Raw genomic sequence first — 144,179 nt, 5'->3', positions numbered from 1 at the left:
TTAACATCTGTGGATCAGGGTATGAACTGTCACTCACCAACGCCCGTGGTCACCTCATGTCAGCGCAACAACAACGCCAACGGAAGCACTGGACTGAGCTTAGACTGCAAGGAAAGCTTGCCTGTCTCCTGGCCGCTGACCACTCTGTGTCTCATACAGTGTTTAAAGGTGTAGCTCTTGATGAGGCGATCATCACCTTCACCTTAAAAGCTAGGCTCCAGGTTTTACCATCTAAGCTTAACCTTTCCATCTGGCTCCCTGACAGCCATAGCCCACACTGTATACATCATGACCACGCACAGATTACTGAAACCATGGCCCACATCCTTAATGGTTGTCATGCGTACAGAGGGCTTTACATTTGTAGACATGATAGAATTGTGGATCTGATTGCAGACAGTATCATTTCCACATTCAGGTCACCTGCACCAGTGCTGTATAAGCACTCCACTGTGAAGTCGAGTATGTTCAATCTGTGTAGTGATGTTTCAATGTTCTCTGATATAGCAGCAAATACCCCCGATATTGTTGTTGTTGATGAGAACAGTAGAGAGGTTCTCATTCTAGAGGTTGGCTGTACGTTTGACCACAGCCTAGAAGAAGCCTTTATAACTAAGGTGCTCAAATATCAACTGCTAGAGCAGACCATGTCGCAATTGGGCTACAATTGTAAACTTTTAGTTTTCATATTTGGCAGCCTGGGCCATGTTCATAAGCTAGTTGTTAGAGGCTTTCAGATGGCTGGTCTCTCAAAGAGAAGAGCCAAACAGCTAGCAAAATATTGCTCAGTGTCAGCTATCATTGGCAGTCGCGCTATTTGGAGACGGCGCTGCTATCTGTACCCTTAAGCTGTATACTGCCTGTTGGGCCCTATGTGTGTGTGTATAACTGTATAACTGTAACTGTGATTGCCTTTTTTCGGCACTTATGCCATAGTAACCCACAGTGTCAAATTGCACTACCAGTATTTGTGTCCTTTAGACCTTGTATTTATGTGGACATAAATAAAGAATTCAAATGTGTGTGTGTGTGTGTGCGCGCGCGCGCGCGCGCGTGCGTGTGTGTGTGTGTGCAATTTTTGTATGCGTGCACAGGTTAGTGATTCATTGATCTTATTGGTCTTATTGGTCTTGAATTCAAGGACCCCAACGGAAACAAGTCCGCAAGGACTTTTTTTGGTCAGACCTTTTAGACAAAAGTATTACAAATGCAACTGTGTTGTTTTACATTCTTTTGCCTAATAAAAATGTCAATCAATCAATCAATCAATTGATTCTAGTACTGTAAGTATATCGTATTACATTTAAACAATGTTTGTTTCCACAACCATAATACTATTAAATACCCCTGGATAAAGATAGCATTCTGTAATTCACAACATGATATTTGAGTCCAATGCTAAATGTAATACTTGAAATATAGAACATAATATTAAATCCAATATTATAACCAGCCTCCCAGCTAAACACAGCCCGATTAATAAAGGTATAGCTCCATTATGAACTTCTTTGTTCCGGCAAACATACTTTCTTTGCAGGTTCCATTTAGTTATAGTGGAGGGCCTTTCTCTGCAAGGCCTTCTCACTAGTCCTGCCAGTAGCTAAGATATTCTTAAGATATTGTAAATACCCTCTTTGACCACAATGATGTATCCCACAGGACAGAACATGGCAGGGTTATTTTCAGCTGGTATGTTTGGGAAAGCCACATGGGCACTGACTGCCGGCTCAGATCCCAAAATGATGAGAGTTTTCAAAGTGCATATCCCCTGCTTCTATATCAAAGATCTGTTTGAAGGGGTTTCGAAGATGTATTTCTCTCAGAAGCCGTATTTCTGTCAGAAAACCAAAAACAGAATGTGGCTCCCCAAGAAATTGAGGTATGGTGCACACTAACGTTATTTCAGGGGTGGCTTGGAGACAGATAAAGAGAAGGTTGGAAGACAAGATAGAAAGGAAGGCTAACAAGGACTTGGGTATAGCTATGGGGGAGAGAATGCCGGCATGTCCAAAAGTTTGTTAATTTCGGATCCAGTTAATGGCAGGCTATGCAGGCTATTGTACTTGTGTGCAACAGGCATTAAGTTTGATCTCTACATACATGGGTGACAGCAAAGGTTGTGCAAACAACATAGTAGTAGGTGCATAATGCAGAGCGGTCTGTTACTTCTGCTCTGTAGTGTGAGGAGCCGAGTGTGACTTTTCATATAATGCTGTGTTTCCCTCACCACTTTCTCATTATCTCTCAGCAGACAGATTGATTTGTAAGTCCAATGCTGACATATATTGCATGCTGCTTGTTTATTTATTTGTTTCCCTGGCTTAAGTTTTGAAATGGTCATTTTCAGTCTTGGAAATAGGTCGCACCATGGCTTGAATGAAGTGCTCAAATCTAGCATTTCACAAATCGGTCGGCGGGTGTGTTACTGTACATCTTGAACAGAAAAGCTGTTGAAAAAAAAGTGAGAGATCTTTTATTTCTTTAAATTTAACTAGTGAATCGTGACAGAGGTAATCTTTAAAAAATCCCTATCAATGTCAAATGGACATAGTATTTATCGTTTACCACAGCAGAGAGGCACAAGTGGTTTAAATCCCTCGCTCTTTCCCCCCTGCAAAAGGTTTAAATACTCAGTCATACTTCTCTCTAATCTAATTGAGTTGGAAATTAAAGCCCCAGAATAAGGTTAGTGACAGAGCTTTTATAAATGAGGTATAATAATAGCCAAGGAGAATTGGATATAATGATATCATCCAGTCATTTTCAGCATTAGCCACCAAGTCTGAGGTAAAACACCATGAGTGAGTGAGTGAGTGAGTGAGTGAGTGAGTGAGTGAGTGAGTGAGTGAGTGAGTGCGTGCGTGCGTGCGTGCGTGCGTGCGTGCGTGCGTGCGTGCGTGCGTGCGTGCGTGCGTGCGTGAGTAAGTGAGTGATTACTTCGCATTTTTATTTGGAAACAAATAATCCCTCTGTTCGTTTTTGATTCTGTGCTAAAAAAAGTTACTTTAAGACTTGTTTCACCATGTAAAACATGGTGAAACATCACGTGTTGTGAGCTTGTAGATCGGCTATTTTTGGCAAAGAGATTTGGTGTGCAGTAGATGGAAAAAGAACGCAGTGAGGCGAAGTGGTTAAACTGAAGTGATACATTGATGATTTCCAAATATTATCAAAGTATTCTGCGCCCACCCTGGGCCCTGGACTTGTGGCACGGCACCCTAGGGTGCAACGGGGGCCGGGGCACCTACTTTGAGAAACCCTGCCCTTGGACTTTTCAGGCCGTGACCCTCCAAAATAATCATATTTGAACTGGGGCCCCCCCAAAATAATCATATTTGAACTGGGGACCCCCCAAAATAATCATATTTGAACTGGGGACCCCCCACCCTGACAAGAACTTGGAAAGTTGGAGTTAGAGGCGTTACATTTAGTTTGACTCCACAGATAAATATTGTGAAAATAGCAGATGTGCAAGCTCACAACGCCTGCAGATTGGCTATTTCTTTTGGCTATTTTATATTATTGGACAATTTGGCCAATGTTTGACCAGTTTTTATAGTATTTTGTTAAAAGAGTTAAAAGGACCCACTGTGTTTGCAAGGAAAAATACTCTTATAGTGAAATAAACAACTCCTAAAGTAACGTTACTCCACATGGACGTCGAGTAGAGTTATCGGTGTTTAGCAGGCTGGTGAAAAAAGCTGTTAAAACACACTGTGACCAGACTGTGAAAACATCTCCATCCAGACCACCAAACAGGTAAGTGTTCTGCAGCTGTGTGTTAGCTACTTAGCTTTTGGCTGCCGCAACATATTTACTGTCAAGAGGGATTATTTTGAGGCTGAGTTTACTTGGTTGAGGCAAGGTTCTGGCAACACCTACCTGTTTACGGCGTCAGCCGTCTTATATGGCAACCGCCTGCCATGGCCATGAATTTCATCTCACTCTAGTCATGTCCTCCAGAGCGGAGGCATGAAATGTTTGTGTGCAGCATGGTGAGCTAAACAAGGTGTGTTTAAAACTGCAACTTTGTCTTATATTGATACACTGTTAAGTTCCCTTTTTGCAAATGTTATGAGTTTCATTGATGGGTTGTTTATTTGTTTGGTTTCAGTTTGTTCACGTTTTGTGCTATGTTGGATCCCTGGACTTCATTTCACTTCCCTTTGTTTCTCAGTGCAGCCAGAAAGGTGATTTAATTTGCTGTAATTTTCCTTTTTACCTTTTTTTGTCACGTTGTATTCTGTTATTCTTTATGCTGATTATTACGTTTTCTTTCTCACAGTTTTGAAGGGTTTTAATAAACTCTGTAAACCGAAACAACTGACTCGTTCTTGACGAAGGGAGTGACATAGCTTAATTAGCTAATTAACTGCTTAACATTAAGGAATTGATGAAATGGCGTGTAATTTCACTGTTATTTGACTTGGTAAAAAAGCAACAACTAGTGAGGATGAAGCATTGCTGTGTGAAGTGAATATGAACCGTCTTTGTTTTAGTCCTGAAACATGACTAACTGTCATATCATGACAGTCATGGACTAACTTCAACCTGGTGTTTGCAATTTCTCCATTTACGGTCCGTACATCTACATAAACGATCATATTTCAAATATAAAGTGCTTACTTCATGGCCACGGATGTTATTATTGTGTACGGGCCCTCAGAAGTACCTGTATCTTCCGTATTTTTCAATAAAAAGCATTTTAATCTGATTGGTGGCCATTTTCTCCGTCTTTTCGCCATATGCTTTAAACTACGCCACCCTATCGACTGGGAGGTGTATTGCACTATGCTACATTATAACTCTGAGGAAAATGGCCACCGATCGGATTAAAATGCTCTTTAATGAACATTACGGAAGATACAGGTACTTCTGAGGACCCGTGCATAATTATAACATCCGTGGCCATGAAGTAAGAACTTTATATTTGAAATCTGAATGTTTATGTAGATGTACAGGCCGTAAATAGGGAAAGTGCAAAGACCAGGTTGAAGTTAATCCATGACGGTCGTGATGCTGACACAGGCTTTGGTGTAAAGTAACTAAGTACTCAAGTACTGTACTTGAGTACAATTTTGAGAAACTTTTACTTAACTGGTGTTCCAATTTTCAATACATTTACTTCTACTCCACTACATCTCAAGAGATACATATTGTACTTTTACTCCACTACAATGATATGAACTTGAGTTACTAGTTATTTTGTAGATTTTTATTACAAAACATACACTAACCACTTCAGCCCTAAACTGTATGTATGTATGTATGTATGTATGTTGCAGATCTACAATCTCACGTGTTGCTTTGCAACACGGTGTGAGCTTGCATTCTTGCTATTTTCAAAATATTTTAATACATTTTGAAAACTTTAAGAGACATTTCTGCATAATGAGTACTTTTACTTTGGTACTTTGAGTATATTTTTGATGCTTATACTTTTGTACTTTGACTCGAGTACGTTTTTAATACAGTACTTTTACTTGTATTTCTACATTGTGGTATTGTGACTTGTTCTGTTACAAGTAGAAGTCTGGAATTCAAAATGTACTTAAGCAAAAAGTACAAACGTATTGGCATTTAAAATGTACTAAAAGTAAAGTACTCATTGTGCAGAATGTCCCATTTCAAGTTCTCAAATGTATAACATGAATATAGCAGATCTACAAGCTCACAATGCGTAGTGATGCGACACATTGTGAGCTTGTAGATGGGCTATTTTCAAATGGCCGAAATTTATTTAGGGCTGAAGTGGATTTATGTTTTGTAATAATAATCAAAATGAAAGCTAAAGTAAAGTTAGTAACTAATGCTACAAATTATTGTAGTTGAGTAAAAGTACAATATTTGCCTATGAGATGTAGTGGAGTATTGGAAATACTCAAGTAAAGTACAAGTCCAGTGGTACTGGATTTGACACTCAACAAAAGCTAATTCGTCCTTATATTGCATAAACTTGTGTTGCTTTTCATTGGTTTCATGTTAATGTGTATTTTCAGACATTTAACCACTTAAACCATCAACACTAAGTAAACTTTCACTCTGTACTTAGTCTGCTCTTTTTTCCCCCCTCTCTTTGCCTAAAATAGCCGATCGACAAGCTGTTAGCCCTTGTGAGCTTGTAGATCGGCTATTTTCCGCTAATGTTCCCCTCAGAAGAGGGATGCTAGAGTTCAAGTGGTTAATGTAAAAAAAAAAAAATCCTATCGCACAAAGATTTGGCGCACCCCCTGTAGTAACTCTGAGGCCCGGACCCCCTGTTGAAGACCTCTGCTCTAATGTCTTTTAGCTATGCACATATGTGTCATAATGTGCACCGATGGATGCCTGTTGATGCCGTTTGCCTAAACCTTGTACTAGTGCAGGAACAAACCCTCAAAAAGAGCCTTAGTTTTTGAGATACCCCTCCCCGGAGTAGAACAAAACGGGACATAGTTTTTTCATATCTTTAGGATGTCCCCTTCGTGAAATGCATTGTCCCAAGTTTTACTTTTACTGCAAATGTCATGAAATTGATCCATGAAGTGACTCACCACATAGGCAAAAAAACGCCTACCCTGAAAGTGGGAGCTCCAAGTAAATCCTCTGTCATTTTCTACCTGCTGGTTGTTTTTAGATCATACTTGCACAGATGGTCTACAGGTAGTGTCCCTACATCCCAAAACAACCAGAATGCAAATTTGTGGTTCTATTGTGAATCAGCAGCCTTTTATATAAGGCCTTAAATAGGCGGAAATAGCAAAAAGTTGACTTTTCTGAGCAATATTTACTTGTAACTTTGGTCCAGCTCTTTATCAGGGGTAGACCTGGATGTGACATTGTTTTTTCATGTCCTCTTCCTGAAATGGATGGTCAGAAGTTTTACTTTTACTGTTTTTTGTTTTACATCATTGCACAGATGGTCTACAGGTAGTGTCCCTACTCCCTACATCCTAAAGCAATCAGAATGCCAATATTTGGTTCTATTGTGATCAGCAGCCTTTTATACAAGGCCTTATTATAGGCGGAAATAGCAAAAAGTGGACTTTTCTTAGAAATATTCACATGGAATACTGGTCCTACTCTTCTATCAGGGGTAGAAAAAAACGTCACCTTTTTTTTCCATAACTTTGACTTGCCCTCTTCATGAAATGGATGGTCCGATTTTTTTCTTAGATGTCGAAATTCATGAAATGTATCCATGAACATTTGCAAAAAGAAAAAAACAATGCCGAAAAGTCCCTACCTACCTAAATTAATGCTGCTTCATTGACCACCTACTGGTTGGATTTACATCATATTTGCACAGATTGTCTACAGGTAGGACCCCAACACCCAAAACAACCAGAAAGATATGTCCAAATATTCTGTATTGTGAATCAGCAGGATTTTAGGCTCCTAGGCCTTGTTAAATATTATATTATGAGTTTTTTTTTTCAGAGTTACTTCTAATCCTAATATATTACTGTAATATAAACTGTATTCATGTGGAATCTAAGGATGTTTCTCAGGTAGGACAAATATCCTGATGCCTCAAAACAGATGGAATGACAAAATATAGTTCTATAAGCCTTCTATGGTAGCCAGACTTAAAATGCAGTATGGGCTAAGTAGAATACACTACTGTGTGCCATTCTTAATGAATAATCATCAATCAGCAGCTTATTCTCAATTTCATATATGTATTTACTTTTTTGAGCAGTGTGAAGGGGGGGACTGACTGACGGGGGCCAAACTGTTTTCCATAAGCTGCTGATTGATGATTATTCATTAAGAATGGCACACAAAAAGTGTATTCTACAGCATGTACTTAAGCCATACTGCATTTAGGTTGTATGGGCTTATAGAAATATATTTTGTCATTCCTGAGGCTTTGAGGTGTAGAGATATTAGGCCTACCTGAGGATCATAGATTCCATATGAATATGAAGTGGCAGGGTAAAACATGGTATCAAATTGTATTCCCTGAAGCAGTCATTTTGTTGTATTTGTAGGCATTTTACAGTATTAATAGATCAGGATTAGAAGTAACTCAGATTTGTTTACAGTATGCCTTTAACCAGGCCCAAGAGCCTATAAAACCCTGCGGATTCACAATACAAGACAATTTTAACATTTGTCTGGTTGCTTTGGGGTGTAGGGGTCTTACCTGTAGACAATCTGGGCAAATATGATCCCTTTTTCATGCAAGGTGGGGGCAGTTCTGCACTTTCTTGGTGCAGAAACTTTATTGAAGAATGTCATGACCTTTGCAGTCAATGTAAATAGTTTGATGGTTGATAGTTAGATGACAAGTCAAAGTTATGAAAAAACAAGGTCAGGTTTTGTTCTACCTCTGACCAAAATCACAAGTGAATATTCCTATTTCTGCCTTGAATAAGGCCTTACATTATATAAAGGGCTGCTGGACACTACCTGTACGACCATCTGTGTATAAGTACAATGTGAAAACAACCAGCGTGTAGAAAATGAACTCCCTATTTCAGGGTAGGTGTGTTTTTGCAGTGGCGAGCCACTTCATGGATGAATGACTTTTGCAGTAAAAGTAAAATTTGGGACAATCCATTTCATGAAGAGGACATCTTAAACATATGGGACATTTTGTTTTACCGCTCAAGGGTCCTTCTGGCCGATCTTCACGGTCACAACTTTTTTCTGTTCTGGCCCCACAGTGGTGGAATGAACTCCCCACTGATGTCAGGACAGCAGAGTCACTGCTGAAAACCCACCTCTTCAGGAAACACTACCCTTCCTCTTCGCCTTGCCTACTTGTTGTTAACTAGTTGAACAAACTCTTGTTTTATTGTTTTATTGGATCTTGTTTATTCGATACACTTATTTGTTTTAGCACTTGCTCATTTGCATTTGATTTTCCTATTTTGCCTCATCTGTTTATGAAAGTAGGTAGCTGATATATTGCACTTTTACTTTAGCGCTAGGTATACTCTTGGTTGCTTGTTTTAGAAGAGAATGCACTTAATACTTCTGGTGATTAGTAGTTTCGTTCCCTACCTATGTTGAATGCACTTATTGTAAGCTTTGGATAAAAGCGTCTGCTAAATGACTGTAATGTAATGTACCCCTGATAGAAGAGTAGGACCAGTATTACATGTGAATATTCCTCAGAAAAGTCCACTTTTTGCTATTTCCACCCATAATAAAGCCTTATATAAAAGGCTGTAGACCATCTGTGCAAGTTTGATGTGAAAACAACCAGCAAGTAAAATGAGAAAGGATTGGCTTGGAACTCCCTATTTCAGGGTAGGTGTTTTTTTGCAGTGGTCACTTAATGGATGAATTTCATGAAGATGAAAAAACAATGTCACATCTAGTTCTACCCCTGATAAAGAGTTGGACCAAAGTTAGAAGTAAATTGCCCAGAAAAGTCAACTTTTTGCTATTTCCGCCTATTTAAGGCCTTATATAAAAGGCTGCTGATTCACAATAGAACCACATATTGGCATTCTGATTGTTTTGGGATGTAGGGACACTACCTGTAGACCATCTGTGCAAGTATGATCTAAAAACAACCAGCAGGTAGAAAATGACAGAGGATTTACTTGGAACTCCCACTTTCAGGGTAGGCGTTTTTTTTTGCCTATGTGGTGAGTCACTTCATGGATCAATTTCATGACTTTTGCAGTAAAAGTAAAACTTGGGACAATCCATTTCACGAAGGGTACATCCTAAAGATATGAAAAAACAATGTCCCGTTTTGTTCTACTCCGGGGAGGGGTATAGTCAACTTTTGGGCTTTTGGTTCCTGCACTAGAACACCTCCCGGCCACCGATATCCTCCCAACAAGGAAAGGAAAAACACCATGTATAGTAATTCAAGATGTGTGAAAACACCAGTTACCAGTGGCACAAGGACACTAGCCAGGACAAAATGCTGGTATGGGAATCCCCCAAGCACAGTGGCGGACAGCGTGGGTCCAATATAAGCTAAATATGGATCCCAGATCTTATAAAAAGTCCCAATTTGAAATGCAACATACATGTAATGTATTCACAAGGGATACAGTCCATCACAATATTATGCCACACTCTTTTGCAAGGAGCACCGTACCTGATCCAGAATAAAAGAATGTTCCTTCTGGCAGCGAACGTTAACAAGTTAAATAACCTTCTATGTTTAACATTTACAACGTGACCATCTGGGAGACCAATTAGAAGACACAAGGGATTTAAATCGATAGGAACACCAAAGATAGAAGATGGTTCTGCTACAATATCAGAACAATGGTTCCGAAGCTTCACACAGGACAATTTTATTTTTGAGAGCAGGGGTTATATGAACACGGTGTAGTATTCTCTTTGATCTGAATTTTATTCATTTCACTGTTTTATTATTATTACGGGGCCAGAGCTCAGCTCTGGACCTGTTTTATTATTCGCTTTATTCTGTCACTTCTGCCACTTTTCGCAGTTCTGGCTGAACCGTGCTGTCGCTTTTTACGAAACTCGGCCATATGGTAGAAGATGGTCATGAAAAACTATCAAGAAATAATTCTCACAATCTTTTGTCCAAAGGTGGCGCTATAGCACTCAATTGAAAATGCCAACTTTGAACAGGTACAACTCATGCCCTGTTTGACCTACAGCCATGAAACTTCGATACACACATGCGTCTCATCATGCCCGACAACTTTCATGGTCTGTCTTTTGACCTCTGACCTTTAGATCGCCCACCATTTCGAATTATATGAAAAACAGTCATTGGCTCCTAACTTCTGCATTTTTTCACTTATGGAAAAGCCGCCGCTTTTGTTTTGTCGGCAAAGGTCCTAAGTTCATGTGTAAAATGTTTCGTGCAGATTACTCAAAAATCCCAGGAGGAGATAGGTTTTAACTATTGCAGTTTTATGAAAATTATTCATCTGCCCCTAACACATACATGCAAGACTCACATTTCTTTGAAAATGTGCAGTAATGTAGAGGGTCATTCCAAATATCACTGAAAACAATCTCAATCCAATTGGCCAAAGGGGGGCGCTATAGCAATTTTTTTTTTAATGCAAACTTTAAACAGGCAAAAGTCATGCCTCGTTTGGCCGAAAGTCGGGAAACTTGCTTACACTTGTGCCTTGACTCATGAGGAACACATCTATCGCTTTGACCAGTAAGCTCCGCCCTTATATTGTCCGCAATTTTGAGCAGTTTGAAAAACACTTAAACCCAGGACTTTTCAGCTATTTGCGTGAAATGGTATTATCTGTCTGACCTCCGTTTTCACTAGATTAGGTCTGTTGGTCCAATGGCTTCCCGCTTAAATGAATGCCTCACAACCTCAAGGTTGCCGGTTTAAGCCTCACTTGGTGCAGATTTCATTTAAAGTGCATTGCAACCAACAATACTGTATCAATGAATACATGTGCAATTGTTAAAGATAATATGAAATGCTTATTTGAGAGGGTATGTTTTTGCAATGTATGACATACTTCATTCTGAAAATAGCCGATCTACAATCTCAAAACTTTTCAGATAGCAACGTGTTTCTGAGCTTGTAGATCGGCTGCTTTCACTGGTTCATTTTCAACAGACAAGCTCAGCCTGGACAACGCTATAGCACTATAGGTAGTGTTGCAGCCTGTCATTCCGAAGGTTGAGGGTTCGATTCCTGTTAATGGCAATAGGTTGAGATGTCCAATCAATCCAATCTGCTTCCATCTCTCTTCAATCTATTCCCCCTCTCTCTCTCTCTCTCTCTCTCTCTCTCTCTCTCTCTCTCTCTCTCGGTGAGAGGTGGAATTGCAGAAAACATGACCTTAAGCTCAGTCTTCTATGGCTTATTGTGCATATTACTTATAGTTTTGTCTCTCTTTTAATGTATGATATAGTTCATTTTGAAAATAGCTGATCTACAACCTCACAACTTTTCAGATAGCAACGTTTTGTGAACTTGTAGATCGGCTACTTTCACTAGTTTTCGTTCTGAGGAGACACAAAAATCCCTTTATTGGTAAATGGTTTGTGAACCAGTGATCTAGAGTAGTTCGGGACACAGAGGCCTGGTTCAAAATGAACGGAAATACTTATAAATATCAACAGACACTATCAGGAAGGCCATATATCTAGCTCAATGAGAAGAAAGGCAGTCTTGGAGTCCGTAGGTTGCTGGTTCAATCCCTGTCCACGACAATGTATTGATGTGATCATGATTTGGCATTATTTGGATAACACATAGTGTGTCTTGAGGATAGGCTTAGGCGTTGTTTTACTGAGGTTAGGGTTAGTGAGGTTTTAAAATCCTCATGTTAATTGCATGGTCTTCTTTCTCTCAAGTTCAGTATTCTATGTTTCAATGGCTTATTGTGCATATTACTTATCATTGCTTCTTTCTTTTTTCTCTCTTCATTACCTGGCCCCGTATTATCGCTGCTTGCAGCTATATTTATTGGTTGCGTTTCCATCCCCTTCAACGGTTGCCAACCATCCCTTGAAATGCAGAATCGTCCCTTATTTGGAAACTAAGAAGCTGATTATTGAACTGATAAGAGACACACTTTGTTCCTTATTTTTGGGAATCATTCAAAGACACGCATCTTACAAGTTCAAACAGCTCATATACATTATACTATAATACAGGTTGTCATTTAAACCCTCCAGATCGAGTATACATGGTAAACTGAGCCTAAATTGTCCCTGTACTTGGACTTATTTATTTTCCCTCTACAGTCTACACCATCTCTTTGCCAAAAATAGCCGATCTACAAGCTCACAACGTGTCCGCGACACGTTGTGAGCTTGTAGATCGGCTAGTTTTGGCTAATGTTCCCCCCAGAATATGGATGCTGGGGTTCAAGTCGTTAATATAATATACAAGAACTGTACATAATACAGTGAGGTTTTTTTATTTTATTTTCTTTTTGTGGGCGTCCATTATTTTTCTTGGAAATAAGAGATGACCGGCCCAGTGTGTCATTTTAGTTTTTTTCTGTCTATGCCTAAAGAGAATGATGAAGTAATGATTTGGCTGGGGGTTCAATTTCAGCCAGATTCAATTGTGAAAATGGCCTTTGGATTGATAGGTGTCTCTCTTTTTTTAAATCCAGTTTATTACTAATTAAAGCAGGATCAGAGCACTCCTGACTTATATTGGTAATTTAGGCTTAGCCAATCAGAATATTCCTGTTGCTGTGTGCAGTTCACATTCAGATCAATAGGACTGATGGTCATTCGGGGTCGTCCCAAAAGTCTGAAAAACGTTAGGTTAGTGTGAAATTAGGGATAAGGTTAGATATAATGTGGTCCAATTGGACCAACGGGACGTCGGAATAATGGTCAGCCACTGCACGTTAAACTAATTTGTTTAGCATTAGGCTATGTCTGTTGATTATCATTTTTAGTGATGATTGTTGTCGGGAGTGTTTGTTGAAGCACTGGTGTAGAAAGGATGTTATATATGTCATGATTGTGTCTCTTATTTTCTCTGCTAGCAGCAATCCATTCACTGATGCAGCTTGTAAATAAACATGTGTACTCTATGTAAGGCAAAAAAGTGCTTTACACACAACATTAAGCATTAAGACACAGCATTAAGAAAGACAGGCAGTGCCATATCCAGATTGCACCAACTGCATGTTTAATAACTTAAAACAAGTTTAAAGTGCTATAGTTGAAGTCTCGGTGCCTTTCATCTTGTTCACACTATTATCGAATACATGTAATGTGCTGTTCATTTTGTAATTGCATTATCTTGGTTGTTGTCAGTGTGTGCCGGGTTCAAATTCAGTGCACAGCTTTTAATAATTGGACTCATGCGATGTCTATTCCAATGCAGCTTAGGAGCAATTGCTCATTGCTCAAAATTCCTCATTTACTGTATATTTTGGCTTTATTGCAGAACCACTATAACTCTGTGACAACTACTGTATAAAACACAATTTACTGCACCTCAGTTCTTACCCAAAATGTGTAGCTAATGGATCCCCTGATGTCTCAATCGGCATACCCTGTCTGTCTGTATCCACATTCAGTTTATTTCCCCTTCTTTTTTCTTCCAGTGATGTAGGTCTGATCAAGGCTGGGGACAAGGTCAGTGCCAGCAAGACCTATAGCTCCCTTATGACCTACCACAGGACCCATGACCCCGAATGTCAACAGAGAGGAGTTTGACATCCTGGTGGGGCTGTTGAAAGGGGACACCCTCACCCCCTTCCTCTCTGGAGCCTGGTGCTCCTAGTAGAGTGTCCCATGGCAAACTGAGGGGCCAATCTAAGAGTGTTTCAAAAATACTTTCTGGACAACCAAGGAATGAGCATGGCCAGAGGAAGGATGGCCTCTGAAAATGGGCCAGAAGGAGGGCCGGCCAGAAAGTTAAGCGCCTGGTGGCCGAGTTAGACACGGAACCCGGCTGGGCACAGCCTGAAAAAACTCTGTGGACGCTCTCGAGGGTTCACCACCCACAGGAAGAACCATTGAGGTCAGCCCTTCTATCCCTGTTTCTGCATCCCCAGAGTGACAGGGACACTTCTCAAACACAACACTCACTGAACCTACTGTCCCTGTCTGTATGCAGCTACACATTTCATGACACCTCTTCTTTCATGTATTATCAGATGGCCAGCTCAATGTGGTGTAGCCATGCCCTCGTCTCGAGTCCTACGTCGAAGAGACTAGAGTCGGGCTTCTGAAGGTGGTTTGTATAGGGGGTAGGTGGAAATTATACTGTATGTTCAGCAGTCTGCTCAGACTCGTCGCACTTACACGCTGTGCTGTCTGCCAAGCCCCACTTCTTCATAGTTTATTTGAAGCGGCCAACCCCAGTAAGTGAGGGCCTGGCCCACTCCTACGTCCAAGATGCCGCCAGCCATGTGCTTATATAGGCAAGTCCTCAGGGATAGAACGATGCATCTCTTTTGCTGCCTTAATGTAGGGGTGGCGGGACTCGAGTCTGTTTGGGGGTTCTGCTATCACTGTGGAAGAAGACGACAAACTCTATGGAGCCTTCCCCACAAGTAGCAAGACCTGGTGAAAACTAGCCACATAATCGCCACATAATCATTGAGCGAAGATGAAAACCAATTAGAAGCACGTTTAGGTCATTTGGAGTTGATTGATAGTCATTTGTTGTGACGTTCTTTTGTGTTTTGCCCAAATATCGTATTGTGACACTTTTTTGGGTCCCTAACATTGACACCTAGCTGGGGAAAAAATAAATCCAGCCAAGCAAGAAGGCATAGAATGTCCTCTATAGGATGGGCGGCCATCCCGACCGAAACCAAGGCCTGACAGTGCTCCAACTCAATGTCGAGGGCCTCACCACCGCCAAACTCAAAGTCATACGACACCTCACCAATTGATTTCAGGACGCATGCTTTCTTGATGGAGCTAGTGCATACTTTTTCATAGAAAGTAGCATCATGGCCATGGCCATTGTTTTTTCTGTTTTTTTTCTGTTTTTAGCGGCGCTAGCCGCTCTATATCTTAAGGTATAGAGCGGATCCTGCTCTATACCTGACTTTGTCCGTGTTCACCGTCAACGTTCTGATTGGTCAGACCCGTCAACGCTCTGATTGGTCACACCCGTCAACGCTCTGATTGGTCACACCCGTCAACGCTCTGATTGGTCACACCCGTCAACGCTCTGATTGGTCAGACCCGTCAACGCTCTGATTGGTCAGACCCGTCAACGCTCTGATTGGTCAGACCCGTCAACAAAGTGATTGGTCAAGCTTCACATGACACTTGTGTTTATAAACACATTATAAACACATATCGATGACAAAATGTATCAAAGGCGCCGCTACCTTCACACAGGGTGTGATTTTTATTTATTTTTATTTCCTTGCTGGTCGACAGTGTGGCCTGGCCTCCACTATCCTGTGATGAAAGTGGCCACGCTGCTAGCCTTGTGTCTGGGATTAGATCTGCTACTCTACATCATCATCCTAAAGGCCACCACCTTGATACAAGGGATGGATCTACGTGGCATTGTCATTGGGCATCATAATTCTGGTCTTTCTCAACATGAAGGTGTTGATATACACATTACTAAAAGGTACCAGTGCCATGAACCTCCAGGATAAGTTACAATTCAGTGAGTGCGGTGTTGCATTGTTGTTTCCCCTGCAAATAATAATGTTTCCGTCTATCCCTGTGTGTCAGCATCCCGACTGACACTTTGGTTTCAGACATTACATCTACGAGGCGAGTTGTGTGCGACTGTGTGAGCTATGCGGGAGCTGTGACATCCTGCTTCGATGAGTCTGCTTAGGGCGCCCGGATGGACACCTCTCATGGCACTCAGCTGCTGCCGAGTGCCATGGACCTTTACCTTTGGGACCTGGCTGAAGTACGCTGAACATCAGTCCTGAGGCTTATATGTAATAATGTCATGGCTAACTGTGACCTCATTATCATTTTTTTATATATTTTTTCTTCTCCTCTAGGTATGTGCACTCCATATTAGCATGGGTGGGAGGGTGGGTAGATTACTCATTTAATGATAAGTACAGTACTTTATGCCTGTAAAAGTTTCAAAATAAAACGAGTATACAAAAAAAAACATTTCATCTGCATTGCCCTAATCAGAGGCTTACACATTCCTGCACTATCAATTGATTGATTATCATTTAATATTTATGCTTTTATTTTCTGAAATATGTCCATTCATTCATTCATTCATTCAGGATATAAGAGTGTCTGCCCAACACCCAAATAGTAAACACTTGTTGGACACATTTTAAGACCACAAGAAAAAAAAAAAAAGACCCACTATAATAGTTTCATTAAAGCTTCAATTCAGACCTTACTTTAATGCTGCAACCCATAACTTTTATATCCCGCTATTTGAACCCAGGTCTCCCACAATGTCTACTGCTCTCATCTGCTTGGCCAGGGGAGATATTACTAAACCAGTAGGTGTCCCACCTGTCGTCAGTGTGTGCGTGTGTGCGTGGGTGCGTGCGTGTGTGCTTGAGGAGAGCATGCCAAGTTCTTTGTAGAGAGGGCTTCCAATCTGCTGTGGGTCAATGGACATGCAAAATCAAAGAAACACACAGGTGTGACATTGCGCTGACATTTAGATGGTATTTTCACGGACAAACTAAACTTTAGCTTGACAAGTATGCTGCATGGAGTCTTTGAACTTGAAGCGTTGCAAAAGTCACACACACGGCAGCAAATTAAATCTCAAATAGCCTACCCTTTACCCACCAAAATACATGTACGTGCACTACAATGATTGTCAATGTGGGCCGTTGTATAACAGCTGCTACAAACAGGTAACAACGATAAAGGGAGAGTCATGGTTTGTGTTAACAAAAACTGCTATCTTTACAGGAAAAATCAGAGTTCATGTGTTAAATCACAGGCAATCAATCACTATCTGCCAGTGTGGACAGTTAAATGAAAAATGCCGTTAGATATTAGCAGTCTTTGGAAAATTGGCAAAACATGTCCTCTTCTGCCATGCAGAGACTGTGTCGACGGGCCGGATGTCACAAACGTAACATGCGGACCTGCGAGGCACACTGTTGCTCCGATCCGCACCAAACTTGCCACAAACACCGTTCAGGGGCCTGCCATCACAAAAGCCACACCAGAGGCCCCAGAGGTCCCTGGGGGCCACATGCGCACCGTCGCTCCGATCCGCACCAGACTTGCCACAAACACCGTTCAGGGGCCTGCCATCACAAAAGCCACACCAGAGGCCCCATGTGGCCTCCAGGAACCCCTGGGTGCCACAGGCGCACTTCTTATCCGCACCAAACTTCGCACTAACACTGTTCAGGGGCCTGCTATCAGAATAGTCATACAGGGGCCCATGTATAGGCCTTCTGGCATCACTAGATTCATTAAAGGACAACTTTGTTTTTTTACAACCAAGGTTTATATTTTAGCTTGTAATTAAAGTAAATAAATGATGAGTGTAATTTTTTTTTCATTTACTGCTTTCTATAGTTTTAGCATTTTTTGCGATATTTTTTACAGTGGGCGGGGGCATTCTGTCCGGTGGCTAAATATGCCTTTTTTACACAATAAAAAAGGTCCGGCTGTCTGAGATGGCCAGATGTGAGTTATTGGGGGCTAGAAGAGCTACTGTAAATAATAATAAAGAAAACGCCGGGTTAATGTGTTAAAAAAATACATATTTAGCCACCGGACAGAATGCCCCCGCCCACTGTGAAAACACTGTAAAAAAGATTGTGAAAATTGCTAAAACTATCGAAAGCAGTAAATTTAAATTTTTTAACACTCATCTTTTATTTACTTTAATTACAATCTAAAACATAAACATTGGTTGTAAAAAACCAAAGTTGTCCTTTAAACCCAATGAGCACTATTATAAATAAATATGTTATATTTGCTTTTTTAATTTATTGTGAATTATTTTTCATTTTTTTTAAAGTATTTAACCATTTAGAAAAATCTTGCCTATAACAAGGTGCCCACAACAGGGACACCAGGTTGAAAGTGGTTGGACAGGAGTTGTTTGGTGTGTATTTGCTCTGCTCCTCACCTCAGAGGTGCCAAGAGTCAGAGCAATTTTCATTTGAGTGACAGCCAGCTGATAGTAGCTGATACAGTATTCAACCGAAACGGCAACGCAAAGGACAGCAAGGAGTGACCAAAGAGTGATATGCAATCAAAGCCGACACACAGCAGTGTAATTACATTTACGCTGAGTTACAAATGGATAATAAGTGAGGAGTTTACTTGTCCTTAATGAGTTGAACTATAGTCTCAGTCTCTCAGAGCGATTATAAAACTACTGAGACTGTCTGTCGTACGCAAAGACACAATACACTGCATCATCACATCACAACACAAAGCCAAGAAACGTCATATATTACATCCCTAATTCAAAACTGACATATGGTACAAATGAAGCATAGCGTTAGCGTTAGGACACGGAAGTCTTGCACGCCAAAGCTGTAATCAGCTGTCAGTCAGCTGATGTTGAACATCAGCTTTCTATTCCCCATTCACAGCGCTGCTGGTCATTACATCACACATTCGTACTCCAATCACAACTCGCGCATTAGCAAGGGGTTCCTTTAAATACGGGGGGATTTGCTTAGCATTCCCTGAATATATGCTTAGCAGGCTGCTTCGACAAAATTCAGGGAGCTTTAACGCCGGAGCTTTAACGCCAAGCTTAACTGTATTCCATTTGTTGCAATAAATGGTTAAATCTACTTACGTGAGTGTTTCTGATTGAATTATGGTCAAAGGTCAAGGACACTGACATCATCTGTCGATGAGCCTGCGGTTCAACTATGCACCCCTCTAGGTTGCCCTTGTTTTGTCAGTTTATCGGGCTATCGCTGTCTCTGTCTGTCTGTTAGCCTCGCGAGCCAGCCTATGGTTTGTCTGTCTGTCTGTCAGCCCTCTGCCCCCTTTGTCTCCTTCCTTTCTGGCATCTCAAAGATTCAGTCTGAAGGTCCACTGTCTATTCTTATTTTCCTTGAATAGCATAGCTGCTCCTCCACTCACTCACGTTCTGTCATTCTTCTGAGTGAGGACACCTGTGGACTACTGTATGTCCATGTCATTACTGTATGTCCTGTTCCTCTCAGTGCTTCTTTGACCAGTGTTTATCACCCACCACTGTCAATGCTCGGAATCTCACAACCAAAGGCTGGGAAACGTTTTGTTCCTAAGGAAATTGCCTCACCTCTTGAAAGTCTTTTCCGTAAAAATATGAAAAATATGTTGTAGGGATGGTCTCTGTCTGTCTGCCTATCTGTTTGTCTGTCTCTCTGTCTGTGCAGATTTGATAATGGGAAAAGCTGTATTTTTCACAACCATGAATATTATCTCCTACTAGTTAGAAAATGCCATTCCCTTCATGCCCTGTTCAAGTGTTAATCTATACAGTATGTTGGCATTATAACCACATGTTTTACAAATACATGAGGGATGATTGACGGGTGTAGGTTGATTATTACCATACGGAGATGGGCATTAGAACCACACTACTCCTGTCTCTGTCCATGCACATGGCTGATGGACAAATGGAACTTGGCAGCAAAACAACTAGGGCACTTCATATTTTGCAATCATCACTAACACAATAGTATTATGAAAATTAATGTGAAAATTAATAATAATTATTATTATTTTAATTTAGAGCCAATTCTTTTTTACCCCTTTTTCTCCCCATTTTAGTCGTTATGCCAATTGATTCCTCCCCACACACATTTCTGTGTTGTCACTGCTGGCATATCCTACTGACTCACCTGCCAGTGAGGAGCCCCCACCAGGAGGACGTAGAGCCTTCGTCCTACTCCTCCTCCCGCCCAACACTCCCCGTTGACAGGTGCTGCCCCAGCCTGTAGAAGTACGCGCAATGACCAATATCACCCTCACCGTCCGGCTTCCCTCCCCTGAACACGGGCCAATTGTGTTCGTATAGACGCTCGACAAAGCCGGATGCACCATGGTGGAGATTCGAACCCACAACCTCTGTGGTGGTGGGCAGTGACTTTACCACTGCGCCACCCGAGCGTGTGGCTTATAATTTTTTAACTACTCATAGTGGCCTCACAACTGTGTTTGTGAATGACGTTCTCTAGATTTCAACTGATTACGTTTTGTGAGCTTTTGGAATTAAAAACATTCTAATCCTTGGCCTGGATAGAAGATGAGTCTCTACATTTTGAGTGAGGACTGAGAATAACAAGGCAGTGGTTGCTAATGAGATACTGTATTTGAAGCATTCCTCTCTAAATCCTCTTCTTATTGAATTGGTATTCAAATGTACCGGGGGTACATTTGAATACCAAATATGCTGTTCTGCTTGCAGTATTCAATGAAACGGTTTGATGCTAGTAAATGTGAGTTAGTTTATAATAATATCATTTGCACATCTGACTAATTCTTCATTGGGATTGCAGTTACAATTACTGGAATTTCTGTTGTCATTCGTCAAGGACAAATATTGTATTAGACTGCATAGAGACAGGAGTGAAAGCTGTGCTACAATGTGCATATTTCAGGAAGGGTTTGCAAAAAATTTGACAGTGTTTGACAGCATTTCAGGCTGTTGACCGAGTGATTTTTTCTCTTGGTTTTGGTGTATCAGAAGAACCATGATGTGAATGATGAAAAGAGTTCAGAAAAGATTACCTTGAATAATGTTTTAAATAATGACTAACAGGAATGAATTGTGTAATAGAAAAAGTTGCATTGAAAATGATATTTCAATCACTCATAAATAATTTGAAGTAGCCTATAAATGAAGGCAGTGTGGGTACTTCTCTCTTTATATGTTTACTCAATGTCCTTGGGCCACGAGTCAATAATTAATTATACCGAGGCAGCAGGAGTGTTGTCTTTCTTCTGTCCAACAGTAGCCACAGGTCCGGGCCAGCTAGAGGCTTTGAATGTGATGAATACTGCTCAACATCCCTGCCTGTTGCTTAGCACAGATCTGTACAAATGCACAATTGAATGTGTGGCAAATGATTGAATCATGAACTTTGAAAGAAATTAATTATTACTACTTCTGCAGAAGGCGAGGCATCTATACAATGGATCTGTGTGTGTCTGTGTGTGTTGTGGTCCAGGGCTAATCTCATAAACCGTTGGACTGATCAGCGCCACATTCTCTGTGCACACTTCCAGTAGGCCAAGGAGGCCACATTTCCCATATTGTGTAGATCTTTTTGAAATAATATGTTTTAATTGTATAGTGGAAGTGAATGATGGTTGGTGATAACCTTGCTCAAATTTGTAGTCATACTGTACGTCACAGATACGCCATAGACGGCTTACATATGGGCCACAAAATTAAAACAGCATTTGTAGTCAGCCCATAAAACAATCCTTAGGAAAAACACTGGTCACTGGACACTGGCTCTGCTAGCCTAAGATCCATGGGTAGGGGATTCCAGAGCAACGGTGCCTGGGCCGCAAAAGCCCGGGCACCGTGAGTTTTGGGAGGATCCAGGAGGGCCATATCCGAGGATCTAAGCTGGCGCACTGGCTCATGGGGTTTCAGCAAGTCCACAATGTAACTGGGAGCCAGTCCATGTAGGGTTTTAAATCTTAAAATCTGTTCTGTAGCTCACAGGCAGCCAGTGTAGAGTGTAATATGATCGCCTTTCTTTGTGTTGGTAAGTAATCTTGCCGCAGAGTTTTGCACCATCTGGAGACGGGATATGGCTTTTTTGTTAATGCCAGAGTAGAGGGAGTTACAGTAGTCTAAACGAGATGAAATGAAAGCATGTATGACAGTTTCAAGGTCTGCAGTGGATGGAAATGATTTTATTTTGGCGATGTTCCTACTCTGGTAATAAAGCAATACTGGACTACTATTGTAACTTGGATGTTGAATGAGATGTCTGGGTAAATAATTACGCCCAGATTGCGGGTAGTGTGCTTTTGTGCGTGACATTTGGAGCTAAGGTGCCAAGTTCTGAATGGAAGGAGTGGGTGGAATTTGGGGGGCCGAATATAATGATATCTGACTTTGATTGCACATACTTTCAAATTCGTCACAAAAACGGTGTGCACTTACACAGTCGATACCCGGCTTTAGTTTGAGACGACAACATGGCTTCTTGAAGTGTTTACAGAGTCTGGATTGTGACAGCAGACTTCTTTATTTGCTCCTTTATCAGAGGAGAGTGACATGATAAGTATCAGACAGCTGTGAAATTCGAATGTAAGTGCAGTTACCCACACAGAGATAGATGGACACTTTATTTGTCTCTGTGGGGAAATTGCTTTGCAGCACAATCACAAGGCATTTCATCACAACATCACAAAGGTCACCACTAGACATATTTGTACACATACATACTGTACTAGGGCGGGCCATACTTTTTTTTTTTTGAAAATCAAAAAAGAGGGGTGTTCAAATGACAGATTTTGGCATGTAGAACACAAATCTGAAGAAATTTTTCAATTCTGATAAACCTAACCTACATTTTTTTGCAGTTGATTATTGTACATTTTTTGATTAATTTGCGATTTTCTTCTAGAAGAAAAAAATATTTTGGGAGGCTTTTATAAAGAATTCCTGTTCAAAATAACAGATGTTGGCATGTAAAACACAAATCTGAAGAAATTTTCCAATTCTGATAAACCTAACCTACATCAATTTGCAATTGATTATTGTCCATTTCTTTGATTAATTAGCGATTTTCTTCTCGAAGACAGAACTTAAGATGGGAGGCTTTTATAAAGAATTCCTGTTCAAATAACAGATGTTTGTGTGTAAAACACAAATCTGAAGAAATGTTTCAATTCTGATAAACCTAACCTACATACATTTGCAGTTGATTATTGTTTTATTAATTTGTAATTAATTCGCTCAGGCCAACTGCAGCAATAGCAACTGCGGCTCTGATTGAATCATCACAGAAGACACCCTATGAAAAGTGATTGATAAAAACAAGGTCAAGATAGCACAGGAGAAGTTGATACGAGAGCTGGGGGATGAATTTGAGGAGAAGTGCAGGAAGGAGGGGGGGGGGGGGGGGGGCGTGTGAGTCCTGCATCCTCTTTGATGGACGGATTGACCTGACCAATGTAATGATGGAAGCTGAGGGCAGTGACCAATCTTTTCCTGCAAAGATGAGGGAAGAACATAGTGTTGTCAGTGAGCCTGGCAGCAACTATATGTTCCATTTTACCCCAGAAACAGCAACTAAAGAGGAGTCACATGCAGTGCAGATTGCTAAGGTCCTTTTTGCTTGGCTGAGAGAGAAAGGTTTTCATAAGACCTTGTGGGCCATTGGAGGAGACTCAACAAATGTCAACAGTGGTGTAAAAGCTGGAGTATTGTGAGGAAGCTGGAGCTGCACATGGGAAGACACCTGGTCTGGTTGGTGTGCAACTTACACACTGGTGAACTGCCCCTCCGCTGGCTCATTGTTGAACTTGAAGGTCCTACTCTGTCAACAAATTATCTGGACCAATAAAGCTCCTTGATTCAGCTACAGAGTTGGATATCAATCCAAAATTTACCAGGATCTCTGATGGCCCTTCACTGATCAAGCTGCCTTCAAGGTCATTCAAGATTTCTCGACTGATCAACTCTATGGCTATCAAATTGTTTGTGCATTCGGAGACAGAGTGGTTCCTACAAGGCTGGATCTGTTGGATATTGGGCCACAATGGGCCAGTAAACCACAGCCACCGGCTCACCACAGCAAACAGACTTCTCAGGCTCTGGGTGTCAAAGCATGGACTGAGAGGAAAGAATCAGAAAAATCTGCAGTTCATTGTGGAATACATCATTGGAGTGTATTATCCATGTTGGTTCAATGTGAAGATCAAGGAGTCCTGGATTGAAGGGCCTAGGCACATCCTGTTTCAGCTGGACTGCCTGAAGTCCCAGAGGAAGTAGGTACTGGACATTGTGATGCCAACTGTTAGAAGATCTGCTTGGTATGCCCATAATGAATCCACCCTCCAAACACTGCTGAGCGCTAAGGATCAGAAGGAGAGGATTGAGGGGGTGGAGGGAATCCTGGCCATCAGGGGAGAAGGAGACCCAGACACTCAGCTGGGGGACTCCTCTGTAAGAACCATAGGGACAACTGAGATCAATTATGATGCTTCCAGCATTGGTGGATTGATTAGCTGGTCAGAAGGTGTGTCAGAGCCACCTCTCACTTGCATACTAAACACATCGGAGATGAAAAACTTCATTGTCATCCCATGGAGGTGCCCAACTGGCCCTGCCACACTCAGAGCATTGTCAAAATGGTGACTGAGGCTTCTTCTACATACTTCTCTAAGGAAAAGAGGGATGGAGGGATCAGGACTCAGGAGACCAGCAGGAGACTGATGTCTAAGGCAAAGCGTCAAAGCAGGACTTGTACAACCTAGCAAAGTTCAGGAAGTGATAATTGATCTTCATAATTGTATCCAGTGATATACATGCACTTCCATTGTGAATAAATATGTAAGTTTGATTTGGCTTTGTCAATATAAAGTATTTTCCTTATGTCTTTTAATATCCTAAAATGAGGCTAAAAAGGGCAAAATTAGTCATTTTGAAGTACAAAATAATGTAGGTTAGAGTTATTCCACCTAAAAAATAATGTCACATTTGAATTCCCCATATAAAAACACATCATTTAGACACCCCACATGTTAGGATTTCCTTTGGATTTTAATATCTTATAAATTAATTAGAACGGGTACGATTAGCGATATAAAAATGCAAAAAAATGTAGGTAAGAGTTGTCCTATCCAAAAAATAATGTCATATTTGAACTCTCCATCAAAAAACACATAAAATAGACACCCCTCTTTTTTGGATTTCCTTAATATTCATTTTAGAACCTGAGTATGGCCCGCCCTATTACTGTACGCATACTCCTTCCTTTGTGCCCAGGAAGGAGTGGTCAACATGCATAGGGGACATTTTCTTAACTAAGGTATATATTTTGTCATAAAACAAATAGTGAAAATAGATGATCTAAGGCGCAACAAGTATGCTAGTGCATACTTAGTCGTATGACAAATATCCGATCTTCAAGATCTGCTATTCTCGCTAAAAGTGCTTAATGTCTTGCAGAACAAATGAAAACGTGGGTGTATTTTTAGTGAATAGAGGGGGTGATGTCAGGGGCGTCACAAGGGGGTGGTAGGGATTGAGTTACTAGGGCCCCAGGTAAGGGGGGCCTTTTTTGTCTTTTTTTAAAGAAAGAAAATCATAAGGGGGCCCACAGTGGATCTTTGTCCCCAGGGCCCAGAATTTGGTGCTATGCCCCTGGGTGATGTATCGTCGCCGGCAACAAATCAAACAAGCCAGCTCTCTCTCTATTCACTCACCCACAATGTTGTTCGCCTTCATCGTTCTGTCTCTGTAGATGCATTCCATATACTTGATAATGTAAACCCTGGCATTTTACCCTAGTTTTATAGTTTTTCTCAGAGTCTTTTCTGTGCCTCAGTAGCATTGCCAAACCAGCAGATGAAGCACTTTCAATACAAAAAAAGCATGTTAAAACATTTGGAACATTTTGAATGTTTGGTGTTCTTTTAATGCCAAAGCAAATACCGGTGGAGATAAAGTTGCCACCAAATGCCACGGTCCTGTCAAAATCCCTGATGGATTACCATTGAGGATTTAGGGAAATGGACTGTTTGCAATAAACATAATCACATTACATTGAAAGGTACTGCATTTGAATGATGGTTGCTATAGTTACTTGCTTCCAAAACACCACAGCTTCTCTCCTTCGAGGGCATTTTATCCTGGCTTTTTTTCTCTCCCCTCATTCAATTCCTTATTCCTGTAAGCTATCCTCCTGCCATGAATATCTGAAAGCTGTCTCCTGTCACTGCCTTATGCAAAGAATATAGAAATTAGACAGAAGTGCGTTCTTCAGAGTTCAACCACCAGCCCACAGGATTGATCCTGTCACCAGGAAACGTGGTAGAAGAGTTGAAATGCAGTGGTGGTGAAAGTACTCAACCCCATGCAGTACTTAGTCAAAGTATAGATACTCCTGGTCTAATACAGTATTACTCCAATACAAGTGAAAGCTGCTCTGTCAAATTTGTTAAAGACATGTACTTGCTTTTAAAAATACATAAGTATACATTTTTTCTTTCTGCATCAGCATTTTTTAATATTAATGCATTGCTGTATTTTCGGGGAAGCGGTTGTGTAGAGGTGTTGCGTGAGGCCATTACCTCTCCTCTCTCACCAGGCTGGCACACCTGCAGCACATCTCACAGATTTCTCCCGCCCCGGCCCCACCTAACAACTGCTTTAAAAGCCTGCCTGTTTTATTATAGAGGTAGATACAGACCCAGCCAGGGCTGTACAGCCCGCAGTCTGTTTAGGCTTATAGCCTTTTTCTTTCTCAGTTTTATTTTAATTGGTCTTTTAGTTTGGCCTGGAGATGACCGGTAGTCCTTTTTTTTCTGTTTTAATTTAGAGGTTTTAGTTAGGGAGGGTTGCTAGTTTCAACAGTCCCCCCACCCCTCCTTTATTTTCAGTTTGGCTTTCATCTCCAGGCTCTTTTGGTTGAGTTTCATCGATTCCCGAGTTGGTATGTGATTGAGAAAATGGGTTGTCCATCCCTATGTTATAGTCTTCCATTTTGAGCCAATTGTTTGTGTTTGATTGCACCTATTGGAAGCTGTAACAAGAGGGGAAAAGGAGGAGACAAAAGAAAAAAGTATATAGGGTTTAAAAACTTAAATCTGCATAGGACAATGAAGGTGTGTGTGTGTGTGTGTGTGTGTGTGTGTGTGTGTGTGTGTGTGTGTGTGTGTGTGTGTGTGTGTGTGTGTGTGTGTGTGTGTGTGTGTGTGTGTGTGTGTGTGTGTGTGTGGCTTTCATTATAAGGTACATTATGATACCTTAAAGCTGTACTGTGTAACTTTCCTCTTCTACCCCGGATTTGAACCTGGTTTCCTGCGCAAATGCTGAACTTTTTACCATTGAGCTAATATCGCTTGCCTGCTTGCTCTGGGGATAAATTGAATCTTGAGCATCAGGTCAAAATGTGTGATCTAAATGTCTCATAAGAGATGGGACCAAATACAACCACCCCAATTGCATAAGTTGAATAAGTTATTGTATTATTATATTCTACCATACAGATTGGACAATATTACATATTATTCAGTAGAAAAAGTTACATAGTGCAGCTTTAAACTATACGATATACTGTACACTTGTTGTTCTCTCCAAGTAGAGTAAAATAGTATTTTACAACAGTCCCACAACAACCAAACAAACGTCTCAGAATAAAATGTCCAAAATGTCATCTGAGCTCAATAACATACAAGGGTCAACAAAATATGTACACAGTACTGTATATAACCCCTCCATCCACAGTTATATGGCCTATTGATCTATCCACGCATTGAGAAGTACAGCATCTTTTATTCAATATATGAGATGGGAGAGTGTAGAGAGAGAAGGATCTGAGGGCAGAGAGAGGGAAGACATGATGTGCACAAATTGGTTGAACCAATACACCAGGCACCCCAAGATACAGCATGTAAGAGCACACACACACACACACACACACACACACACACACACACACACACACACACACACACACACACACACACACACACACACACACACACACACACACACACACACACACACACACACACACACACACACACACACACACACACACACACACACACACACACACACACACACACACACACAATTTGATTATAGGTACACTTAGGAGACCATCTGAGTGGTTTATCAGGAGGTAAACTATCAACGACTTTAACCCTGGCATCCCTATCTTGGGCATGAAGTCAAAAATAGAGAAAATAGCATATGTACAACCAACTGCATCGTGATTCGAGAATACTTGCTGCAGCATTTTCAATGAGTCCTTGAGCAAGACGCTGAACCCCTAATTGCAACCGATGAGCAGGTTTGTGCCTTGCATGGTTTCCTCTGCCATCGGTGTGTGAATGGGTGAATATCTATGTAAAGTGCTTTGGATCAAAGCGCTATATAAATGCACCATTTAGATTTACAAACTAGTGGTGAAAAAGCTACAAAATGGCTAAGCATGGCCAGCTACGATGCTGCCGAGTCACTGTTTAAGTGTTCATGGCAAGCCACACGGCATAAATGACAAGAGTAGAGTTAAATTAGTCTCCTGCAGCCAGACGATCAGAGATCTCTGTCTACTGATATGTCTAGTGATCTAAATTCAATGGATGGGCTAAACCTTGGTGGAAACAATTTGGAGATAAAAAAAAAATTCCATCACAGAAACAATGCAAATACTTTAGGGTGGTCCTTCCTATTGGGATGCTATCAGGATTGATTTTCAAAGCAGTAGGCGGAGGTTTACTTAGCGCTAGTTTTCTGCACCGTTCAATGAATTTAGATTTCCCCAGACAGTACAGTATAGGCGGAGATCTCTGATCGTCTGGCTACGAGACTAGGGTAAATTAGCACAGGGAACTGGTTAATGGCAAGAACACGTTTTTCTTCCATTTACAGAACAGAGCAGGAATTGTGGGAAAAGGTAATCCTTGTGGAAATGGTGAAACATTGTGTAATTGGAGAGCTGAAAAGAGTTGAGGCCAGCTCAACTTTGATTTGTAACATGGCAGCCCGTCACACGTACAGCGACAAGTGTGGCAACCATGATATTCCACAGATTTTTGTATCTGCTTTTCCGTATTGTCCTTTCTATCTCTCATTGTCTGCCTCTCTCTATCGCTCTTTCGGTCTCCCTTTTCACATGTCCTGACTCTCTGCCTGCCTGTATCCCTCCCCTGTCTCTCTTCTTTTTTTAACTCTCTCTCTCTCTGTGTCCTCTGAAGGTCCACACTCGGAGCCATCCATCCAGAGGCCATCATTGTGCGTGCAGCAGCAGGCAGCAGGTCCCCTAAGGTGCCCACACACACAGACTGTGCTGAGTGGGGCTGGAGTGGGAGATATGAAGCAGAGATGGTGATGCTTTCTCCTTCTGATGACAACGCTCATAAGGCCTCGCGTTGACATACTCCCTGCTTCCCAAGGGGGTTGGATGGTTGTGTTACAGCAAAACAATGGATGAGTATGGGAGTTTAAAGGTGTGTTGCAAGTCAGCAGTCTGGTATTCTCACTCACAATTTTTCATTTAATGAGGCATACTTGCCATATAACTCACTGCATTAGTCTAAGGTCAACAAAGGTCTACAGAAAGCCTGTTTTATAAGTGGAATTAGTTGTTTATCCATTGAGAATCACTGATAATAAACTATTAAACCTAACTGAAAATAGGATACTTGCTGAAATATGTTTATCCTACTGTATGATGTTTACTAACATATATTTTCCACAATCCTTTCATTTTATGAATTAGTTTGTATCTGAGAAATGTAGTGTGCTCACTAGTGTGTGAGTTTATAATTAGGCCTATTCAGGGATGGCAAAAAATACATGAAAAAGTATCTCGTTATAAAATGTGAATACCACCGAAACAATTGCATCATGATAAAATACACAATTTACATAATTTAATTGTATTTTCTAAATATAGAAAATAAACATTTCAGACATCTCTATCTTCAATGAATGGCAAGACATATAGTGCTACACACTCAAAAACATTCGGGAAATGTTAATGTTCTCACATTTTAATGATCAAAATGTACCTGAGATGGGGGCTTAGATTTAAGACTTAATTTTGGCCTTTCCAATCATACAGAGATGAAAGTGAAGTTTAATAACCACATTTTCTGGTGGCTCAGCCAGTTGGTGTATGAGTCGGACCATTATGCTCTATGTGTGAGGACCTGGTTTTGAATCTGGCCCTTGTCTTCTCTTGCATATCAATCCTCTCTCTGCCCTTGGTTTACTGTCTCTACTGCACTGACCTATCTGAAATAAAGCATGAAAATGTCTAACAACAACAACTACCACAATTGTGTGCAAAATAGAACACCATGCAGGCTAAGAGGGCGCCTCCTGCTGTGGCCCTCGTGCAGGTGCAGTCGCATCTTTTGCACCAGTGGTTCTCAAAGTAGCATCTGGGGACTCTTGGCGGTTCCAGGGGGTCACCGGCTAAACAATGTTACTAATGTTACTGTTTTCCCTTTCATACCCAGTTCAATCATCATCATCACATATGTCCATGACATATGTCATGGACAACAACCAGGGTTTTCAGGTTTTATAAAATGGTTTTATTGACTCATAAAACCATTTTATAAAACCTGAAAACCCTGGTTGTTATGCTTTGGCAGGCATAGGTGTAGGTGTTTGTATCTGTATAGCCAGTGAACCTTCCACCCAATGCAAGACATTTTCCACTAGGGGTCCTTCAAATAAAACAAAAGGTTGAGAATCACTCCTCTGCTCCCCCTAGATTTATGCCACTGATGTGTGTACTCCTGTACTCAGCTCTTGTCAGGTGATGTGAGCAGTCTGGTACATCTCATAAGTAGCCCAGACCTTCCTCAGGGACCATGCACCACATGCAAAGATACACATTGCCTATTTCATTCTATGATCTTGCTAGAGCTCTACCATTAACCTAAATAACCTACTTATTGCTACTAAGCTCTGGGGGAAATGTTAACTGAGATTTACTTGTTGTTTCTTTGTTTCTTTTATTTTATTTTTTTACTCCCCTTTTTTTTGGGGGTAAAATCATTTTCTGTATTCAAAATAGCTGCATCAGTAGTAGGCCTACTTAGACATTTTCTCTAGGCTTGTAAATTAAATAGCAGCTCCTACTCAAAAGTAATAGAACTATTTCAAAGGTGGTTAAACAGAGATTTAACAGAATGCCTATTAATGCTGATACAAATAGCCATACAGCCTGATTAGCCACAGATAGTTACAGGACATTGAGGGTTGTTCAGAAACCAGTGGTGGAAAGTAACTACTGTAAGTACATTTAGAAGTAAAATGTTGAGTTATTCTAACTTTACTGGAGTATTTCTAATTTTCTGTACTTTTACTTCTACTCCGAATACTATACTTTTACTCTACTTACAAGTATTGGACAACTTTAGTTACTTTGTAGATTTAGAATAATTTGTATATTATCACAAAACATACATTAACAGTTCAGCCCTATATACATTTCGGACATTTGAAAATAGCCGATCTACAAGCTCACAATGCGTCGCATTGCTTGTAGATCTGCTATTTTAAAAAGATTGTATACATTTTATACATTTGAAAACTTGTGAAACAGGACATTCTGCACAATGAGTACTTTCTACTTTTGGTACTTCAAGCACATTTTGATACCAATACTCTTGTACTTTTACTCAAGCAAATGTTTAATTACGCACTTTTACTTGTAACAGGGTATTATCGATACTTTTACTCAAGTAAAAACATGTGAGTACTTTTCCCACCACTGGTAGTGGTAGGACAACAGAAAGTGTTTTGATGAAGTAATAGGATAGATGGAGGGGGGGAGGAAGGGGAGGGTAACAGAGTGAGATGGATGGAGCTGTTGAGGCTGAGCTGAGGAGGACTTTGGGGTGGAGAGCTCTCTCTCTCTCTCTCTCTCTCTCTCTCTCTCTCTCTCTCTCTCTCTCTCTCTCTCTCTCTCTCTATCATAGTGACTTTGGAACAAGCGCATGAAGCCAGAATGTAGAAATCCGGAGAGGATGTTGTCACCGAATCTCGGAAAAGATCGACGCTTGTCAGGTTTGTAGACAAATACTCCTGCACTTTGACTTTATTATAGCAATGGGATTACTGTGATCTGTGTGTTTATAGGTTGTGGTGAGAGAGAGAAAGGTATAGTAGGGCTGTAGGCTCATTTGGCGGAATGGCTCCAAGGTTGTTCTCCAGGACGCGGAGCGCACTTTGATTGTTCTTTAAAAGCCTGATTTATACCAAGTTATGTGCCGGTGTCGTAGCTCAGTAAATAGTAGATCTACAAGCTCAGAACAAGCTCAGATTGAGCAGATCTGCTATCTGCGGCAGGCAGCACCAGTGTGCAACTGTGTATAATAACTGAGGCTTAAAGCTTTCTTTCTTTCTTTCTTTCGGTCTCGTTCAAACGCGTCGGGTTTGTATTGGTGAGTGTGATTATTGTAATAGGCTATTATATTTAATACTATTTTAGCGTTTTTGACCTCGTGTTTCATAAGGCAATGACAAAGTAGCAATTTGGGGGAAACTCACTTTTAAAACCGTTCAAAAAGAACCCAGTTAGCAATTAGCCTATAGGCTTATTAGTACTTAGACTACATTTGATCTAAACTAGCTTAGTGCAGACTAGAGTAGCTTCTGTGGAATCAACAGGTTTCATTTCAAGGTAATCCGTGCCTCTCCGTACAGACAGTCTCTGACTGCAAATAGCTTTGAGACTGATTGAAGTGTTTATAGTGAACTGGATGCTTTTTGTCTTCAACTTTTTGTAATCCGTTAGGGGCAGGGTCTTCAACAGGGGGTCCGGGACCCCTAGGGGATCCTCAGAGTTACCACGGGGGGGGGGGGGTTCTATATCCAGAATATGAATATACAAACACTGTGAGACAGGACAGCCTTTTACTCGCTTGTTAGCTTCCATTAATCAAGTAACACCTGTGTGCATTTAATCACACACACCTGTGTCCTGGTACATGATCTCCAAATACAATAAGTGGCACTGAACACTGCAATAGGAACCTTTTTATTTTTACATTAACCACTTGAACCCTAGAATTCCTTCTCTGAGGGGAACATATTAGCCGAAAATAGCAGATCTACAAGCTCACAATGCCTCGCAGTGCTAGGCATTGTGAGCTTGTAGATCTGCTTTTTTAAGCAAATAGGTTTGTGTAGGGAGACAAAAAGAGCAGATCAAGTACAAGTTTACGTATTGAGGGTTTAAGTGGTTAACTGTCTGAAAATACATTTCATTAACTGTCTGAAAATACATATTAACATGAATCTGATGACAGTGCTGTCAAACAAATGAAGCTATCTATGAAATCTATGAAAAGGTTTAATCTGCAACACAATGTTATACAATATGGGGGGGGGTCCCTGCTTCATCTCTCTCTCAGCTAAGGGGTCCTTGACCTGAAAAACGTTGAAGACCCCTGCTTTAGGCTTCTCACATTTCCTCTTGCAGGCAGCAGAGCAGTCAAATCTCATACAAAATGTATCACTTTGTCACAACCCAATGATGTTTTATTTTATTTATGCCAAACTTTCTGACAGTTATGAGACAAAATTGGTTTAAACCTACAGCAATAGCTGTCAGATACACATTGTTTTATGGTCACATAACTTAAGGAACATGTTCACTATAGGCTACGTTTTCATTGCTCTTTTGTGCTTTGTTCTGGCACAAATGGCTTTGACCTGGAAGTAGGATATTTCTTACTGTATTGGACAGCATAATAGAGAGTGGTAGAAAAAGATGGAAAACGTTGAAAGATAAAATGTCAATGTCAGAGTTGAGTTTACAATACCACGAGGAGATGGCGTGTGCCAGAGTTTGCTGTATTCTGCTATAATGGCTCGGCACAGTTGTGCATAATTCATTTTGACTATAAATCTGTTGTCTTGACAGTTTAATTTCTATTCTATAGATGACAGTTGATTTCAAGGAAGTCTGAAGGTCAGAGGAGGTAGACCGCTTCTAAGACTGTGAAATCATGGCGGGAGGAGTAGCTGCCTGGCTGCCCTTTGCCAGGGCAGCCGCAATTGGCTGGATGCCGGTAGCCAACTGCCCTATGCCCGTTGCCCCGATAAGGGACCACAAAAAGAGACAGGATGAGCTCATCGTCCTCAATGTCAGCGGTCGTCGTTTCCAAACCTGGAGAAACACTCTGGACCGTTACCCGGACACCTTGCTGGGCAGCAACGAGAAGGAGTTCTTCTACAACGAAGAAACCAAGGAATACTTCTTTGACCGGGATCCCGATACCTTCCGAAGCGTCCTCAACTTCTACCGGACGGGAAAGCTGCATTACCCGCGCTACGAGTGCATCTCGGCCTACGACGACGAATTGGCCTTCTTCGGCATAATTCCCGAAATCATCGGCGACTGCTGCTACGAAGAGTACAAGGACAGGAAGAGGGAGAACGCCGAGAGGCTCCAGGACGACCAGGAGGAGAACAGGGACATTAAGCCGCCAAACATGACCTGCAGGGAGGCCATGTGGCGGGCCTTCGAGAACCCCCACACCTCCACGATGGCGCTGGTCTTCTACTACGTCACGGGATTCTTCATCGCCATCTCGGTCATCACCAACGTGGTGGAGACGGTGCCGTGCGGCGCCACCCCCACCCAGAAGGACATGCCGTGCGGCGAGCGCTACACGGTGGCGTTCTTCTGCATGGACACGGCCTGCGTCATGATCTTCACCGTGGAGTACCTGATGCGGCTGTTCGCCGCGCCCAGCCGCTACCTCTTCATGCGCTCGGTGATGAGCATCATCGACGTGGTGGCCATCCTGCCGTACTACATCGGCCTGGTGATGACCGACAACGAGGACGTGAGCGGCGCCTTTGTGACGCTGCGCGTCTTCCGTGTCTTCCGCATCTTCAAGTTCTCCCGCCACTCGCAGGGCCTGCGCATCCTGGGCTACACGCTGAAGAGCTGCGCCTCGGAGCTGGGCTTCCTCCTCTTCTCCCTCACCATGGCCATCATCATCTTCGCCACCGTCATGTTCTACGCCGAGAAGGGCTCCTCGTCCACCAAGTTCACCAGCATCCCGGCCTCCTTCTGGTACACCATCGTCACCATGACCACGCTGGGGTGAGCAAATGCACACGCACACACACACTCTTACACATGTACACGGAGAACACACCCAACCCTTATGTGCTCAGAGAGAGGTGTGGTGCTTAGAAAATGTCACTACTAGTAGTAGTACCTCTCTCCCTCTATACCGCCCCCCCCCCTCTCTCTCTCTCTCTCTCTCTCTCTCTCTCTCACACACACTCTCACACTCACACACACACACACACACACACACACACACACTGTCCCTGCTGTCATTGTGTTTGCACGATATTGTAGAAACATTGTTTATGAATATCATAACTGCAATAATACAATATGTGTGTGTGTGTGTATATATATATATATATATATATATATATATATATATATATATATATATATATATATATATATATATATAATGTGTATATGAAAACCACTTTGAATTTTAAAGTAGCGTAGCCCCATATTGATACTTCAATACACAATAGCTTATATGAGACTGCCAGAGAGTGAGTAATGGGAGCCACTGTTGCATTTATCTACCAGTGTAAACTCATGACGCTCTTCGTTTGCCTGAGTTAGAGCTGGCCAAATAAGGACATAGCTACCGAAGATGTGCTGGAACAGAGCTAGTGCTTAAACAGATTAAGTGTTTTGAATCTGCCTATTGAAAGATGTAAGCTTTCTCTGTGCACTGGGGACGTGATTAGTTTGATGCTAATTCTAGTGTTTTTCTTTTTGACAAGATTGTCTTTACTCATTAACCTTCACTTCCTGTTGAAACTTTTGTTTATTCACCACTTTCCAAACAGATTTCATATGAGAGAAATGCTGGCGTAAATGCTCCTATTGATTCATGCTGTGCTCTAAAACCCCCACACGGGTCACAAACTCATTCTAGTAGGCTACTTGAAGAACTCTAGAACAATGGCAGCGTTGAAATCAGCACTAAAGGTTGTGTGGGTGAGGTACTTCACCTTGTTAAAAGCTGCGATAGGAGAATAGAATAACAATGCTCTTCAGAAGATGTTTTCGTAAAGAGAAATAGTTTGTGTTGGTACAAACAATTTGTGTTTTCCATCACATTCAAAAGGTGTTCAAGGGCAAGCTGCAAGGCTGCTGCCATGGCAAATGTATTTTCCCCATCTGCTTTCAACACCAATTGCTGAGAACTGGCAAAGGAAACAAATGTACACAAATATATTATCTTGGAGGTCCCTCATACTCTATGTGCACTTGTTTTGGATCAGTATGTTAGTGTGACTTTAATGAAGTGGACAGTTTAATGAGCTTAGCTGGTCGTGAGTCAATAACGTCTAAATGAGAAACATAATGCTTCTGTCTTCTGTCTTAGCATCAATGACTCACTCAGAAGTGTTTCACATTTCAAAGGTGTCCCGTTGTTAATTAGGCTTTATTGGTTTTTTTATTTGTTTAGTGTCTCAGCCGGGGGTCTCTCTGAACTTGCTCTCATCTCGTCTGCTTGTCATTTTCTGTCAACAAAAAAATACTGCTAATGAAGTGACCTTGAGGACTTCTATCTGACCAACTGTATTCACTTTGTTTTGTCTGTTTGAGGCGAGAGACTGGTGCAACATCAGAACACAATTGTGGAATTCAATGTTTTATCTGCAATTTGCAGCATGCGATGTGATGCGAGAGTGCGGACTAGCCAACACCAACTCGGGACTCTTGATTCTAACCCTAACCCCAACCCTCCACACCCTCCTCTCTAGCATCAGGGTCTTGAGCTCTGTTGTGTTGTTAGCTCAGCTGTGGCGCTGTAGTGTGTCTACGTAGGTGGTGAGCCTCTTTCCCTTCCTGGCTGTACTGACACAGTAGTGCCCAGCCAACCTCATCCTTGTCTCTCTGACCATCTCCGTGATCAGCGGGAGGCCCCCGTAGAGGTCCACGTTTCTGATGTGGTCCGCCCATGTGACCCCAAGTGCTATTCACAGCATTCTTGTGTAGACGCCGTTCAGGGTCTTTTCCTGCTGTACTGTGAGCGTCCATGTCTCGGCACCATACAGTAGTACTGACTCCACTGTAGCCGCGAGCAGCCGCCTCTTGATGTCAGATTTGCACTCTCCTCATCCCATGCAAGGCATTCCAGGCAAGTGCCCTCCGGACAATCAGATCCTGTTCCGTGGAAGTAGTCCAGGCACCGAAATATTTGAAGTCCATGACTACCTTTGCAGCATAGAAAAGGCTGGCTGAATGAATCTACTTGGGTTCGTGTATGTCGGAGTATTGTCCCATTTCATTTACTGGGTCTCTATAGTAATAGTCCAGTTTGAAAGTTAACCTTGAATTTATTATCTCAGATTGTTATAGTAAGCCTCTGCTTTTGGCTGAACACACTGGATGAAACATAAAAAAGACAGCCTTGTCTTTATGTATGGAAAAAACATTCTATACAAACTGAGATGGAGCCACATAAACATGTACAATTTGACTCAAATTGTACATGCTCAAATGTAGGAATTTGAGAATGTATTCAATTCATTATGTTTAACAAACTAGTGTGTCATTAAGCCTCTCTCTCTCTCTCTCTTTCTCTCTCTCTCTCTCTCTCTTTCTCTTTCTCTTTCTCTCTCTCTCTCTGATAATCAGCTTGATGAGGTTTGGTACCCAGCATTGTCTGAATTATTCCGTGGGTAAAATAGGTTCTCTCTCCCTCTCCGGGTTATTGCGTGGGTGAAATAGGCTCGCTGTCCCTGTCTCCCTCCCTCAGATACTGTACAATCCCTCCCGCTCTCCCTCCAGCCCTATTTCCCTCTCTCTCTCTCCCCCTTTCTCTCTGTCTCTGCTTCTCTATCTGCCTCGCTGATAGATCTCTGATTTGATATCATAGACGACAGAACCTGTTGCCTAACAGTGCCGACTGTTGGGTACACCCAAAAATGGATAGGGTGAAAAATAGTGTTGGTGGTAATTGGCCCTCTAGTTTATATAGCACAGCAAGAGAGGCAAATGTATTCTCAGAGACAAAGTGATAGACACAGCCTTTAGGATGGCTTCCACAGCAAAATCTCTTCAATTACCTATCTCAGTTAACCTCTGCGTGCGAACATGACTAAATGTGTTCCCAAAGCATGAAAATCTTAGGTGATTTACTTGATTTGTTTGACATGCGGGAACAAAGAATGTGTAAAACAACATGGCACAGAGGTGCTGTGTTTGTTTTGTCTGTCACACTCCAAACCACAACAAATGGATGGGGTGAAAATAAAACAGCTCCGCACATAACGCTGCTGGTAAGTGGCCCACCTATAGTTTCTATAATGCACAGCAAGAGAGGCAAATCTATGTGTAATTAGAGGCAAGTGATAAACGCATAGAATGCCTTTAATAAATCTCTCACAACAAAACCAGAACAAACCTGGGGGAAAAACACATAAACACAGCCTTTAATAAATCCCTCACAACAAAGTTGAGAGTGTTCATTTTACTCTGAGTGTGTAAAAGTGGGCCAGTAAGGGTCTTACTGTGCAGGGATTCTTCCGGAACCCCTCACGTCATTCAGTTCACCTGCTGAAGTGACATATGCTCAGGTGATGAGGTTTCCAATAGCCCATCTGTCTGTTTTACATAAAGAGCCACAGGGGAAAAGTATGTCATCTTCATAGCCAATACAAACACATTCACAGAATCATCAATATATTAATACATTTATTTCATTTGACCTATCATTCTCTCTCTCTAGCTGAGCTTTGGCTAATTGGCTCCAAGACGTTTTTGGTCATTGATCTATCTCACTTAAGATTGCTTTAAGGCAGGGGTGGGCAAAATTCTTTTAGGTATAAGATCACTTTTCCAAGGCTGTCAAGATCTACCATCGCCTAGTCTCGCGTGGCCAGACTGTTGCCTCCCACAATTTTCAAATGTTTACATACAGTCTGGGACTCGGAAGCTCTGATCATGATTAGAATATAAACCGGATGTGAAGCCTCCTCCCCACTTCCGTTTCGTCTTTACAGTCGCGCAAATTTATCCTAATATAAATACAAATCATCTACATGAAAGTGTATTTAGCTTGCTGCTTAGCAGAAATGGAAATTAATTCAAGTAAAATGTAAAGATATTTTTAAATATATTTTCGTGAACGGAAGTGCCAGTTTCCTCAATCGGATTTCGGGAGTTGTAGTTCCAGACTCTATATAGCATTCAGAGATTGTGGAATAGTTGTCTGGCTACGTGAGACTAACCATCGCCAGACAGTGAAAAACGCTATTGCTTTAATGTCTTATTATAGGCTTCTAATTAAAATGATACAAACACAGAATAAGTCAATGATTTAATATGAATAATAAATGTAAGACAAATTCTGATTACTGTATCTGAAAAGTGTTAAGCACATCAAACAATTATGCATATGATGGTACATGACCCTTTTTCATATGCAAATCAATTGGGGGTACAACGGGTACTCTGACAAAGTCCCCAACACTATGACTCAGAAATATGGTCCGATCAGCAGTGCGACGTAGATGTGAGGGCCTGAAAATTAAGGCCCGAAAGTTGGTATTCGGAACTTGCTGCCTGTCCATTATCCATCTGTGGCCAACATTCGCTGTAAATAGTGGGGTTGGTGAAAGGGCCTACTCTGTGTGGAGTTTGCATGTTCTCCCCGTGTCTCCTAGGGTAGTTAATACCCTCACAAAAACATGTAGTAATCCTGGTCACTATACTGCCTCCCCCTGGTCAGCCGGGGCGCCTGATGGAGGAGAAGGGAACTGGTTGGAATAACGTGTTCCTTCCACGCGCTATGTCCAACGAGGGAAACTCCCCCCTGTCGGGTGATAAGAAGCGGCCTGCTTGCTCCTCATGCATTGAAGGAGGCATGAGCTTCAGCTTGGGCTCTCCCTAGGCTGGCAGAGGGTAGGTAGTGCCCAGGATTACATAGGCAATTGGCACTGGGTGAAAAAAATGTGGGTTACAAAATCGTGGGATAAAAATTATAGGAAAAAAAAAAAAACATTCGCTGTAAATAGCCAATCTACAAGTTCACAACTCATCACGATCTACAAATCTTGCTGAAGATGTTTAGTGTAGAGCTAAAACAGTAGGGGGTCTAGTATAGAGCCCTGGGGACTCCGGTCAACTAAGCATACATATCGGGTTTAAGTCAGATTGGTAGCACATGGATGGAATTGTTGGACACAATAATGTCCATCGCATGCTAGTCTTTACCTAGAAATACAGATAGATAGAGGGACCAGTAATGGTTGAGTTATGAGACGCAATACGCAACAAATAAATGATATACAGCACAATCATAAAAAGTTACATATAATCATTCAATGATAGGCCTACTACTGTATACGAAAAGCATACAATACAAAATAATTATCCATTCATTAATTTGTACTGCAGCTGTAGGCTGCAGCTCGTCGCATTAACTTTACCAACCAGCTTTGTGAAAACATACTGCTCAGTTAGCTGTTGTTACAATTGAGACATATAATGTAGTGTAGATACATATTCCATTCGGCATGACAAATATAATTATCTTACTATTTTGCGTTGAAATGACTTCTGTCTCTTGGCGTCTCTTCCCGAACTCATTCTCAATACTATTGTCTCGTCTTGCCTTGTTAATTTCTAATTTGCTCCCCTAATATGATTCATGGCTGAGTGTAATTGGACAGCGGATGATATGAATGTTTGTTTTTTGTATGAGTTTTCAAATTGCTCCGCTATCTATCGAAAAGCCTGTCATAGAAGACCGACTGGTCGATCATAAAGACATGTTTGCCCACCCCCCTGCTGTTAGGGCTGCGTTATTAAATAAGAGTGTAAATACACACTTGTATTAGTGTGCAGGGACATTGGTTCTGGTGGAGGCGGTAGTGGTGACTTTATTTTTCTGTGTAAGAAGGTTGCAGGACAAGCTAAATCACTACTCTGCAATTTTCATCAGAGGGAGACGTCTTACAACCGGCTTCCTACTGTTTAGACTGTAAGGAAATTCCTTTCAAATCATGACAGCAATTTATTCATTATTTAAACCTTAGCATATTATATAGGTTGTAGCAACAAACAATCAATCATAAATTGAATTGTCAGAAGAAATGTTTTTAAGCCATTTATTGAGAACCCATGTGCAAATCTACAAATCCCTGAATTAGACAATTTCCTCTGGAATAGACACAGTAGTATTTGCACATTCGATTATTGCCAGCACGTGCGCAGACTTGCACAGTCACATATACATTTCCCTTTGATCTTCGTCTCGGTTGCGTGACCTCTCGGCGTCCCCTCCATCTCTGCGTGAGCCCAGACAGCGTCACAGCGGGAGTGGGTAATGGGCTAGAGCCGCGAGACCACGGAGAAAGGGGAGCTGAGAATGTGGGAGGGGGGTGACTGGCTGTATAACCACACGCCTCCGCTGGCCAGGAACAGGTGTGTTAAATCAACCGCAGGTGCCTGATGAAGGGATCTGGATTCCATCTCAGCGAGCCGGGCCACTCCCCACTGTCCTGCCGGCGTTACCGCTGTCGTAGCCAGACGAACGCCCGGGCGGAAAGGAGAAAACTCCTTTCCTTCACCCCCCCCAACCCCTCCTCTCTTTCTCTCTCTAAACACACCTCTCTCTATCTCTCTGTGCACTCTCCCCTGTGTGTCCCCCAGGGGAGGGGGGGCAGTTATTTTGAGGACATTGGCCACTGTGTGTGATTGTGAATTACCTGTTTTCAAATGCAAACTGATTGGCACAGTAGAGGCACAATGGAGAGCAGCCCCCCCCCCCCCAACACACACACGCACACACACGCAAATAAACCATTCGCTCGGCTCTCCCACGTCTCCCAATCTAAGAAAACATTATTAACCCATAAAGAGAAGTATTAATGAGGTGTGCAATGGAATCTAACTCGGGTGTTATAATTAGAGTGATTCTCCCAGTTGTGGAGTCCTGGTCCTGGACGAAGGCTTGTTCCGTAGCAGAGGAGCAGAAAGTGAGAGAAAACGTCATTATGCATGTAGGTCATGTTCCCATCCCTGCCTTAATCAGTGGCTATATATAATCTGCTCCTTCCTTCGGAGAGATGTTAAGGCCGCTCTCCACTGTGTTCTCTGCTCACCATCTCTATCAGACCAAGCGCTTGAGGCCGGGACGGGCCACATGCAGGCAGGAGGAGAGGTTAGAGGGGGAGACAGAGTGCTGTGAGTCTGCTGGAGTTTTTTCCTACCTGCTTTGATGAACCGAGTGACTTTACCAGTGAAGGCAGTCAACACAAGCAAACACAGTTGGGTGGTCGGGTCGAGGAAGGCCAGGCTGAACACACTCGCTCAGTCGTTCTCTCACTTAATATTTCAACTTGAAAAGATTGGTGTCTTTGCATTACCTAAATGCATACGCTAGTATTTGGTTTACATTTTCTCTGTCTCTGCCCTTGGAATACATCATTCATTCACTCACTCATAGGGATGCGAATTATCAATTAATTTATGAATTGATAGTTGATAACCTTATCGATCGTTTAATTGATAAGCGGCGTTCTTTAGGACCAAAAGGACAATTCTTGTTCGAAACCGAAAATGAGTGCAGAAACATAATTGCCTTGATGTATACAAAATTAACGAGCGTCAACGAGCATCAGCTGGACAGACACCTCCCCTCTGCAGTGCTCTATGGAGTCGGTCTCATTTCTCTAGTCCTTGAATATGATGGAATATGATTAAGGATTACTGTGATTATGGTAAACTCATATTTGATATCACACACACCATACCTGTAACTTTCACTAGCCCAAAAGAAAAATGTAAATCGATTAATTTAATCGGGTAAATTCTTAACGGGAATTAATCGATTATAGATGAATTGTTAACATCCCTACTTACTTACTTACTTTTTGTGTTCTTCGTCTCTCTCCCTAGAATGCATGCACGCACACCTATAAAAATATTGGAATATGCAATTTAGGTTAATTGCCTTCTCTGACCATTGAACACCGTGTCAGTGAGAGACTCACCAGTCTGGGATTGACAGACAACAGTTGGCTGACAACAATGAAAGTAATGATCATAATGCCTGCTTCTGTTGAAAGGTAATGATGGCAGTATGCTGTAAAACACAGTATCACGGGACTTGTCAATCAATTTGTATGGCATGTCATGTCTGTATGTACAGTATGTACCCATCTGCCAGTTATTGATAAATTGCTGTTAGCCTTCCTATGTGGGAAGTAAACTCTATACTAGCACATTCTTTTAAAGGATAAGGTGTAATTTTAACGTAGGCTATAAGGCTATTTGAGACGTATGCTGCTGTCAGCCTTGAGCGGTTTAAACTAGACCAAATTTAGCCATTAATGTCATTGTTCATTGTGTTGAGCCGTTCAACTTATGGAAAGCTGTGTTTTTCTTGGCTGTGGCGTGTGCCCATTATATCACGCTGAACATGAATGATAAATGAAAGTGTAAAGGAAGTGATGGAGAGTTTGGACGGTGTTAGTGGTAAATGGCTATTAATTCCTGAACGGCATACATCATTTAGTATATAATTCAGGATCAGTGTGCCTAGATGAAAAAGAACCGAGCTGTATTGCTGCATGTTTTATAAGCAGCAGGAAGGCTGGCTCACCCAAAATCATGAGGGGTTACAGAATGTGTAGTGACTTGTCAGTGAAATGCCTGCCTCCAAATGGAATAAATGGGATATTCTGTTGCCCTGTAAGCCCCCTCCTGGGGTCACAATGAACATAGCCAGTAGGAAATTTTAAATATTCCTCCCTCTGCCAGGCCGAGGAGCTTTTGGAGCCAATTTCCCAACACAGGCCTCCTTAATGGAACCTTTCTAATGATAGCTGTGGAATTTAATTTAGCTTCAACAGAGGTTAATTTAACACCTAAACTCATTTAAAAAGAATTATACTTACAGAGGATAGTGGTGTCTGGAATGCTTAACGGCCTGTGCTCGCCATTTGCCCTTTCTGTCTCCGTTTCATGCTCTGTCTCTCTCTCTCGCTCTCTCTCTCCCCCTCATTTTTCTCAGCTTTGGACTAAAGCCCGATTTATGCTCCGTCGTTCAATGGCGCGGAGGACCGAAAATAGCCCATCTATAAGCTCACAATGTGTCACATTCACGGCGAGTTATGAGCTTGTAGATCGGATATTTCTGGTCCGTGACGCTGTCGTTTAACCGAGCATTAATTAGGCATTAGGAACTCATACTGTGCCATGTGCACAAACACACACAAACAAAGAAGGGAGGGAGAATGGAGAGGGAATCCCACAAGTTAGAGAAAACAATAAAATGCTTAATGTTGCCATTTAATTATGCTAGCCTTGACTCTTTATGGTGATTAAGTTCATTTAAATATAATGACTCCACGTACAGTAGATTTATTATGAAGATTCAATTAGATTACATGAGCTTCTTGTTCTGCTGAGACCATGCGTTCCTCAACCTGTATATCTAAAAGATCTAATATTGTAGTTTTATAGCCAATATGATATCCTCACCATAAAGGGAGGAATATTTTCCACTAGCAGTTGTATAAATCACCATAGACTGTCTCTAGTGCTACCCTGCATTATTAATGTAGAATTTCCAAACGACTCCTCACGGGGTTGGCTGGTGCCACAACTAACTACAGTACATGCTTGGTGTGAGTCGTGAGGATGACTCTTCCCGTCTGTCTGTATTTGGGTTCCTGTTGCTCTGAATAAAGCAAAAATTGCCCAAAACAACTTTAAAGAAAAGATCCTCTCAGAATGTGCAGAGTGCATGTGAGGCAGCAACCTGCACGCAAAACCCTTTGTGATGAAACATCAGAGGTATGACGTGCTTTTTATCCCGTATCAGTAAACCCACAGATGGGAAGTGAAAGCAGTGGCACACGTTAAAATTAAAACCTCATTTATTGTTGTTATACAAATAGCTGGTCTTCAACTAAAATGTTTTGGGGGTGATTTTTTGGGGTGAGTCACACCGTTGTACGACGACGACGACGTATAAATAAGGTTGAATCCTCTGTGTTCTTTGATCGCAGAACAGTAAGTCTGTACCTTATACTGTACCTTGAGGATAGGCTTTTTTCAGTGCGCTACACCGGCACTCAACTATCTATAAATTACATATTATTAATAATATAATAATAATAAACTTTATTTGTATAGCACCTTTCATGACATCAAATGCAGCTCAAATGCAGTGCTTACAGAGCAAAAAAAAAAAAGCAGAAGCATAAAACAACATTAAAATAATAACAAAAGGCAGTGAATCAGGCAATACAGTGAGGACATGGATAACAATACAGAGATTTAAAAATCAACCAAAAATTCTGCTAAAAGCAAGAGTGAAGAAGTAGGTATTGAGCTGTGCTTTAAAGCTATTGACAGAGGTTGCCTGTCTTAGGTGTGATGGGAGTTTATTCCACGCTGTCGGTCTGTAGAAGCAGAATGCTGCTTCACCGTGTTTTTTATATGTCATTGTTGGCACCTCGAGCAGGTCAGCACTTGAAGACCTGAGGGGGCGTGCTGCATGTTTCATTCTGCCTCTCATACACTCATAATGGACGGGTAAAGCAATCGTAGCTGCTTACACTTTTATTAAAGCTTCACGTAGAACGTAGCACACGTTACACACTGGCTCTGTCAACTCGGCTGCACTGGTGACTCACTGAAATCGGTCTGTGCGAAAACACAAACAAACATAACAATCCTATTGTTGCACTGCAGGATATTAGCGCCTGCCAAGTCAAACAGTCCACCTGTAGAACACTGCACTTTGGCTGGATGTTACCTGGTACCATAGCAACAGTGTGTAGGCACTATAGCATCCTTGCTAGCTATTAGATGTTAGGCAAGGAAGGAATGACAGATGGAGGGATGAAGGAAAGAATAAAGGGGGAGGAAAGGGATCCTAACATAAAGTAGGGACGATGAAGGGAAAAAAACAAGTACTGCACTGTAGACACCTTGTGTGGTCTTAAACAGAGAGTTGAGTTGATCTCGAGATGTTTGCAATTGCATTAGAGCACACAGAAGAATAACACCTTGAATGACACAGCATGCTCCCTCTGAAATGAGCGCTCTATTTTTAGCGACATCGCCCTTATCTGGCCACACAGCTGGCAAAGGTTCGTCTAAGGTACGCAGGAGAAAGGTAACGTAAATGCACCGATGATAACCTGCCCGTGTGCTGTGATGGGAGGTCACAGACACACTGACGCTAGTCTGGCAGAATAATCAGGGTTTATACAACATGAAGTCAATAATGTCAGACAATGCCAGCTATAATCTGGTAGCGGAAGAAGCTCCTCATTGTGGGGTTTTGTGTGTGTGTGGTATGCCTACCTGACATGAAAGATAATGCTATAATAAAGATTTATTGGTTTCTATTGCAGACTTAAACACAGCTCCAGCATACAAACTCAAGCTCCCTCATCAGTGCAGATTTAAATTAAACTTGATAAGCAGCCAGAGTTCAGCATATGTAAAAGAAGAAAGCAAAGTACAGATTCTTCAACATGTAATGTGTTTTTGAAGGTTTGTTTGTTTCTCCAATGGCAAACATTAAGAAGATGTGGTTCTGTCTTATTCAAGCATTCACAAAGAAGATTATGACATCCATTAGTGGGCGAGCAATTTTGATTGGACCGAAAAAGGCAATCTCATCATTACTGTATTTGTGTCTTGAATTTGTGATACCATACTTACACACATATTAAAACTTTTAATTGTGCTATTCGCTGCAGATTGCACAGCACAACAAGTTGTTTTGATGATTTGTGATGCTTATTGTGTGCATATGTCAGCTGAATTGCAAATGAAACCACAACAGGATACTATTACTGACAGTCAGATGTTCTGTCTTATCCAATTAGACTAACGCACACCAAAAATAACATAACATTCACTGATTGACTCTCGACTGACCTTGAACGCAGAACAAATTATTTTGAAATACTGAAGTACTGTGCTGCAAAGTGGAGTGTTATTCAAACCGATTTTGTGAATACACACTTATCCATGAGCAAAGACAGCTACTCAAGTGTACTCAAAAAGCAATTCTCCTGTATGTGTTCTGTTTTCATTGCAAACTGCATCTATTTTTAAAAGGTATTTCAAGGCTGGGGCCTTTATAAACATCATCATACAGACAGACTTCACCCGATCTTGACAGTTTGACTCCCTTGGATGCCAATTATATTGACATCTGGAGGATCATACGCTGACCCTCATGTCTTCACGGTAGCCTATAAGGAACCTGTTGAAGGCTTTGTTATCCCCAAAACACGTGATTGCTTTCAGTTTATTGTCTTGACCTTGGCTTGTGTCAGGATTGGAAGAACAAAAACACTTGGTTACCGGTGATGGCTGATTACATGGTAAAGATGTGTGTGTGTGTGTGTGTGTGTGTGTGTGTGTGTGTGTGTGTGTGTGTGTGTGTGTGTGTGTGTGTGTGTGTGTGTGTGTGTGTGTGTGTGTGTGTGTGTGTGTGTGTGTGTGTGTGTGTGTGTGCGCGCGCGCGTGCATGCAAGTGTGTGTGAGAGCTGGATTTAAAGATATACCTTATTTTCTGTTGAGCTTCTGTCTTTCATTTTCTCTCAATAGTCCACCCTCTGTAAAGATGCAGATTTACTGGGGATGCTGTTTGCCAAATGAAGGCAATGTAACTTTTTTTGTATAGCACATTTCATACACAAAGGCAATAAAGTATAGCAAACATATATGTATGTTTTGCATGCACTTTTCATTGTTCAGGGTCTCCTTCATACCTACAACACGATACTCCATCAGAAACAACTATTTACATATTAACAACTTATTAATAACAACCCTGTATATACTTAGCTGACCCAATTTTTTTTTTTACAGTTGCTGATAGTGGTATTGGCAATATCATGCAGTAATAGTGATTGTGGTACCTTTTTGTATTAGGCTATAATAAAAAAAGATGTGCTTAGGGAAACAGTATTATTTATCCATTATTGTCTCCGCCAGGCCTAAAGGCATGGTGAGAGAGTATGTTTTGCACCCTGTCCGTGTCTCCATCCATCCGTCTGTCTGTGACCAGCTGATCTCCGGCACCGTTGGCCCGGTCACTGCGAAACTGTGCACACACACTCCCTGGATGCCAATTCAGAACCTCTGGCCTGAATTTTTCAGATTGGCCTGTTATAGCGCCACCAGGAGGCAGATATGTGCGAAACACATTTTTTTATACTACTTCTACAGATTTTGTCCAAACATCACACAAATCTGTCCGATTTCCCATATTCCATCCTGATTGCCTAAGATTGTCTTTCAAAGTTTGCAGGATTGGTTCGTTTTGAACAAAATGCCTCAAATCATGAACGCAGCATGCAATTTCAGTGACATTTTGCACGCATATTCCCACTAGGCCAAGAAAGAAATGCCACCCTTTTCACATTGGCCTGTTATAGCGCCACTAGCAGGTCTAATTTAGCAAAACACATGTTTGGAACAAAATGCCTCAAATCATGAATGCAGTGTCCGATTGCCGTGAAAGGCCTAAGAAGAAATGCCACCCTTTTCACATTGGCCTATTATAGCGCCATCAGGAGGCCACAATAACCCATAAGGTTCACTATGTAAAACAATATACCTTCGTTCAAAATTTGTGGAGATTAGCAAAACTATACATTTTTTTTATCTTCAGAACATGGGGAATCCAAAAATCTATGTTTGCATTTGCACAGACACCTGCATGTCCGCCATATTGGACGTTCAAAATGGCCGCCATAAAATATATAATTTGTGCTACCTTGGCTTCTAGACGACATAGACAGTTAATTAAATATGCTAATCCTATGTTTTCTGGGCCAAGGAATCCAATAGAGACCTAAAGGATAGTGCACAGGGACTTGCAGCAGCGCCCCCTAGGGGATGGCCATGGAAATGCAGGTTGACTATTTTAGAAAATATACTTTTGTTACGAATTTTTGATTAGCAAAACTATAACACTTTTGGAATCTTCAGAGCATGGGGAATCCAAAAATCCTTGTTTGCATTTGCACATATACCTGCATGGCCGCCATATTGCATGTTCAATATGGACCACATAAAATATATAGTCTAATTTGTGCTACGTTGGATTCTAGACAACCAACCTTAATTAAATATATTTTCCAGGTCAAGGAGTCCAATACAGACCTCAATGTAGTTCTCAGGATTATAGAAAAGCAAGAAAACAAATGTAAATGTAAAACATAGTGTTTATAGTTGTGTAGTATCAACACATCATTGACTTGAAAAACCCTTTGTTTCTGTTGTTTTCAAAGAGAAGAAAAGAAAAGAAGAGGGGGGGGGGTCAGGGAGAGCAAGGAGATCTAACAGTAATAGAACACATGTCAAGGATATACAAGTGGCGTAAACCAACAGATACAGTATGTACATGAGGTTAGACATAAGGCGAAAGGGCCTACTCTGTGTGGAGTTTGCATGTTCTCCCGTGTCTCCTAGGGTAGTTAATACCCTCACAAAAACATGTAGTAATCCTGGTCACTATACTTCCTCCCCCTGGTCAGCCGGGGCGCCTGATGGAGGGGAAGGGAACTGGTTGGAATAACGTGTTCCTTCCACACGCTACGTCCAACCAGGGAAACTCCCCCCTGTCAGGTGACAAGAAGGTCAGTTGGCTCTCATGCATTGAAGGAGGCATGAGCTCGGCCTTGGCCTCCCTAGGCTGGTGGGGGGAGTGTAGTGCCCAGGATCACTTAGCTAATTGGCACCGGGTGAAAAAGGGGTTACAGAATCGAGCGATAAAAATTAGGGGGAAAAAAGCCACAAGGTGCAAGGTGGTGACACTTTGGTAGGTCTACATTAGCAGCAGGTATGATATTAGACATTAAGGTGCAAAAACAGTATGAACGATTGAACTATATACATACAATATCTACTAGATCTATCATTCAGGAATATTCTTTTACAGCTCGTCATCACTGTCTGGGGTGTCATTTTCAGCATTACAGACAGTCCGTGTCGTTTTCGCAGTCACTTCCACACAAACAAAGTTCTGTGCAAACAAAGTTGTGTCCTCTGCATGACCTTCTCTGGGTTGTCCAATGGGTTTTGCACTGACATCTGACCACTAACAGAAACTAACAGAGGAAGGCGACCTAACACAGGAGGTGAATGATGCATTGGCCAACTTTGTATGATGTACTGCCCAAGGGGCATCCATATAACAAACATTCCTGACCTAAGGTGGTATCTGTTTTGCAAACATCTGGCATAAAGCAGCAAGTTGCCTCCTACCGTTGGTGCCCTTGAGGAGAACATTGAACGTGTGCATGATCAAATTAAGGTGTGGTGCCAAGCCACTGTGACGTGGCAGAGTCTTTTTGACCCACTCAAACATGGAGCCATGGTGAGATACTACCTACTACCACAAAGGTTCCTCCTGCACCACAGGCCATTGTAGAGTTGGTCAGATGTCAGTGCAAAACCCATTGTACAACCCAGAGATGTTCATGCAGGAGACACAACTTGCACAGAACTTTGTTTGGAAGTGACTGCGAAAACGACGCAGACTGTAATGCTGAAAATGACCCTCCTAGCAGTGATGAAGGGCCGTAAAAGAATGATAGATGATATTATTGTATATAGTTCAATCTTATAACTTGTCAATACTGTTTTTGCAAGTTAATGTGTAATCTCATGTACATACCTGCTGCTAGTGTAGACCTACCAAAGTGTCACCACCTTGCACCTTATGTCTAATCTCATGTACATACTGTATCTGTTGGTTTATGCCATTTGTATATCCTTGACATGTTTTCTATTACTGATAGATTGTTCTCCTTGCTCTCCCCGCCCTCTTCTTTTCTTTTCTTCTCTTTGAAAACAACAGAAACAATGGAGTTTTTCACCCATTTCTTTACATCTGTAAACCTGTGGTGTAATAAAGTCAATGATGTGTTGATATTACACAAATATAAAGACTATATTTTCCATTTACATTTGTGTTCTTGCTTTTATATAATAACTACATTGAGGTCTTTATTGGACTCCTTGACCTGGAAACATATTAACTAAGGTTGGTTGTCTAGAATCCAAGATAGCACAAATTAGGCTATATATTTTAGGTCGTCCATATTGAACAATATGGTGGGCCATGCAGGTATCTGTGCAAATGCAAACAAGGATTTTTGGATTCCTCATGCTCTGAAGATTCCAAAAGTGTATATTTTTCTAATCCAAACTTTTTAACGAAAATATATTTTTTAACATAGTAAACCTGAATTTCACTGGCCATCCCCTATGTGGCGCTACTGCAAGTCCCTGTGCACAATCCTTTAGGTCTCTATTGGATTCCTTGACCCAGAAAACATTGGATTAGTATATTTAATTAACTTTCTATGTTGTTTAGAAGCCAAGATATCACAAAGTATGTATTTTATGGTGGCCATTTTGAACGTCCAATATGGCGGACATGCAGGTGTCTGTGCAAATGCAAACATAGATTTTTGGATTCCCCATGTTCTGAAGATAAAAATAAAGTATTGTTTTGCTAATCTCCACAAATTTTGAACAAGAACACATAGTGAACCTGACTGACCTGTGCTCCGAGGAGCACTTTTTCTAGTTGTGCTCTGATTCCGCAATGTTTCATTGATTCCTACTCTCTGTCTCTCCATCTTTGATATAATATGATAGTATTTCAGGCTGTGATTTTTTTTTCTTTCTTTGTCGTGGATACATCATGTCCAAACCGTCAGCCTCTCTAATGCGCAAGCTTTTGAATCACTCATCTGCAGGGCTTTTGACTGTAGTTTGATCTAAATTGTTAATGTTCAGCAGGATTCTGCAGTGAGTTAATCTTTCACATAAGAAAGCACATTATTATATTTCTTCTACTGTTTAGCAGAAAGATGCAGCACTGTCAGACACTGACAACTCTTCATTCCTTAAACAATACATTAATATATTAATAGATAACCAAATCCAACAGACTAATCACAGCTTGTGTGTTGCGAATGATGGATGAAAATCTGGGTGCTAGAGCCACTAAACTGACATTTTGCAAGCAAGTATGCTGGTTAATCACATATTGTACAGGCCAGGATATTTAATCAAATTTCACATGAAAATGACACGAAACAATCTTTGCACATCTCTAAGGTCCAGTGTTCATTGCATTTTCATTTTTCCATTATATTCGGCAGACTTATGATCAGTGTCAAAAGGGTGTGTGTGTGTGTGTGTGTGTGTGTGTGTGTGTGTGTGTGTGTGTGTGTGTGTGTGTGTGTGTGTGTGTGTGTGTGTGTGTGTGTGTGTGTGTGTGTGTGTGTGTGTGTGTGTGTGTGTGTGTGTGTGTGTGTGTGTGTGTGTGTGTGTGTGTGTGTGTGTGTGAGGTGCCAATAGCTTGTTTGGACAGGATACTTGTGCATTATTTGAAACTTTAATTGATATATTCCTAAATGTAGTAATGTTTTTTGTTGGCTGCAGTTATAGTATTATTTTCTTATCCCTAGTAGATTGTCCTGATGCTCAACCCAAAATGAGCAGAACTTGAATTAGTTCTGGTAACTTTGTCAAAACTACTTTTAAACTTGCTTCTAAGTTTTAAATGTCAAGCTGACCGGCTGATAATGCCAGTAAAACTCTCAAAAGCATCAGTGAATACACTTTAGCCAGAGGCAGCTAAATATCCCATCATCAACAGACCGTTCCTCATTCTGATTCCTATAGCTGTACTACAGTGACCTGGCCAGAGTACTGCGCAATGCCCATTCCATGAACCACAGATCATTACGTAAAAGGGATGGCTGATTTCCACAGCACCACTGAGGTTGAGGTGCTGAGGTTGAACAGCAGGAAATTGTGTTTTGATAACTACTGAAGCTAGTCATCGTTATTATTATCCCCGCCAGGCCGGAACAGGATTCAGTTTTGGCTTCCGTGATTCTGTGGGTCTGTCTGTGAGCAGCTAATCTTGCCGCCGGACCGATCGGTGTGAAACTTTGCACAAACACTCCCGGTAGGTTAAAAACTACAGAAGGGTAAAACCAGGCTACGGGCGCGGTCCCACCGCACTTTTATTTTACCTCTGGGGCGGAATCTGCCAATGCTTTGTCAATGCAAATGCGTGGATTCATGGTCTTGTGCATTTTTTTCCAAGAATCCACGCATTTGCATTGACAAAGCATAGGCAGATTCCGCCCCAGAGGTATAATAAAAGTGCCCTAATACTGTTGACGACTGTCAATGCATGCACGTTCGCAAACCTAAATCTAACACACCCATTATAAATGTTGTGAGTTGCAATTGCATTTCTTTCAATGTCATTGTCGGTTTAATTTTCCTGTAAGGCTGATGATACTTATGTGCCCTTTCCCTTATGACAAGTGTCCATTCATTGACAAAAGTGATGCATTGCCAACTGAAAAAGTGACACCTGTTGGAAGGATTGTGCCACAAAGTGTAAATTAGCCTTCAAGATTCATTCCCCTCAGTCTTGGCCACAGCTTGACAATGACAATGATGGAATTCGGAAATGATTCGGCTGTGTGCCTGCCTTTCTATCCGCATATTTCAGCTTGGCAGTTGGACTTTTCATTGTCTGATAACCTGAGCAACGGGTGTTTGTTTACCTCAACCATGCAGGTGCTATAAACCTAATTAAATGTTCCTTTTCCAAATGTTCTTCTCTCCAAAGCGTATCTCATGCCCAACAGTTTCTCACAACTGTCACCTGACATTTGAAGGTTAATGCAGCAGTGCTGAATGTACGGACATCTGTTGAAATGTTATCAAAGTGTTAAGACAGTCCATTCAAACAGCCCCATCAGGTCATTTCCCAAACAATCCTTTTGTGAGTGGACTTGATGAGGTTCTCACTACATCAGAGGCCGACTGGCGGCGTGGCGGCTGGGATTAGCAGATCGGTTCCCTTGGCGATGAGTAATAGGGCAATCATGTCACACGACTGTTCTTTAATTTGAATCCGAAAGGCCATCGATAAACAACACATGTATAGATCCCTTTAACAGATCATGTGATGAATGTGGATGTGCGGGAGGCAGAAAGCTGGCTGTATGAAAGCTCTTGACTCATTGCTTGCTTGAATTCATTGCTTATCAGAAGTGAGAATATACTGTAACTTCACTCAGACGCTTATATAACTATAATTGCTTATCTCTACACTGTATACGCTTCTGAACTTGTGAATTACAAAGTGTGAAATTGCCACGCTATTTAGCTCTACTTAGATATTTTTATTTGAGGGATGAATGGCTTGGGATACAGAATGTGTTTTGGAGCATTTAATTAACTTTGTACAGAAATAAAGTATATCTTTAAGATATTTTTTAATAATGAAGATCAAGATGATTTAATCTAGTATAATGGAGTATTTAGTGGGAGGGGTGTATATAAAAAGGTTGTAGGCAGCCATGACATCTTTATATGTTTCCCAATCTGTCCCAATCAATTAGCTAATGTGAATAGGCTCAGCCATATTGGAAAGAAAGTGGGCCTCTTCCTTCCTTACTTCCTTCCTGTTGCCAATGATACTAATGACGGCTCTGTTCCATTCTGGTCAAACAGAGTCAGGGTGCTGATATTGTGTGCCTCAAAGTGAGGCCCATGGACCCTCATGGTGACATGGTTCCCTCAGGGGGTTCCAAATGGTCCCTTACGGGTCCATTTGGTTTCATGTGTACACTCTCAGACTTATGGAGGTCCTTGAAATTAAAACGTTTGAGAACCACTGTGCTACACTAAATGGAACAGAGCCTTCATTAGTATCATTGGTAACACCAAGTAAAGAATAGGTCCACTTTCTTTCCAATATGGCTGCTGTACATAGCCTATTAAAAGTTCCATGTTTGCCTATAGAGCTTTTCAGATCATTACACATAATTATGTTTTTTTTCCCCACATACTGTAAGCTTGCACCTCAAATCCAACAGGGATTTCTTGCATTCATTTATTGTGCTCACAGCCTCAAGAGAGCCATATCTTTTTGTTGCTGCTGAACCTTGTTTGATTTAATAATATAAGTGTCTTTTGTTGTTTCTGTATACGGGTTTAGCAGTGCTGGCAGGGAAGGATAAGCCGATCTCAGTCCCATAATTGGCCTCCGAACAGGGACGTTTCTTGCTATTATGCGGACTATGTGGTTGCATAGGACTCCTGGAGCCACTAGGGGGCTCTTATGTGCCCTCTTGCCCTCATGGATTAATCTAAACTAAAGCCTCTAGATACATACTGTACATCTTAAGCTAATGGTTTTGAAGGCAAATGTGTTTATTTTGTGCTGGAAAAGATCCAACGGTGAAATTGGCACAAAGTAATATTTTTGTGTTCATGTTGAGATTTTTTATACAATGAATAGTTTTAATTAACATCAAATTAATTGTTAGACAAATGAAATATTACACATTTATGTGAAGGAAGCGGTACAAAAAAAGCTGATCTACAAGGTCACACGCAGATCTGCCATTTTAAGTGTGTTCCTGGGTTTCGGCATGGGGTTGGCATGGCGTATATACGTCACGGACGCATCCCTTGAGGTTTTCAATACCCAGAAAACTGGTGAAAGTGGACGTTTTCAATATGTTTTGGTCATTATCTCTGGAACAGAAGGTCCAATCTGCTCAGTTCAAAGCTTGTTGGGTGCGTGACTTTGAGGACATTAAGCACGCAATGACACATTTTCGGGTTATTTGTTTTTTTTTAGGGGAGGCGAGATCTTAGTTGGGCAGGCGACCGCCTGTCCTGCCTCTACAGTGTGGGTACACCACTGGTCGGCGCTCGGAGCTCGTAAAGACAGTGATGTCACTGAAATGCGACAACTTGTCTGTCTGCCGTCTACCCTCTGCTGTGTTAACATTATGGGTAACTCGTTAAAGTGGCAAATTAAATGTGAAACAAATCAACTATTAAGAAAACAAGAAGATATGTTTACAAAGACACTCCATACATTTGGAAACATGTTTTTATTTAAATCAATATCGTCTCCAGTTAATGCAGGATAATTTTAAAAGTAGGCTAATTCTCATATCCTCTCATAGGGAATGCATTGAGAGCTGCAGTTCGTCGTTCTAACGGACCTCGAGTAGCGGCGCTATCTCAAAAGTGGGCGTGAATTTGTAGGCCTTCCGTTTCCGCCCGTGTGTCTCTATGCGGTGTTTGGGCTGTTATGGCATGGGTTGGGTGTTTTAGGGGGCTAGACCTGGGTTTTGGTGTGGCCTTATCGTGTTCGTGGTGTTGTAGGGGGCTTGTCTTATATGTAGGCGTGGCCTGAGTTTTTGACCAGCCCATGACCTTCCCCGGATCATACACTGTTAACCTTCAGCCTAATCCACCTTGGGGGGTGGCCGTGCACCAACACACACACACACACACACACACACACACACACACACACACACACACACACACACACACACACACACACACACACACACACACCCCTAGTAGATACTAGATTTGACTGTGAAGGGGAATGGATATGGGAGCAGGGATGTCTTGTAAGCAAGTCAATTTAAGTCATCAGATTATAGGGCTGTATAGTCTGCCGATTTAGTGTTGTTGCAGCTGGCGATGATCGAGTTTGATTGACAGTTAATGCTTTCACTGTTGTTATGGCAACGTTCTGAGGATGGCTGTGTCCACAGCTGAGTTGATTTACTTTAAACTTTGACCTCATTGCTGGCTATGCTGTCATGACACCTCACAGAATGCTGTTATCTACTGCTGTTAAACTAGTTTTGTTTTGGTTTCTGTATTGTAGCCACATACAAACATTTAACAGAATATATGAAGGACAAATACATCTTTCATGCACTGATGAATGCATGAGTGCCTGAGCAGCAATGTCAGATAAACAAAACAGTGACATCCAAAAGGCTGATAACTCAATCAAATGACCTATACCCCAGTAGTTTGTTGAAACCATCCCCATGAAGCATATATTTGTTAAAAGGCTCTATGCACAGCAGCTATATTGGAAAGAAATTGGGCTTCTTCCTTATTTCTTTCACAGGATGCTCTGTTTATTGTAGCACAGTTAGGGTTGGATACAATAACCACAATACCGCCATACCGCGGTTGTGTAATGCATACCGCGGTGTCAAGTTCATAACCACGATTATTATTATATATATGTTTTTAATGTATCTTTTTTTAACAGGGTCGATGGCGGTGTTGGGTCGACTCTTTAATGAATCACGCAGTGGATATATTTTCAACACGAATGCTTGCTGCTTCGATGCGAGAGTGTGTTGCATTTAACCACATCCAAACTCCTGATAACATTTGCATCGCATTGTAAACAGCTATGACTCAACTTTATTATACACACTTTGAGTTGACTTTGAACTTGCGGTCACAGTCGCGATACCTTTCAGTTGTCTGGTACTTTAATTTCAAGGACCCCCATAACTCTTAGAGTGTGCTCCATTGATTAGAAATTTATCATTCAAAATATATTGTACGGTAAAACAGCTAGCTCACTCTTTTAGCACATAAACAGACGCAAACAAAGTTGATTCAGACAATATATAGAACATCTGTTGATCTTTTATTTTATTTTATTTTACATTTTTATCCCACGATTTTTGTAACCCATTTTTTCACCCAGTGCCAATTGCCTAAGCTTGTAATCCTGGGCGCTACTCTCCCTCCGCCAGCCTAGGGAGAGCCCCGAACTGAGCTCATGCTTCCTTCAATGCATGAGTGAGCAGGCCGTTTCTTATCACCTAGGGGGGAGTTTCCCCGGTAGGTGGAAGGAACACGTTATTCCAACCAGTTCCTTTCCCCTCCATCAGGCGCCCCGACTGACCAGGGGGAGGCAGTATAGAGATCAGGATTACTGCATGTTTTTAGTGAGGGTACCTACCCTAGTTGAAAAAAAAAAAAAAAATATATATATATATATATATTTTTTTTTATTGTTTTAATTATTATTATTTTATTTTTTTCTCCACACATAACCAGGAGATAACGTGTTCCAAAGATTTACTGCTCCATTCACTTCCTGGTTAAAGTATTTGGGAAATATTCTGTATCCTGTGTTTTACTGTATTTTTGGCGAAACATGCTATTTTCAACTTGCTGCAATTACCGCGATCGGATTTTTTTTCTCTCTCGATTCTACGAGACCCCTGTGTGTGTAATGAGGGGATCACCGTGAGGACGGTGATCACGGAAAATATTCTGTGACTACTTGAAAAGGTAAGAAAATCGTTAAAAACGCTGGCACTGACTGTACCCTGTTTTAAAAAAACCTCTGGCACTCAATGTGTTAAGTCCCAACATCTTCGAATTCTTCAGAATTAAATTTCTTGCTGACCTTTTCTCATTTCAGTAAAAGGTGTTCCTATAGTTACTTATTGGCTTGACTGCTCTAAAATGAGATAAAACGCGGTGTGTGATGTCTTCTCATCGGTCTATGTGAAGGCAAGTCGTCTCAGCGTGCTCATTTTCAATTAAATGAAATAGCTGACCCAGACAGGGTGTGATGTTGGGTTCACATATCAGGTTGTCAAGCTCTGATAGAGGCAGGCAGACAGTCTGGTCATAATATTGAAAACCTTCCCATGCATGTGAACAGCAACAATGGTGTCTATTGGTTGACAGATAATAAGCTGATGAGAAAAAGAGGGAGCTGGAATTGTCTGTTCTCTTCAGCGGGGCTTCATTTCCCAGTTGGAACACTTCAAAGAATCGTCTGATGAAACCACAATGTCTTCTCAATGGAAAACTCAAAATATGCTACTTGAGACACTGTTTGTGACTTAAAGAGACACTTTTATTTTTTATTCTTCATGTGCTTCATGTTCATTTTCAAAGTTCATTTTCAAAGCAGGAAGCAAACATTTTGTTTGCAAGAAACTTTGTAGCTTCATATTTCATCTTTTTATGAAGAGAACAGACAATTCCAGCTCCCTCTTTTTGCATCAGCATATTGTCTGTCAACCAATAGGCACCATTGTCACTGTTCACACCCTATTTTATTCATAGTTGTGTAACAATGTCGCACAAAATAGTTGGATCCATAAACTCACAACATGTTGCAATGCGACCCTCAAATATTTCCACGCACATTCAACTCCGAGCTGCCCTCGGTCAGTTTTGTGGTGGCATGTGGCTCAGGATGTAGAGCGTCCGTCTGGGAATCGGAAGGTCCAAGGTTCGATCCCACCTCCGGGCTTAGTGTCGACGTGTTCTTCTGTAAGGCACTGAATGATCCTCAACCACTACCATGGGTGCTGTATTAATAGCGTTAGGATGGGTAAATGTAGAGGACAAATTCCTCATGTCAATGTACTTGGCAAATACCCCAGCAACTACTATAGGGGGACACAATTATCGTTTAGCCCAGGGGCTTCAACATGGGGTCCGGGACCCCTAGGGTATCCTCAGAGTTACTACAGGGGGTCCACCAAATCTGGGGAATGATGGGGAACATAAGCCGAAAATAGCCGATCTACAAGCTCACAACGCCTCGCGCTGCGAGGCGTTGTGAGCTTGTAGATCGGCTATTTTCGGGGAGTTAGTGTAGAGGGGGAAAAAAGTAGTACAGAACTGTCTGAAAATACACATTAGCATGAATCCAACTATCTATGTGTTAAAAAGTTGAATCTGCAACCCAATATTATACAATATGTAGCTTCATCTTTCTCTTAGCTAAGGGGTCCTTGGCCTAACGTCTGGTTTAGCCCCTTTCTCAAGTTTAGAGAGCCAATGCTCTGTAACACTATTCTACAACAGCATTTTGATTTCATACAGGCTAACATACCTCCCCTCATGTTGGCCGAGGAGCTGGCGCTGGCCGTGGTGCTGAACTCTGTCCTCAGACTTCTTGCCTTTCCCTGTGGAGGCGCTCACCTGGATGGCAGTTAAGGCACGTTCAAACTTAAGTGCACGTACAGTAGACAGGTTTTCACGTGTGTCGGGGGTTAGGAACGTACGTTCTTTATTCCTCCTAGTATAGCTCTGATACGTTTTCTCTACGTTGCATCCAGGCCAATAGGCCTATATACCTGTTGTTCATCCACTAGATGGTAGTTGCCAGAGTATGTAGCTACGAGTATGTAGGCTACTACGGGACAGTGTTGCCATGTCCGCTTATTATAAGGACTTTGAGCTTGTTTTTTTGTAAATATTGGTAGTTGCGGTTTGCGTTTATTTTGGGCTTGTTTCTAAAGTGTATGCTTATTTGGGCTAATTATTATTTAAACCAGTGGTTCTCAAATATTTTCATGTCATGGACCCCCAAATTAATGTATTTGTCCATAACCCCCCCCATCTGAAAATATTTTGTGCCAGATTTGTGTTGTTAGAATGTTTCAAAAATCTTCCAAATATTCAACATTTTATTTCAAGATTTTTTGAAAATAGCAGATCTACAAGCTGTTTTCATAGACCTGGTTGCTTATTTCTCTCACAAAATCTGGCAACACTTCTTTGGGATATGTTAAGCATGTAAGCTAGCTGTCCTGTTACTGAGCAAAAAACAACAACTGTTACTGAGCAAAAAACGCAATACAAGTCACTAAACCTGAGTCCACGAACTAGACAAAAACAATTGTTGTCTAGAAAAGTTGAGTTTCGCCCCCTACTTCACGTTACATTATTTATGTTGGTTCTGTACACTGCCAGAGCAAACAAACACAGAGACAAGAAAGAAAAGAAGAAAGAAAGGAAACTTTTTTTCTCACTACTGCCCAAAGGTCGCCACGGGTACTTCTTGCTAACATGCAGTGAATCCAAGTCGGGTTGAGTTCAGTTCGCAGGCGGACGGATGGTAAATTCGAGGAAAATTCGACGGACAAAGCGTGACGAATCTGTCTCCCCTCCAGTCCCTTTATTTTTTAGGGTTCTTATGGACAGTCAGAGTTAAATGAACTCTGAAGATTTTACTGTATACAGTCTCAGAGTTACAGACCCGTAAGGGTCCATTTGGACCCTGTGGTGGTCCCCGGACCTGACGTTGAGAGCAAGTGGACTAGGTGAGACAGGGAACCAAGGGCAGAGAGAGGAGAGCCATGTGAGACATGCGAGCATATGGTCTGTGTGTGTGTGCGCTGACTGGCTGAGCTGAGCCCGCCAGACAGCCCTAGTATGCTCCCTTAATCCATTAAGACCGGGAACGCATCTGTGTCATTTTAAGATTTCTTTGGCTATTCAAAAATAGCAGATATACAAGCTCATAGCGCGGCACCGAGTGCGACGCTACGAGCTTGTAGATCTGCTATTTTAGAAAAAACGTGAAAATGTGTGCAATTTGGCCGATTCTACAAATGTCGTATAACAGTTTTTTGAAAAAACGTATGTTGCTATATCAGTGGTGCTCAAACCTTTTCATGTCAAGGACCCCCAAAATGCAATGTATTTGGCCACGGACCCCCATCTCAAAACGTTTCGTTCCAGGGACCCCCCAGAAGAAAAGATTTGAGTTACAAATGTTGGCTTTTAAAAAATATACATTAAAAGATTTGCACAAATTTTCAAGATTAAAAAAAAAAATTAGCAGATCTACAAGCTCATAGCCCGGCACTCGGTGACGTGCTATGAGCTTGTGTATCTGCTATTTTTGAATAGCCAAATAAATCTAAAAGTGACACTTCCCGGATGGAATGGGCTAATGAATGGCTGCTTACACCCCATTCCCCAGCCTATAAACGCAAACAATAACAATAACAAATGACCGAGGAAAACCAGGCCGTTGTTGTCAGCAGAGGAGGATAAAAGATTGAGACTCATTGTGCTGTGGATAATTCCTCAAGATTAACAGGTTTTACAGTTCCAATAACTCACAGTGATCCCAGTAAAGACCCAGTCTGTCTGAGGTGTTGGTTGTGTTTAGAGGTACTGTACTTAAAGTACAACTTTGAGGTACTTTTCCTTTCCTTGAGTATTTCCATTTTATATACTTTCTGCTCCACTACATCTCAGAGGCAAAATGTTGAACTTTTACTCGTTTACAATGTTTGGAAAACTAGTTATGCATTGTGAGCTTGAGTACTTTTACTTTTGGTACTTTAAATATATTTGAATGCCAATGCTTTAGTACTTTTACTCCAGTAAAATTTGAAATGCAGGACTTTTACTTGTAACAGACAGAGTATTTCTACATTGTGGTCTTGATACTTGTACTTACGTTACAAATCTGAGTACTTCCAACACTGGTGTTTTGACTGTTCCATGTGACGTATCTTAGCTCTAAATCACACTTGAAGAAGAAGAACTAGGGAGCGAGTCGCCATGGAGATGAACCGACCCCCGGTTTTTAAATCATTCGATGACGTATTTTCTCTGCTGTCACTGTCATCGTCATTGTCTCTGTGGAAGAAGCAGCAGAACAATGTTCAGCTGTCTGCAACGTCTGCCTGTACTGTCTTGAAGACAATAGACAGGCTGACATGCCTGATTTATATTTCTTACTAGTTGTGCACGTGTGCCACGCATGGAAAGTAGCATATCTACACGCTCAGCCGCAGCGTGACACGTTGTGAGCTTTTAGAGCTGCTATTTTCGGTGCGCCATACGATGAATAAATACGTCAAATAAATCAACAAAACCTGTTGGATTTGATTATGAAACTTAACTTAGAGTATCTGATAACTTAAGGCACCACATTGTAACAAATGTATAACTGAATCCTGGCCATGTTTATGCCTGCTTGGAGTACCTGATGTTTTGGGTTTAATACAGTGTACATGAAGGACTATTCAAGTGTCAGGTAAAATGTCAAAGAAAAGAATAACCCATTTTTTGGATACTTTACTGTGATTTTCTAAACCGTCGATTGTTAAATGTGACAAGGTGCACAAGGCTGAATCAAAGATTTCTGGTGTTAAGTGGCCATCTGTTTTCACTGTTTCAAAACACACTTATTCCGCGCATAGCTGGCCCAGTTCAAACAATCAACAGCCTGAAAAGTGAAGCACAGTGTTGATGGTGGATGATGATGGCTCAACCTGGACCCTTTTTTTTTTTACAAGTGAGCCACTCAAACTCAATAATCTGCTCCAGGCTTTCGACTGAGCCCATTTACCGCCCAACAACCCACCCACCCCCGACACCACCCACCATCTCTCACTCTATTATCTTTGGCTCTATCTTTCTCCCACCGTCCCTCCATCCCCTCCCTCCCTCCCTCCCTCTCTCTAAGTTACACTCTCTCTTTCCATCTCACTTTCTCCATTCCACAAATAGAGCAATTTGTTCTTTCAGCATCATCTCTGAGGAAATGCAACGTGATGAGTCAGTGATCCATCAGAATCCTCAAGAAAACAACAGGAGCGAGACAGTCATGACGTTCAGGCTAGGCCATTATGTACATCAGTGATTCCCAACCGGTTTAATTTCAAGGGTCCACTGTTTCGTCAGGTATCAGGTGCTCAGAGCCAAATGGGCATGGGACCTACTCAACATGTCAACAAGACTATATAGACCTTTAGTTAACTTCAGTTACAGTTATGTGTCTTTTTCAACAACAGTGGCGCTAAGTAATTGTTGGTCCTGTGGCTTTATGTAAATTGCCTTTTTTTTGTGTCCACTATTTTTTAATTTGTTTTCCACCAAGTGACACTTGAAAAACTATTAACAATGCACTCAGTAGAGAACATACCAAAGCTATGCAAATTAACATATTGCATATCGTCGGTGTCCAGCCAGGACCAGATAACTCCATTTTCAGTTTTTTTTTTTTTTTTCATAAATCAAGGCTATTGAACACCCTTTAGGTCTGTGTAAAATATCAAAACATTTGAACCAATGAAAAGTATTAAAAAGCGCCTCTGACGAAAACTCCCAACTCCATTGGATCCTCAAACTGTCCGTCAAAAACAAACAACTCCCCCCTCTCATCTACAGCGCTGCTTTTCAACAGCATGAGTAGAGCGCGTTGCGCAGTGAAAGAGGAGGAGGACCACGTAAACAAGCTCCCCGTAGTCTGTTAAAACTATGCAGTGTACCTGTTTATCAAACTACTTAGCACTGACGCTAATGTTATGAAAACAAGTAATTATATTTCTAAAATCTATGAAGTGTTTAATGAGGAGAGCAATGTGACAAGAAGAAAGGCGTTCATAGCATTTCTGTCGCGCTATTCTACTACCTCTTTGCAGAAGTTATTGTAATATTTAAAGTCCTGTTTATTATTGTAGGCCTATATAATAAGTGTCATGAAGCATCAGGGCATTAATTCACACGTTGTTGTGATGCATTGTGAGCTTGGAGATCCATTGTTAGCTTTTGAGAATTTGTACCCTTCAGAAACCTCTCCCTTAGCAGCGAGTGGAGCTATTGTTGTTTGGACACCTAACTCCACTTCAGCTTGATTTCTGCTCGTCTGAAACTGCTAACTCCACTTGCGCTGGGTAAAGTGTTGATTTACCCGCGATTTGGTTAAAGTGTTGATAATATAATGACACATGCAAGTATCTGACAATATATAAAGTCACTATACCAACTTTGATGAGGCAGTATTGCTTTGTTTTAAAAATTCCTGAAAAACGTATATTTTGTTTTTGCGTTTCCTGAACAATGAGCGTTTTGGAGTTAGCAGTTTCTGGCTGGACAGCAGAGATATGCAATATGTCATAATATGCCATTTCCACCTGAGACATGACTGCTTAGTGTATGTAATTATCAACTTTGACCTTTAACCTTTTCGTCCTAGGAGTTTATCATCTCCTCAGGGCAATCTAGTGATCATTTCCACCACATTTCATATACCCATATCCATTCTTAAGTTATTTTGCTAACAGGTTATTGGACAAACACAAGTTAAATGGGGGAAAACTGAGTTAAATTTAGGTACAAAATGCTTTTCAGCAATGCTGTGCACTATCCACAAGTTACACAGTATGTGTTGACAAATACTGTTTTCCCAGAATGAGTTAAATGAAAGACAGATTTCCTAATTCAAACACTGTATGTGAGAGAACAGAAACACATGAAGTGACGGGTGTACGTATAGCTATCTCACAAGCCCAGAAAAGAGGGACACCAGAGCATACGCCATGTAACCTAAGCAGTACTGTCAAGCACTGGAGGACTTCAACAAATGAACACAGGCAGCTTGAGCCAAACATACAGTAGATGTTTGTGACCGTATTTGCTATGTGTTTCTAGTGCATGTGTTCTATTCAATACAATACAGTATGTGTATGCATGTCTGTGCAATATAATTAAATTTTTTCCGGTTATGATGATGCAGTTCTCCGTTTCCTTCCGCTACAGTGTTTCTCTCTCTTACTAACATTCCCTGGCAGTGTGGCTGTGTGCCGTGTGCCTGCAGTGTGACTGCTATTCAAATGATATACAGCTAGTCAATATCACCATAAGGTACATTTGGGTGTCCTCACCACAATCACTCAAATATCATGAAAATGTAACAAAATAATGAAACTCTGAGGTCTTATTATGAATGGCCAAACATTTACACACTTATCAGTACAATGATGAGTCTCTGGAAATGTGTTTCCTTCATTTTATACAGATCTGTATCATTGGATGTATATGGTTTTGGCATGTCCCACACACCACTCTGCTAACTACAGTGTGTCTAATAAGTGGTTAATTTTTTTATTTTTATTTTTCTTTTTACATAGTTTGATTGTCCACAACACCTTATTTGATAAAACAAGTCATTTTGATCTTAAATCATATGATATAGTCTGTTTTTATAATCATATTGAACATTCTTTGTGTGTCCCTGACATTGCTGTCCACCCTGTCATTTGGGGGTAAACTGGCCCTTTAAGAAACTTACTTAAGTTTAAGTTCCCTTGTTGTCTTCTTCCTGTCTTACTTCAATGGAGGCTGAAGCTGTGGCAAGTTGCCAGTACATATTTACACTTATATATATTGTATTTTTCATAGTTTATGTGTGTAGTTGTATGTTGTCAAGCTTAGCATGTCCACTCTGTCATACTGAAATATCAATGAATATAAAAACTTTTCTGAAATTTGAAATATATCTGTTAAAAAGTATAGAGTCACCTTGCTAACTGAGCTAAGTTGCTAACAGAAGGTCCAGCATGTGCCAATGAAATCCTAAAACTGACCCAAAAGTTCCACCCTGTCATTGTGAAGTGTGGGAGAAAAGTGTGGGAGCTTGACCAACATGCATTTCTAACTGCACAACATCCACGTAATACAATGAGTAAAAAGTTAAATGGAAAATCACAGTTTAAAAAAAAAAAAAAAAGCTAAGTCCCAAATGTACCTTATGGTGATATTGACTATTTTCAGAACAATATTTGTGTCCTCCAAAGTTAATTTGTTGCATCACTGTTCTCTTAATACAATATGCTTTTCCCTGATGGTGACAATGTGCTTATAGATGGTGAAGAAGTTATTACTTCTCGCAAACATTGACTGATTGATTTTATTCGGTACTACAATACAATAGAAACTCTTTAATGAATTACTTACAGAAACTCATAGATGTGTGTAACAGAAAACAAGTTGAGCTCTGCAGCAGCATGGTGTGGAACACGTATGCTAATTCAATGTAAGGGCTAAGAATGGGAAACCATAAGAGCATGCGTTTGCGTGAAAGGGGGCCTGCACCCTTTTACAGAGAAAGAGAGAACGAGAGCAGAGCTTCAGGCAGACCGCTTTCCAAAACATTCTGTACTATTACTAACACATTTGTGATTAGCCAGGCTTTGAACTTTGCTTCATACTGCAGTGTGCGTGAAGTTAGGAGGAATCTACTGGACACACATTACAGTTTAGTAATAGAAAGTGTGCGTACTATCTTGAACATGCGTTGATGGAAGGACAGAAATTATATTATTGAATATGATTTTTTTTTTTAATACGTTTTTTTTGTGACTTTTCATACAGCAGATTTCCTCGCACTTCAAACTGAGCCGGCAGCTCATTATGTTTTTTCACACAAAAACAGTAATTTTTCTCTCCCTGACTTTTGTACCCATGTTTCACATGGAATCTTATCAAATGCGAACTCTACAGATGGGCGTGCTTGCCTTGTTGTTTTCAAATGATTTGTGTAGGGGACAAAACGGCTTAATGCATGACATACAGTAGGACTTTGACAGTCATTTTCTGAAGTGTAATTCCAGGAATGAGAATTCCAATTGACATGATTTCCATGTTAAAGTGGCACTATGTAACTTTTATTTTTATGAATAAAATGTAATTTAGTCCAATCTGTATGGTAGAGTATGTTAACCCATTTAGACCTGAGGCCGATTCTAAAAACGCCTTCTAAAACCTAACCATAGTTTTCTGAACACGTTCAAACTAAACGTTCTTACTAAAAATAAAGAATAAAAAATGATGTTACTATATTATAGCAACTACTAATGAGACATAGAGGTGGCATCCGGATTGAAAGGTATAACAACGTATAGGTAGCAACAGGTCTCAATGGGTTAATACAATATAACTTATACAATTGGGGTGGTTGTATTTTGTCTCCCTGCTCTTCAATTGAGACATTTAGATCGTGTCAAAGGTCATGTCTCACCTAGACACAGGATCTGACACAAATTCTGACCTGATGGTCAAGATTAAATGTATCCCCTGAGCAAGCAGGCAGGCTCCATTAGCTCAATGGTAAAGATGTCTGCACTTGTGCAGGAAACCGGGTTCAAATCCGGGGTAGAAGAGAAAAGTTACATGGTTCAGTTGTGATATAAAGTTTAAGTATTCATATAAAAGGTCAAACTGAAAAGGGCCGTCATCTACTCAATCTGAGTAAATGCCCCCACAAGGAAAAGTGGTGGTGCTCTAAATTTCCATATCGCTGCTCTCTGGCAGAACCCTCATAACTCCATAGTTAAACTTTTGGATGTTTTTTTCCCCCTGTAAATTACTACTACTCCATCATACAAGAGTGTCACACACAAGCAGTGAAAATGTCCAATCTGTAAGCTTGTAGATCGGCAGTTTTCACTATTTTAAAATGTTAAAAAAAATTATATAAACTTATATAATTGATGGAATTATATAACTTTGGTCGATTATTTCTCCCCTTCAGTAATACCAATTGGTATTGTATTTTTGTATTGTACATGTGTGTGACTTGCACCTGAGCATGGGTCCTGCAACTTTCATCTGTCTGTGGTACAATTGTGCAAATCTTGCCTGTAAATCTCTGGAAGAAAGCCTATGGTTCCTCAGTGAAGCAAGGGTGAGGAGTCTTCTTGGGGTGTTGCCTTCCTTTGACTTCACTAGTCTCACGGAACTCCTATGTTTGGAAGTGGTACCAGGGCTGACAGCAAATAATGCTGCCACTCTGTATAATGGAACTCCAGCTTCCACTTGCCCTATTGCACAGGCCTTATCCTGAAGGGACAAACTTGGCATCTTTCCATGGGGGCAGTGTTGCTGCTTGGAGCATACACAAACTCAACAAAGCTGTAGGACCTACTGTATGCTCAGGTGACTGGCACACATCTGTGTGCTGGCAGGCTGCTCAAAAAAATAGCGATTACCAACAGAAGCCTCGTTGTAAAGGTGACTAACCAACGATAAAAAGTATATAAAATACAATACCAATAGGTATTATCAGGGGCGGCCTTAATGATCTGGGGGCCCGTTTCAAGAGCTCATATGGGGGCCCCATATGCACCCCCCCCAAAAAAAAAAAAAAGCCTCAGGCTTTTTTTTTTTAATTAAAAAAAAAATTGTGGACTGAAGTTGGTTTGCTTCCACAATCCATAGTGATGCATTTTCGAACTAAATTAATTAGGCTATCTGCACTTCCACCATGGACAGACAGCTAAAACAACTCACTCACATGATTCACTTGAGCTGAGCCCTGATTCAATCAGATCTACATCATCTTCTTGTATGAAATTCTTGGACGTCGGCCAGCCACAGGTGGGCCCCGGACTGGGGTGCGAGTAAAAAAATATTTTTTTTTTTTTTTGGGGGGGGGCCCTGAGGTTGGGGGCCCGTTTCAATTGAAACGGGTGAAACATAGGAAAGGCCGCCACTGGGTATTATTGAAGGGGAGAAATGGACATACAAGGTTTCCACCCGACAGCATATATCATTGCTGTGCCCCTGCTTACGCAGCCAATCAAAATCCCAGATGAATGCACTTTGAAAATACCTATAGGGATGAACAGTAGGTCATGTGTCATCCTCAGCAACAGCAGGTCAAGTGTCATCTTCAGCTGACATCTTCAGCAACAGTAGGTCAAGTGTCATCTTCAGCTTCATAGCACACTCAGACATTACATGATATGCAGTGGTGGACACTGGACAGTAAAGAAGCACATTTACTTGAGTACTGAACTTCAGTAAAAAGAAAAATTGTATCTATACTTTTCTTCATTATTTGTATTTTTGGATGCTTATGACTGTCAATCTGCTACATTTCAAAGATAAATATTATCCGCTACATTTCTAGGAAGGGAAAAAGTAGCCGTATTTCATATAGGCCGATCTACAACCTCACAGCATGTCACAATATGACCGCAAGCTCCACTGTGAATTGGAAACTTTGGTGTAAACTCTTCAGACAAGTGGAATAGCTTTCAGAAAAGGGCTTAGACCTGGAGGAACATTCAAAGAGACAGAATCTGAGAATCGCTGGGGTGAAAGAGGGGAATGATTGAACATAGGAAGAAACTCTAACTGACAAATAGAACCTGACACTACAACGTAAAGCACTGCACACATACAAAAACAGATTTTATAGTCTCAGGAGCTCATCACCCAACCAGGCTCAGCTGGTCCTACAGGTGACGGCACTCAGGGCAATCAGACTCTTGGCTTCAAGTAGAAGGGAGCATAGACATATAAAGGTAGACGCCTCCTCCGACTCTGGGGCGTCTGTATCGCGGCCACCATATTAGAGGGGGCACGCTTCCTGACTGCTAGCCAATCAGCGCGTCTTTTCCGAGACTTGGCAGAATCTAGTTGTATAGAAATACAACGGGATATTTTTATACAACTAGATTCTGTCAAGTCCCGGAAAAGACGCGCTGTGATTGGCCAGGAGTCAGGAAGCGTGCCCCCTCTAATATGGCGTTATACATTATATGCCATATTTATATGGCATATACAGGTCGCTCCAATGAACTGCAGCGGCCAATGAGGTATCTAGGTTTCTATTCACCTGTTTCCTAGGCTGTGTGTTTTCCACGTCCTGTCGATTTGATCCAATGAAATCCAATGAAACTGGTCAGATGACCAATGATATCGACAGGAAGTGGAAGACACACAGCCTAGGAAACAGGTGAATATCTATGGAGGGAGGGTATGAGATTGGGAGGGGCAGAGGCACACCCAGTGGCAAGCAGTCACATCAGGGACACAACAGGGGCCGTGACCATGACACCACAGCCGTCTCCGCTGATGACGGGGGCTGAAGGTAACGTCAGCCTTGGTGCCACAGGAGGAGCAGAGACAGCTGAGTGGTTCCACTCTTGTGTAAAAATCTTGAATCTCGAAATCTGGCCCTCAGTACTGAAAATGGATGTGCTTGCCGTCTTGAAATAAAGACTGAGCTTTGCTCAATGGTATGCAAAAAGAGCTGCAAGCTCATAAGAGCCACCGCAATTATAAGGACAGATTGGCCTACAGTATAGGCTTTTACAGCATGATGCTTATGTAATGTTTTTAAAAGAGACAAACCACTTTCAACCTAGCTAACCCATTTTAGGCTTGCCATTATACTTTACATGTAGGTGAACTTAAATAGCCGATCTACAAGCTCCCATTGCATCATGACACATTGTAAGCTTGTAGATCGGCTATTTTCACTATTCGTTGTACAACGGTGTATATAAGTGGTTAATGCATTTAGATAGTCTATTTAATTATTACATTTTATCATTTTGCTAAGATGTCAGGAGTGCAAATTAACCTGAACATTTCTTTGTATTTATCGTCTTCTCGCCAGTAAAAACAAAATACACCAAAATAGATAACTTTCTATACCTTCTCACAGCAACCTACAGGGGGCCCTGTGGATTTGTGTTACATTATTGTACAGCCTGTTCAATTTGGCCGGCAGCGCTTGTAAGCATAAATCTTGGTGTAGTGTTTATTATCATTGATTTAGCATTTGATTATGGTCTCCTGAGTTCTGTAGCATAGACTGAGCCAAATGACTAGCTCATGAGTGCAGTAAGATTAGTACAGCTTTTGCCTCAAGTGCCAGGCAGGCGGGCTGCACAATAAATCCAGCAGATTGAGGCAGAGTACATATAAAAAGAGTTAAAGTGAAAACTGGGCATTGACCAAAATGAACAATCTTTGGGATGTTTGTATACACGTACTGTATATTGGTGCTGTCAAACGATTGCACATTTTAGTCACGATTAATTGCATGATTTTGTGTAGTTAATTGCACTTTGTATTATTGCCACAAACTTGAATAAGGAACTGAAAAGCAATGAATTGTGTTGTAGCCATATGAATAGAAAGTATTAACAAATGTTATTTATTTCATTCTCCCTTACACTCCCTTGCACTCTCTGACACTGTCCATCTCTCTCTCTCTCTCACTCACTCACTCACTCACTCACTCACTCACTCACTGTCTTCTTCACTGTCTTCTTCATCAAGCCAACAGCTGAGTATCTGTGAACAGTTGCTTCTGCCAGTGGAGGCAGGCCTTTCAAAGCCTTCCTGGTAGTTCTCTCTCCCTAACCTCCTTAGTTGTTGCCTGAGCCTCTCCAGATTGGTTGGAATTCTCTCTCTCTCTCTCTCTCTGAAATGCATGTGGACACGCACACTTGTCTCTCACACACACACCCTCTGTCTGACTTTCTCTCTATCTTACTCACACACACACACAAGCATGTGCACAAGCTTATAGATCTGCTATTTTTGAAAAACCGTGAAAGTCTTTGCAAATCTTTGAATATTTATATATTTTAAGTGAACATTTGTAACTCATATCTTTGCTTCTGGGGGTCCCTGGAACTAAAGATTTTGAGATGGGGGGTCCGCGGCCAAATACATAATCATTTTGGGGGTTCTTGACATGAAAAAGTTTGAGAACCACTGATATTATAGCAACATAAGCATTTCAGAAAACTGTTGGATTTAGAAGACATTTGTAGAATCGGCCTCAGGTCTTAATAGGTTATGGCAACCTTTCCTGAGCTTCACTAACTCAGTGGCCTTGTGGTGAGAGTATCCGCCCTGAGGTTGGGAGGTTGAGGGTTCAATCCCCAAGCGGAGTAGTCATACCAAAGACTATACAAAATGGTACCCAATGCCTGCCTGCTTGTCACTCAACATCAAGTGCTGGATTGGGGGTAATTCCCTGCGACATACTGTCAGAAGCAGCTTTATTGTCACATGTTTGTCACAGGTTTACAGCAGAAAAACAAGCAAGTTCTACATACATGTCTACATATTTACACACGGTACCTGGTACTATAAGATATAAAGGTGCGTACTGTACTAGTCATGTCCAGGAGGTGTACTTGTACATCAAGCTGCCTCAGGCTATGGAAATGAAAGATAGGCTCCTGACTCTAGTAGTCTCCTGCCTATGTACCCTCCATGACTACATAGGCTTGTTGTAGAATGTAGTAGATCGGCTATTGTGGTTACCCATAATGAACCCTGCATTAGAACCCATGGTCTACACAGCAGCAGCAGTTGGTGACCAATCAACATTTCATACTGCCCACCTCCCCAATCAAATCAGTCTAGAGCCAGGCCTGATGAAGTACCTCACAATGTCCTTGGCTTCCAGTGGTGTACAGCAGTGCTGGTGATTTGTGACTGATTTGCTCTTAATAGTTATGTGTGGGCAAGGCGTGTGTTCCTATGAGTCGATGTCTGCCTGTCAGTTACAACACACACACACACACACACACACACACACACACACACACACACACACACACACACACACACACACACACACACACACACACACACACACACACACACACACACAGACACAGACACACACACAGAGCAGTTCCACACGTTGTGGAGTCACAGGGAGAAGTTTTTGTCCGCAGCCGTGAAGCAGGCATGGAGGAGGGTCCATGCGAATGCTTCGCGGGGGTTCCGCGGGCCAGACGCTCTGCTCTGTTGCGCTACCCGGCGGGGATGTGCTCTCTTTCTCCCACAACCATGAGAAGTTGATGTTTAAGCTGTTTGAGCTAAGCTATGAGTGCTAATATCACAACCTGGATTCGAACATTGCACGTGTGAATATATGTGTGTGCTAGTGGTATGAAGATGATATCCAAAGCGCCCTCCCGCTCATGAAACGCAGTGTGTGTGTGGACACCGGCCGTAAATGAAAGTCCTTTATACGTTTTCAGCGCTTTCTACCGTTCTGTCTGTGTGGACTCGGCAGCAGTAACTGCACGCATGCGCATTGATCGGCGATGACAGATCCCAATCATCCTATAACCTTGAGCACGGAATCTCCGCTGTTCACCATAGACTGTAGGTGTTAACACAAAAACGCTAATAAACAGCTTACATTTTGGGAAAGTGTAAAACGGGCTGTGTGCTAATGGTCAATGGCCGTGTGTACTGTAAGTTCAGATCAATTGCTCAAGCCACTGGGGAGAACCCTGCTGAACAGACAGGTTTTGATGACAGAGGTTGTTTTGATGACAGAGGTGTCCTTAATTATAGTAGGATGGCTTCTATTTCACTGTGAGTAGACACAAATGGTGCCATCTTACAATGAGAATGAGTGAGGACCAATTATATGCAGATGCGGTTGAAAATGGGTGAAGTGGTCCTTTAATGGCATTAATTATGTTAAGATTTTGTTTCCTCCCTCGACCACTGTTTGTCATTAACAAGGGGTACTGAAAGAGTGGGCAGACAGAAATCCAGCCAGTATAGAACAAACTATTTGGGATTGAAAATAATCAATGTGCATGTCTCTTCTTCTGATCAAAGCCACAGAGAAACAGTTGGTATTTACTGTTAATAAAGTATTCAATTAAAATCTATCAAAAATAAATCTCTACATCAATAGATTTCTTCAAACATATTCATGTGAATCAATCCATAGCCATAAAGCACTACTATGCTGTCTTTTAGAAGCTCCAAATCAATGCTGGTTTTCCTCTAAGGCCAAACTGTGTTATCTTCTTTGATGCATAATTAATTTTATTATTATTATTACAATTACTATCTCTGTCTGATGGCTCGCATCTTAGTGGACCGGAGATCTGGGGCGAGACTTTATCGTCCATGTTCTTGCTTAACACACTAACACACAGATATATATATCCTGCTGTATGCGATGCATATTTTAATATCTTGCGTGCATGTTTAAGATAAATGTTTCAACCAGTAGTTAAATTATTGTATTTTGATCCAGTATTTAAATTCCATTAACAGATTTATCATTGAAAAATATAATTTTCTATGCTGCTGAACTGTATCCAAACCATTGTTTAGTGGCCAGACTTGTGTTGTAGCAGCAATTCAAGATCATTTTAGTATAATGATTGATTTTGCTGTCCCACTTTTACATGTATATCCCATACAACGTGAAATCCACCCTGCTATTGCTGGGCTAGACGTAAAAGGAGACATCCCTAGTTTCTTTACAAATCTCCACTATCTGTCAGTGCATTGATCTGGGTGAGCTGTGTTTAATTTGTGCAAAGGAGATGGGTCTATCTCAGTGGAGAGTGGACGGATGTAATTTGAGGAACTGCAGTCTTTTTATTCTGTTTGTCTGATTGCGATAAACAACCGTCTCTGCCTCAGACACTGACAGCTGGAAACTGCATTCATCCCCAGACAGCAAAGTTGATATGTAAATGACCAGGCTACGCTTCAGGTGAACTACACTCATAATGACATGGTGATAAAGGATGACTACGCTAGATTATTTAACCCATTGAGACCTGTTGCTACCTATACGTTGTTATACCTTTCAATCCGGATGCCACCTATGTGTCTCATTAGTTGTTGCTATAATATAGCAACATCATTTTTTATTTTTAGTAAGAATTTGAACGTTTTCAGAAAACTATGGTTAGGTTTTAGAAGGCGTTTTTAGACTCAGCCTCAGGTCTAAATGGGTTAAATAAATGCCTGTCAAAAACAATACAATAGAACAAAGTGAAGCTTTAATCTGTAAGTCATTGACTGTGACAAAAATTGAAATCCTTTTGAATTCATGTCTGACAGGCGTTGAATGGGAATTGGCATCCATTGTGTATCTGCAGAAGAAACTAGAAAGGTGTGCTCCTCGGAGCACAGGCCTCCGCCAGGCCAGGTTGTCTACTCAGGGCAGGACTGATATATCTTTAGTAAGTAGCAAAAAGTGTGTTTAGAGGTTCTCACAAATTGTTGGGGCCTATCATGGGGAGTTGCATTACTTGCATTATGATCCAAGGAATAGAGGGATTTTTTTTTATTGTGTGACTTACGGTTTAACAGTTATAGGGCAAAACGTGAAGGGCCCTGTTATAGCGCCACCATGAGGTCGATTTGAAAAATGTGGGCCAGAAGTCCTACCTTGGCCTACTGGGGGTGCGCGTGCAAAGTTTCACGCCGATCGGTCACGGACACGTTGCATCTACAGTGCGTTGTGAGCTTACAGTATGTAGACCTGGTATTTTCGGCACTTGACACCGCCGTACAACAGAGCATTATTTAAGCATTCGAACGATGTGGAGAAAACACAGCAGTCTGAATTTCACACATGGGTGTAAAAAGTTACCGGTGGTTCCTTTCTGATAAAAAAAAAAAGCCTTCAATTGAGAAAAGCAGCTTTTGGTGAAATTGCTGAGATAGAGGGAGATCGTCTTCCCTGTACTGGATGCTAAAGATCAAGGTCATGCTTGAAATGCCAAAGGGTGAGGCCTCAAAACCAGCCTGGGACAGAGGCCAGATGGGCTCTAGTCTCCCCTGCTGAGGACCACGGGGGATAGAGAGCTCTGAATAGCACGAACGCGTTCTTCTCCAGCCCCCGGTCTTTTAGATGAAAGGCGAGGGATGTGCTGTAGTTTTAGGAGAACTTTGGCCCGACCACAGTTCTTCTGAAGAATCTGTATATGTGGCTGTGGTAGTGCTGCTAAAATCAGAGCAGGAGCTACGAGATAATAGGAGACAGTTCTCCTGGTATATGTTGTATCACATTAGATGTCAGTTGTATCATAAAATCCCTGGAGTATCTTCAGATGTTGTTGAACTGACCTTACTCATGCTGACCTTACAGTGGCTTTTCATTTCCAATTCATTTCCATCATGTCACAGTTACTGTAGGACCAATCTCAGAGATTGATGGATGATTGGAATGTTAGATCAATGGATTGAACGATTGATCGATTGATCGATCGATCGATCAATCGATTGATCAACAGATAAAAAAGTTGATATGGGGTAATCTTTTTTATCCTACTAGCGGCAGTGCTCTAAGGATGGTCTTGAAAATGAATGGATCTTGGACCAGAATTTCCAATTGAACATAATATGTGCACATAAGATAATGTCATTATCTCAAGATCTAACAAGTAGAATGTAATGTGTTTAGCAAGGATGAACTCTACTGGTTTTGGTGTACAGCGCCACCCTCAGTGTAAAGCACAGGTCATAAGCCCAATTCATAGGTGCCAAATAAACTGTGTGTGGACATACTGTATACAGTGGCGGACCCAAAGTGGACCCTGAGCAGATGCATAGCTTTTCCCTTCAGAAACACAGTTGGTTCTCTGGCCATCCTCAGAGGGCTGGTCTCATCCATAAAGTAGATCAGTGTTTCTCAAACCTTTTTTTTTTTTTTACTTCTGTACCCCCTTTCCCGGCTTTCTGAATCCAAGTACCCCATTTATAAGACTACTGCTTACATAGAAAATATTGACATCAAAAATAACATTTTGATGTCAATATGTGGTGCAAATAAGTATTACTTTATACTCAGTAACAGTTTTGCTATAACGTTACAGATCATTAGGTTCACACAAAGTTTCTTCATGTTTCAGTTTTAAACATAATCTTTTTTCTTTCTTTCATTTTCCACTTTATTTCACCTACCCCCTATAGTACCTCCGAGTACCCCTAGGGGTACATGTACCCCCATTTGAGAAACACAGTAGATGACCTTCCTGCAGACATATACTGAGGTTGTGGCTGTTCAGTCTGATCTCCAGCCTAGCCACTGCTGTGTGCATGCAACACAAATATCGAGTTGGATTTACTGCTGTCAGTACTGTTAAAGGAAAAGTGGTGCTTATATAGGAGTTGAGAAACGTTGATGTTTGTTTTTACTCTGCATCTTGCTGTTACATCCCTGCAATGCCTGCAATACACCATTCAACTATATTGAATGGTGAAATGTTGATCGGCACAGTTCTGTGGATTATCGAGCTTTTACTGTACATTCAAGTTCAACATCGAGCAAGAACCAGAACCACTCCCACCTAAGACATTAAAGAATGTATCAAAAAAGGAAAAAACTGACAAGTATTGAGGCTGGCGCAGCTTACGGTATCGTTGCTGTCGGGCTGAAACCAGCTAACTCCATTTTTTAGCTTTTTTTTTTGTTTTAATAAGTCAGTGCTATTGAACACCCTTTACGTCTGTGTGTTGGTTAAAACAAATATTAATCCAATGAAAAGTATTAAAAAGCGCTTCTGACAAAACCAGCCAACTCCATTGGATCCGCAAACTGTCTGCTAAACCAGCTAACTCCACCAAAGGGGAGTGGAGTTAGCTGGTTTTGCTGACTCCAGGCTCCACACCCTTTTGACCTCCAACCTCATTGTGAGCTTGGAGGTCCATTCAGCTGTTCTTATCAATGATGAACAAAAGATAACTTTGTTTTTTCATTCCTGAAAAATGTACATTTTGGAGTTAGCTGGTTTCTGCCGGACAGCAGAGATATGTTAGATACTAATACAGAGGTTTTTGTCTGCCAAGTCCACTAAGGCCAGTGTTAGCACCAGTACTGATAACCTAGCTCATCCACCAGTGACTAGCAGCAGCAATCAAGCAATCAATGTCCACCACCACCATTACTGGTGTGTACCATGCAATTAGAGGGAGGAGAGCGTTCTCTCTCCTGATTGGATCAAATTGGCATCCCGGGCTGAAAATGTATTAAGAGCTGGAGAGACAGGTAGACTTCTGTTACTGAACAACCTGAACCTGACTCCAACCCGACTCCCTACTCACGCCTTCTCCTCATTCCTGGATATCACCCCATCTGACCTCTCCTCAGTTTTTGCTGGTATGAAGTCCTCAATCTGCTCCTTAGTCCCCACCACCCTCCTTAAGGACTGCCTACCCACTCTCACCAAAACTATAAATGCCTCCCTCTCCTCTGGTTTTGTCCCCGATACCATATTCACATGAATGAAAAAAATGCGGGCATAATCTTATTTTATCATGTATTCCATCCATTTCATTCTATTCTAAAGGATTTGTGTGATCCAAGATTGAACATTTTTATTTCTCAAATGCCTGTCTGCGTATATATTGTGCTTGTGCGTGCGTGCGTGCGTGTGTGTGTGTGTGTGTGTGTGTGTGTGTGTGTGTGTGTGTGTGTGTGTGTTATCTAATTATGAAAGCCTCTTCTGGGGTCTTTCTGTGTGGAGTTTGCATGTTCTCCCCATGTCCCCTAGGGTAGGTACCCTCACAAAAACATGCAGTAATCCTGGTCGCTATACCGCCTCCCCCTTGATACCCGGGGCACCTGGTGGAGGGGAAAGGAACTGGTTGGAATAACATGTTCCTTCCACGCGCCAGGGAAACTCCCCCCTGTCGGGTGACAAGAAGGCTAGTTGGCTCTCATGCATTGAAGGAGGCATGAGCTTGGCTCTGGGCTCCCTGGGGAGTGTATAGCGCCCAGGATTACTTAGAAAATTGGCACTGGGTGAAAAAGGGTTGCAAAATCGTGGGATATAAAAAGATTATTAAAAAAATATATATATGAAAGCCTGTAAGTGTGACACATGCTCCTGCCATTATTCTAACGTGAGTCTGATATTTGCATTAATACAATTTGCAAGCCCCCCTTTCTGAAAGTGTGAGCTCGTCAAGGGGTTAAATGCCAGGGTTGAATCTTTGTCCCGGTCCGCCCCTGCGCAGCCATAACTCAATATTACAAGGGAGGGATTTGCAAGAGCAACTTCGGTTTCATTATTTATAATATGACTATATTGCCGTAGTCCAGATGAATGGGTGGACTTAACTTCTATTTTTACAGAGAGTGATCCATTGAAGCGCTGCGACTCCATAAAACGAGTGTGCATCACAGTTCTAAATCGCCCCCATTGGGAGGGATAGACAGGCCTTGTCCATCTTCCTCCTCCCCCCTAATCCTCATATCTTCATCTTTCTCTCTGACTTTGATAGAGCTCCTCTCCCCTGGTGTCTACACTTCTTCATTCTCCCTCTGTCCCTCCATTACACCCCAGGCAACCAAGCTTTTACCATGTTAACTGTCGGCTGCAGTGACATCATGCAGAGTGACCTCAACCTGATGACATGATGGGTCAGTGTAATCAGTGAGGCTCTACACGAGACGCGCACGCACGCACGCACGCACGCACGCACGCACGCACGCACGCAGTGAGTGTAGAAATGGACCAAGATCCATTTGGGTCCATTTTGTACACACTCTTGGTAAACTAACTCTGCACACAGATAACAGGCAATGAATGAACTTGGCATTGCAAATTCCTCACATGAGTTAATTCATTATTATTATGTTGATGATCACAAATGGTGTTGTTTTTGCTTTAATAATTAGTAATATCACCAAATACACTAAAGTGGTCAGGTTGGGAATTTTATCCTTGCATTAGTTGTGTAAAATGCTCAATGTGTTTTGACTGTAAGCAAACGGGATAGTGCCTGCAAAATATGAAACCCCAATCTGCGTGTGACATTCACTCATGCTTACACACACACACTGCACACACTCACTGTGTTACAACTTACAAGTAACTATGTCTAGATTTATTTCAAACAATAATAATCCACACTATCCTAATGAATTGATTAGATGCTTATATTGACTACTTAAGCCCTATTTTATACTTTAGTCATACGATTATGTCACACAAAATTAATCATCTACAAGCTCACAAGTCAGTGTCATTGTGATGTGGTGTGTCCTTGTAGATCTGCTTTTTTTGCAATTAATGGCATTGCAACATTTCTGCCAATAATTACATGACAAGTGTCATGTTGCCCAGACAGCCCATATGGGCTTAAAGGACATTGATCAAACATATTGTTTCAGTCACAGTGTTATTGTTTTCACTGACCTTTCAAAATGTTCACAGGGTCATACATCGCTGTTATTAAAAACACTGAAATACTTTGCTGTTACAATAAAACTTTTTACACAGTACGCAAATTATAGCCTTTGCTATGTATAAGTTAGGCATATCCTGTTATGCCATCCTCATACAGCCTATAGATATATATACAACAGATTCATTCTCAGATCATTATAGTCTGCCCTTGTTTTCTATACTTAGAACCAACCAACCTAAAGTTCTGATTGCATGCACACTCATTTTCGCATGTAATCATGTTCATACTTCACCCATTCACAATAGTCCTCTACTGCTCATGTCCAGGTTTGTAATAGGTCCATTATATGATGTCCAGTGGAGATGATCTCCCCAGAGTAGGCTTGCTTGCTGCCAGTGCCATGATGTGCTTTAGCCTGCATCCTCCTTATAAGAGCAACACACTCATTGTTTGTGAGTACTGTAGGCTAACAGTACTCACAAAGTAGTTGTGTATGGGTCGTGTAATTGTCATTTATTTCACTCAAGGCTCCAGAACATGGAGGGAGGCTTTTCAGTGAAAGTGGTGGTATTAAGGGCATGTGCGTTTGTATGTGCCTCGATGGAGTAGGGCGGTAGAGCCGGTTGTGGTGGGCCAGTCTGGGCCAAAAGTCAGGGCCGAATTTATGTCCCAGTCCAGCCCTGTCTACCACTGTAGTGTAAATATCTTAATGTATCACTTTGCATGTCTGAGCAAAATAAGTATATTTTGCGGAGTGGTGTAATGTAAGACCTTATCTGATCCGATTTGATGTGAATTAATTAACGTGATCTATTGCTGAAGGCCTATCGTAAAACTGCCACTGTGCTGATGAATGACTGCTTCACAATTGCACTACAGCAATTACTTGAAAAAGTCCAAGCGCCTCGATCCTGACCGCATCACTGTCGTGCCAATACTGATGCTAAAGCACACCCTCTCATGTGATAGAGCTTTTATACTTAGTCGTACGATGGAGTCAAGTGAAAATAGCGAGCTACAAACTCACAACATGTCACAAGTTGAGCTTGTAGATCTGCTAGTTTTGCTATTTTGTCATTCCTAAAATATATAGGGACACCAGGGTGAAAGTGGTTAACAACCCTTGTTTCCATCTTTCCCTGTGCCTTTCCATTATTTTCCGTAAAGCAAATGAAAAAAATAACTAAACAGACATATTTACTGTCAACAGGCTATGTACTGTACGGTTAATATGTCATTTTAAAATGACCCAAAATTATTACAGTTAATGTTGTTTATCATTATTATTTTTTAAATAACACTTAACACCAGCCAGTCATAGGCTAAATGAACAGCGCTACTTTATCATAAGGATTTAATTCCCTTTTCTGACTTTTCTGCCAAAAATAGCAGTGGCTTGATAAATCTCACGGTGAACTATGAGGAAGGCTTTGACAAGCAAGTCATTATAAATGATGGTACTATAGTAGTTCTAACAATTTGAAACTACATCTCAAGGTTGGTTTTACTGTAAATAATGTCAGATATTGTTATTTTTCAAGTAGCCATTATTATAGCAGTTGTAAATAAATAAATAAATGCAGAAATACAGTCATGGGAATTTGGTAAAACATAAGTTAACAACTCATTCACTGCCACTGACGTAATTAACGTAATTAACCAATACTGCCACTGACATAAAAACGTTTTTTTTTTTTTTTTTCAAATTTGACCCAAAGACCAAGGAGATATGATTTTTCGAAGATCTAGACTCCCATCCACTTCCTTGTTGACTTAAAACTTAAAAAGTCTGTATCTCGGCTCCTGAGTACTTTTTTTTTTTCCAATGAAAAATCTCTGTCAGTGGGCAAACACACAAAAAAAAGTTCTGGCAGTGAATGAGTTAAGGAAAGGTTTCATTGGTAAAAAGGAATGGGAACACTGTGTTATACAATAGATTATTCTTTCCTCAGAAGAAACAGCAGCTATGTTTTAAATAAGTCACTGTATGTATCTGTATGTCATCATGATTTGTGTTAACCTGGCTCCGCCAAATGGAAGAAGCTTGCGACACACATTTTGTTTCACAGCCTACTTACATCTGGGACTCCGGTAGCAGAATCGATGCAAGACGACGTTCCGTTTTTTCAAGCTACTTGGTAGGTGATTGGATGATCCTGCCCCTAGCAGCCGCTGATTGGTTCGTACACGCAGGGGTGCGGGTAGCTCTACTGTCTGAGCGATCCCAGATGCAGGGTGGATTGTGAAACTCAATACCGCCCTCATCTGGCGAAGTCAGGTTAGATTTGTGTGCATGGGAACTCATTTTAAACAAGCTTAGTGCTTTTATGAGTTATCCAGTTTAGTAGACCTTGTATTGTGAATTGTACTTCCATGTACTGTTTCTCATGTCTTACGGGGCGGCAGTGGCTCAGGGGTAGAGTGGCCGGTAGAGCGGCCGGATGGCAATCGCGAGGTTCCCAGCTTGATCCCAGGCTTCCCCAGAGTTGGTGTCGAAGTGTCCTTGAGCAAGACGCTGAACCCCTAATTGCTCCTGATGAACAGGTTGGTGCCTTGCATGGTTTCCTCCGCCATTGGTGTATGAATGTGTTTGTGAATGGGTGAATGTAATGCACAATCTATGTAAAGCGCTTTGGATAAAAGTGCTATATAAATGCACCATTTACCATTTTACTAAATAAAGTATATCAATCAATCAATCAATCAATCAATCAGGCAGTTGACTAGGGCCTGAGGGGGGAGCTGACTGGAAGGTGTGGTGCTCAGATGCAGTTGAGTATCATCAGCATAGCAGCTTAGTCCATGGTGGCGAATAATCTGACCCAGGGGGAGCATTTAGTGTATCTGGTGAACAGTAGTGGACCAAGTACGGAACCTTGCGGCACGCTGTGTTTGACTGGGGCTTGGTGTGATCTGGAAGCGTCGATAGTGACAAACTGTTGTCTGTTGGAGAGGTATGACTGGAAACAGGCGAGGGCTATGTCTGTGAGGCCAAGATAGGTGGAGAGGCTATCAAGGACGATGGTGTGGGAGACTATGTCAAAGCTGCGTAGAGGTCCAGAAGAACAGCAATGCTGATGTGGCTGGAATCAGCAAAAATGAGAAGGTCATTGGTGATCTTTAGTAGGGCGGTCTCCGTGCTGTGGTGAGTTCTGTCGGCAGATTGGAGTGGTTCATAAAGCTCATGGTTAGACATGTGCTGTTGAATTTGGGTGGCAACTACTCTTTCCAAGATTTTACTGAGGAAAGGAAGGTTGGAGATCGTCCGGTAGTTGCTCAGCTCCTCAGGGTCCAAACCATAGACTGTATAAATGAATGGACAATGCCACTCCCCTGCTTTCTACAGAACGAAAATGAAGCCGATAGTTCAGGAACATGCATTCCTCCATCGTTAATATATACAGTTGGCCACGCCGGAACTCAAACGCTATTGGTTGAGACCAGACACGTGACCAGCGAACCGGAAAACACCCCCAAAAATGCTATTGGTTGGGTAGCTTGTCAATCAAGAGTGGGGGCGGGGAATGAATGCTATTGGTTGTGTAGGTTGTCAATCAAATCATCCCGCCCCTCCTGGAGCATAGCCTACTTTATCGTCAATTTTAGAATAAATGGGACCATAATTTAGCAAAACGCATATCATGATGATTGAAAGGAGACTTTAAACTAGCGACTGGAAGCATATAGAATTTATGACAATTTTTATTACGGTAAGAAAATCTAGTCTAAAGTTTGTCAAAAACCCATTCACTTGCGCTAAAATAAATTCTTTCTGACACTTCAGGTCGGCGCAGGGTAAAACAGTGCCTCACTCTGGCCATTCATAAGCTTCCGTGTTGGCCTCATCGTAAATATCCAAGCCTTGCCCCTTGGTCCAAACCAGGCTTCCTGAGAAAAAGCGATTTTGAGGCTGCAGGGTACTGTGCCAGCATGCAATGAGGAGTTGATGATGTCCATGATGGAAGGGCAGAGGGTGGGTAGGCACGTCTTCACTAGTGCTGTGTGCATGGGGTCCAGAGAACAGGTGGATGAGTTAGCCTTTATAACCAACTCAGTGACCATTGGAGCATCCACAGCGGGGAAGGAGGAAAGACGGTTGGAAGGCAGGCAGTGACGGGAGCAGTGTCCTGAGGCCGATGTGAGTGACTGTATGTCAACAATGACTGTATGTCAACAAAGATAAGATGATATTGATAAAGGCATTATAGAATATGCATATGCATATGCACATTCTATAAATCTTAGGGCCTCATTGACTGAGGCGCATACTGCCTGTTCAGATATTGTGGGTTCAATACTGACTACAAACCCTTATTCTAACCTAATTCTAGCCCCATGTGTCCCGCTATTATCCACAGTAGAATATGTGGTGATGCAGAAATGTCATTAAATGATTCATTTGAAATCCATAAGCAAGGATCTGTGGGACAATCCAGCAATCCAGTGAGACCAGAGAGGCTTCATTCTTCATTCTACACGTGTACATGGTCACTTCATCCACTTCAACCTCGTGTTTGTACCACTCACACAGTAGTAGAAAGGGAGTGAGAAGGCGAGAGAGATTGGAATGACTGGTAAGGGAAGAGAAGGAAATGAAATAGAGGAAAATATCAGTGGAATCAGAATGAGAGACAGAAACTTAAGGGGCAATTCAGGCCGCTGTGATTTTTCTCTGCTTTTTCGAATGCTTAATTTATTGCACAATGGTGTCACACGCTGAAAATAACCGATGGCATGGTGCAGTAGCTCTGGGAAAACTGCTGCCTAATATGTAAAACATATCTCAGCCGAGCAGCTGTTTTCCAAGGGAAACGGTCAAGTAAATTATGTTTGTTTTAAGGCTTAAAACTTGGGCAAGCGTAAACAGATGGTAATAGACCTGGGATTACCTGGATGTGTGCCTGCGAGGGACATATCAAAATCCTCGCTTTGATAACAGTGCAGCTGTATGTCTATCATTTATATTGCAAATACCCATGCTTGTTTGCCACTCAGCATGTGTTACAATGCACCAAACGTTCATTACAGTGCTTTTATTACAGTGCTTTTCATACTCTTTGCACCCCAATCTCATGAAAAATCGCGCTGGAACTCAATACAATGAAAAATAGTTACGAGAAAATAGGAATAAGCTCAAATAAAACTGCTGAAGATACAAGAATAAAATTACAGTGCAGCACGAGAAATTAATCAAAAACCTAAGTAAAGGGCAGCAACAAACGTAAAAGAAAACACTTCAGCTTCCTCAGTTCTTTTAAAAGAACTGAGAGTTTTGCTGACTAAATGAGAGCCTGTTCCCTTTAATGCAGTTGTAATATTTATTTATTTATTTAATTGATTTAATTAATTTTACAGACCATTAATCACACATTTAAGTTTGGGTACATATCTATACTGTAAGACTGATTATTCTGTCATGGAATTATTTGTCTGAAAGTTTTTAAAATAAAATAAAGATAACTGAAAGTTGTAGCAGAACTGTACTGTAGTTCTCTGAGAGTTTGTTCAAGATATGTGGTGCTTAGAAACTGAACTCTGATAGAAAGCAAATGTGCCTCAAATGACCTTATTTTGCCCATAAACCACTGAATACTATTTGAAATGAATTGAATTGATTTGTTCAATGCACTTACTCGGTGTTTGTATTGGACCATATAGCCTGCTGGTGAAGCAGTTATGTAAATGTGTGTGTCATCTGCATAATTATGGTAATTTTGCTGTTTTCAATAATCTGAGCCAGTGAGAACACATAGAGATGTGGAATAGAAGAGGCCCCAGAATGGAGCCTTGGGTAGCTCTGCATGTCATTTTTATCCACTCGGATGTGCTGTGGTTTGGTCAAAATATAAGTTCAGTTGTTGAAAAAATTCGATTTTATGATTGATGGGAGCAGATTCACCGTTATTTTCTCTCAGCAGTTAGATGGAACTTACTGCATTTTGCGTACAAGTGCTTTCAGCAGGCTGGAGAAACGGGATGATTCTGATGCCATCATGGAGCGGGAGGAGGTGGTGGGCATCATACCTGTGACAATTGTGTCAGAGGATGATTTCGATGCCGTCGTGGAGGGTATGGGATTGGTGGGCGACGGGGCGTAGTTACTATGACAATTGTCTCAAAACTGGCCGAGGACTTAAGTTGGAAGTGGACACACAGAGAGAGAGGTGTAGGGTAGAGAAAATGATAGCACGGCAGGAGGTAAGTTTGATCCCAGCAGTGACCAGCTCTTTAATTTGGTCAGTGAGAGTCTTTCAAGCTAAACTGTTGGCTCACACAATTTTGAAATGCTTCCGCCCAAACAGTCTGTGCAACGCAAGCACTGAAAATGAGAAGGGAGTAAAGCGGATGCCCCCCCTTCCACACACACACACACACACACATACTGTACACATACACATACACATACACATACACATACACATACTGTACACACACACACACACACACAGTTTCGTCTTTACCGTCGCGAAAATTTGTGCGGCTGTAAATCAAATTAGTAAGAGTAAGGATATAGCTTGCTGCTTAGCATAAATTGAAATTCAAAAATGTATTTTAAAGTTATTGTAAAATATTATTTTGAACAGAAATGACGAACATCCGTTCGCTGCTTTCAGGAGGCGTAGTTACAGATTCTATGTAGCATTCAGAGATTCTGGAGTTGTCTGCCTTGAGAGTCAGTGAACTCCAAGAGGGGGGAGGAGGGGGAAAGCATGACTGAAGAGGACTGTGTAGGCCTACTTGGATGGCTTTTGGGAAGGTGAGGAAGGTGAATCCACACAGGCAGTTGTTGGTGAATGGGTTGGAGACTCCTCTAACTCTTGGCTCTGACAACTCTCTTTCAGGCGTGGGCTGAAGTGGCTCTCTTTCAAGGTTTCTGCACATTGTGTTTCTCTTCCTCTTGTCTTTTGTCCTTCAAGGGAACAAGACGGGTGACGCAGGAAGTGAGATAGGTTAGAGAGAAAAAAAAATATTTATATCAAAATCCAGCTGCCTTAAAAAGATGGCTGCCAAAAAAAGTTGAAATTGTCAATAGAGTGCACTGAATGGGTCGTACATGCAGTTGAAGGCTATGTGTTAAGTGTTGACAATTTGCTGAATCTCAGCTCGATCCTCTTCTGAGCGGTAGAAGGACACTGATAAACACAGCAGCATTCAAAGAGCTGAATGCATTGACTGACTGCTGACAGCATTCAAACAGTGGTTTGAGACTGATTGGAACCGATTATCTGCCCAGTATATCCAAGATCCAATCTTGACCACTTAACTAGTGAGCCACTTAACCACAAATACATTCTAAATAAATAATTTAAAAAATATCGGATTCTATGAGCTCACATGAGTGTTAAATCGGTGCGCGTTATCTTGTAAATCTGACATTTTCTCTTTTGTGCGTCTACAAGGAGACAGATGTGAAGTAGTCTGAAAGAACGAGCCCAATCGATGGTCTTGAAGGGGCGGATCCAAACCCAGCCGCCCGGATTTGTGCGGCGCCTCCTATTGCTTCAATCTATGACCCCGCCTCCCCTCCCCTTCCCCCCTCCCCCCCCGGTCTGTGCACGGAGCACGTTGACGTCACCAAATTTAGAGCGACGCCCCTCTGCACTCTGATTGGTTAGGAGATAACAAGGTCCTAAGACCATCGTTCCTGCATCGTTCGCCCAGACTTTTTTTCTTTTGTAACAAAAAAAAAAGCATGGGTTTCCGAGGCTAGATGTGAAGTGACTGAGAAGACTTTTGGCATGGCGACATGTCTTCCCATACATATCACAACCACTTGTCTTTTTCACCGCATAACCAGCTCCATCTGCTTCCGCATGTGATCACGTGAGAACCTGTGACCTTCTGTATCCCAGGCTGTCTCTCTACCCATTCAGCTAAAGCTATGGCCACTCCTGGAAATGCCAAAGAGCTAGCAGGTATCTCTTATTCTAGGCACTCCAGTGATGTTTTGTTCCAATGAGCTTATTGTAGGTGGGCCCCACCTGGCAGACATACAGGCGGGTAGAAAGACAGATGAGGTCAAACATCAGAGATGACTGGACTGTCTTATCTTGATAGGCCCATACAGTGACCTTATGAGTAATGTTAAAATGTCAAGAACCGCAAATGTTTAGTTGGAACTTACCTCACGTTTTGTTTGCCTTGGATAGTGTTGACCTTTTCAGTGCTGTTGAGTTGCATCTTTCCCAAGAAGTGGAGGTCTGTGAGGTTGTAGTCACAGTTATGCTATGTTATCTCTTAGAACACAGCACATCAAGACAAAAACACCCTACATAAATCCTTCCTTAATCTCGACACAATGACTGAAAAAACAAAACAAAAACATTCCTTGAGAATTATGCGAGCCCTGCATTGTTTTTCACAGTCGAAGCAAGAACTGATTCAAGTTGAAGGAACAGTTTACTGAACCAACCAGGGAAAACAGAGTGCCTGCAGCTCTTATTCTTCAGTATAACAACAGCGTTGTGTTTTAATAAATCCAGCTCAGACACTTTAATTGGGAACCTTTGACTGAAGAAAATTGTTGCTGCTGTGAATGAGCAATATGTGTGCCTGTGGGGGGTTTCCCCACACACTGACTTTATAGCTTGTAATTTGTTCATTTATCCCTGTACATTTTGGCCAGATTTAATGTCTATCCTAGGCTTTTCATACCAGAGCTAGAAGATAGCAATTGTGTCTACAGCTCTCTTTGCCAAACATTGTTTCCCTTTTCATATATTACATTTTTAAAAAGTGTTATTGAATATTAATATGTAACAGTAACCTTAAATTGAAGCAACAACAACGTAAGTTAGGAATGTAACTATGGTTCTGTGAATTCCTGGATAACTGCCGGTAGGCAGTTATCCAGGAACAGTCTTAATTTAAACAAAGTCATGTGACGTGTAGGCCACCTGTTCATCCCGGCTACATAAGCACGTGATAACCTACACCCGGCCTCTAAGAATCCTCTCTGAAAGATTCTGAGTGACCGGTATTACTGGCAGTCATCCAGGAATTCACAGAACCATAGTTACATTTGTAACTTATGTTCCGTTGCATTCCTTCCTGACTGCCAGTAGGCAGTTAACAGTAGAGACTTATACCAGAAGTGTCACAAGGAATCGTAGCCACGCGACCGACACCCAGCGTGTGGAGAAATTACTAACACTCTGTGTAAGACATGTGTGTGTTGCTGCTGAGCGGGAGGCATGCGTTAATCCGACAGACCTTTTCTCCGACTATGTGGCATCCGCGTGCGGTTAGGGTTAGGGTGCGGGTTTGGTTGGGGTTTACTGTTTAATGTCGGAGCACTGCGCTGTCGGAGGAATGCGCTGTCGGACTAACGTATTGCACCCCTGCTGAGCGAGCCACGCTCGAAAATCCTCCAGGCAAAAAAGGTGGATAGATAGTTTGACAACCACAGACAGGGCATTAAATTGCGCTCTCGACAATAGTCACAGGCAGGATGTCAACACACCAACAACAATTCTTACCCACGATGCACGGCAGGTAGCGAGAAGATCAAAGTGGCCGGGTGTAGGTTATCACGTGCTTATGTAGCCGGAACACACAGGTGGCCTACACGTCACATGACTTTGTTTATATTAAGACTCGACCTGCGCGGAGCGCGAGGGGCATTATTCACTACTGTTAACTGCCCACTGGCAGTCAGGAAGGAATGAAACAGAACACACACCGCCTCATTTATCCGTTACTCTCTGCGTGCTAACCAGCTAACTGTATGGAAGAAACACAGCTGTGATCCTGTTTGCAATATGAAAATGTTTTGGCTTATTAAAAGTTTTTGCTTCGACTAAAGTTTATGCTTTTTATATTTACACATTTCAGGATTAGAGCTGATGGATGGTGCATGAAGGATAATGGGTGTTCAGTACCTATATTATATTTAATGTCCTTGCCATAACTTTTCCTGAACAATTCCCCACAGAAAATCTTTATTTGCTTTTGAATCTTTTGCTTGTAAGGCACAGATGCACTTACTATTACTTGGCATTATTTGCTCTGCTGGCCAGTGGTCAAAGCTCAATGTTGCCAATGTGTGGTTCAGCCCAATGAGGTCAAATACTCCTCTGTTTTCTGCAATCCACCTTAGTAATTGTTAGTGATGTTCATATACACTGTCTGGAGTTTACTCTTTCCTCTTCTCTTACTGGATTTGTCCTTAAAAACTGACAACAAAAAAACTTGCATTGTTATCATTTAATGAGTTCACCCTCTTTCCTCAAGACTTTAATTAAGATATTTAATTAAAGCACTTCTTCACCGTTTTGCGTAATTTTGTCTGGGCTCTATCGTGAAGTGAATTAGAGGTCTTTAAAACATTCCTGTTGATAAATTGAAGTTGCAATCATTTGTCTTGGGATTATTGTGTCTTTTGTAATTAAATCCTCTACACTGGCCAGCAGATGCACAACTATCCAGGCTGCAGTCACAATAACAGAAAATATAACACCACAATAAAAAACACCAATAACACCAACAACAAAATGCCATGAATTTCACAGTCAAATAGACATGAGCCATCTGCACCTCTCTTTATTACATATTCATTATTGCCTAATGCCTATAGATAAGGTAAATATTTAGCAATCCTGTTTATTTATGTTCAAATAAAAAAATGCAAACAAGACATTCTTTTCATTATGGTTTTCGTGATACTTCTGACATTCACTCTTTTTGTTGTACTTCTAAACATCAATCTTTCATCAAATTTAGAGGCCCTCAGTTGTGGAGCTCTCTAGATGCATCACTTAAGTCATCACTATCCTTGATATGATTTAGTTCTGATGTGTAATCATAACAATTTTTTGTGTTGTCTTTTTCTTCTTTTGTGCAGTTTTTGTGTTTATATTTCTTTATTGCACTGCTGCTCCCCTTGTAGACTTGTATTCTTTTGTATTGTTCTTATTGAACTTTTAATATATGATATTTAATGACCTCTTCCATTAAGGAAAGGATTCCAAATAAGCTCTGTGTTCTGATGCCCTTTCAGCTGCAATGAAAAAAAAAAACTATTTTCCTGCGGGTGTCGCTGTTGAGGGATTTTGCCTGTCACTCATCGCCTCTGCTCCGTTTTTTGGGGTGTAATTTATTCAGGGAAAAAAAGGAAAAAATAAATAAAAATACATTTGATGTCATGAAACCTTTAAGATAAATCTGTGAAAGATAATATCTGTATAATATTATATTTTGGTCTTCAAAATAAAACAAAAAGACTACGCATACACTCGATATTAAAGCAAGATGGGCAGCAGAAGGCATTTTCACAATAGCACTGGAAGAATGGTCCGGGACAGGATTTGCAGACATCAATGGTTAATGACAAGCTCCCCCTCCTGGAAAGCATTCAGCTGGAGAAATGTGACTTGATTGTTCTGTACTTCTCCGACACAAAAGACTCTGATCAGGCTGCCTGCTGGAGGTCCTGTGGAAACGCAGTGGCAAACCACATTCACATTTTCTGGAATTATCCCTAAGTGGCTCCACTTTTGGAGAATTGTCCACTGTGTCCTGGAGGCAGTTTTGAAGAGGAACATTTATTTTAAAATCATGCCCCTTGAAAGAATTGTGGTCGGTTCAGATAAAGCATGATGACATGGCTCCCCAGTCTTCACAGAAATCAGACTTAAGGACTTGAACCTCAGCATCCATATTCTTGGGGGAACATTTGCCAAAAATAGCAGATCTACAAGCTCACAGTGCAATGTAGATCGGCTATTTTCGGTGAAGAGAAAGTACAGTTTTAACTCAAGTCCAGTTCTCTTAAGACTACAGGGGTTTAAGTCGTTAAGCGTTTCATAATGTATGAGCTGTCTAAAACATTGGTATGTTTCTGTTATTTTGACCAGACTTGTACAACTTCCGATCCAAGAACGTCCATCAGTAGGTGCCTCTGATTGTGAATAAACCATTATGGCCTGGCATGGGTTTCAGATTTACGTTCCACCTGCTGCATCACACACACACACACACACACACACACACACACACACACACACACACACACACACACACACACACACACACACACACACACACACACACACACACCTTTCTCTCTCTCTCCTTCCCTATCCTCCACCTCTCTATGTGGGCTTGTGAAGTGGAATGGCACCCCTCTCGAGTGATATAACAGTAGCTCCTCATGTCTCCTGAGTCTCCCTGGCAGCCTACTTTCTCCCGTAACCTACTTAGGATGCTTTAAAAAAAAAAGGTGCCAGCATGGGATCCCAAAGAAAGCTTTTCATTTCTGTTCTCATCTCACTCTTTCACTCTGAGCCAAACGGAGAGATGGCAGGATGGAGGTTGGATGTAAGGACGAGAGAGGAGGGGGGGGTGCATTAGAAGGGCAAATGAACAGAGTAATAAATGTAAAGCCTACTGGGCTACACATGTATGGATATTTTTCTACACAGATATTTTCGTCCTCTGTTTAAAAAAGAAATCCCTGTCCACATCACAAAAATGTCTGTCCACACATAAACGCAGAAACGCATTGAACACAGGAGTGCATCCCTGATCAGCAGCAAGTTTTATATTTTATATTTGATTTTATGTTTATTTTATAAATGTTTATTTTATAAATGAGGGGGAAAATACATATAATATTTTCTAATTTAATTTAAACCTGTGATATCCAGTCATTTCGGGGATAAACAAGGGACATTGAAGGGTAAATTTAGGTCTGATAAAGATTTACCATTCTGGTTCAAATCATGTACTTTACATCACATTATTAAAGGCAGAAATGCATTGAACACGGGAGCACATTCCTGATCAGCAGCAGGTCAGCAACTAGCTGGCATAGCCTAATCTCACCTCCTTATAATTAATAATCAGAGTCAAGCCTATTGTATGTGTCTTTCAGCATCACGGAGGCAGAGATAACTCTCTCTGCCTCCGACCCTCCGTTTGTGGGTTCTGACACAGCAGGATTGCGCAAACCGCGTTTGCTGCCGGAACGTTTTCATTCATCACTGTGGACACTCACATAGTTATTGTTATAGTTGCAAAAATGTTCTGAAATTGAGCTCATAGACCTGCTATTAAGACCTGCTAAGAAATTCTTAGAAAAAAGTAATAAATAAAACATAAATGGCGGGCACCGCACTCCCTCGAGTCCTTGCCGCTGCGTGCGCAGATTTGTTTGCGCCTGATTAGGTTAGACAACACACTACATATTTGGGTGTAGCTGCATTGGGAACTCCTTATATGGTTGTGGCTGAGTCATAGTGACATGAGCGTGACGACGTGGTCCGCCGGCCCACCCGCCAGCCGAAATATGGCTTTTAGTTTGGCGGTGTTTACTTCTGTCGTCATGATGACGTCACAATGAGTCATCGGGTTTGCATAATGATGTCACCATGAGTCATAGTGACGTGGCCGTGGGTTGTTTAGGGTTATGTTGTCATGTTGATGTGGCCGTGGTTGTTTATGGTTATGCCTAGTCATAGTGACATTGCCGTGGTTTGTTTATGGTTATGTTGTCATAGTGATGTGGCCGTGGTTTGTTTATGGTTATGTCAGAGTGACGTGGCCATGGGCCAATTCTAATATATATATATATATATATATATATATATATATATATATATTTCTAGTTTATTACAATACAATATTATCGTCACAATATTTATATTATGTCGAGGTATTTGGATAGTGTGATGATTTTATCCATACTAAAATCCCATCCTAACTCCCAGCCCTACTTAGTGTTTTTCATGAGTGTAGCTGTTGAAGCTTGAATTACAGGGCAGATTTGCAGCAGTATCATGAAGGTTAGAGAAACCCTTATCAAGTTGCTTCAAATCCCTAGACTGGCTGAATAAATCTGGTGTGATTCTCAATTCGCCTTGCCCCCCTGCTGCAGCTCTGAACACTATAGCTGCTCCTGTGGAGCATCTCGATGGAGGCTATGATAGTCCTGTGGAGCTTGCACGTGTTGGTATGTTAACATGTGTCACCCTTTCTCCTTCCCATAGGTCATGCCTATGTTCCCTCAGCCTTATGTTCCCTCAGTCCTATGTTTCCTCAGCCTTATGTTGCCCAATCCCAAATTAGACCCTATGTTCCCTCAGTATCACAGATGGCCCTTCCATAATGTGCTGTTAGGGTCACCTGTTGGGGTTTCCTGAAGGAAGGGGGATGCCTCCGTTCCACCCGGGGTGCCCCCCCGAAGGGCGATGCCCCCCTGAACACCCACAAGCACCCCATACACACACACGCACACGCACACACACACACACACACACACACACACACACACACACACACACACACACACACACACACACACACACACACACACACACACACACACACACACACACACACACACACCTTTTCTGGTCTGGCATTCTGTGCAGTGGGACCCTAGTGCCATCATTGCCATCATCACTGATGTGTGACCTTGTATTCATTGCTGGAGAAAATAAATATGGATAATCCTGGGTTCAGAGAAATGTCTCTCTTTATTCAAGAATGACATCATGACAAATAAGTAGCCTACCTTTTTCAAGACAAGTCATTAAGACATTTCTCTGTCTACACCCAAATTATCAATACATGTATGTATTTATTCTATAATTATTTTCCCTAATTTGTTCAAATATGTAAAAAAAAAGTATTGTCTTGAATTCATAAACGATATACAGAAATATTAGCATATTAACTTATCACATGGACACTATTGTGATATTGACTGCCTCTAGTCTGTACTGATCAGATGTACAGGAAAAATGTAAAAATAAGTACACATACAGTAATAACATTATAACTGTATACAGAAATGGATTGTACGTGAGAAATTACTTAAGGATCAACTAAGAAAAGTTTATTACACCAGATTGTCAAATTGTTTTAGCTTATCCCCTGCCTATCTCTCCTGATAAGATGAAATTAGTGACCCAACTGAAATTGTATTTCATCCCCTTATACCTGTGGATTTTAAACGGTAGCAAATATATAATTGCTATTTTTATCGACTAAACCAATTAGTCTGATTAACCACTTAAGCCCTATTTTATCCTTATAATCGTACAACGGTGTCGTGCAAAAATAGGCCATAATAATAATGTGCCGCATTGCAATGCGTTGTTAACTTGTATTTCTTTTTATAAAAGTTTAAATCGATACGTTCAATTAACTGTTGCACCCCTATGGGCAAGTAAGGGTTTTAAAAAATATATAATTATATGTTCAGCAGCAAGACAGCCATGTGACCATGTGGCAAATTATACCATTAGTATTCAGTCTGTTGGAGGGAGGTGATTGTCTATCCCATGTAGCAGTCTTCTGATGCCATTTCATAGTTTAGCCTGGTCATTCTGTGGCTAAAACAGCGAATCGCCACATTGGCCCAATGGTGAATAAACAAACGGTGCAGTCCCTCTTGCATGTTAATTGCTATCTTTTAATTTCCTTGCCCTCGACATGACTCACTAAACAATCTCCTACATTCCTGTCCCCTTTCATTAGCCGCTAATGCATTCTGTCATACTATGGCGTGTGTGTGTGCGCGTGTGGGTGTGTGTGTGTGTGTGTGTGTGTGTGTGTGTGTGCGTTTGTGCATGTGCGTGCGTTGTGTGTGTCTGTGTGCGTGCGTGTTTGTGTGTCTGCGTGCATGCGTGTTTGTTTGTGTGTGTGTGTGTGTGTGTGTGTGTCGGTGGTATTCAAGCATCATTGATCACAAGGTGTGTCCCCTTCCAATGTATACCCCTCTGGCAAGTTGAGAGATTCATGCAAAGGAATGGAAGCAGACCTCTGGCATGATGAGACACTAATTGGTTGTGGGATCAATCACCGGGTCTCAATTACGGCTCATCTTGTCCAGTGTTGGTCCCTCATGATTTCACTTTCCAATCTCCCATTTGAAAGTTCACAGTGAATGTCTGCTAAGAAGGTAGCAGCCACCATGATGAAGCAATGAGCATATCGACGCTGTTAGGTGGAAACCTTGTATGTCCAAAACCTTTCCTTTTTTATTATTATTATACATTTAAAAAACGGCTGTTTTCACTACCTTTGTGCAACAATCTTGTATGATGAAGTAAGCCATTCATTTACCCCCCCCCAAAAAAACAAACAAACATAAAAAGTTGAAATATGGAGATACAAGGTTTCTGCCCAACTGTGTGTGTGTGTGTGTGTGTGTGTGTGTGTGTGTGTGTGTGTGTGTGTGTGTGTGTGTGTGTGTGTGTGTGTGTGTGTGTGTGTGTGTGTGTGTGTGTGTGTGTGTGTGTGTGTGTGTGTGTGTGTGTTCAACTTTACGCTTAAAAAGGTTTACAGTATATTGTGGCTCACAATAAGCAATAAGTTGGCTAGCATAGCTGCCAACATTAGTCATAGCAAAAGAAAATGTGTGTGGAATGTGTTATGGAATTCCATGGTCATATTACCGTAGTTTTATGTGTTTTATGTCAGAAATTGTCAATGAAGCCAGTGTGACGGCATAGGGAGACAGACCAAGGGCCATGCATTGCTGGTTGTCTGGAATGTTGAGTCCATTGACTACTATACATCATGCAATTGACATTATCTGCTGACCATTTTCATATAAGCATACCGTGGTGTGATTGATTTAAGAGGAAGCCATTGGATTGGATTCCATTCATTACAGCATGCTATAGAAATCAACATGAGGGATCAACTTGCTTAAATATGGTAAAAATAGGTAATCCAGTTATGTTAATATTGCGTTGTAATGCATTTTAAAGTGCAAATTGATTGAAAGTCTAGCTAAAAATAGCCCCTATAAAGAGGTTGATATACAAACAAAATTCAAATGTCCATGAGTTACCACGCAATGATGTTAAGCCAACATTGACTCAGTTATTCAAGTTCAGTAATGTTTAATGACTTTGGAGAAAATGTAAACAAATGACAAATGTAAAAATAGACACAGACAGTCAGACAGGTACAGACAGGTACAACGAGTACTCAGACAATTGGTACAATAGGTATTGTATCACTCCCGTGTAGGCCGGTGCCCAACAGGTCTAGTATACAGTAAGCAATGTTGTGAATGGACAATGCCATACGGTCCTTTTAAATGAACTAATGCAGCCTTGACAAAAAGACAGGCAAACTGCAATTAACTGAGATTGCTCTGTGATTGTTGAGCAATACAGTAACTATATTTATTTCAGAAATAACCATGCAATAATCAGTCTGCCCCATCTGAACTTTTGCTGATGAAAATAAGCTATTTCACTTTAGAGTCAGACATGTCGGTTCAAAATGCATTGACACACCTTAACATTTAATTTTAATAAAACTGACCACTATCGGGTCACATGTGAAAATAGCCTATCTACACACTCACAATACTTTGCAATGCATTCTGACCTTGTAGATCTGCTATTTTCAAAAACAAAAGAAAACGAAGCCTGAATCATGTTTGGATCTCAACATCAACATTGGAACGGCCGTGGCTTGGCTCCAATGTGGATCTTGGACTTCATGTGGCCAGCCTGTGACGACAGTCAAATAATACATCAGGCATCATATCTATAATATATCTACATACTGTATCTATGATACATGACTCCAAATGTGTGCAAGGTTTAAGCCAATTCCGTGCCCCATTGACTTCTTCTATCTATTATAAATAAATAAAATAATAAATAAATTCATGTCAGATATTTCAATAAGCATACAATCTTGAGAGGAAATTAGTGGAGGTATTAAGTTAGCCTACTGGCAGTGTGCACTGATTGGTCCAGCAGATTGTGTGATTAGCTCCGGACTAATCTCTCAAGAACAGATTCTGCCCTGTGGTGGAATCTGTCGGAAGGGTTCGTCATAACGTGTGCGCATTGGCTACAAGTGGGCGTGCCTTCAGATCAGGAAGCGGGCCGCGCTTTACCCAATCAAATGTAGTGGGCGGGATTCACGTGTCCATCCACCATTCCCCCCTCGAAACTAGCCAAAACTAATTTAACAATAGCGTCCTCGGAGCGGACAAAACCACGGAAAGATATTCACATTTTAACTTACTCTTTCATCATACAGTAGAAACAAGTGGGCTTATAACCAAAACCATCCATGTTCTCTGGGAGAAGTGGTGTTAGTGTTCCGTGTAGAAATATTGTTAGTGGGAATGAAAACGTAGTCGCACCAACCGGAAGTGATGCGCTGAAGGCAGACATGAAACCGGAGTTTCCCTGCGCACTGGTCTTCCATTTTCCTCCCGCCAGACCCCACAGACAATATCAGAAAACAGAGGTCGCTGTTTTTCATTTTCTGTGGGGTCTGGCTACGCGAGACTAGCTCCGGACAGACAGACACACACACACACACACACACACACACACACACACACACACACACACACACACACACACCCTCAGACGGCCAACCTCCTCCAGAGCCTGAACATTTTAGAAAATGTTTGCCAATAATGACATGCCCAAAATAGGGACACCAGGTTGAAAGTGGCTTCCGCCAGATGCTCCAGTGGGACTGCATGGCCATCAGTTCAATGTGAATATAAAGAACTGTATGAATGTTAAGCAGGCCTTTGCGAAAGAAGAAAGAGGTGTATGTACTGTACGTGCTTAGAAAACCAGCCATGGGTAAACAAAGGAGCTGTAAAAACTTCACTGTAACCTGATTTGCAGTATATTATAAAAATACCTGTTCAGTGTTAGCCTCCTGTGTGTTATGCTAGCGCTGACAGTGAACTTTGGATGAACTTTATCTTCTGAAGCTTTTAAATAAACTCTACTTACCGCTGGTTGGGGAACTGCAGGTTCCACCAGTCTTCAGTACGTTTTGCAGCTCTCCATGTCATTGTGCCCTTGATTCTGACCCTCTCTTTTGATAAAACAGCCACTAATTTAAACAGGCTGTGTCTCGGGGCTCACGTAGGTCATGATGGATCGCGTTTCCCCCCTCGTGACAGCAGGTCACACAAACTAATATCTCGTATCGCTCACATGCCAGAGTGTGTGTGCAATAATATCAGGGTCTTTCTTCTTTTCTCTTGTTCATTCAATCTTTCTCTTCTCTCTCTCTCTCTCTCTCTCTCTCTCTCTCTCTCTCTCTCTCTCTCTCTCTCTCTCTCTCTCTCTCTCTCTCTCTCTCTCTCTCTCTCTCTCTCTCTCTCTCTCTCTCTCTCTCTAGTTCTCCATTGTTATCATCTCCTTCAGGTTGAAAAGGGAAAGGTGAGATTGCCTGGTCAGGAGAGGAGAGGTACAGTGGAAGATTAACAGCGAAGGTTGTGTACCCTGCAATTCCCCCTCGGCAGTTTTTCACTTATTGCCTCACCTTCACTTTCTCGAGGTTCGTTTAGTAGGCCAGATTGGATTCTGTGTTGCCACGGCAATGACACAGGTAAAAAGAGAGGATGCCGTAAATGTAACTTGGAAGTGAGAAAGAGAGAAACAAACAAGAGACCTACAGTGATGCATGTGTGGGGTGGTTGACCAGTTCACACGTACACAGGTATTTTTAAAACATACAGTAGCTATTTCTGTGCGTTGGGACTTTCTGTCCTTATGCAAACACCGTTTTCACCCCTGAAAACTGATTCTTTTTTAAACGGCATATGGACAAGGTAAACTGAGTTTTCGTCATAGTCACGTCATAGTGTGCGGCATTTTTTTGCTGAGTTTATTGCTTGATGTCATCTTCATGCACTATTGCAGATGTAGACAAAATAGCACTGTTTTTTAACAGGACCTTTTATATGTTTACACATAAATGGACAGTTTCTATTCCACCATATTGAGGAACAGAGGCATCAGAATGAGGTCACCATGCTACATAATCCAACAGTCCGACGGCACAAACGCCACCAGTTTTATTCTGGTGGTGGACTTTTAAAGGTGATTCTAATTACTGCCTCAATATTGTTACAAAATGTTTGTTACTCTGTAAGCTGTACTCAAATGTGTCAATTAATTAATGATTGTGTTTGTTTGCTTGTTTGCCTGAGCAGCTGGATCCTCTATTCTACTGGAAACCATATTAACATAATATCTTCTGAATTTCAATTGAATAATAGCATAATATGTGTTGCTGTTTTTTCATGTCTGATTTATGAGATCCTATTATTACTGTAAATATAGCCTTCCAACAATTTCAACATTTTTGAAAGATATCTTAAATAGCAGATCGTCAAGCTCACAAGGCGCTGCATCACGATGCATTGTGAGCTTGTAGATCAGCTATTTTCGCTATTCATCATATGACAAAGCATAATACAGCTTAAGTAGATAACCTATGGTGTCCCGCAGCCACAGTGTCCCAGCCACAGAAAGACAGGTAAAACAAACTGTCATTATCAGAACAGTATAACAAATCTTTGCAAATGGTTATTGATGTCTAGGCATTCATTTGGAGTGCCCCTGTGGTCAAAATGAGGTACTTTTGCAAGTAAGCATTTATGTATGGAACGTATTTTGGATCAATAGCAGGCAGAGATTAAAGCCCTACGTACAGTATGCTGCTGTATTAGTCTGGATATCCTGTGGTGACAGCAGTGTCACTACAAGCTATTTATTGACAGAACGCTATTCATCATCAACTCCCTGGGGACACAAATCCATAGAGTGCAAAAGTCCTTTGCAACCTCAAATATTAATAACTCTATATCTGTTTGTTCAGCTTGTGTCTGCCTTCATCTTTATCTGTCTTCTTTATCATACTGTATTTAGAATTAAAAGATTGGATTTGAGTCCTGCTGCCACTGGGATGGTTTCAGAGAAACAGCTTTTAAGGACTCAAAAACATAACATAACAAAACATATGCCATTTCTTACTTCTGCTTATGGCCTATTTGCAATTCCCAAAACATTGTGAGCTTGTAGATCTGTTATTTTTTAAATCTATTTTGTAATGTTTCAGAATTTAAGATTTTTTATTTACCCCGAAATGTGTTATGAACTTGTAGATTTCACTATTTTTGAAACTGCTTGAACATTGTTTTTTTGTGTGTCAATTTTCAAAATGTTCTGGAACTTTTGGAATTTTTGGATTTTACCTATATCGACAAATATGGACGCCAGGTTGAAAATTGTTAATAGATTTTAGCAAGACTTTATCGTCCAAATTGATAATCAACGGGCACACCCCCAGCGAAACTTTGCAACACTGACAACACAGCTGTTAGACCAATTAAACAAGAGTAAATCATTTAGACAGATGCTTTTAACCCTAACCCAAAAGCACTAGTTACCTACTTTAAATTCCATTATCACTGAGAAATATGTCTCCGCCAGGCCGAAGGTGTGGCCAAGTTTTCGCCCCTGTCCGTCCGTCCGTGTGTCCATCTGTCTGTGACCAGCAGCTTATCTCCGGCACCGTTGGACCGATCGGCGTGAAGCTGTGCACACACACTCCCTGGAGGCCAGAACAGAACCTCTGCCCCAAATGTTTCACATCGGCCTGTTAAAGCGCCACCAGGAGACAGATTTTTGCAAAACACATTCTTAGATATTACTCCTACAGAATTTGTCCAAACATCAGGCAAATTGGTACACACTATCTCTATAGTCATGTGATGAAGATGGATCTGTCATATTTTTCATATTCCATCCTGATTGGCTTCCAAAGTTTGCAGGAGTTGCCGGTTTTTAACAAAATGCCTCAAATCATGAATGCAGCGTCTGATTGCCATGAAACTATGCACGCAGATTCCTAGGCCAAGGAAGAAATGCAAGCATACATTTTTCAAATCGTCCTCATGATGGTGCTATAACAGTCCGATTCACGTTTTGGCCTATAACTCTTGAACCGTAGGTCATACAATAACATTTGTTTTTATTATAATAATTGCAAAAGTGGTATTTATTTTATGTGCATTTTCAAATATATTGGAAGTTCCAGCAATGAAATGTTGTCGCTATCAGGTGGAAAGCTGTTGACATGACAAAAAAGAACCTGCATGTTCCAATGGATCTACAGTAATGTAGTTATTTGTCACAAGCTAACATGGACTGACAAATACAGAAATCTCTCCATATATGGGCACAAAAGGGGCGCAGACAGACAAGTACAACGCCACCAACACTATGACTCAGAAATATCAGTCAGATTGGCGGTGCGACATAGGTGTGAGGGCCGCTATGAACCTCTAGTATTATACACTCCACTGACTTAACCGCTTTCAATTTCTCAAAATGTTGCAAAAATAGCAAACGTAGCAGATCTACAAGCTCACAAAGCAACACCACACATTAAGCTTGTAGATCTTTGATTTTTACTACTTTTGCCTGACACCCTTTATGAAAAGAAGTATGGAGATAAAAGGTGTATGCCCGACAGCAATAATATGAGAGACAAACATGGATCATCTCACCGATCAGCACACACTGAGTCAAAGCAAGATTGTGATTGGACGCACTTAACACAAACACTGTAACAGGTCTAGCTGTAAGTGAAGTTTTGATCATTCCTTTACATCGCACTTGTAACAAAGTTTGACTCATCATAAGCATTCCCATTCTGACCCCCATAAGCAGAAATCACTGAGCCAAATTGATTGCTTTGGTTTCACAGTGCTTCTTTGATGTGCCACATCCGATCCAATCTATTTTATTTGATGCCCATGCAATCAAAATCGGGCCTCTTTAAAGAGTAGACGTGTTTTGCAGAAATCCCTCCAATGAGGACCAAAACAAGCAAGAAATTGGAAGGGATAAAACACTAGACTGAATAAATTCCCTCAAAATCGATTTTCCCACCCAGCGATGTCCCGGTCTTAAACTGTGGCAAATAGAAAAAGTAGAGTAATGAATGCCCTTAGAAAACCACTTAGCACAGGAATAGCCCTAGAGCTGCATTTTGTGCCTTGTTGCCTCTTTTAACCACTCTTTAAAGCTTTCGTTGAACAACACATTATGTGATTACTGGATTTATTTATTGTCAGGCGAGCATTTATCACGGTGTTGTTCTGCGAAAAACAAGCACACATTTTGGCCCAAAAAATTTGAGGCTGACCCATGTTCCATGTGTTATACCGTAGGCCCATTTATCAACACAGGTACGTAGTTTACTCAAGTGGGATACAAGTATCTGCTTGACCTATGCAGTTTGGCAGAATTAGTTTGCATTGCTGCACACTCAAATATGTAATTTGTCGCTTTCTGTTAGCTGACTCACTGATAGATTGTAATTATGTGGTTGTATGGAGGTTTAAAACCACTGACATTTCACACTCAGAAGCTTTCAGCACAGCTGTTTGTCATTATTCTGCAAATCCCTCTGTCGTCCTCCTGTGCTGCGCGGAGCTGATGTAAATTTATATTATCATCATGCAGAGTACACCCAGGAGATTCACTAAATGCCACATAAAGTACTGTGGATCTCCAACCTCTACCACTTCAACCTCGATATCCACAAGTAAAAAACAAAAACAAAGTATTGCATAAAGACATTAGCATTGCAGATGGTGTGTCAGTGTACACCAAATATTTTGTTGGATCGTGGGCATAAGCATGTTAATATTTCTGAAGTTAGAAATGAACTTAGAGCATCCATTTGTACAGGTGCCTGATGTTTGTGTTCTCCAAGGTTAATTTTGAACAGACTCTAGATCAGAGAGCCTCCACCTGACGGTGTGAAACTGTGAAATCAGCTATCTGCCATGCAGGGCCAGCAGCATCCACCATCTCCATAGTCTACTGAATTCCCTGATTTTGCAACCCCATTTTTTCACCCAGTGCCAATTGTCTAAGTAATCCTGGGCGCTACACTCCCTCTGCCAGCCTAGGGAGAGCCCAGAGCCGAGCTCATGCCTCCTTCAATGCATGAGAGCTAACAAGCCTTCGTATCACCCGACAGGGGGGAGTTTCCCCGGTTGGACGTAGTGCGTGGAAGCAACAGGTTATTTCAACCAGTTCCTTTCCCCTCCATCAGGCGCCCCAGCTGACCAGGGGGAGGAGGTATAGAGACCAGGATTACTGCGTGTTTTTGTGAGGTTACCAAGGGGACACGGGGAGAACATGCAAACCCCAGCTGGATATCTTCAAGACATACAGTATCAGTGTACACTACAGTAGTTTTGACTGCATTGCGGTTGTGAAAATGTTTGCCACGTCTCACCTGCCAAGTCGGAGAGAGATGTGTCCGAGAGGATGTCATTGCTCATTTTCTGACAGACGGTGTGCAGAGTGAACTGTGAAATCCTATGTGTGCTTTGTCAGGGGCAGGGCAAAGGAATAATATTACAACCACCCCTGGCGGTTGGAAAGTCCATCTGTCCTTGTCGGCGTTCAGTCATAATCTCTCAGAGCCCGTTCTGTGGGCATGGACTTTAGGAAGATGTGTACAAGTACGAGAGGTAAGAGAGAAGTAAACAACTCAGGTGCCCGAGGCTCAAACATTAACCCAATAAGGCCTGAGGTTCCGATTCTACAAAAAGTATTCTAAATCCTAACAGTTTTCTGAAACACTTATGTTGCTATAATATCAGTGGTTCTCAAACTTTTCATGTCAAGGACCCCCATAATTATATGTATTTGGCCGCGGACCCCCATCTCAAAATATCTAGTTCCAGGGACCCCCAGAAGCAAAGACGTGAGTTACAAATGTTCGCTTGAAAAAATATATATATTCAAAGATTTGCACACATTTTCATGATTTTTCAAAAATAGCAGATCTACGTACAAGCTCATAGCCCGGCACTCTGTGAGCTTGTATATCTGGTATTTTTGAAAAGCCAAAGTATAAAATGATGGTTAAAGTGGTTAAAATCTAAAATGACAGATGCTTTCCCGGTCCTAATGGGTTAAAGATAAGCAAAATTGTATCCTATTCTTGCACCAGAGACTGATACTGTAGCTGATCAATCACGGAGACAAGGAATGATTCCAGGGCCGGCTTGGTCCTGGACTATCTGATGGTGGTTTATAAGCATGGGGTTTTATCTCGCCCTCTCAAGAGTTAGAGAGAAAAACAAAAGAGCTCCATTCTATAATCCCCTGCTTCTGGCATGAGCGTAGTTGTTCAATTAATGAACCCCAAATTCTCACTTTGTCATAGAAAAAAAAAGAACATATATCCGCTCTCCAGTCTCCACAGAGGAATAAAGAGCCTTGAGCAAAGTTTCTTCCAATTTAAAAGGTAAATAAAAAAACGGTAAATGGAGCATTTATATAGCGCCTTAATCCAAAGCGTTTTACATTCACCCATTCACACAACGCTGCAAGCACAAACCTGCTCATCGGGAGCAGTTAGGGGTTCAGTGTCTGTCTTGCTCAAGGACCCTTTGACACTAACTCAGGGGGAGCCGGGGATAGAACCGGGAAACTTCAGATGCTCAAATTGGCCGCTCAACCTCCTGAGCCTCTGCCGCCCTCCAACAGAGCATTTACTCCAACAGAGCAGAAAACTTTTTGTCTAAGAGACTGAGTCTAGTCAAAACTTTCTCAACACTTTCTCACACTTTTTCATCATTGGCTGTCCTTTAAGCCAATGGGGATACTTTCCCATGCTCTGAACGGGCGGTCTCCTCCTCCCAAGCTATGGTACTAGACACGCCTCTTGCCTCTATGGCAGTGTTGCCAGATTCTGCGAGAGAAATAAGCAACAGGTCTAAGCCAATGGGGAGCCACTAGCAGTGTTGCCAGATTCTGCGAGACAAATCAGAGAAAACAGAAAGCAAGCTGGTATACATGACTGAGTCATGTCTTGTTTTTCCCCCAACAATACCCCTGTTCTCCAGTCAGTGAGTATAGTGAGCAAAAGTTCAGTCAAAGCCATGGTAGGCTATGGTAAAGGCTAGTTATGAGGGTACTTCTTCTCTGTGGAAGGGGAATTTGTGCCAGACAGCACCAATCAGTGAAGTGGACACTCTGCACCCACCCACCCACCCACCGACCCGCCTGGGCAAAGAGGGTCCCCAGAGAGAGAGAAATCTCAACAGCGTATCTACTGTATGGGGATTACTTGTCAAGACTGTCTCTGTGTCAAGATTCACTGGAGAGGAAACTCATGACAAGCCAAAGCATACACGGGGAGGGGGGTAAGAGGAGACTCTGAGAAGCAGAGAGGGTCGCTGACCTCTGGGGGTCTGATTGGTTTCGAAAGAGGCACTTGAAGTAATGGTTGTGTTGACTTGTAGAACATGCTCTCCATTTTCTATGTAATGAAAGTGATGTTTTCTCTTCTGTCCCCGGCACATTGCCTTTTCCCATTTTTCTCTTTGCTGAGACTTGCTCTCGCAGTCAGTGAGGCATTTGTGTATCTTCTCTCTTTATCTATCTGTCTGTCCGTCCGTCTGTCCTTGTTGCTTTTGTCACATTGCATTGTGTGCCTTCACAGTCAATATTCTACATTGTTAGCATAGTTTGTTTCCCTTTGTACTCCTTATCACCTCATATAAACTCCATGGCAACTGCCTCTGCACAGCACTCGCATTGTGTCTTGACTTGGCTAATTACAGGCCCCTAGCACAAGTCTCTGTTATTGAATCAGTTTGTTCGAGGACCACAACAAGGGCACCAACCTGGCTTCCGCCTGGCACTAGGGCCCACAGTCATGGCTTTGTTCTGCCCGGTCTGAGTAGCACAGATAGCGGTGGTGGCCCATATCTGGCGCTACCCGTTACGGCATCCGTTCAGAGCCTCTACAACAGCTTTATCAAATTTTGGGAAGCCCATTAGACGTTCGAGACCAAAAGGACAATTGTTTAGCTAGATTCAAATAAATGGCCGCTGGAATGGATGGCAGAGGAACAGCTGAGGTTCAGTTATCAACAGCACAGAATGTATAACAAGCAGAGAAAATTCAGGTGGCGATTCAGTGTTTGTCCTCCTTTCCAACACTGAAAAATCTCTCTTTCTTTCTCTCTTTCTCTCTCTCTCGCTCTCTGTCTCTCTCTCTTTCTCTCTCTCTCTCTCTCTCTCTCTCTCTCTCTCTTTCTCTCTTTATTTCTGTCTCTCTGTCTCTCTCTCTCTCTGTCTCTGTCTGTCTCTGTCTGTCTGTCTGTCTGTCTGTCTCTCTCTCCCTCTCTGTCTCTCTCTCTAGTTATGGAGACATGGTGCCGAAGACTATCGCGGGGAAGATCTTCGGCTCCATCTGCTCTCTGAGTGGAGTGTTGGTAATTGCCCTGCCTGTTCCTGTCATAGTCTCCAACTTCAGCCGCATCTATCACCAGAACCAGAGGGCAGACAAACGACGTGCTCAGAAGGTACAGCTCTACACTATTAACTAGGGGTGAGCATCTCACCCCGTGAGACCGATCTGATATGCATCTTAAGCAAGTGACTAGCTATCTGATACATCTAGACACACTTTAAGGAGCCAATACAGATCAATACCATTTGATTCAGCACCATCTCGATGCACTGTGATGCAGTGTCCATATGATGTAATTCAAGATGAGGTTACGTTACTGTAGCCCTACTGTACTGTATGTACAGTATTGTATGTACTGGGCCCAACTGTAGGCCTTCCGTATTGTACATGTACTGTATGTACAGTACTGTATGTAGTGTGGTGGAAAACTGACACACTCTCTCCCACAGAGCATCCATAGCATCTCTGATTTAGTCGTGCTACATGTGTGTTTTACTGCTGTTCGACAGGTGTCGCATATTGTCGCACATTTATCAAGTTTCCCGTCTTTCTTATAAAAACCATGTTAGTCACACTTGCCATGGCATGTATAAGTGTTTGCTGGTGTGTCGTACAGTAAGTCACTGTCAGTTGACATCCTTGGCATAAGAGCTGGAGAGACCACAACGTTTAAACGAGAGGCAGGGGGTAGTCTGGGGCACAACTATTGAAAAGTGGTTAAGAAGGATGTCCCCCGAGAAAGAAAATAAGCGACATTGTGAAATGACAAACCACGGACCTACTTAGACCAACCCCAGATGTGTGTGTGTGTGTGTGTGTGTGTGTGTGTGTGTGTGTGTGTGTGTGTGTGTGTGTGTGTGTGTGTGTGTGTGTGTGTGTGTGTGTGTGTGTGTGTGTGTGTGTGTGTGTGTGTGTGTGTGTGTGTGTGTGTGTGTGTGTGTGTGTGTGTGTGTGCGGGCGGGCGGGCGGGCGGGCGCGCGCGCTTGTCTGTGCCAGAGAGAAACAGAAACCTTACTTAAAGGAATATAGAGTGGCGTGTGAATAGATGAATTTGACGGGCACTAGATGATGCAAAGTAGTGTTACGAGGACACAATCTTAACTCAGTTCCAACTCACAGCGACTATTAAGTCAAGCACCCGTCTTTTGAGAGTGCTGAAGCTCGCAAACAATCTGAATGCATTCTATGCACGGTGCGAGGCTACAATGCTAGCACTAACCTGGCAGCTGGCACAGTTAACCCTGCAGCCGTTGTGAAGGGTGATGCATGCTCCTGACGGGTCATCAAGACCTGTGCTGATCTCCTGGCCTTGTGCTTGCCACCATGCATATTCAACCTCTCCCTGTCCCTGTGCCCAGTCAAGACTGAACAACTACTACCTAGCCTGGTAGTGCTGACCTCTGCTTTGAGAAGCTAGTTAAAGATTACATCTGCATTTGCATGCCTAGTCCTCAGCTGTACTCTCTATAAGTTTGCAGACAACACAGTGGTGGTGAGGAGGGGGTGAGGAGAATTAGCTCTTCTTGAACATCATAAAGAGCAAGGAGATCATTTTAGAAGTCAGTGGAGGGGGGCTTCAATTACCTCAGTGTGCACATCACCTAGGACTTGACATGGAATATGCACACAGTGACTGTGTCAAAGAAGTCTAGAAAACGCCTGCATCACCCCAGGCAGCTGAGAAAGTTCAAGGTCTCCATTTACTCTTCTATACCACCCAAAGCATCCTGATAAGGGCCATCACCATCTGGTATGGGACTACATCCTACCAGGAACTGCAAGCCTTGCGGAAGGTGGTGCGGTCAGCTGTTTGTACCGATGTGGACAGCAATCACCTGGGGCGTCTCAAGGCTCAAGACTCAGCGATATTTTATTTTTCTCCCTGAGGCTATCAGAGCCATCGACAATGACTAAATCCAATTTCTTTCTTCTTTTTTTTATCATATCCAGTGCTATCACTATTATTTTATTGTAATTGTTATTGTTAGTACAGTCTGCAGAGCATGCCACACCAAGATTTCGCTTCTTGTGCCTATGAGTGTGTGAATATACTCTCTTGAAACATGAATCTTGACATCAGAGACCCCATGTGCTACAGAGGGTGTGCACACATGCACTTTATGCTTGCGTGTGCATTGACACATAGCCAGAGACTTGTCCATGTGCTACAGTACAGGGGGTGTGCACACACTTTATGCTTGCGTGCGCATTGCCGCACAGTCGCTCTCTCACACACACACACACACACACACACACACACACACACACACACACACACACACACACACACACACACACACACACACACACACACACACACAATGACACATATACAGTTTCTCCACAGTTTGACAACATGTCATTGGCTAAATGACCATCAATTAACCACCAATTAACCACAACATCACTGGGTCGTTGATTCTCATTCATTCAATAGGAGTAAATGAGGGTGAAGAGATGCCTACCGTCTTCACAACCAGTAAAGGTTCTGGGTCAGTGCATATCGTAAAGTTTAGAAATCCCTTGGACCAGCAGTATTTTGTTATTTGAGAGAGAGAGAGAGAGAGAGAGAGAGAGAGAGAGAGAGAGAGAGAGAGAGAGAGAGAGAGAGAGAGAGAGAGAGAGAGAGAGAGAGAGAGAGAGAGAGAGAGAGAGAGAGAGAGAGAGAGAGAGAGAGAGAGAGAGAGAGAGAGAGAGAGAGAGAGAGAGAGAGAGAACTTGAGCATCTTGAAAAAGTGTTTGTGGCCCAGAACAGCTGCCGTGTCAAGTGGTCAGATGGCTGGGCCGCATGCATGTTTATAATAATGATCAATTGTGTTCCGGCTTGGATCAATGTAACGTAACGTAGTAGAGTATGCTTTAAGTTCCTATGTATTGGTATCACAATGAAAAGTCACTTTTACAAGGTTTTAAAGAAACAGATACCATGACATTTTGTTTTACATAAATGTTTTATATTAATGTTATATTGACATCTTAGTTTGACATCTTGTTTTGGCAATTATTTGGGGGGCCCACTCGCAATGTCCTCATGGCCCACCGGAGGGCCCCCGGCCCAGAGGTTGGGAATCGCTGCATTAAAGAGAGAGAGAGAGAGAGAGAATGTAGATCTAGGTATTTCACATTCTCACATTTCATTACCTTTTATTTCTCCTCCTCCTTCCTCTCTCCCTCCCTCCCTCTCTGCATCATTCCCTCTCTCCTGCCCCGCCCTCTCTTTCCCTTCACCTCTCCATCCGTCTTCGTTGATACCATAATAGTGGGCTGCTCCGGGCTCCCATTACAATTAGGTAGCCATCTGGGGATTCTGGTGTACAAGAAGGTCTTCTCATCTATCTGTCTCGGCTCTCTCGCAGTCAGAGAATAGAAAGCCAGGAACCTCAATTAGATGTGATATAAATGTAGTCCTCCCTCCATACTGACCACATTATCACACACCTGCTCATGTAGCCCTACAGGTTCAAGGTTACTGTGGGTATATGAAGAGGAATGATTCATAGCCATAACCTCTGTTGGAATTTGTGTGTGTGCGTACACACACAAAAAACTGTAGTAAAACGTACCATGTTTTACTACAGTATCTTTGTGGGGAAGAATTCCCACGAATCCCCACAAAAAAAATATATTACAAATTGACATTGTGGGGGATATTGTTCTTGTCCCCATGAGGGAAAGGATAATTTTTGGGATGAAATTACTTTTTGAGTTATAGGGTATATACTACTTATGAATAGATTTAGCTTGGGGATACCGGATTAGGCACTTCTTCATTTCTTAGTATGTATGTCTCTGTATATGCAGCCGCCTGCTTGGTGATAACCTCCTGGGTCACCTGAGGAGGAGATACCAGCAGAGAGTCTTACGGTGTGTTATTGCTGCTTGATATGAGGCAACGACAATTCTCTACACCATGGGTCTTCAACAGGGGGTCCGGGACCCCTAGGGGGTCCTCAGACTTACTAAAGGGGGGGCCACCAAGTCTTTGTGTGATAGGAACTTTTTTATTTTATTTTATTTTTTACCACTTGAACCCTAGCATCCCTATTCTGGGGAGACCAAAAATAGCCGAACTACAAGCTCACAACGCATAGATCGGCTATTTTCGGCAAATAGGTTTGGTGTAGATGGGGAAAAAATGCATTTACATGAATCAAACACAGATGCTTGTGCTGTCTAACAAGTCTGTGAAGCTACTGTATCTATGAAATCTATTGAAAAAAATTTAATCTGCGATGCAAGAGTGCAGTCTAGCCAACACCAACTCAGAACTATAATCTGCAAAACAATAAATACAATATGTAGTGGGGGTCCCTGCTTCATCTCTCTCTCAGCTAAGGGGTCCTTGGCCTGAAAATCCTTGAAGACCCCTGCTCTACACTGTAAAATCATCAGTGTTAATTTAACCACCTTTACCCTGGCATCCCTATTTTGGGCATTTTTCTAAAACGTTCAAAAATGTTGTTAAACTTTCTTAAAAAATGACAAAAATTGCCGATCTACAGGCTTTCCTTGTTCTTTTAAGCCACACAGTTCGTATTAATAGCCCAGCAGATATATCACTATTTCACCTCCTGCAAAAAAAGAAAAGCTAGTTTAAAGTTTTGTATTGTTCATTTGGTTTCCTTTTGGCTCCAGCACCTCACCCAAGTCTACTGGCAGATGAGCGGTGGCCTTTTCACCATTCTGTCTGAATAGGGAGAGAGAATGTAATGGGTTAAATGTTTGCACTTACTGCGTAGGAACAGATTATTGACCAAATCAAAGGAACGGTCAAGTTGTTGGAGTGGTGGTTGGTGTAGACTGTAGAAGGTCTAATTGGACTGAGGTCACAGTGGTAACGGGACATGAAGAGAGAAATGACAGGTTGTCAGGGGAAAGATTCAAGACTAAGTAAAATCTAGCATGGCTGGAGCGAGTATAGGGAATGTGTGAACTTTTTGGCAATTTGTTAGAGGGATACTCAGTGAGAGAGTCTATAATCAATGAGTTCCTGTAGGCCTAGATTAAATATTCACCTGCAATTTTCTGTAGTGGTCCCAGTAATATTTGTTATTAAACTATACTGAGTGTGTGTGTGTGTGTGTGTGTGTGTGTGTGTGTGTGTGTGTGTGTGTGTGTGTGTGTGTGTGTGTGTGTGTGTGTGTGTGTGTGTGTGTGTGTGTGTGTGTGTGCGTGCGCGTGTGTATTCCACACATCTACTATGTGTCTTGATATGACCTAGAGACAGCCACCTGAACCCAAACACATTTTCACAGCATATTATTTATACAACTCTTGAGAGTGAGGAGAAGTATAGAAAGGAGAGAGGTCTGGTTGGTGGAAAGGCCCTTGCTGTTGTCCTACTGTTCAGTATGGCCATATTGGACACATAGTTGCTATGTAGCCATATGGTCGTACACTGCAAGACAGAGGCTCTCGGGGTTGTAAATTGGCCAAACAGACAGACACAAATAACAAAAAACAGACAGACACCTGTCCTCACAGTGGGGGCTTACATGATATATTTCAGGTTTCGCCTACTGAAAACTATAGATGGGGAGAATCATGGCAGAGCCTGAGCTTGGTCTGTACACTAGATGAACTGTAAGACACAGCGGCAGCTAATAAAACTAATTGGTTCATTAGATTTAGATGTGCCTATAGTCAGCACTGCAGTATTGTCAACCAGTGGTATATGTACCAAGCTCAGTCTGGTATGTTTTCCCCCTTCTATAATTTTAACCATTAGAGGTCAACAAACTCACAAAATGTACCTGTATTGATGTTAAGTTGCACTTTAAAATGCAGAATATATAGTGAACATGTATTTTAAATATATTATATTTAAATAAAAACAGTTACATTTATGTGTTTGTTTTTTTGGCCTGCTATAACTGCTCTAGTTGACACAATACTTAATTGATGTTAGAAATGACCTAAGTTGACACAAAGTTGTCATTATGTCTCTCAATCACTCTCTCTCTGCAGGCAAATATTGGAGAGATGTGAGATTCAACATGGTGATAGTTCAGCTTTAGAAGGAAGCGAAGAAATAGGCACGTCCTTGTGGATCTGAAGGTTCAAGACTAGTGTAATTATTCTCCATTGTTAAGCTTTGCCCTCGGTTAAGCAGGGACTTTGATCGATATGGTATGTCTACAGAAACACATGCCGAGACAGCCTGCACACTTTCATTCACATCGTCAACTGCTCAGAGGGAGAGTGGAGTAGTCAGGGGCTACAGACAGGCATGCACGTGCGTGCATGCACGTGCGTGCGTGCGTGCGCGCGCACGCACGCACGCACGCACGCACGCACGCACGCACGCACGCACGCACGCACGCACGCACGCACGCACGCACACACACACACACACACACACACACACACACACACACACACACACACACACACACACACACACACACACACACACACACACACACACACACACACACACACACACACACACACACACACACACACACACACACACACACACACACAAACACTTTTTCTCTTACCTTTGTCCCGCACTCACACCCACACACATACATACCCAGTAATTATTATGTTGGTATCATCCATCTCTCACTGCCTCAAAGGCATCTCACTGAATGACAATTTCCAAAGAACCGAAGTTAATTCCATTACCTCCAATTCGTCTCCAGAAGCAGGCATTGCTCTGGTTGTTTCCTGTTCCTGAAATGCGGTTGTTGTGTGCTGTTGCTGTTGAGCATAACAGGACAAAGTCAAAGAGGAGTTTATCCTACACAGTCATTAATTGTGTTATGAAGACATCTATCTCTCTATCCCATTCTCTTTCTTTTCTTTCTCTCTCTTGCTTGCTTTCCTTTCTCTCTCGCTCCATCCATCCCTCTCTTGATTGTTCCACATCATTGCTAGCAAAAGAGAGGGTGACATAACTGTAAAAAGTTGCGCCCAAGGTTGATTTTTCAACCCTGGCTTGTTTTATTGGGAGATTGGAGCACGTTGACAAATGTTAGCCTATAGACTTTGAAATTAAAGTCGTTTTTATATTTGGCTGACAGGTACATTGTCATTAAATCCTCAGCCTTCCATGGGCAGAATAAGCACTAAAGCTATAATCCATCCATTAGTGGCTGCTCAGCCGTCTCGGTCGCTGACAGGCCAATATTTTGTTCGTGAAACTTGGCTTTTGCGTCACTCCCGCACTTCATCATGGCCTCCATGTGGCTCTCATCAGGCGGTTAGTGATTGACTGTGAGATTCTCTGGATCTTCTGTAATGTACTTGTCTGAAAGGTTCTGTTTAACATGTTTCTGTTAACCACTTAAACCCCTGTCGTCTGAGAGAACTGGTCTTGAATTACAACTGTACTTTGACCACTTTTTTCCCGCCTACACCAAATCTCTTCGCCACAATGTGTCGTGTCGAGACGCATTGTGAGCTTGAAGATCTGCTATTTCTGGCTAATGTTCCCCCCAGAATATGGACGCTATGGTTCAAGTGGTTAAACCCTATATACTTTGTTGACCGGGGTCCCCCAGGGGTCTTCAGGTATACTTGGTCCCTCCTTTTTTGCTGGAAATAGCCGATCTACAAGCTCACAACGTTGCAGCGCATTGTGAGCTTGTAGATTGGCTATTTTTGTAGAATGTTTATTGTTTGCCTATTAGTGATGTGCGGGTCGGGTTTTTTCATGACCCGCCCCGCCACGGAACCCAACCCGCCTCAACCCGCCCCGCGAACCCATATATAAATCTATGGCTCAACCCGCCCCGCGACCCGCGGTGGGGAAAAAAAGATAATCGTCATCATAATAGCTCAGATTTATATAGCGCTCTTTTAAGTACCCAAAGTCGCTTTAAATGTCTACAGTAGCACAACATTGTCATGGGCTAAATAAACAAGCATGTTGTTCAAAATAGTTTTTTTGTTTTGTTTTTTTTTGCGTGTGAGAGCGGCTGATCAGCTCACCCGCAGCCCGCATAATTGCCTCTGAAATCCTGACTCGACCACCCGCGCCGCGGGTTGACCAGCGGGACCCGCGGGTTACGGGTCGGCCCGCTCATCACTATTGCCTATTATGGCATGCCCAGACTAGGGAAGCTAGGGTTCATGTTGTTAAGAGGAGTCCTTTGCAGCAGAAAGATTGCATCTTCATTCAGACACTGAAAAAACTTGAACATTACTGGGGGGGGGGGGTCTGGAGGCAGTGGTAGCCGTGGCAACGACTACTGAGTTTGTTGGCACGTTGGTGCTGATAAATAAGGCATTAGTAAGAAGAATAAAAGAAGAATATCTGCCTGTCCACCTAAGCCACCCAACACACACACACACACACACACACACACGCACGCACGCACGCACGCACGCACGCTCCACTCTCCCTCTTTCTGTTTTCTGTTGTTCTCTCCTGGCCAGTGGCGAACAGTAACTACAGTATTAGTACATTTACTTGAGTACTGTACTTTAGTACGTTTTTTCAGTATTTTTTTGTTTTGTTTTTGTGTTTTCCAAGCTTATGACTTTCACTCCGCTACATTAGAAATATTGTACTTTTGACTCCACTATAGTTTCTAGGAAGGGACTCTTAGTTGGGACCCAAACTTCCAAAAATATATTGTGAATTAATCACTCTACAAGCTCACAACACGTTGCTGTGCGATGCTTTGTGAGCTTGTAGATTTCCATAAAAATAAAAATAAATACTTACATAATTTGTACTTTTTAATACTTGAGTATTTACTTGAGTATATACTTTGTCCACCACTGCTCCGGGCTGACTTTGACTTACTGTGTTCTTCCTCCCATGCCCAGAAAGCCAGACTGTCCAGGATAAGAGTGGCCAAGACAGGCAGCTCCAACGCTTTCCTCCAGAGCAAACGCAACGGACTGCTCAATGATCTACTGGAGCTTACGGTGAGATAGACCTCTGGCCCTTCATACACCACTGCTAGCAGCACAGATGTCAGTACAATATCATCTGGGGTGTGTGATTCATTTCATGCACAGTAGTGGTTCACAAACAACGGTACTCGGGACCCATTTTTGAGTCGTTGCAAGTTTTTTTTCTTTGGTTAACCCTAACCCTAAGAGAAAAATATACTTTTCAATATTTTTATTTTATTTAAAGAATTCCATACATGCAACAACAACAAAAAACTCTTAAGAATTAGTGGAAATTGTAGATCTACAAGCTCCAATGCTTGGCTATTTTTTTTAAATAGGGCTTAAGTGATAAATACATTATGTATTTTTGTAAGTTTGGGTCTAGGGGAGAAACCAAATTTCTCTTTTGTAGATCGTATTTTTCTAAAACATTTGAGAACCACTGAAGTAGTAGCATCTGCTTATCATTTGCGGGGACACTCAGCAGATTGTAAACTTGGAGTCAACACATGCACATAAATTTGAATCATCTAGAAGTCATTATGTAACAGAAAAAGTTGTTATCCTCAGAGATTGTTTTATATTTTATTGCTGTAATACTAACTAGGACTGTCTGAAACTAGCCATTAATTTCTTAGAGATTATTCTATCGATTAATTTTGCGATTAATCAAGAAGCACATTTTTGTGGGGATATAATATATATAAACGAATCGACGTGAAAATGTTCTTATTTTTTATACTGTAATTGGCTAAATCGATTAGTCTGATTAACCACTTAAATTCTATTCACCGTACAGTGGTGTCACACATAAATAGCCGATATACAAGCTCACAACGCGTCACAGCTTCGACAGTATATTGTAAATGTTTCCTTTTTTTTGCATTAAGAAATGGGTCAAACTTTTAACAACTAATGCTTCATCTGTGCCACTGTATTAAAACATTTTAAAACAAAAGCAACCCCCCCCTCAATTGATTATTATATAACAATAATGATCAATTATAATTACAAACACATTTTATTTTGTATAATCTTTTCAATCGATTAGTTCCATTAACCTTTGCCCCCCTAGTAACTAATACAGTACACAGATTACCTGGGTATTTGTCATTGCCTGAGGTCATCCAACTGAAGGCTTGTTCACACAGACCCAGCCATCGTCACAAAGACAGAGAACAATCAATGACATGCTGAGTCCCTCCCACAGCGAGGTCACTCACGGTGACAGTTCAGCACTCGGTGGCACTGCATGGTGATTGTTTATAGCTACTGCCATATCAGCCCAAGGGCTGTTAAGTTATAACTGATACCAGTTATTACCCTAACTTCCCTCACCCAGGGCAACAAACAAAAAAAGGCTGGGGATGAGATAAAGTGCTTCATTTACAGCACTACTTTGTCTGTCAGTGTAAGATTCTGCTAAATGAGATCCCTGTCTGGAAAACTGTGCAACCTGAAAGAGAGTCAACCTCAGTGTGAGATTGTTGTTTTTTCTGGTATCCGTTATAATTAGCTGGCCACTGTTGCAAACTGGCTGGGGAACTTAAAAAACTACACAAGTAATCTATGAGAAATTGGAATTTTGCGCTGAAGAGTATACACACCCTCCCAAGGCCCCAATATCCAAACTCCCCTGCCTGTCAGTCTGTCTGTCTGTCTGTCTGTCTGTCTGTCTGTCTGTCCCCTTGAGGAAGCAATCTATATCTGTTTCTTCTCTTCTCCACACTTACCTACTGTTCTTTCCGTTTGCCGTCCACTTTCTCGAGTATATAGATTTCTATATACTCTTAATAAGCATCGGCTTAACCTTCACATACACTCCTATTTGTCTTGTCTCCTCCATGGAAATAATATTGTATGCTCCATATAATGCCTGCACAAATTTCCTATATCTATGCTATCCAGTCCATCACCACGGGACACTCTCTCACACAGTCAGTAAAAATCCATTCGGATCTAATCGAGTCCGGTACTGAAAGCTCGTGGATGTCTGGGAGTGGTTAGAATTATCATATAAATGCCATCTGCGAGCACTGAGAGACCCAGAGCCCGTCAGTGTATGTGATGAGGCTGGCAGTGCTGGCACATCAAATTACAGTGGTGTCACCGCTGTCACTCGCTCTGTACTTCTGCGTGGGTCTGTCGGGGGGGAGGGTATATCTCAGAAATGACTGGCTCACTCATAGAGAACATTCAAGAGGACTCTGGGAAACGCCAACATCGAATTTTCAATCTAGCTGCAGACTCTGTCAGGTATTAGGATAAGAAGTCCCACTTACCCTTAGTGCAGAAGGTCACACATATTCCTTTTACAAATTAGCCTTGTTAGACTTCCCTTAGAAGGACCATTGAGGATTAACCTGTGGGTTTGATTCCTTTATACTAAAGGAAGTAATAACCCTGACTAGATAGACAGACAGACAGACAGACAGACAGACAGACAGACAGACAGACAGATAAAACTAAGTATAAAAAGAATAACGTTAAGTTAAATTAAATAACGTACAGTAAAGGGATTATGAACAGGTTACGTGTATGCTGCATCTATCTATAGATACAGTGTACAGTATATCCTGTACTCGTGCTCTAGACATGCTAGACATAGACAACCAGTAGAGCAAATAGGTTGCAGCACAAAACTTGTGTCACCTAAGCAAATTTGCTTTAACAACCGTTTCTTGTGCACATTGACGGGTACATCGGGCACATCCACCACAAAATCACAATCAATCAGTTCCAATCCGACTGGAAACCAGCAGTTTCCTCCCCCCTACCCGCTCGTACACACAAAAAAACTATTCAGCCACTCTTTTATACCTTGTAATCGTGTGATCAATAGAGTTGAAAAGAAAAAGTTGGACGAAGCTCTACAATGGATTGATTGTGACATTCTCTTGCGACATTGTAAAGTGAGGGACAGGGTCACACAGAGACTAAACCAATCATACAGTACATCAAAAGACCCAATCTCCAAACACACAAGCTTTTTGTGTGGAATTCTCCCAAATGGCAGACCTTCACAACAAACAACAACAAAAGAAAGGAAAACATGGAGACATCAAAGGGTTCGTTCTCCACTCTGCTGAGTTCTGTGTGTGTGTGTGTGTGTGTGTGTGTGTGTGTGTGTGTGTGTGTGTGTGTGTGTGTGTGGAATGTGAATGCTATTTTATCATTGTTTTAAAAAAAAAAATACAATTTCTGACAATGTATCAGTATCATGGTCAGTATCATGGTCAGTATTATGGTCAGTATTATGGTCAGTATCATGGTCAGTATTATGGTCAGTATCATGGTCAATATCATGGTCAGTATTATGGTCAGTATTATGGTCAGTATCATGGTCAGTATGATGTCAGTATCATGGTCATATCATGGCAGTATCATGGTCAGTATCATGGTCAATATCATGGTCAATATCATGGTCAGTATCATGGTCAGTATCATGTCAGTATCATGTTCAGAATCATGGTCAGAATCATGGTCAGTATCATGGTCAGTATCATGTCAGTATCATGTTCAGAATCATGGTCAGAATCATGGTCAATATCATGGTCAGTATTATGGTCAGTATCATGGTCAGTATCATGGTCAGTATCATGTCAGTATCATGTTAGTATCATGTCAGTATCATAGTCAGTATCATGGTTAATATCGTGTCAGTATCATGTTCAGAATCATGGTGAGAATCATGGTCAATATCATGGTCAGTATCATGGTCAGTATCATGGCAGTATCATGGTCAGTATCATGTCAGTATCATGTCAGTGTCATGTCTGTATCATGGTCAGTATCATGTCAGTGTCATGTCAGTATCATAGTCAGTATCATGGTCAGTATCATGGTCAGTATCATGGCAGTATCATGGTCAGTATCATGTCAGTATCATGGTCAGTATCATGGTCAATATCATGGTCAGTATCATGGTCAGTATCATGGCAGTATCATGTCAGTGTCATGTCAGTATCTTAGTCAGTATCATGGTTAATATCGTGTCAGTATCATGGTCAGTATGATCAGCTTACAATAAAGGGGGTGACCGGCGTCAAGTTGTTCAGATAAGCTTGGCCAGAACCTCCGATCCAACCAATGCCCATATTATACCGTTTCATTTTCTCAAATATAAAAAAGTGGAAACTAGCCCCCATATTATCCCTGAGGGGGGCTCAAATTGAATCATAAATCATATATAGAGGTTTAGCTAGATGAGGACTTTTCTTTTAAAACCCATATAGCAAATCTAGATAAGAAAATCAAACCAAAAATCGGGTTTCTCTACCGAAATAGATCATGCTTCTCAATAGAAAACAGAAAGAGGATCGTTCAAGCTACAATCATGCTGATATTTGATTATGGAGATATGTTGTATACGCATGCCTCAGACAGTACTTTAAAGCCCTTGGATGCAATTTATCACAGTGCACTCCGCTTTGTTACAGCAGCAAGTTTTAGAACTCAAATCATCACCTCGGTAAGATGGTCTTCCCTGGCTCTTAGAAAGAAGCAACATGTCAGTCACCCAGTTCACGTACAAAGCACTACTTGTTTGACAGAACTATTAGATCTCAGAACATCACGTCATCATGGTACCAGATCTCAAGATAAGGTTATGTTGAAGGTGCCTAAAACCATAGCTGGGAGATACAGTCTTCAGCACGCATGCTCCTATGTATGGAACAAATGTCAAGAAGAGTTGAAGTTAGATGTCCTTGTTTCTTTTGCTATTTTTAAAAGATTTTTAGCTGGCCTTATACTGGAAGAAGGCATATGCAGTGAAGTGTTTAATGTGTACCTTGTTATCTGTCATATCTAGGAAATCATTGTTGTAATTGTCCTTTTGTATGCAGGGCACCATTGAAAAAGAGACCCTGGTCTCAATGGACAGACAGACAGACAGACAGACAGACGGACGGACGGACGGACGGACGGACGGACGGACGGACGGACGGACGGACGGACGAGTACAACAGATATTGCATTATAATATTGCTAATAATAATAACTGAAATGTATATATTCATTTCAGTATTTTACTTAGAAAAGCGCTATATACTGTATAGCGCTTTTCTAAGTACTTAGTCGCTGTCACAATTTGTGACAATGTTTACCTATAATGACATGCCCAAAATAGGGACGCCAGTTTGAAAGTGGTTAAACTAATTCCTAGACAAGTATACACACAAGTTGACAAACCTATCAGTTTGAATATTTCCCCACAATCTCAATTCTGAAACATCCAAAACAAATGATTCCTCAACCGTGCAAAGCCTCGAGCCGTGTTATGAGTTACCGAATTGAAAACGGTAGACTGGCGGTGTGTAATTTCTTACAAATATGAATAAATACTTCAGCAATCCCAAAGGGGAAATTACTTTGCAAACTTGTGCAAATTGCACAAAGCAAGGCTGATAACGATGGTAATAGCCCAAAAATGTGGCATGCCCAATGCACAAAATAAGCAATCAGATTCAAAGACCAATCTCAGACCGAGGGAATTCACATGGATCTATTCATTAAAATCTGTAATTTTAGCTGACAAAATGGAATTAGAATGTTCTTTGCAGCATCTAGTACAGCCAGTAAACTGAGCACACTGCTGAGGTTACTGAATGGACGATTCATTAGTCTGGGCCCGTAGACATTGCTTATAATGATGTCTAGCCAGGACACATGGGGTCTACCTAATTATACATTATTGTGTTCAGAACTAGCTACAGTATTTAACTAATTGTGTGGTAAATAATTTGGTTGTAAACGGTGGACGTTGGTCTGTGCAGAATGCAACAGGTAAGGCTTGATTTATAATTGGTTGTGCGCCGGTGTCACACGGCGACAATAGTGATTCTACAAGCTCAGTGCACAACAGCATGCAACCATGTGGCTGGAGGCAAATGAGATTAACATCAACAAACCCAGTGGTGTAAAGTAACTAAGTACTGAAGTACTGCACTTAAAGGTACATGTAGGGTAAGTGATATTTTTGGGTTAAAACAAAAAGTATTTTGTTAAAAGGTTAAAGCACTATATTCTGATAGTAATCATTGCTATACAGTGTTTGTTCAGTAACAGGAGTCTCCCCGTCTCTCCAGCTCTTTAATAAACAGAAAATACATTTTCCGGTAGGTGTCAAAATCTCAGCCAATCAGGAGAAAGTACCAATTTTGAAGCTTCATTTTTATAGTGTTCCAGACAGTTCCAATTTTGCCTGCTCATTTCTTAGTGTTATCACTTCCAATTTCACTTGTTTAATCTAAATACTGATTGAGTTCTCTATCCTGATTGGATGAAATTGGAAATGAAACTGAAACGAAAATGCATTTTCTGTTTTATAAAGAGCTGGAGAGACAAGGATACTCCTTTTACTGAACAAACACTCTATAGCAATGAGTACTATCAGAATATAGAGCTATTTAACACTTATTTTAACCAAAGAAAATCACTTACCCTACCTTTAAGTAAAGTTTTGAGGTGTTTATTACTTTTTTCAGTATTTAAAATTGTCAATACTTTTACTTCTACCCCACTACATCTCAGAATAAAATATTGTACTTTTATGCCACAACAATTATATGAAACTTTAGTTAGTTACTTTGTAGATTTTGATTATTATTACAAAACACACTAACCACTTCAGCCCTATATATATTTTGGCCATTTGAAAATAGCAGATCTACAAGCTCACAATGCGTCGCGACTCCTACTTGTAACAGAGTATTTCTACATTGTAGTATTGAAACGTTTACTTAAATAAAGAAATGTACAGTAGTACTCTTTCCACCACTGCAACAAACCTGACCCAGAGTTGTGCCAGTCAAAATGGGTGCACTCCGAGTCAAACTAAATGCTTGTCATCACTGATTCAACTACTGACAACGAAGCCCCCGCCTCCCTCTTACTATAATGATAATCATTGTGTCCGCTTTAGTTGTTGTTGGGGTATTTGCTGCAGTAGCTGTCTGCATTTACCCATCCTAACTATTAGGAGGAGCAGAGCAGTAGCTGTCATTAATAAAGCACCTGGGGAGCAGTTAGGAGTTTGACACACAGACTGGGGGCGACCTTTCAATTCCCAGATGGCCTCTCCACACACTCAGCCACGGCCGCCCACCGTAGAGGACCAGGCTTATAATATGCACAATGATTCATGTTCTTCACCATGGAATGCCTTCCATGTCCGGGGGACTACATCCATTAATGTCATCTTCTTTATGAACTAATTAGCAAAGACATAGTGACTAAATTGTCGTGTGTGTGTGTGTGTGTGTGTGTGTGTGTGTGTGTGTGTGTGTGTGTGTGTGTGTGTGTGTGTGTGTGTGTGTGTGTGTGTGTGTGTGTGTGTGTGTGTGTGTGTGTGTGTGTGTGTGTGTGTGTCCAGGGTACGGAGGTGGATGAACAGACGCTGAACAAGACTATGTCGCTGATAGAATGCCAACACCACCACCTACTGCACTGTTTGGAGAAAACCACTGTGAGTCCACTTGTAACTGTCAATCGCAGTCATTTTAATGATTTAGTAATTTACTTGTTTATTCATCTATGTATTTATTTTACTTACTTATAATAAGGTCCATTTGGGCCCACTTTTCACAAATAATAACTTTATTTATATAGCAAAAAAACTGGAGCAGGTGCCAAATCACTCAATTTGTGTCTGTCTGTCTATATGTCTGACAGCCTGCCTCTCTCTCTCTCTCTCTGTGTGTGTGTGTGTGTGTGTGTGTGTGTGTGTGTGTGTGTGTGTGTGTGTGTGTGTGTGTGTGTGTGTGTGTGTGTGTGTGTGTGTGTGTGTGTGTGTGTGTGTGTGTGTGTGTGTGTGTGTGTGTGTGTGTGTGCGTGCGTGCGTGCGTGCGTGCGTGCGTGCGCGCGCGCGTGCGCATCTTTGTCCTACCTCTTTCCTCACTGTTCCTTTCCAGGCCCATGAGTTTGTTGATGAGCAGATATATTATGATCAGAACTGCATAGAGACGTCCCTGCAGAAATACCCGTCCCGCAGCCCCTCCGTGTCCAGCCAGGACAGCTCCTTTGGCACCTGCTGTAGCCACCGGGTCAAAAAGAACGTCGCTCTGCCCAATGCCAGCGTGCCCCCTGACCACCCGGGAGCCACCCAGTCGGGTCCCCTGCAGGAGCTGAGTGCCATCCACATACAGTGTCGGGAGCTGCCATCTCGGACTGCCAGGTGACTCACACGTCAGACAACCTACGTATAAGGCAGTGGTTCTCAAACTTTTTAATTTCAAGGACCCCCAGTTCGGTATGCCTTACGCCAGTGGTTCTCAAAGTGGGGTCCGGAGACCCCTAGGGGTCCTTGAGGGTATACCAGGGGGTACCCATCTAAATTACTTAATATAGCTTCACAATCATTTTAACCACTTTAACCTTTTATACTTTGGCTATTCAGCAGCAGATATACAAGCTCATAGCGCGTCGCTTCATGTGCGTCGCTTAGGCAGATCTATGAGCTTGTAGATCTGCTATTTTTCAAAAATCTTTGCCATAAGTGACATTTTTAACACAAATCTTTGCTTCTGGGGGTCCCTGGCACAACATATTTTCAGATGGGGGTCCGCAGCCAACTATTTATCAATTTGGGGGTCCTTGACATGAAAAAGTTTGAAAACCACTGCCATAGGCCACGGACCCTCTGAGATGGGACCAAATGGAACCGTATAAGGGTCCATTTGGTTCCATTTGTACCCTCTCAGAGTTAAGCCCAGTGCATACTACACCAAACAACCGACGTCTGTTCGGTTCCGCTATAGGATTGTCATTCAGAGGTTCGGGTGGGCGGGATCAGAACAAATGCCGGGTGTTTGGTACCTCCGAGATGTTGTAACTACCCAAACTAGTTTGGTTACTGTGATTGGTCAGACGCACCGCATTGTTTCCGTGTTCATTCAGCCAAGCTTCAAGTTCCTTCTGTCACCAGTGAAGCGAGTGAAAAGCAGCGGTAGTTTAGAAGAGACACAAGCCAACTTCCAGGAGGTACAAACACGTCCCTGAGGCGGTTCCAGGGATACCCCAGCTAAATCATTGATAGTTAGGAACCAAATGGACCCTTACAGGTCTGTAACTCAGAAAGTGTACAAACGGAACTAAATGGACCCTGATGGTCCGTTTTTGTTCCGTTTAACACTGTCAGAGTAAAAAAAATAACACTAAGGATTTTCTGATTAGATTGGGGTCTCAGAAATATAAAAGCTGTATAATGGGGGTCCGTGGCCTAATCTAATGAATACCAATGTTGGGGTCCTTGAAATGAAAAGGGTTGAGAATCACATTTCCATGATACTGTGGACATTACAAGAGTTTAATACTCTGAATGACTTTAGACCACTATAGGATGGCTGTGACATTCCATTGCTCTCTCTCTCTCTCTCTCTCTCTCTCTCTCTCTCTCTCTCTCTCTCTCTCCCTCTCCCTCTCCCCCTCCCTCCCTCCCTCCCTCCCTCTCTCCCTCCCTCCCTCCACCCCAGTCGCTCCAATCTCAACTTCAAGACCGATGACATTAGCAGGGTCAACTGCAAGGGTGGACAGATCACCACGGCCATAATCAGCCTCCCGACTCCCCCCGCCTTAAGCCCTGACGGCGATGGCCTCCACGAGCCCCCCCAACGGAGACCCCCGCCTCCCCCGGGATGCCCCGCGACACCGAGCATCCACACCACCGCTAGCTCGGCTAGCATCAACATCGTCAAAGTGTCCGCTCTGTGAGGCTGTGGCTGACTGATGTGACTCAACCCGATCAGGAAAAAAGAAGAACGAATGGAGGAAGAGGAAGAAACAGGAGAAAGGACAGAAGAGGGAAGCAAGCTGTTCTGCCTCGACGACGGACTGCCCCTTCCCTGTCTCAGGGAAGGGGACGCGGACAGACCACAGTAGGATGACACCGAAATACGTGAAACCGACCGATCTTGCACTTATTGTGTTTCTATATGTAGATATGAACTGAATTGCTCTGTTTGCAACAGTTTCTTATAGGAAAGAAGATCTTCTAGCCAGAGAAGATAAACAAATGGATTAAAACACACAGAAAGGCCCCGTGCAGTTAGCAAGTATCAGCAGGTACTGTCTGGCATACTGTGTTCTGTGCGTCTAGCAAAACAGATCCTCTTTGTACTTTAATGGAATTTGAACAAAGATGAGGACAACAGACTGTGTTCACTTGAGTTTGATTGGTCCTGTGTGGTGTGTTGTGTTGTTTGTTGTAACTATTTTGCGGTGGGGGGGAAATGGAAATAATATAATTTTAGATATCTTCATGGCATTTGAAGAGCCATATGTCAGCTGATGCTGTTAATGCCACAGTTGTTGCTGTTTGTGTGCGTGTGTGCGTGTGTGTGTGTGTGTGTGTGTGTGTGTGTGTGTGTGTGTGTGTGTGTGTGTGTGTGTGTGTGTGTGTGTGTGTGTGTGTGTGTGTGTGTGTGTGTGTGTGTGCGCGCGTGTGCGTGTGCCTGTGCCTGTGCCTGTGCGTGTGCGTGTGCGTGTGTGTGTGTGTGTGTGTGTGCGTGTGTGTGCCTACATGCCTGTATACTATAAGCGTGCGTGTGTGTGTGTGTGTGTGTGTGTGTGTGTGTGTGTGTGTGTGTGTGTGTGTGCGTGTGCGCGTGCGTGCGTGCGTGAGTGTGTAGTGTACTGTTTGTTCAGTGTGCACACTCATGACCATAAGAGAGATTACATGATTTGTAACAGTGTGTTTTCTGAGGTGGAGAACATTGTCAAGTGGCACACAATAAGCATCCCACCATGCTGTCAGCCTCATATTGTAAACCCTACCCAGCCCACTCTGTGAAACTGTGAGTCTGCCTTGGCACTGTGTTTTCAGATGTACAGTAAGTAGACTTTTATACTGACGTACTGTATGGTGAGGCAGTGGTTCTCAACCAGAGCGTTACAATCCAGGACACCACAGACACACTTTGGTTGCCGTGAGTATGATGTGATTTAAGAATATATTTTTCCAATATACAAATACATGATCATGTCAATTAATTTGCAGGGAATGCTTTTACAGTATGTCCTATGGCTTAATGGACAGTTGCCATACTCTTTAGGCTGACTACCAATAGCCTGGTGAAATAGGATGAATATCAACTGAAAGTGAAAAGGTGTGACCTATGTGTGTAATGTGTCACACATCGAGAAGGTTGAGGACCACTGTGACAACAGCAAACATCTGTGATTATTTTTGAGGGACAGTTCACTTTCAATTAAGTGCAGTTAAAAGTCCAAAAACCTAAAGGTAATGTATATGTCCCACGACGGTGTCACTCATCGAAACATCCATAATTTTCTACATATGAGCAACACTGTTGTTCAATGGAGCTTAAAGTAGGCTTAATCCTGAGCAGCTGAAAATAGAAATAATTATAATAATTTGGACTAAACATTCATGTATGTTCCCAATAGTTTATTTTGAAATAAACTATTGGGACATAATGTGAATACACCAGTCATTTATATAAGCTCAACATTGCAAAATGGCCCCAGAGATATTAAGTGAAACCAAAGAATTGAAAGTGAACTGCTTAAACCCTATCGAGATTACATGATGAAAATAGTGAAAATAATCTGCTAGCTCATAACATATTGTATCACAACATGTTTTCACTATTTTCAAGTAGTTTTTTTGTTTTTGTTTTACATTTGTGTTGAAAGAATTACTGACCATGATACTGACATGATGCTGACCATGATACTGACATGATGCTGACCATGATACTGACATGATGCTGACCATGATACTGAGATGATACTGACCATGATGCTGACATGATACTGACCATGATGCTGACATGATACTGACCATGATACTGTACCTACAGTACTATAAACCTACCTGCTATTGTATTGTTGCTCATTGGAAATTCATAGGTGCCTGGTGGTGTCTGGAATCATTTGTGACTACTTGCCAAGGTGTACTGTGGTTAATCTATAAAAAACTATGTTTCTGTTTGTTTGTTTGTTTATTTGTTTTTACTTGAATGTGAGCTATAATTTCACTTCATTTGTTTTTTCAAAGAACCATTTGAAGTTTTTGTTTGTTGCATTTTTGTTGCTGTTTTTTGCGGTATTGTTGTGTTTTGTGTTGCCTGTTGTTTTGTCAGAAAAAAAGAAAAGATGAAACCTTTTGTCCCAACATTGTCAATTTTTCATTCGCTATAAGATCAACAAACTGGTAGTATGACAATTTGTTACGTAGAAAATACATACAAACTGGTCTTTTTATTTTACTTCATCACTGTCACTGCTGAATATGAACATGTCCCTTTAAGAGTGTTTTTTGAATGCTCATTGATGTTCAGAATTGGGATCATGGTATTTTGTACCGGTACTTGTGAATTCGACAGGGCTATTTACAACATTTTACATCACACTTCAACTGATTACTGAAGAATGCACATGTCCCATGTTCACAATCAATCAACTTAAAGGGGACTTTCACTTTAAAACACTTTTGGGGTCATTTTTATGTCTACTCTACTCTTTGTGAGGGCGGCCTCTTTATGGGGCGGCCATAGCTGAATGGTTAGTGAGCCCGCCTAGGGAGCCAGAGGCCCTGGTTGCCCCAGGTTCGATTCCAGGCCATGCCAGCATATGTGTCGATGAAATGAAATTTGTCCCTGAGCAAGACTCTTAACCCCTAATTGCTCACAGGTTCTCATTGGAAACAAGACCGCAAGGACTTTCATGAACGACCTGTTAAAAGGAATTATCCTTATCCTTGTGTGCACTCCACACAGTTTTTAAGTGGCTTAATTCGGTATTTAGATATTTGATATTAAATTGATAAGACACACCCCCTCCTATATAAGCCCAAGCATTCAACTTCAAACTCCATGTGAGACTTGTTCAAAACACACATCCCTGCTTCAGGTGACTGATATTGTTCTTCTAAATCTAATAATGAATGTGGAGACCTTCATTTTTTGTGTTGTGTTTTTGTGTTATTTCATTACATTAATGTTTTTATGCTACACCAAGGAGTCCTGTAAGTCTATGCATGAAATCCATGCATACAATAAATAATAGAAAAATGATTAGAAGGAGTCTAAAGGGCCGTTTATGCCAAGCGCTATAACTATATAAATATATAGTTTTATAAATGTTTTTAACTCAAGTGGATGGCAGATTCCACACCACAACTATAACGACAACAATGGTGAACGATATAGTTATAGTGATCGTTATAGTGCTTGGTGTGAATGGCCCAAAATAATGGTTAACATTTGAAGTTGAATGAGCTTATAGGGGGGAGTATATCTGATCAAATTAATTTAAGCCCAATATATAATTTGTCATACGACGGTGTCGTGGCCCAAAAATACCCGATCTATAGCCTCACAACGTGTCACGTTTGTGACACGTTGTGAGCTTATAGATTGGCTACGTTGCGTCTGCGACGCCGTTGTACGATGGAGCATAAATTAGACATTACTCATGATGATTAAGTGATGTTGTTGTATGGTGGACAGTGGACACTTTAATGCATTCTATTGGCATACAAAGGGTCACTTTTTAAAAGTCTTGGCATTGTTGTTCGTGTCGTTTGTTATCTTTGTTTTCTTCTTTTGAACTGAGCTTTTCAGTGCGTCTGCTGTGTGTATATTTTGTCAGAGTGTTGGTTGTTTATCATTTGAGATTCTCTTGTGTCATAACGACTATGAAGTGTCAGATTCAAGATTAAAATCTGCCACCAAAGCAATTTAGCGTGTTCCTTTGCTGTTCTGTCGCCTGGATATTATTGCAAACACGACCATTCTACCGTAGCTACTCTCATACTGCATAGATTATTTTCGGTTAACACGCATGTTTGTATTTGAGTTGTAAATCGCTGCTGTCGGGCAGAAACCTCATACCTCCATATTTCAACTGGTTATGTTTTTTCGTAAATGAATGCCCTCCTTCATCATATAAGAGAGTTGCACAAAAGTAGAGAAAATAGTGGATATAGGTTCACAGGGTTTCACAATGCGCCGTTCACTATTTTATTTATTTAATTAAAGATGGTTTTGGACATACAAGGTTTCCACCCTACAGCAACGAAATGTGACATAATGAGCAGCTTGTCACTGCTGCTGAGATGTTTTCAAGTGCTGCTGTTCTGCCTCCTGCCTCATTAAAAGTTAATGGGTTCATCTCTCCAGATGGCTGCTGTCACAGAAGAAGCCATTTATCCCCTATGAATTTAAATCCTCAGTGAAAGTAACACCGTTGATCAGTGAGGACATAGAGTTGTACACCTGACAGGTGTAGGCCTACTACTAAAAACAAGCACATTTCGCATGCTGTACTTTGTGGGCATAAATTGTTTGAAATACCATTTTGGGAAATATGAGTCAATGTCGTAAATGCCTGAATGTTTTTATTCAAGCCACGTGGCTCAAACCCCACACTAGAGTTATAGCTAGAAAGGCAGGGGTGACTGATTACACAAAAAAACAGTCATATCCCCCACCACCACAGGGATAATAATTTAGAGAATGTAGTATACAGAGAGGGAGTGCGAGCATACAAAGTAAAGCCTGAACTTTATGTAGCGTTTTCCTAAGTTCTCAAAGTTGCTTTGTGTGTGGCGGGCTGGGAAGAGAGAAAAGGGAAACAATTTTTTTTTTTTAAATAATAAAAATAAAAATAAGAAAAAGCTATTCTAAACAGGTGGGTTTTCAGGGTGATTTTGAAGGAACGTATGGAGGGGTCTCTGATATGGTTGGGGAGTGCATTCCAGAGGGAGGGGGCAGCCACTGTGCCCCAGGTTCGGAGCCTGGTCTTGGGGACCTCCAGGAGGCCGGCATCACTGGACCTGAGGGAATGGGGCGGGACATGCAGCTGGAGGATATTACTATGTGGTCCAATGACAGGTAAGCACCATAAACACAATAGGAGACAGGTAAGGACCATAGTGAGGCGTGAGCACCATAGATGACAGGGAATCACCATAGATGACAGGTAAGCACCATAGGAAGCACCATAGAAGACAGGCAAGCACCATAGGAAGCACCATAGAAGACAGGCAAGCATCATAGGAAGCACCATAGATGACAGGGTAGCACCATAGGTCACAGGGAAGCATCATAGGAAGCACCATGGTGACAGGGAAGCACCATAGGAAGCACCATAGGTCACAGGGAAGCATCATAGGAAGCACCATGGTGACAGGGAAGCACCATAGGAAGCACCATAGGTGACAGGGAAGCACCATAGGAAGCAACATAGATGACAGGGAAGCACCATAGAACAACATAGAATAGAAATGATAGAAGACATCACACTTTTCCTTGTGCCTTAAGTGTTGGATGTCAGGCTTTAAAACAGCCTGGCAGTAAAGACTATAGGCTACCCTTGGTGGGATTTGAACCCAGGACTTTGGGGGCATAGAGAGTGTCTTAACACTGTGAGCCACCATGCTCCGTGTTTAGTCACACTTTTCCTTGTGTCTTAATTGTTATTATGGATGTTAGTCTTCAAAAGATGCTTTGCAGTAAAGAGCAGGCCACAGACAGATAGATAGATAGATAGATAGATAGAGACAGACAGACAGACAGACAGACACTGAATGAGAGCACCGGCTAAGGTCCTCATTGCACTTCTGTTGGTATATGGAGATATATCCTGCACAAGCATCTTGTTCTTTGATTGACCTTCGAGACCACCTTCAGAGCCTTCTTTCACCTGTGTGATTCTTATCCAATATACAACCCAAATAAGACCTTTTCCTTACTTGTGACTACATTGCCACCGACTCTAATCGTGAAGCCTTGGGACTTACTGAGGTTGATACTTAACCCAAACAATCTGCTGCTAGCAATTATGTATCCGAATATTTTCAAAAAGCACTGAAATGTTAAAACTAGGGTTTCTAAGAAGAGGGGGTGTGGATCCCAAGGTCGCCAGTTCGATCCCACGTGCGTAACCTGACACTAACAAGTGCTCATGCTGTGTTTTAGATCATTTTACACAATGACAAATGTGATGTGAAATGTAAATAAGTGTAGAGGGCTGTCCCTCCACACCAAGAACGATAACTGTACATGGTTCTACGGCTATAGAGTCTATTCCACAACTAATGGTAATGACAGTAGACAAGCACACTAAGCTTTGTACATTGACATTACATGAACGTGATGGGTCATTCCCACGTCCCCCCATGTCCATTGCCGCATTGACATTGCATTGGGCGCTTAAAGTTAAATATTTCTAAAACTACAAATAAACAAACAAATAAAAAATCTCAAGCATGAATGTCCATAGTAAGGTGGATTTTTCAAATTGTGAATCAAATTTATAGGTTAAACAGCGAGGTGCCAAAGTTTTCAGATATAAGTTTTAAAAGTTACATATCTCAAAAACTACAAAACATTTCAAAGTAAAAAGTTCAAGCATTTGTGTCCACATTAAGCTGAATTATAAAAAGTGTGAATGGAGTTTCTAGGTGAGTTTTTCTTTTTTCTTTTTTTTAGGTGCCAAAATCCTCCATTGACTTCCATTATACATTTCTGAACTTTTAAAGGAGTATATTTCTAAAACTATGAAACATTTCAAAGATTATTTTTCAGGCAAACATGTCCACAGTAAGATGAACATTTTAAAGTATGAATGGGGTTACCAGATGTAAGTGTGTAGGACTAGTAGCCTGCCAAAGTTTGGACTTTTTTCCCTTTAAATGTCCATTTTCATTGACAATAGCCTGGTTCCAGACTGGACTTCTCTCCCTCTGAAGTTGTGAGGGACCACAGAGATTCCAGACTAATATCACAGCGTTTTTTAGATATTAGGGAAAAAAGTTTCATAGTTTTAGAATTGTACTCCTTTAAAAGTTCAGAGATTTATAATGGAGGCCAATGGAAGATTTTCGGACCTCAAAAAAACACTTTCACCTCAAAACTCCACTCCAATGTCTTGCTCAGTGACACCTCAACATGTGTCCTGGCCTGGAATCGAACCTGTATCGACCAGAGCCTAATCTGGATCCCCCAGGTAAGCTCACTGACCACTCAGCTATGGTCGAGTACTGCTCCTCACTGAATTATTTTTATATAATTAGTGTGGTTGCCCTAACAGGGCAACCAGACTATTGTTATCCTCCGAGGCCATAACAGTTTATTTTGAACCGCATTTCCTCCCACAATTTATTTTTCCCAATTTAGTGCCATATGTCAAAATGACCGGCTTCACCGGGAATCGTGTGCTTGTATTTTGCTAAGAGATTGGTTTCATAGTTTAATTGATATTGATTTATTAGTGCATTAAATGTCCCCATCCACTTTAATGGGAAAATGAAAAAACTCCCATTCAAGTATTTATTTCTCAGAAACCGTAAGGGCTAGAGTTTCAAGACTTGGAGGGGTGGTTCATGATTTAGTCCAAAATTATTGGAAAAAGAATTACACCAGTCGGCCTCATGGTGGCGCTATAACAGCCCACTTTACGTTTTGGCCTATAACTCTTGAACCGTAGGTCGTAAATTAAAAATATTTTTTCCCTAGATTCCTTGGGTCATGACGCATTTGTGTCAGGATAGATTTTCCGCCATTTTTAATTTTCATCAAAACACACTTTTAGCTCCTCCTCCCACATATTTTGTCCAAATTTTCTATGTAAAAAATCGGTACACATGATCTCTGGGCCCATGCGATAAACATATCCAAACGGCATTTTGATAGTCCTTACCCTTCGTCCGTAAATGGCTTCCAAAGTTAGTGGGAGGGGCCTGTTTTACCAAAAATGCCAGAAATCACGAACGAAACGTCCGGTGAATCCCAAATTTGAATCACATGTTGAGGATGGTTTACTCAACAAATTCAGCATTTACATTTTGACCCATAGGGGGCGCCACAAATGCACAAAATGTAACCGAGGCAAAAACATGATTTTTGGGGGGATCAGTCCTCTCAAAATGAAATAAAAGTGATATCAGGAGTGACGTGACAATACGATTGGTCTGTTACATTTGTGGGAGGGGCCTATTTATTTAGTGGGAGGGGCCTATTTCCTAAAATCAAAACGGCACGTATCACGAAGGCAGGATCCGATCGGCACCCGATTCGAATGGCACGTCGCACGGCCTCCGACGGTATTCCTCCCGGCGTATCCCTCGAGTCGTGATACGGTCGGCGCAACCACACTTTGCAATTTCCCAGAATTGCGACGCGTCTAGTTATGGATGCTATAAATCAGTAGAGACCCCCACATTAACGTATGCTTTATGGCCACGGACCCCTAGGGACCCCCTGGCCCAGGGGCCCCCATCTGAAAAATATTTAGTGCCAGGGACCCCCAGAAGAGAAAAGTTATGTTAAGAAATTCAACATCATTCAAAATGTTCCAAACATTTTCAAGATGTTTCAAACATTTTTAAAAATATCAGATGTACAAGCTCGCTGCGCCGCCTCGAAGTGACGCGCTGTGAGCTTGTAGATCTGATATTTTTGAATGGCCAAAGTATAAAATATGGATAAAGTGGTTAAAATGATTGTGATGCTGTATTTTAAATTGAATCGATTTTTTTTGTTTTAAAACATACTGGTTTTAAATAGACAATTTATTCAAATATGTAAATATACACAATTCACATATGCAAAGTACAAAAGTATTCACATTAAAATATACTTAAGTGCTGAAAGTAAAAGTACTCATTTTGCAGAATATCCCATTTCACAAGTTTCCAAATGTGTAAAAATGCTTTGAAAACAGCAGATCTACAAGCTCGCATTGTGAGCTTGTAGATTTCAAATAGCCTATTAAGTATGCGTAGGACTGTAGTGGTTAATGCATGTTTTGTAATCATATTAAACATCTATAAAGTAACTAGTAACTAAAGCTTTCAAGTAATTGTGGTGAAGTAAAAGTACAATATTTGCCTCTGAGATGTAGTGGAGTAGAAGTAAAAGTATTGAAAATACTCAAATAAAGTACAAATACCTCAAAATTGTACCTAAGTACAGGAGTACATGTACTTAGTTACTTTACACCGCTGCTCTGCACAGGTGAAGATGATTTAGTGTTGATGAATAAAAAGCAGTCTGTGGGGATCTATTCACTCTGCAGGATGAAGATCCGGTCAGAAAACGCAAATGGTTTGTCCATGTGACGTTCGTTTGAACGTGTTCAACGCACCGGATCCAGTAGGCGGGGCTTTAAACCGGATGTGAATACGGATTTAAAGAAGAAGAAGAAGAAGTACGTCTGCTTTCAAACATTTTAGCTTGCACCACGCATACCTCTATGGCACCACGTCGTGCCGCTCTGCTGAAGGTAATGTTTGATTTATATCTAAAGTTTAAACACTCACTGTGTGGGGGTTTGTAGATCTAACCCTGCCATATGTTCATGTGTGTTTATAAATCTACTTTAGTCTTGGATCAAGACGGCCCGTCAGGGATTGTATTATTTATGGTGATCGAGTCTGATGTTTGTTGGTAGTTTTAAACGGATCATAAATCCTCATAAATGAACCCAATCCAACATATAAAGTGTTTAAACACAAAGACACGGATGTTACCCGTCCATACGGGTCTGTTGTGTTCCGTAATATTACGTAGAGTTTAATAAAGACGCGTCTTAGTCCCGTGTGCGTCTGAACGCCGTTCTAGTTCCACATTTACATGGACATTTACCTGCTGCAACAGCCACTTTACCAAATAGTTTGTGGTTCTGTGTTTAAGGCTCGTGCGTCTATACTTATGTATGCATTGTAAATATAAAGTGATTATCTTAAAGCCACAGATGTTATCCGTACATACGGGGTGTTGGTGTTCAGTTAATGTTCAGTATAGATTAATAAAGAAGTGTTTTAATCCCCTCTGTGGATGAACGTCATTGTATTTCCTGGATTACATGGGGTGTAATACCGGTGTTCACCTGCAACAGCGCCACTTACACCCATTGAATGATATATACAGTGATGTTCAGACAGACCAGATTGAAACATTTATTTATCGAATAATGCGGAATATTACCGAACATAAAAGGTCTGTATGGTGGGATAACATCTGTGGCTTTGAGATAAACATGTTATATTTAGAGTAACATACATTTATCAAGATGTTTGAGACTTTAACATGGAACCAACTAACAAACACTATTTTTGGAGAGTGTTAAGAATGTCAAAGATAGGATAATGATAATAATGTCATTTTATTTGTACAGCACTTTTCATGAAATATCTAGAACAAAACAAATGTAAAAGCCTAAGGATAGAGATTAAACTGAGTTAAATTGCATAAGATAAATAACACTCAGGCAGGATAATAAGTAATCTAAACTAAATATCGATATCAAAATCGATAAGAAATCTGAGTCTTGATCTAAGGCTAAGATGAAACTATAATATCGTCTCTATCGGGAGGAAACCATAGAATGTCCCAAACTGTTACTTTTCAGGATTAAAAAAAATGGCAAAAGTAGCAGATCTACAAGCTCAAAACGTGTTGCTTTGTGCCACGTTTCAAGCTTGTAGATCTGCTACTGTTGATGGTACTACTTGAAAATGTGTCCACATTTTTCAATATGTTTTTTTAAAGCGAACATTTTTAACACTAATATTTGCTTCTGGGGGGATTCTACAAATGTCTTCTAAATCAGTGGTTCTCAAACTTTTTCGTGCCAAGGACCCCCAAATAGACATTTATTAGCCCGCGGACCCCCATTTGAAAAGATAAGCCAGGGACCCCCATAATAGAAGATTTTTACGGCTCTAGCAGTGATTTTCAACCATTTTAAATTTCAAAGACCCCCAGTTTGACATGCATTAGGGCTACAGACCCCCATTTAATGGCATGTATGTCTCTGGGACCCCAATTCATATTGTAAAATCAATGTTAATTTAACTCTGAGAGTGTACAAATGGAACCAAATGGACCCTAACCAAATGGAACCAAATGGACCCTAACGGGTCCATTTGGTTCCATTTGTACACTCTCAGAGTTACAGACCCATAAGGGTCCATTTGGTCCCTGTCCATCATTTAGCTGGGGACCCCCTGGAACCCCCTCAAGTACCCCTGGGGGTCCCCGGACCCCACTTTGAGAACCAATGTTCTAAATCATACGTTTTTTGAAAAAAACTTATGTTGCTATAATCAAACTTTTTCATGTCAAGGACAAGGACCACCCAAAATGATATGTATATTTGTTCCAGGGACCCCCCAGAAGCAAAAATTTGAGTAAAAGAAATTCAGAAATTTTCACAATTTTTCAAAAAATAGCAGATATGCAGGCTCATAGCGCCGCACTCGGTGAGCTTGTAGATCTGCTATTTTTGAATAGCCAAAGTGTAAGATAATGGTTAAAGTGTTTACACTGACGCGTTCCCGGTCTTAAAGGGTTAACACTATAGCATACATGGGCAACTGGCGGCCCGGGGGCCACACGCGGCCCTCACCTTAACTTAATGCGGCCCGCAGGTTAATAGTGATATATGTTATTGATTTCAGCTGTTCCAATTCCAAACATGCAATCATGACCCGCTTTAATTACTCCAGTCTATATTATTAGTTCAATGACTTTATATCCAATGTATTTGTATTTAAGTTCATAAAGTTAACTTAATTATAAGCAAATCCGTTTGAAATTAAATTTAAAAAAAAACTGTCAGGATTCCAATTCCAAAATAGCTGATCTACAAGCTCAAAACGCGTCGCGATGCAACGCGCTTTGAGCTTGTAGATCAGCTATTTTTTGCTACTTTTGTGTGACATACTAGAATGACGAATTTAACCCATTAATACCTGGAACTGTGTCATTTTTAGATTTGAGCTAAAAAGCATTATTTTACACTTTGGGCTATTCAAAAATAGCAGATATACAAGCTCATGCTACGAGCTTGTAGATCTGCTATTTTTGAAAAATCGTGAAAATGTGTGCAAATCTTTGAATATATATTTTTTTAAAGCGAACATTTTTAACTCAAATCTTTGCTTCTGGGGGGTCCCTGGAACAAGATATTTTGATGGGGGTCCACGGCCAAATGCATATAATTTTGGGGGTCCTTGACATGAAAAAGATTGAGCACCACTGATATAGAAACATACGTTTTTCAGAAAACTGTTGGGATTTAGGAGACATGTAGAATCGGCTTCAGGTCTCAATGGGTTAATTTACAAAAAAAGTAAAAATCTGCCCGACAGTAACAATAATATGCAATGTGTCCCTCTGGAGTGAGTGTGGAAATATAGTGGCCCTATACACCATCAAAGTTGTATCACCCCTGCACTATAGCCTACTTAAAAACTGTATTTTCTATTATTATTGTTATTATTATACAATATATTAAATTTAATGTTGGTATATATCTGTGTCTTGCAGGTTAATCATGTGACCTTCTGCAGAGTGGACTAAATCTACTTCATACAGTGAGTTAAAAACGCTGAGTCATGGCTCCTAGCTATGACTCAGCGTTTGACTCACTGTATGAATGCTTCAGGGAAGGTTCAAAGGATGGATGGAGTCATCAGGAGATAGCTGGTAATAGAGTGTCTGTAACTCAGGACAAGGGGCTTGAAGATGGAACCTCGATGGCGTCGCCGCAACAACGAGGCCCTGAGAGCTGAAACGTATAACGGTGCCAACGAACGTTCTCCGTTTGAGATACAAGGCGTACGGTGCTCGGGACGTGGTGCCATACAACCTACGCGGCTCTATTAATACCAGCTATCTTCAACCACGCGGCGGGAGGCCCCACACGGTACGTACCTGGATCACACCTGGCCAGCAGTGGTGGAAAGTAACTAGGTGCATTTACTTGAGTACTGTATTAAGTTCAATTTCAAGGGATTTGTACTTTCCTTGAGTATTTCCAAATTTCAATACTTTTACTTTTACTCCACTACATCTCGGATCCAAATATTGTACTTATTACTTCACTACATTTATTTGAAAACTTTATTTTAGTTACTTTGTAGATTTTTACTATAATTAAGAAAAACAATTATTAACCAATTCAGCCCTATATATATTTTGGCCATTTGAAATTAGCCGATCTACAAGCTCACAATGCGATGCATTGTGAGCTTGTAGATCGGCTATTTTTAAAAGATTTTGATATATTTTGAAAACTTTTGAAACGGGATATTCTACATAATGAGTACTTTTTATTTTTGGTACTTCAAGTACATTTTGATACCTGTACCTTTGTACTTTTACTCAAGTGAATTTTGAATTCTGGACTTTAACTTGTAACAGAGTATTTCTACATTGCAGTAGTGATACTTTTACTTAAGTAAAAACAAATCAGTATTTTCTTCCACCACTGCTGGCCATTATAAACTAGGGCTGTGTCACCATTACAAAATGGAAGTTGACGATTCACTCACATGATTGATTGCGATCAAAGATTTAATTGTGTTTGACGTTGAGCATGGGAACATTATGAATACAAATGTAATTTATTTTTGGCTTTTAGGGCTTCGTAAACAAAAGTTGCACAAGGTAGATATGACACATAATATACATCATTTAATTACAACAAATACATTCATAGTGGGATTAGCAGAGTGGAAATAGCCAATCTACAAGCTCAGAACGTGTCGCATCGCAACACGTTTTGAGCTGGTAGATCTGCTATTTCCACAAAATGTTTGAAAATATATGAACATTATTAACATGGTAATGATTATGACGATTATGCAAAACATAATTGCAAATTCAAATAATTGCAATTAGGCTATTGCGTAATAATTGTGACTGGTCTAGTATAAACCCTAGGGTTTATACTCATGGTAACTGATGACTGGTATCAGACATCACTTTGAGAGCCACTGGTCTAGCGGCTGAGAGCTGAACCAAGACGTCTGTGGTTTTATTTTCAAGCCGAATCCCAACCCTCAACATTCTGCCTCCTCCAGTGTTATGGAGAAATTGGTGACCATAAACAAACGGTTGTTATTTACATTTGGACGTGGTGATGTTTTTGTGAAGTCCACGAGATGGTCGCATGTTTTCTGAAGGTCACCAATTTCACTGTAACACACAACCATGCTGGAGGTAGGAGGCACAAACTGGAGTTTTGGAATCAGCGGCCATATTGGAAATAAATCGGGCCTCTTCCTCATTTCCCTTCACAGGTGTTACCAATGATGCTAATGAAGGCTCTGTTCTAAATGGACCCTTACGGGTGTGTAACTCTTGAGTGTACAGATGGAAACAAATTACAGTCCATTTGGTTCCATTTGTACACTCAGAGTTATGGGTGTCCTTTGAGAACCACTGTGCTACACTAAATAGAACAGAGCCTTCATTTGTATCATTGGTAACGTGGTAATGTGAAGGAAGTAAGGAAGAGGCCCAATCCTTGGCCAAATGAATATTCATGTGGGGGTCCTTGATATGAAAACATTTGAGAGCCACTGTCTTTAGTTGTTTCTGAAACTTGATGAAATGATAAGCATTGTAGACTTTACTTGAACATGGTGTTTGATACAGGAATAGACGGCACCTCTTTGCTAAATTGGCAATGTTTCTCCCAAAATGTAAAGCAAATGAAGAATTTGCAAAATGTTCTTAAAGCAGGGGTCTTCAACAGGGGGTCCGGGACCCAGAGTTACTACAGGGGGTCCGCCAAATCTTTTTTTACATTAACCACTTGAACCCTAGCATCCCTTTGCTGAGGAGAACTTAAGCCAAAAATAGCAGATCTACAAGCTCACAACGCCTCGCGCTGCAAGGCGTAGTGAGCTTGTAGATCGGCTATTTTTTTAGCAAAGAGTTATAGGTGTAGAGGGAAAAAAGAGCAGCAAAAGTTTATCCCAAACACAATTTTATACAATATAGAGGGGGTCCCTGCTTCATCTCTCTCAGCTAGGGGGACCTTGGCCTGAAAACGTTGAAGACCCCTGTCTTAAAGGGATAGTTTAAAACAGTGGTTCTCAAACTTTTTCATGTCAAGGACCCCCTAATTGACACTTATTACCCCGCGGACCCCCATTTGAAAAGATAAGCCAGGGACCCCAATAAGAGAAGGTTTTTACGGCTCTCTAGCAGTGATTCTCAACCATTTTCATTTCAAGGACCCCCCAGTTTGACATGCATTAGGCTACGGACCCCCATTTAGTGGCATTTATACCTCTGGGACCCCAATTCACATTGTAAAACCAATGTCAATTTAACTCTGAGAGTGTACAAATGGAACCAAATGGACCCGTTAGGGTCCATTTGGTTCCATTTGTACACTCTCTGAGTTACAGACCCATAAGGGTCCATTTGGTTCCTGTCCATCATTTAGCTGGGGACCCCCTGGAACCCCCTCAAGTACCCCTGGGGGTCCCCGGACCCCACTTTGAGAACCAACGGTTTAAAACACTTTTTCCTATGGATTAGTCACCCCATGGAGACATGAATTCATGAATATGTTTTTGTTTTTGTCTCATTCCTAAACCAATAATTTGATGACCGGCAGCGGTTCCGGTAGGAGATACAAAGAGTCTCCTTTGTGCCTACCGGTCCATAATTCAAGGCTCCGTGGGGTGACTAATCGAAAAAAAGTATGTTTTTGGGTGAACTATCCCTTTTTAAGTAATGTAAAGTATACATGATGTGAACATGTACGGGTGGGTACATCATTATCAGACCTAAAACGTATTGTTTTATGCCCACAGTGGCTGTAGGCCAGTCAAGCATCTTCAAAGCATGTACTTAAAGGAGTAGTTCACCCAAAAAAACACTTATTTTCTATAAATTGCACACCCCATGAAGCCTTGAATTCATTATTTAGTTTTTGTCTCATTACTAAGCCAATCATTTGATGACCGGGTGTATTTCCGGTAGGAGACACAAATAATTTACTTTGTGTCTCCTACCGGATACATTAGCCGGTAGGAGACGGGAATCTAATTATTGGCATAGGAATGCGACAAAAACAAATCCATGAATTAAGGCTTCATGGCGTGTGCAATTGATAGAAAATAAGTCATTTTGTGGGTGAACTACTCCTTTAAGTTACTTAATTACTTACTTTGAGGAATAGAAATGGCCAATTACACATTGAAGTGCCCACTTTTCCCGGGTGCCCACTCTTCTAGTTACAAAAATGTTGATTTATTTTCAAACATGTTCAATGTTCATGTACAATACAATTAAATCCTTAATCACAATTATTTGTGACAATTACTCAAGTAAAATGCCATAATGGTGACACAGCCCTGTCAGTGACCAGCTTATGGCTCTACAGACCATCTTGGCTTCCAAAATGTCACCCTGTAAGGCCTGCTCAACTCAACGTTTTTGTTTTCTTTTTTGTGTCTTTACAGAACACGAAGATGACAAGAAGTAGACTTCCGTAAGTGAAGATGGCAGGAAGGTAGGAACCTTTTGATTGCAGCTGCTGCTTGTTAAGGGGGCTACATGCTGCATGCTACCATACCATGTATGTGGTAATTTGCGTCGTCTATCGTTTCACGTCATTTGCATCGCGTCATTTGTGGGTAAAGCTTCATCACGTCGGTCCACATCACATAGGACCATGTGCCTTTCTGTGATGTGGATTAATGTGATTTTATTTATTGTTTCACGTCATTTGCGCCCAAAACTTTGATCACATCGGTCCACATCACATATGACCATATGTGGTCGTAACTTCTCCTCTTTTTCTCTATTCTTTGCTTTAATAAAGCAATAACAAGATTATTTGTTTTTATTTACTTTTGTGTCTGAGTTATTTGATCGATTTTTTATTTTTGTCTATCTTTCTTTTCACAAACACATTTCTTTCTTCTTGCCTGTCTATTGCACTAGTTCTTCACTAGTGGTTTGTGTGTACAAATGTATGTGATGTGGAGCTATGTGATTTATGTCTGGTATCATTATGGTAGCATGTAGCCCCATTAACACTGTGTTAACAGTCATCTATGCTGTAGGTCTGTGCAAACTAAAAGAGAAAGCAAATGATGTGCGTCGTGTCATTTGCTTCTTTCTTAGTGTTTTTTTAATTTCATGTTTGAGTCGTGGCTGCTGTTCAAGGTAAGTGATAGTAGTGACACGGTCTATCATTGGTTGTCGGGCAGAAACCATATATATATATATATATATATATATATATATATATATATATATATATATATATATATATATATATATATATATATATATATATATATATATATATATATATATATATATATATATATATATATATATAATTTTTTTTTTGTCGTAAAGACATTTCTTTACTTGGTCATACCGTGTGACAGTGTCACATACTAAAGCAGTACAAACAGCCGATCTACAAGCTCACAACACAAAGATCATGATAATTATATTGGATCCATTGGAACACAGGTTATTTTGTGTCCATTTTAACACAATGGCTGCCAATGACGTATATATACGTCTTTTAATTATCAGCTGTTGTCCGCCAAAGTACGTTTTTTTTTTTTTTTTAATTTTTTTATAATTTCAACCCTTGTCGAATTACGAACAGATTAGGAGCTAAAAATGTTCGAAGATTTGCTGCTCCATTCACTTCAATGTTAAAATTCAAACGGACAAACAATTCACTTTGTTTTTTGGTTTAAAACTACTGGTTTTGAGCTATATTGAAACATCAAACAACACATGTCAACGAGGTCAAAATGACCTCGTTGACATTTGTGAAACCACACCTGAATCTCATCTGTGATTAGAAACCATCTGGGGATCAATCATACTGGAGGAAAAAAATCTGTGGCTACGCGAACAGGTACCAAAATCATGGCAAAACCCTGGCAGGCAACAGCTAAAAATCTGAAAAAACTCTGGCAGGCAATGTGTTAAAAAGTAACAATTTTGGACATACAAGGTTTCTGCCTGACCTCCATACTTTAACTTCCCCTCTTTTCTCTTAATTATTTGCTTGAATAAAGTTATACGTTTTTTTCCTTCTAGTGTGTCTTTGAGTTTTTTACAAATGGAACCAAATGGACCCGTCACTGGTCCATTTGGTTCTATTCGTAGTACTGACAGTATACATATCCAGGCTGTTTATGTAATGACAGGGTACAGTATATGTAGGCCTACGCTAAGCTGTATAATATAGTGACAGGGTACAGTAGATGTATACTAGGTTGTATAATATAGTGACAGGGTATAGTATATGTATACTAGGTTG

The 144,179-nt window shown here is 41.4% G+C and overlaps 1 protein-coding gene across 1 annotated transcript; it reads left to right on the top strand.

Moving 5' to 3' along the window:
• Positions 1-33,999: 33,999 nt before the first annotated feature.
• On the top strand, positions 34,000-125,816 carry LOC311049332 (A-type voltage-gated potassium channel KCND3-like; the record flags this gene model as incomplete). Its single annotated transcript, XM_084062885.1, has 6 exons — positions 34,000-35,105; positions 107,199-107,361; positions 116,034-116,135; positions 123,481-123,573; positions 124,019-124,281; positions 125,579-125,816. 6 exons carry the CDS (start codon positions 34,000-34,002, stop codon positions 125,814-125,816), a joined length of 1,965 nt encoding a protein of 654 aa, XP_083919011.1.
• Positions 125,817-144,179: the final 18,363 nt, after the last annotated feature.

Source organism: Gymnoscopelus microlampas (assembly GCF_963454915.1).
Source record: "Gymnoscopelus microlampas genome assembly, chromosome: 7".
Lineage (NCBI taxonomy): Eukaryota > Metazoa > Chordata > Actinopteri > Myctophiformes > Myctophidae > Gymnoscopelus > Gymnoscopelus microlampas.
This window is presented reverse-complemented; position numbering and strand designations above follow the sequence as displayed.